Source organism: Zootoca vivipara, chromosome 4 (assembly GCF_965207765.1).
Source record: "Zootoca vivipara chromosome 4, rZooViv2.hap1.1, whole genome shotgun sequence".
NCBI classification, from domain to species: Eukaryota; Metazoa; Chordata; class Lepidosauria; order Squamata; family Lacertidae; genus Zootoca; species Zootoca vivipara.
The window spans coordinates 53,803,556-53,947,734 of NC_142587.1; the positions used below are offsets into that span (position 1 = coordinate 53,803,556).

General features: G+C 41.6%; 2 long non-coding RNA genes across 2 annotated transcripts; one reads left to right on the top strand and one right to left on the bottom strand.

The window, feature by feature from the left end:
• The first annotated feature begins 6,489 nt into the window (after positions 1-6,489).
• On the top strand, positions 6,490-48,746 carry LOC148685955 (uncharacterized). Its single transcript, XR_015949848.1, has 4 exons — positions 6,490-6,678; positions 44,888-44,971; positions 45,205-45,365; positions 47,142-48,746. It is a non-coding gene; the product is annotated as an uncharacterized LOC148685955 (long non-coding RNA).
• Positions 48,747-86,784: 38,038 nt separating this feature from the next.
• Positions 86,785-106,541, bottom strand: LOC148685956 (uncharacterized). Its single transcript, XR_015949849.1, has 3 exons — positions 106,181-106,541; positions 90,030-90,227; positions 86,785-88,006 (listed from the first exon to the last, which is right to left on the bottom strand). It is a non-coding gene; the product is annotated as an uncharacterized LOC148685956 (long non-coding RNA).
• Between the last annotated feature and the right edge of the window lie 37,638 nt (positions 106,542-144,179).

The window sequence follows — 144,179 nt, forward strand, 5'->3', positions numbered from 1 at the left end:
CTATAGCTTTAAAAAATGTACCACTGTTCATTTTTCATGGGCAACACATCGTAACTGCTACTTCCTAAGTAATTATCAAGTTACTGTGTAAGTTGGTGGTTTTCAACCAGTGTGCCGTGGCACCCTGGGGTGCCTTGAATGAATCACATCCACACCACAATGATGATCAGGAGTGCTGCGGGCAATGCTGCCCTCTATCCCTCCATGGCCTAACACCTGGCTGAAGTTATTGAAGGAACATTCTCACCAGTGTGCCTATCATCCCAGATATTCAAGCTGTTTACATCTGGGATGATAGGCACACTGGTAAGAATGTTCCTTCAATAACAGTAGAGGGATCCTCATTATCATCCTGAAGGATATAGCATCATTTGCCTCCAAGCTCTGAAATGTGATGTGACAACGCCAGTGTTGTGCACCAAAGCATAGGCACCTGATCTGGACCAAGTCTGGAGTCCAGAGTGGTACTGGGAAATCAATACAGCCCCTCTGCAGTTTCATTCTCAATGACAAATGCTGAAACCAGAAATCCAGGAGTAAATACTGAGCATTTTTCACAACGCCAAATCACAGTACTGTAGAGGATTTAGAGGGCAGTCAAACATGCTTCATTTTCTTGCCTCACTCAACAGTGGTTAGGTTTCAAATATTTGCTCCAGCCTTCTGTATTCATTCAACTGATTTTTAGTTTTTCCTTCAGACTAAGGTATACTTTGGTACAGAAAATAGTTGTGACTGGCCTAGAGGAAGGAAAGATACAGTTTTGAAAAATAAAATAAAATCAATGCACCAGTCCTTTCCCACCCTCTAATGTTATTTTTGAATAATCATAACCCAGGATATAGGGTAAGATAAAGATGTAGGCAGAAAAACTCTTGTTGCTTGTGTTGTTGTTGTTTAGTCGTGTCCGACTCTTCGTAACCCCATGGACCAGAGCACGCCAGGCACTCCTGTCTTCCACTGCCTCCCGCAGTTTGGTCAGACTCACGTTGGTAGCTTCGATAACACTGTCCAACCATCTCGTCCTCTGTCATCCCCTTCTCCTTGTGCCCTCCATCTTTCCCAACATCAGTGTCTTTTCCAGGGAATCTTCTCTTCTCATGAGGTGGCCAAAGTATTGGAGCCGCAGCTTCAGGATCTGTCCTTCCAGTGAGCACTCAGGGCTGATTTCCTTCAGAATGGATAGGATTGATCTTCTTGCAGTTCATGGGACTCTTGCTTGTGTTATTCCCATTCAAACTGGAAATCAGTGGGCATTTTAAAACATGTGATAGCCGACAGCAGACTTTAACACTTCAATAGGTTTCAAATTAGATAGTTTATTATAGTACATTCCAGTTTAACACTGCTCCATTAGTATAATACAGTTGTGCTGATTTAGATCACACTGAAGAGCCAGCCTTCTTTTATTATTTCATCTGCCTTGTTTAGCTTTCCAATTTACTTTAAACAGACTTTCACTGGGACTGTCAGCTGTGTGTCAATTTCCTCCTATTCTCATTAATGTAACATTCCATTCTGGCTGTCGATGTAGACATCAGAAATATTCCATTCAAAATTTTATACCTTGCTTTCTGAGCTAAAAGCAATATGGCACATGCCACTCCATAATAATTTGGATCAGAAGCATCCTCCTCTTTGTATCCAAAATGTGATACTATACAGTGTATAATAAAGAAACCGAAGAATGTCACTCAGTATGCCTGCATAGTTGTAAAAACGTCTATAATTCAAAACGGCAAGCACTCATTTTGAGTTGAAGAATATAATTGTATGTGATGGGCCTTTTGCTCCTTTCCCCCTAGAAGATGTCTGGCCCTGATATAATTTTAGAGACAGGATGGGCCATTAGTCTTATCTAGGATTCTTTGAGTCTATTCTCCCCACAAAAATGTCTGAGCAGGGCTGTTCATTTGGTTTCATTATATGTTCTCATTGAAGTTAGCAATGGCACCAGTGTTATCATTAAACTTGTATAATTGGTACTTTTACTGCTGTTGCTGGTTAAAAAAAGGAGCGATTCCATCAGTTGTCTCATTGCTTTTGTCTTCAGAAAAGCAGATGGATCATTTTATAGAATAAATATGAGTGAATAGTACCTATAATACTTTTCTAATGTTGCCTTTGTGGTTCTTGATTATCTTTGCCATAAGTAATATTGGGAACATGGTAATGAATCTGACAAGGCCTGCAGGGAGCCCCATCCTGCCGTCCTTGAGAGCACCTTCCCTTCTAACTTACTGGTAAACAGGGAGTGTGGCAATGACAACTACGAAAAGAGGTACAGCAGTGGTCTTCAGTAGACTACAACAGCATTGTGGGTGTCAAGATCCAAGGGATGGCGAGAAGGGCTGGTGCTGGTGCTGTAATAGCACTTTGGAGAGCTTGGGCTTTTTTATATAATTACTCTGTACATTCCCAAATGAGAAGTGTCATTTCAGACTCCCCATTTCTCAGCTTCGGCTGCACTGGTGTTAATGTCAATAATTTTTTCCACTCCCAATAGAAAAACACACTTTTATTATAGCAATTGCACCTTGCAAATAGATGTCATGCGTGCTCAGGTAACTGGGGGAAAAAACACACCACATGACAAAACTGAAGTGGGTTGAACAGCTAGTGACACCCCATTTCATCATTACTGTTTTAAAGGCTTTTTGTGGACATATGGGTTTCACCATGTCCCATCTAGCTGCAAATATCCTTTATCTGAAGGCCTAGTCAAAATTAGGGGGAAAAAACCCCAGCGGGAAATATAATCATAAGAGGTAGGCACTGGCCTTATTGTTGCCAAATTACAGGACATCGCCCATGAAAGGAGTAAAAGTTACTGCTCAGCTTTGAAGATGGTCACTTTGCTTATTACCTGCTGAAGGAGTCAGAAAGTGAGAGGTGCATTTACAGAAATACCAAATGGAATGCAAAGAAAAGAGATGATGACAAGCGATGAAGGAAGCAGAACCATTGCAGCCCAATGACCAGATGCATATGTATGAAAGTGCAGCATATACACATAGTAGCAACTTTTGATACAGAAGTAACAGAAGGTATATTTAACTCATTACAAGGAGCATCAAAGCTAACAAAATTCTGGCAACTACAAAGAGTCACACATAGAATGAAGTACAGCAAACACATTTAAACTAAGTTCTATCTTAGGGGCATTGTTTCCCATGTCTTATTCAAACTTCATATTACATTACTTAGAGGGCTCATTTTTTAAGAGTGTGATTTTGTTACATTAATTTTATTACTTATTATTATTTTTAAAGCTATTACTTTTGGAGAAAAAGGAAATAGTTTACACTTAAAGTATCATGTTGACATTGTTTAACATTGTTCACCCTTGTTTTTGAAATGTGGCTGTTATCAATTATATAGCATTTGTTACATCAATAAGATTTCTTACCCTCATCTCCACACTCCTTCATTATAAAGTCCAAGGAACAACAATAGAATATTCAATTATAAAACAAATCAAACCATTATAATTATAAAATCCATAAAACCATTCAAACAGAATGGAATATTATAAACAGTATACATATGTGCCATTTGGTTTCATGCCCCTGTAAAAAGACATTTGTTTGAACACATTAGGTGTGCATCACAAAATAAATTACTACTTTTTTGAGCTCAGGTGGGAGGCCTGCCTTTTCCTTCACAGTGCCTGTTGTTAGCAGATGATATCCTTTCATATTTTTAAATAATATTAAGTAAAGCTCACAAAGGAAGCAGAGAACAAGAGCAAAGTGGAGCTCAAAACTGCTTGGAAATAGGACATGAAAGTAGACATGGCACATGACCAACCAACTCACTCAGATACAACCAATCTATATGGATAGATTTCCATGTTCAGTTCAGCCATTGATGGGCAACTAGCTAGACTGTGTTATAATATCTTCAGTTACATAGCATTAGTACTTTGCTATTGTAGTAGCTGACTCTGGTTATTTTATAAACACTACAGGAGGTACTTTCAGTATACATTCTTGTTTCAGGTGTTTACAATTTTACAAAATGATGGAAGTAATGCTTTGTTTGGAATTTCTTATTTGAAAGCCCTTGTTCTCAAGCCAAAAAAATGCTTTGGCTAGTTTCTGTTTGATTACTTTTGAATTTAAAAAAAGGATGGGGGCGATTTAATTTCATGCTTTGCCAGCATTTTTGGACATATCCCATATGTGCTTGGAGAATGAGAAGAATGAGCTATTTTTAAAAGGCCAAATTTTTCAATTCTTCAGTGAGGTCAAATTTCTTTGGGCTAGAATGGAAGACTAGAGCTTCAATGTGCGAAAGTGATCAACAGTGTGCCTACAAGAGGGTCTTGCTGTGGACTTCCCTAACTACAGTACTGTATTTGGAATTGAAGTGTCTGAAGATGTGTGCATGCACATGAAAGCTCATACCAATAACAAACTTAGTTGGTCTCTAAGGTGCTACTGGAAGGATTTTTTATATTTTGTTTGGAATTGTGAATAATGTGATAGCTGAAATCCCTATCAATTGCCTGCCACATCAAAAGTTTAAAATTGAGGTAATGGGGATGCCTTCTAAAGCAAATGTCCAGCAGATCCTGTGAGAGGGTAGAAGGGATTTGTGAACTCTGTCCTATGAAAACAATATAGAGAATTAAAGGAGTCTCCATTGATGGCTGTATGAAGGGATTCAGGAAAGGGGTCTTGAACAGAAAAGGGAGAGGGTGCTCTTGAGCATTTTCTTCATGGTGATTCCAAATTCTTCACATTTCTCACATATGGTTTCCTGCCTTTAATTCCCAAGATCTCATCTTTCCTTGGTCAATGCAACACCATTTAGAGAACAATGTTATATAGGCAATCTGACTTTTTGGGTGTGGGTTTTTTTTTTGCATCGTAAGATACATCTTCTGTGATTACTGGGCACATGCCCATACTTTTAAATCTACAGTGGTACCTTGGTTTAAGAACAGCTTAGTTTATGAACAACTTGGATTAAGAACGCTGCAAACCTGGAAGTAGGTGTTTTGGTTTGTGAACTTTGCCTTGGAAGCAGAATATGTTGTGCTTCCTGTTGAGTGTGTTCCATTAGTAAATTGAGTCCCCCGCTGCTGTGGTAAAGCATGCCTTGGTTTAAGGACGCTTTGGTATAAGAACGGACTTCTGGAACGCATTAAGTTCGTAAACCAAGGTACCACTGTATTTGACTTTTTCATGATCTCTGCATCATGGATATACTAGAATCAAAATGGTTGATTTTCTCATAGTAAGCTTCACTAAGTCAGATGCCAAGTAATATGAATAAAGCCATAATTAACACCTGTGCTGTAATGCAAGATACTAACTTTGCCGTTGGACACTCATTTTGCACATCAAAATGCCAGACCTATTATGACATGATTATTATCACCATCATCTTTTATAATTTATGTTTCTCAGCTCTCAGGCACAGCACTGTTATTAGTTTAATTTGGCAATTATTTTGAAAATAAAAAAGACTTCCCAGTCTAATTAGATTATTAGTTTGCGAGCAGACTAGGAAATCCAGTACATTTATGAAACCAGACCTTTGAAAGGATAAACAAACTGAATACACGCCTCCCATCAAATAGTTTGTCTTCCAAGGTGTAGAAGATTTGCCCTCTTTTTCAGCTTAACAAGCTCAGACAACAAATTCAGTTATGAATCAGCAAACGAAAGACATTCAGCAAAAGGCACAGTAGGCACAATTTTGCCAAATGTAAGCATTTTTATATCATGTTATTTGTTTTAACAAGACAATTAAGCAGGTGCTTAACTTGTTCCCACTGAAATCAATGGCACCAAAATGTTTATTACTGTGGTGCTTCAATGCTTGGTCTAAGTCTCATTTACCGAAAAAATGGATTTATTGAGAAATTACTGAATTGTTCATTTATGAAGCGCTATTTATAAATTCTCCTCCACAAGTTATGGCTTCTAACCCTGTCCCTGTCCATACACCAAGCACAGATGCCTGCATGATGGTACCTACCCATGTTTCAGCTGAATGCAAATAGATTACTTACCCAGCTGTTCCTCCAACCATACAGGGATCCCAATCAAGGAAGAACTATCCAAGTAGGCATTTGCGCGGTCAGACGGAGTCCCCCAAAGCCCCCAGGCAGCCCCCGAGCGGAATGATGACACAAGACCATGTTTTATGGGATTAAAATTGGCCACAACTTTATTAAGAATTTGGATGTAGGGAGACCTTGGCTCAGGCATCGGGCGTATATGCTTCCCAGCCCCCAGCCGGGGATCTGGGTAATTTCAGAGTTATCCAGCATGTGTGGGGGTTGGGCTAGCTCTGGAGAACGTATGTTCAAGCAGATAGCCTGCCCCCCCTTCGATTGCAGCCGCTGGAGAGGGAGAGCAATGACAGCCTATTGCATATGGTCAATGCCTCCCCCATTTACAGGAACCCTGTTATTGCCACCGCAATGGGGGTGGGGTGGGGGCTCACCGCCCCCACCCCCATTTATGTAGATGACTAAAGGATTCCGCCCAAGGCCTGCATCCGCCAAAGTTGTGACAAATTGCTACGGGAAAGGCGAAACCTGCCAATGCAGGGAAAATTCCTTTCTGGCCCTTCATCAACAGCCTTGTTGTAGCAGCACCTGCATGCTTCTGGAGCCATCGACTGCTTCCCAGGAATGACTCTGCTTCAGCCGTGTTCAAGGTAAGGTTACCTCCTCCTACCTGGCCAATCCCCCCAGCAACGCCTCCCCGAGCTGGATTGGACAGGTAACTGCATGGCCAGAGATCACCAGTATCCAGCCCGGGAAGGCAGCGCCGGCCTCCGAACTTCCAGGGCTGCCCCAGGGATCCCAGGGGGCTGCGCCTCCCCTTTTATGTGGGGAACGGTCATTCTTTCGAGATGTAAGATTCCCGTCCATGCATTTAACCTTACGAATTTCTGAACTGGACTTGAATTAGGGCCACATTAATGGAGGCCATAGGCTGTTTCTATCTTATTTTTTAATTTAGCCAGAGCAGTTCCTTTGTAGTGGCAAAACCTCCACCATGCAGCGTGAGTTACAGTTTTTCCCTATTAGCAACATTTTAAGAGTTTGAAAGCTTGTGCATGTTTTCTATTTAAGAATTTCATATTTCATTCCTTTAAAAATAAGAACAACTGGATATGCTTTTGACCCTTGTGTTTATGCAACTTATTAAAAAAAAAACCCCAAAACCATCCAACAAAATGCTTTGTTTATGATCAAAACTTGACATTTGATCTGTGGAAGAAACTGCATATATTAAAGTTTGCTTTTTAGTTGAAAAGAGAATTTTCAAGATGGTTATATTTATAGAAAAATAATTACTCCTATAAATATGCAGAGGAAGCAGCATTGTGCCAGAAAGTCACTCTATTATTGTTATTAAATTATATTTATATACTGCTTAATGCCAAAACAGATTTGAAAGTGGTTTACAAAGTGTAAAAACCTATTATACAAACCTTAAAATATATACATTAATAATGAAAACACATAATAAAACAATCCCATTTAAATAACAGAGCAATTAAGAAGTGGAGGGGGTGAGACAAGTTTGAAGCAAGATGCATGAATTGGGCCAATGTCTGCAAAGCCATCTGTGGTTTATGAAATAACTCACCAGAAGTGGAGTGGTATGAATCAAACTTTATTCTCAATGAGGCCTGGGAGCCTGGACAGAGCCAGGTCACACCTCTTAGTAACTTCTCCAGGAGCTGGCCTCCTGGGTCATGCCAGATATTTAGTTGATAATGCATGCAATAACATAACAAAACATTAAGCATTGAAAAAGGAAAAAAAGATAATGCATGCAATACAGTGCTAACAAACCCACAATTTCTGAAGCATCCATTTTGCTTCTTTGGTATAAACAGAGGAAAGGAGCTGGAATAACATTTCTCACAATGCTATGCATTTACACGGAATGGCACACTGAATAAAAACAACAACATGTTTTCATGATTTAAAACAAAGAGGGTAAAAAAAGCCAGAAAAATTGATAAATGTTGGCCAAAAGGCAAAGGGGGTAAGGTGCCTCATAGAGTGTCTGTTGAGTTAGTAAATAACACTCTACCTGTGTCAGAGGCGTCTCCAAATGTTCATGTGCTTATCTCATTGCATGAAAACACCTTCAAAGCTGTTTGAAATAAATCTTTCCCATATTCACACCTGGTGCCTGCTCTCCAGTTCTAAACTAGTTCAGACTGTTTGTAGCTGTGTTGGCTCACAGAACGAGGCACACTGAATAGATGAATCAGCTGCAGCTGAATCAACCAGCTTGATTCGTTTGTGTTCAAAGTACAACTGACTTTCATGCTTTTTAAGTGCCTTGTCCCAGTTGCGGATTGGAAGGTGAATCTGGTCAAAAAAATGTAACGATGGGCAGCAGATTCTACGATATGAAACTTGGTTTTAACGTTGTTTTAATGTTGCAATCCATCCTGGGTCTTTAGGCTGATGGGCAGGTATGAAAAGCAGATGGTCCTGTGGCTTCCCCAAGCGTCTGAACTTCTGAGGTGCCTTCACCTTTCTTCCAAAGTGGAGGTGCTTCAGTGCCACCAAGAGTTTTCATTGCAGCAGCTGGTTGAAAAGACCCAGGAACAGAGTTGCTAAGACTTTTGGCTAAAGTAAAAAGCGTAAAACAAAAGTTGAGGTCTATCAGGTGCTTTTTGCTTTAAAGGGAATTCAAGGAGGGGAAATGACTAGCAACATTTTTCAGGATGTGTTTCTCCATGGGAGACATCTGAAATGCTGGATCTGAGCACTAAACACGATCTATATGCAGGTTACAGGTACTCTTCTCTGCCATCTGGGCACCAATGTAAATCAGTAATTGAATTTTCAGCTGAGTTTTCATGGCATTGATACAGAACAAACATACTGGAACTCTGATAGCTAAACAGTGTTTTCACTTAGAATAATTCTACGACCAGAAATGGGACTACTTCTCGGATATTTGTAGTGTTTGCGTTTCGGTGGAGATTTCAATCTCTTTGGCTGCCCACATAGTGCAGATTACCATTCTGACCCACAGGTTTCTCTGTAGCCTCACAAAACATCCCAAGATCCTTAGGAAGCCAAGTGGTTCCATCCAATTATTTTGTTTTAATTTGGTTTATATTTCATTTTGGTAAAAAGTCTCAACTGTGTGATTCCATTGGAGCCTAAATTACTCACCTTTCCGCAGCTTATAGATTTACATGGGGATGAAAAAGATCTGCTGGCTGAGTCCCACATGAAAGTTCTTCCCTTGGTATTTACAAGTTTTGAAGTGGGAACATATGGTCCTATGCCCTAGCGTGCCAAGGTGTATGAGTCTTGTAACTGCGCTTTCCAAGCATTTTGTCAACCAGGGCTTACTATTGAAACACACATTAAATAACAGAAAACAAATATTTTGTTGATGATTGTGTGCGTAATGCCTTCAGTCACACTGTCTACTACTGAAATGTTACTCCTGCACTGAAATTTCACTGGATTTAAATCCACTGAAGAACTTGGCTTATTTGAATAATGTCAGTATGCTTCTTATTTCAGTTTTATTTCAGTTGACGCAATTGATCTTGACAATTGATCAAAAGTCTGATTCCTTGCACTGACTGAAGTCTCATTCTCCTCTCTATTGATTCAAAATGCAAATTAATTTGTAGAGATGTCATGCTTTGTCTTGGCAATCACTTTTAACTGTAAGGTATAATGCATGAAATGTGAACTGACTGAGGGTGATTTTCTAGTTCTGTTAGAAAGGTTACTATTGCACTGTCAGCTCTTTTATGTTGATAATCAAGTCCTTGTCTTTGCATATAAAATATTTGGTTTGGCTATCAACAGTTAAGCCTGAAATTCAATACATGCAATTTTCATGTATTTCATGTATTCATGTGTTGAGAGGGTTGAAAACATGCAAAAATGTGTGAGAAGAGAGTGTGAATTTGTCTACGGCAGCCTCCCCCGAGAATCTGGAGGAGAAATGGAGGGTGTATGGAGAAGAAAATAGATTTTGTTTCCACTTTAAAGAGAAAACACCTAATTTGCCCTTCTCAAAGCAATATGTGACTTAAAATCCTACTATCCTTAAAATTTTGCTCTTCTCTGAATTTTGTGATGATGTTCTGCACAAAACAACATGTAAAAAATGCATTATATTAGATAAAACTGCATGCACAAATGTGTATAAAAGTCAAAATTGCATACAGAAATGTGTTCATTAAGAGAAATTTTCACAAAAATGCTGACAAATTGTCATAAGGTTTTTAAAATGTAAATCATTGCAGAATTGAAAACTGAAGATTGGAAAACTGAAAAACTGTGAGAAACCAAAATCGACTGATATATCCATTCCTACCCAATATATTTGGGGCTATAGCACCCATCAGCTGCAGCCAGCAATGCCATTGTTCAGGAATGATGGTCAAGAAGTTGTAGTACAAAACATTTGGAGGCTGGAGTAAGACAACACTGGACTGCATGGACAAATGGTCTGAATAACAAATGTGAAGGACAGTAAGAGACAGCTACTGCCTTTGTATATGTTTTCCAGAGGCATCTAGCTGGCCACAGTGGAACAAAATGCTGAACCTGGATTAGGCCTTTGGTCTAATCCAGAAGAGGATTCTGCTCAGTTATACTTCTGTTATACTTACATTCTTATACAGTTATACTTATTTTCTTATGTGGCCAAAGTGGGAGATATTTTCCGAATATGCTGTCAACTGGTGCAGATGCATTTGGACTAGTTCTGAGTAAAAATAGTTGTGAAGCAGCTGAGAGGTGTACCCCCAAACCAAAGTGGCTTGAGGGTTACAGTTTAGCTGCTTTGGGGATTACAGTGCCAGAGACACTGCCATCTCTAATTCCTCCTCTCCATCCTGATTGCGAAATTATACTTCAGAAAAAAAGAGAGCCATGAAGTCTCTCATTTCAGTTATAAACTCTTCATGACAGCCATATTATGTCATGCCCAACTAGTGGGAGGGTGTCTGTAGACAACTGAGTTTATTTAAGATGTCAGATACAGCTTGAGTTACATGATTTGTGGTCCCAAAGATGAAAAACCAATACTTCAGCCCATAAATATTTCAGTTTCTATTTCGCTCCAAGGTAGGCTTGAAGCAAAATAACCCAACTCTTTTGGAATATCACCCAGTGTTGAGATGTTCTTTGGTTTTTACAGTAGCAGAGGTCAGGATGTCAAAATAAGAATGGAAAGAACAGGCGATTTTGAACAGTTTAAAGTTTTTGTACATTTGCATTTGGCGTTTCATCAGTGTTCAGTGTGTTTGTTGCTATTAACGTGGATTTTTTAAAAAATAAATAAAGATTGACTTGCAGATATATTATTTACTACACCATTTGTTATCTAGCTGGGTCCTGTTCTTTGAATAGCATTTCCCTTACCCCCCCCCCCAAATATCAAATGATGCACACATGACCTGTAAACAAACCATGCATTTAAAGGACATTTAAAACACAAAATTCCCCAAACACACAAAAAATATTCATTTACCCCTTACATAGCTACAACTCCCAGAAAACCACAGCTCCCAAGATTCTTTGGGGGGGGGGGGAGAAACAATGACAACAACAAAAATAAATAATCATAAATTTATTCCCCGCACTTCACCAGCAGGTTCCAGGGTAGGTTCCAGAGATTTAGAATTCAGGTTTTAAATGTATGGTGTATACACAGCCAATGTAGCCTTCCATAGCTCAGTCAATATATGCTCTGAATGACATAGAACATATATCTTTTGGATTTCCATTAAATATTTCTGTATTTTGTTCACTTACAAAAGATATATTAAACTGTGTAGCTACAGACATACAAAAAAGTTGGTACAGCATCACATAGGTAAAAGGTAAAAGTAAAGGACCCCTGACCATTAGGTCCAGTCATGGACGACTCTGGGGTTGTGGCGCTCATCTCGCTTTAAGGCCAAGGGAGCCGGCATTTGTCCACAGACACCTTTCCGGGTCATGTGGCCAGCATGACTAAACCGCTTCTGGCACAAGGGAACACTGTGGTGGAAACCACGAGTGCACGGAAATGCCATTTACCTTCCCGCCACAGCGGTACCTTTTTATCTACTTGCACTGGCGTGCTTTTGAACTGCTAGGTTGGCAGGACCTGGGACAGAGCAACGGGAGCTCACTCTGTCGCAGGGATTCGAACCGCTGACTTTCTGATTGGCAAGCCCAAAAGGCTCAGTGGTTTAGATCACAGCGCCACCCGCATCCCTCCACAGCATCACATAATTCCCCCATTAGCAAATGCAGGTGGCTGAGTGCCTATCAGGTTGGGAGTGAAATGGAGCCATATTACAACAAAGGAGTTGTTTCAACATAGCAAACAGAGAAGTGTGCACATTAATAAAGAAAAGGAAGCTCTGCAACAAACCTGGAGTGTTCCTGGAGTGTATGTGTTTGAGAGAGAGAGAGAGAGAGAAAAGTGTGTGTGTGAGAGAGAAAGAGGGGCCGAAAGCAGGACTGGACAACCTGTGCCCCTCCACATGCCGGTAGACTACAACTCCCATCACCTCTGATAACTGACCATGCTAGGTGGGCAGTATTGTCTCACCCATGAGGTGGGGTGAAGCAGCTGCCTCAGGCAGTAGATTGCCCACCTACCCCACCACTTCCACTGCTAGTGGAATATCCTCCTCTTGCCAAGTTTTGGTGCACAGCATGGCTGCTCGCTTCCCCTTCCCCTGGAGCAGAGAAGATAAGGGTCAAGGCCTTGCAGAATGACTTTCCCTCACAGAGTTCAGCAAGAAGGGGGCATTCTGGTGGTGGTGGAAGGGGTGGGGTGTGTGTGTAGAAAGGAAAGAAAGGAAAGTGGGGAATATCCTTTCCCCCTTCCTGAAGCTCTATGGCATGGTGCTTAAACAGGACTACAGAGCTCCTGTTCCAGAATGGGTTGAACCCTGAACAGGAACATCCTCTTAGGGACTGGGGAACATTGCAACGTTTTGTCAGCTGTCCTACTTGGGGTGTATTTTTTTTCTCTTTTTCTATTTTATCTCTGAACTTAGACCTCAATTCTGAGGAAAACATATAGTTTCCTCAGCATGTATCACCACCTGTAACTGAAGCAGCCTGGCCAAAAGCCTGTTTAAATGAAACCAACCTGTCAATAAATCATTATCTTGCCTTTCAGCTGCCTTAACAACTCTTCTGTCATCCTATTTCTTCCAGGAGTTTGGCCTTTCCTGAAAGTTGCTCGTGTCTTTTCTAATCCCGGAGTCATAATGCAGCTATGCTTTTACAAGAAAGTGTCATACTGAGCGTTTTCTGTCCCTTGTCAGTCAGAGGAATTATGTGAAGTGGGTTTTGTGTGCATGAGCTAAGCCACTCTCGCAGTTGGGTGGGTGCAAGGGGGAGGGGCTGGGAGGTCAGAAGTGAAACTGCTTGAATGAAACCGTAGGAGCACATAGCCTCAAAAATGAAGCAAACCTCCCAGATGTCTAAGGGCAAGGGGAGGTCTGATAAATTATATAACTCTTGGATGCTCTCCAAGATCACAGCCAGTGTTTTAAATCTGCAGTGGCTGTGCCATTTTCAAATGAGAGAACACCATGTGCAACATGTGTGTCTCATATTTTAGAAGCCTGGGCCAGAGCGAGCATTGCCCATAGATGACATCAGGCTCCTACAGTTTCTAAATAAACTCCTATTCACTTGCTCAGTTGCTTTTTGTTTGTTTCTATGCGACCACCATCAAAGTTGCTGTGCTGGCCTTATGCATGACGCCTTCACCGAGGATCAGATTTGCTGTGAGGTGGGAAAGTGATCCATCAATCAAATGTTATCATACAACCCTAGATCTGTTAACAGTGGGGTAGGGAGGACATTGGAGGGGGAGGGGAACCTCATTGACTTCCGTGCTTGTAGCCTCAGCTCAGTACAGATAAAACAGCAGTCAAAGCTTTCTGCAGCATGGAGATGAGCATTGTTAGCTTGCTAAGTGGGTGCAAAGCGGCACTGTGGTCTAAACCATGGAGCCTAGGGCTTGCTGATCGGATGGTTGGTGGTTCGAATCCCACGACGGGGTGAGCTCCAGTTGCTCGGTCCCAGCTCTTGCCAACCTAGCAGTTCGAAAGCACACCAAGTGCAAGTAAATAAATAAATAGGTACTGCTCCGGCAGGAAAGTAAATGGCATTTCCTTGCGCTGCTCTGGTTTCACCAGAAGTGGCTTAGTCTTGCTGGCCACATGACCCGGAAAAACTGTCTATGGCCAAACGTCAGCTCTCTCAGCCAGTAAAGCGAGATGAGCGCCACAACCCCAGAGTCGTCTGCAACTGGACCTAACGGTCAGGGGTCCCTTTACCTTTACCTTTACCCTGATTTCAATCTTGCAGGACTTGTACAAATTATGACTGTGCCAGGACATAGCTTTAGCCTCATCCTACTGTACGATCAGTCAGAGATTCCACAGCCATGCTATATAAATAAGACAGCCAACTCCACCAGTGCATTGATAGCAATAGTGTACACTTTAAACATTATTTGGAACATTGGCCAGGCCTTTCCGAAAAGTTAGTAATTCGTGGAATTGCCAATATTTTTAAAACCGTGGACACATTTGTAAACTGGATAAAACTGTTGTGGGCAACACATGCACACCCACCCACACCCCAATTCTATTCGCTCAAAGAGAATGCTTCTTTTCATGCCTAATTTCAGGAGGGATAGAGAAATGGGACCCAGAGAGCACCTGGGATGGCTTCTGTGGCCACATGTGTGCCTCTGGGCACTACATTTGTTAACCCACAGGGTCAGTGGAGCAGAAGAAGACCTACGACTACTGTGTGAATGGTTGACTGTTTCTACCCATTAAAGCAGGGGTCAGCAAACTTTTTCAGCAGGGGGCAGGTCCACCGTCCCTCAGACCTTGTGGGGGGCCGGACTATGTATTTTGAAAAAAAAAATGAATGAATTCCTATGCCCCACAAATAACCCAGAGGTGCATTTTAAATATAAGGACACATTCTACTGATGTAAAAACATGCTGATTCCCGGACCGTCCGCGGGCTGGATTGAGAAGGTGATTGGGCCGCATCTGGCCCCCGGGTCTTAGTTTGGGGACCCCTGCATTAAAGTTATGTCTTCTGCCAGCCCCCGCTTAAATGTGTGCATGCACACGAAAGCTCATACCAAAATAAAAACTTAGTTGGTCTTTAAGGTGCTACTGAAGGAATTTTTTTATTTTGTCATGAGAAAGAGTATGTTGCTGCTTCTGAAATGGATGCAAACTGTATCTAGGCTCACACATGCATAAATACATGCACAAGCATGCAAGTACACACACAGACACAACCACACCCCTTGCTTTGATTGTGTCTGCTTCAAAGCTCTTCTTACTGTGCTACTGTTGTCTGCAAAATGCTTGCAGGGCAACAGGCCCGTGCAAAGAAATTTCCATGTCGAACTGCTAAAGATGCTGAAGATATATCTATCTATATGAATCTGTGGTGCCAAAAGTGCCTCTAATTTTGTAAACAGGATGGGAAATGCTGAAATGAGAATCTCTGACTAGAAACAAAGAGGAAAACATCCATTCTGGGTGAGGAAAAATTGCTAGTATAGTCTAGTCCTTGTGATGAAATTCTTTCCTATTATAAAGTTCAAAAAACACACCAAATAAACCCAAGATTCTGTTGTGGACGAACCTTTCAGATGTCTGTAGGTAGAAACTGTTGGTTTATAAGTTTATGACACTATAGGGATGGGCAGGTCTGTCAATTTCTGCTTTGTCTCAGTTTCACATTTTTCCAACTTGAACTTTTAAAAACAACAAACAAATTTTAGTCCTCCACAATTCCGCATCAGCTTCCAATTGTTATTATATTATTAAAAAGTCCCCATGAAAACCCACCAGCATTTTAGTGCAAATTTCTCCTATTATACACACTTTTGTATGAATTTTCCCCTATTATACACTTTTCTGCAAAGCAATTTCCTCCAATATAATGCATTTGTATGTGTTATGTTCACAAATGTATTCATTTGTATCTCGCTTTAGCCCAGTATATGCATATTTGTACACATTACTCTGCTGGAGAACTGGCTGCATTGCAAAATCTGAAGGAGTATGACTTTGAAAGGATAGCTGTGTTTACATCTGTGTATTGTGTCAAACATGGGGCTTGAACCCATGAACCTGATACTAAGAGTCTCATGCTCCATTACAGCTGTCCTTCTCCATCCCTTCTAAACTCTCTGTTTTGCTCCTGGTGGTCATAAACATCAAGTGGTGTGTAGGCATTTCCATCTTCCATCTCCTCCATTTTCTTTTTTCATTGTTATTAATTTATACTGATTGATCCTTTTGTCTTTATGGGAATATTGGTCCAACAATTTACTTTAGCAGAGTACAATGAATAAACCCATATTTTTTTTTTACATTCAATAAGGCAGATCAAATTGCCCCATTATCCCTGCCTGAACATTTTACTTCAATATTAGCTCTCTCTCTCTTTAAGATGGCACATGTAAATGCAATAGATCCTTTTTATATAAGGAAAATCTTCAGATATGAGTTAACACATCATTTTCTTCCATCTTTACTTGTATAGCAGATATTACTAATGAAATGGCTTGTCATCAGAGTGCTGTAATGACATAGCGAATTCAGCTGAATTTCTCTGTAGTCTGCATATATTTGGTGCTCAAGAGAATTTGCTTGTGTGGCAATGCACGCGATCTCCCGGAAGAAATAAAGACACGGGACACATAGCATAAGGTTAATGGGTCGAATAGGCCACAACTTTATTGATTACGGAAGAAGCGAGGTATTGGCATAGGCATTGGATCTGACCGACTATATCTGACTCCAGCCCGCTCTGCTGGCAGTCGGTGAAGGGTTAACCACCGTTGGATGGGTCCTGCGATGCACATCAACTAGGTTCCCATCCTGGGGCCACCATTCGGGGTCGTGCCCTCAGGCCCTCACCTTCCACGGCTTCGGACTTGGCAACGCCCCTTGGACTCCTTAAGGGAGTACCCCTCCGCATTGTGGGGAGGTGATGGCAGCAACCTCCCCACCACATCTGGACCTTCAAGAGATAATCCAATGCCTACCGCCAAAACCAAGTTGTGACGATTACCACGAGGTAGGCGAAAAACCACCTGGCCGGAGCCAATTTGCCAGGTGGGAAAAACTCCTACCAGGCCCCGAATACGGCGACCAACCGAAGTCCGTAGGTAACGTCCAGAGGGAAACCCTGCCTGAACGGGGGGAGGTGGGTGGGAGAAAAGGTAAGGTGAATCCGAAGGTAAGAGGGCGAGACGCTGTCGGGGGCTCGCCTATATAGGCATGGCAGCCCCTCCCAGCGCGCCCCGATTGGACGCGCCGCAGGCGAGCCCCCGGCAGAAGCCGACCAATGGGCTGGGGGGAATGCTGGCCATTCCCCCCCTGCGAGAGTCTCGCGTGCAGCCCACAACTCCTCCTCCCTTTAAGCCGGGAAGAGGCTTTGTGTGGCAATGCACGCGATCTCCCGGAAGAAATAAAGACACGGGACACATAGCATAAGGTTAATGGGTCGAATAGGCCACAACTTTATTGATTACGGAAGAAGCGAGGTATTGGCATAGGCATTGGATCTGACCGACTATATCTGACTCCAGCCCGCTCTGCTGGCAGTCGGTGAAGGGTTAACCACCGTTGGATGGGTCCTGCGATGCACATCAACTAGGTTCCCATCCTGGGGCCACCATTCGGGGTCGTGCCCTCAGGCCCTCACCTTCCACGGCTTCGGACTTGGCAACGCCCCTTGGACTCCTTAAGGGAGTACCCCTCCGCATTGTGGGGAGGTGATGGCAGCAACCTCCCCACCACATCTGGACCTTCAAGAGATAATCCAATGCCTACCGCCAATCGGGCCCGAAAGGGCTCGCCGCCAATACCTCTACTTCCGCAACCAATCCTTAATAGCCACCAGGACATCAGCCAGCCAGGTATCATTGCCATCATCAGAAAGATGCACGCCATCTGTGTGGTAAAGGCGTTCCTCATGGAAGGTTATAGCGGGGTGTGGTACCACGAGTCCATTCAAGGCCAGCACCTTTTTGGCCACAGCCATATCCAAAAACTTCCTTGCTTTGTTCACCGCGGCTGGTGAATCGCAATCGCGCCAAATGCGCCTCTCGAGCAGCGAAGACCAACAGATGGTCACGGACGGGCAAGTAGCCAACAGTTCGTCAAAGTCCTGAAATATATTCCATTTTAAATCTATGGCTTTCCGATAAGCCAGATCGTTCTCGCCAAGTTGCACCACCATGATGTCGGGGGGACCCCGCAAGGCAACCTTAGCCCGCACAGCCGGTAGGAATTCGGACCAACGCATACCCCGTCTAGTAATCCAAGTGATTTTGAAACAGCGTGGCAGCCCGAGATTAGGGCCAAGGTTCCGTCTGCAAGCGCGCGCCCGGGCCCAATGCATGATGCTATGGCCCACCATCCAGATCTTAGTTAGACGTCCTGAAAGCGAAGTAAAGGAAAAAACATAAGTGCGGCCGCCAGGTGTAGCAAAAGGAAGCTACTTAGCGGGACGAAGGTATCCCTTGTAAGCGTTGGACTTCCACCGGCCCATATCCTTAATCCTTTCAGTCGACAAACCCATGTGCACAGCCGTAGTGGCTGCCCCGATTCGAAAGGAATGGGCTGCATATTCAGAGGGGGCTAGGCCGCAAGACGAAATTGCCCGGCGCATGATGCGCGTAAACTGGTGGCGGGTTAAGGGGGAGCCATCTGCGTGAATTAAAAGGGGGCCAGGCGAGGTGGGCCTCAAATGGAGGAAGCGCCTGGTGTCTTTTACTGGGCAAGGACCAATGTGACCCGTAGCGGGTAACCGCATTAAAGTACCCTTCCCCTGTTGGTCAGTCTTAGACTGGCGGATGCAGACTACCAATTCTCTGTTTGATAACGACAAGTCAGCTAGTAGAATGCCCCGTCTGCATCTATTGGGCGGGCCCTCACAAACCACTTCACCTACCCTGAGGGCACCGAAGAAGGCGATCGAGAAGGCAGCGGAGAAAAGCCTTGCCTCATATTTGGACCAACAAAGGACCCTAAGAAGTTTATGAATTTTTGCCAAAATATCAAAGGTTATTGGCTTGCGATAATCCCTACGCGGAGGCTGTAACCTGCGCCAACCCTCTAGAGCCTTCCGGACTAAGAAGTCTGCACACGGGTCAATGGAATAGCTGGCCTTACTGAAGAATGAGATAGCAGCAGTTTGAATCTGAAGTGTCTTTGCAGCCCTGCCCAATTGCCTCAAGTTCGCTAGATACATCAGGACCTCCTGTTTGTTGGGGGGGAGGTTAGGACCAGAGCCCAATGTTTTTAACCTATAATTACTAAAATCGGACCAAGCTCTCTTGTAGGTGCTAAGAGTGGAGGGGGCAACCGACGCCAATACTCCCTCTAAGACATCTCGTTCCCAAGATTCCAAAGGTGTTCCGGGAAAGCCTCCGGCAACTCCTGAGCCTCTGGTGCTAGAGAGCGGAAGCGGTCCATCTGGAAACGAGATAAAGCGTCCGCAATATCGTTATTGATTCCAGGTACGAATTTAGCTGAAAAATAAATGTTCAATTTTAAGCATAGGAGGACGAAGGCACGCAGCAAGGCCATAACCCTCGGTGATCGGGAGGATTGCCTGGAAAGGACGCCAACGACAGCCTGGTTATCGGTCCAAAAGCATACACGGTGATCCTTAAACTCCTCCGCCCATAAATGCACGGCCACGACAATGGGAAAGAATTCCAAGAAGGTTAGATCGCGGGTAATAGGAGTATTTCGCCACTCAGCCGGCCACCGTTGCGCGCACCACCGGCCCCGAAAATAAACACCAAACCCAAGGGAGCCGGCGGCGTCAGACTGCACCTGAAAATCCACCCGGAGCCTCAGATTATCCTGCCAAAGGGACACCCCATTATAATTCTCCAGGAATGCCAACCATATTTCCATGTCAGATTTTACCCCCTTATTAAGACGCACCCTGTGATGCGGTTTTTTGAGGCCAGCTGATAGCCTGGCCAATCTGGCGCAGAAAGGTCGCCCGGGAGATACTACCCGACACGCGAAGTTAAGATGGCCCAGGAGGGATTGGATCTGTTTAAGGGTCACTTTCTTAACGGGTAGCATCTCTGCGATAGTCCGCTTTAGAGCTGCCAACTTCTCTACCGGTAGCCGTGAAGTCTGTGTCACTGTGTCCAGTTCGATTCCGAGGTATGTTATGGTAGACACAGGTCCCTCCGTCTTTCCAGCGGCCAAAGGTACTCCTAAATAAGCGGTTAAGGAGGCAAAGGCTTCTAGGAGGTAAGCACAATCATTGTTATTAGCTCCTCCACAAAAAAGGAAGTCATCCAAGTAGTGTGTGACACCCTCCAAACCAGTTCTGAAACGGAGGGCCCAGTCCAAGAATGTGCTAAAGGACTCGAATGCGTAACACGCTATGGAGCAGCCCATGGGCATGGCTTTGTCCACAAAGTACTCCCCTTCAAATTTAAAACCGAGCCACCTGAAATCTCGAGGATGTACCGGGAGAAGTCGGAAAGCCGATTCGATGTCACATTTTGCCAGGAGGGCGCCTTTGCCAAACCGCCTAATAAGTTTGATAGCCTGGTCAAAGGAGGCGTACTTGACCGTGCACAGCTCCTGGGGGATGCCGTCATTGACAGAGAAACCCTTCGGGTGAGAAAGATTGTGAATGAGTCTGAACTCCCCGGGGTTCTTTTTAGGAACTATGCCCAATGGTGAAATATGTAGATTCGAGATAGGGGGTGTGTTAAATGGGCCGGCAACCCTCCCCGCAGCAACCTCCTTAGATATCTTTTTCCTGGCGACCTCGGGCATCTCTTTTACAGATTTTTGATTTGGTGGATCGCCCGACAGGGGCGGGATAGCAACTGGAATTCTGAAACCTGAGGAAAAACCTTCCCATAGATATTTGGCTGCTGAGTTATTAGGGTAGTGTGCAAGCAAGGATTTAAGGGGGTCTAATTTAATCGGCGAGTAAGCCAAAGCCAAGGACCGATCAGTAACGGTTACCTGATGCGCCCTGGCCGGCTGCAGATCCACCTCTTGACCCCTGCTGAGAGTTACCGCGCCTCCCTCGAAAGGACTGCCGACCTTTGAAGCAGGCGGCGGCTGAGTGCGAACCCTGGCATTTATCGCACTCATGGCTATACTTGCAGTAGGCCCTGCTACAGGTGCCTTTGTTAAATTCCCAACACACAAGGCGGCGGGTTGATTTTTTATAATCCAACTTTGTAGGTCGCAATGTGTCTGGCTGCTTCTTCTCAATGTATGGGCCCACGTGCTCGCCCCAGAAGTTCTGGTCCCTTAAATCCCACCTGGTACTGGACAACAGGGAGGCATTCCTACGAAAGTCCTCGTCGTACAGGAGTGCCGGACCTTCACCGGCTAGGGCATAAGCTTTTCTGACGTGGGCCATATAGGCCAGGAGGTGCATTGCCCTTTTTGGGTAGCAGGCCACAATGGTGCCCATATAAATTTGGAAGCCGTCCAGCCAATTTTCGAAGGTCCGCTCAGCCCTGGGCTCCCTGTATCTACGCTTGCCATAACTATTTCTTATTTTTTCCCCTTTACCCTTCATCTTAGCTGGAGGAAGGAGAGTAAACATGTCCACATAATCACCGTTAAGGATCTTGTTACGCTTTTTGTTAGACAAGTGATTACCCAAGATGAAATCCGAAGACACAAATGTGGATTTCTTAACCTCTGGTACCAACGCACCGTCGCGCCACTCAAGCGTACCATTGAAGGTCTTGCGGTGCGAGTTTGCCCGCCTCTCGTGCGCCCAAGCAGGCAGACCTACAAGTTCCTCGCCCTCGCCCCAATAGCCCTCTAAGGTAAGGTCGTCGTCGTCCGAACTAGAAGAATTACCTGAGTCGTCATGGGGATCCGTGTGCTTGATCTTCTTGGTCTTCTTCTTGCTGGTTGTTTGTGGTGCTTCCTTCCGCGTCCGATCCGACTGACCCGTATTATTTCCCAGACTTGAGGGCTGCGCAGGCTCCAAGTTCTCGCCATCAGAGGTGGTATTTGAAGACAGGCTCCTTGACCTAGGTTGAGTGCCCTGAGAAAGATTGAGATTGCGCAAACAAGTCGGGGTACCCAGGGAAAACTGGGAAATAGGATTATTACAGCTAGGTGTAGAAGGACCAACGGCCGCCAAGTCGGATGAAGTTGTTAGCGCAGCGGAAGCCGACTGGGATCTGGTACCAACGCGACCAGGTTCCGCTGTAATACAGGAGGCTGAGGTTCCGGGGCGCGCCTCGTCCTCTCTCGGCGTGTCTTCAACGAAATCCTGAGATCCCTCAGCAGGGAGCAACTGTATTGTAGCACCCGGCCTTGATACCTGCTGAAAGAAGTTCTGAAAGCCAGAAAACAAGGTAGCCAAGGCTTCGGGAGGGATGGGGATAGGGGTAACCGTAGGAGCGCTGGCAGTGGTAGCATTGGTGGCGCGCCTTTTGCTAGTTGCTGGTGCGGTCTGGGTCTGTTTCCGCTTTGGAGCCATCGCGCCTAGTCTGAGTGAACACGGATTTGCAATGAAAGTGAAAAGGAAGCAAGCAGCTCAATCCCAGGGCTACCTGGGAGGCTAACTCACAGGAATGCGCCCCCAAGATGAAGCCACAGAGAATTAACAAATCAGATGAGGGAAATTAGCCCCGCTGAAATGGCGTCCACTAAATTGATAAAGATGTGCAAACTGAAAACCTTAGGAGTATAACATAGAAGGAAAAATAATGCAAGGTTTAGCGTCCCAACGTAAAATACAGCCAGTGATTACGCCCGTCAGATGGATGTCCTGATGAGTTTAAGCATTTGATTGCAGAGAGCTGATTATTGTAGAGTTAAGGCAACTGTATATGCTACTAGAGTGCGCAGATGAATAAAATTACCACCTCCCACGCGCCAATGGGGAATTCGGGCGGGAGCTCTTTAAACCAATAAATTGAGGTATATTATCCGACACAGTAATTTGCTATATTCTGTGTATAATATCCAGCACCAATGGGGAATTCAAGCGGGAGCTCTTAAACCAATAAATTGAGGTATATTATCCGACGCAGTAATTTGCTATATTCTGTGTATAATATCCAGCAAAATATCAGACGTGACCAAGATATACAAACACATATAATAACTCGTGAAAACAGCGGACCAATTACACTGGAGGACTGTAGAGGTAACCCCAATCAGTCCGAAAAGGCCATGAGCCGTGCGCAAGGGGGGCTACTAGCCTTCACAACTTGTGATGATATACTACCCCTACCGATGTAAATTGCAGCACAGCTTGAGCTAAAGTACGAATGGCTAAATACTTTCTTAAAGCAACGCAAGCAGTTTAATTGAAAGCCACAACCACCCAACGGAAACAAATAGCGACTGCCAAAGAGTAGTGGGTACCAAATACTATAAAGCGTTCCTCCCCGAGTTTGGCAGACGTGGGGGGGGGTGCGCGGCTCTCAAAGCAGAAGAGTGCGCGTAATTATCGCAAGCGGCGAGCTACACAAGAGGGCTGGTAGAGGGGGGAGGGGCCGTGTCCGCTCACAAATGGACTTTTTCTCGGGCCAGGCAGCAGCCGCTAGGGGCGACCCTCTCAAGATGGCCGCCGAAACAATGACGCGCAGCCGCACTCAAGATGGCGATCGGGCCGGGCAGCTGATACCTGCGCCGAACTCCCCCAAAATGGCGGCCGAAAAAGGATCGCACGAGCGCACACTAAGCGGTGATCGGGCCGGGCAGTAATGACACACACACAAAATGGCCGCCGAGGCAGGACACGTGGCCGCGCACAAAATGGCGGCCGTAGCTATGGTGACTTCCCCAAACAAGCCCCCGAACTTAAAGAAGAATCCCGCCGGGCTGCCACCCAAAAGCCCGCCCAGGAAAGGAGGAGATCCCCAGTACGTTACCGCGTCTTGCAGAAAATGCCGGGCGCTATCGCCGCGCCAGGAGAGGTGCGGCACGCGACAGAGTGCTCCAGCGCCGAAGCGCCAGGCGGGCAGCAGCCGCGAGATCGTGCGAGGTCCGCCAACAGGGGAGGCGACGTTGCCACGCCGATCCGGATCGCCTGAGAAGCCTCGCTATGCTGGGCGCGGGGGGAACGGCCCTCGTTGGAGTGAAGCGAGGGTTCGATGCGGCTCAGAACGGGGAGAAGCAGCGCGATGAGGAGCGCAGGGAAGCGGCTCCTTGCGGCAAACGGTCGCGCCGATGCGGGGGCTCGCGGCGCGGCTCGCGAAGGGCAATATCCGGGAGGCGACGCAGTGAGGCAGAATGGAGATCGCGGGCGGTAGAAGCGACGTTCGAGCGTGGAAAATGCGTGGAATCTCTGGCGGTCCAGTAGCCGAGTGCCGGTGCCGGCAGACGCGCCCGAGCAGCCCCGCAAGGGGTAGCCTCGCTGTGATCCCGGCGAAGGGGATGTGGCGTTTAAAAACGCCGTTGGAGAGATTTCAGCTGTGACCTAAAGGGAAGAAGTGGCGTTTAAAAACGCCGTTGGAGTGATTTCAGCCGATGCAGCGATCCGACGATGCAGCGATCAGAAAAGGTAAGGTGAATCCGAAGGTAAGAGGGCGAGACGCTGTCGGGGGCTCGCCTATATAGGCATGGCAGCCCCTCCCAGCGCGCCCCGATTGGACGCGCCGCAGGCGAGCCCCCGGCAGAAGCCGACCAATGGGCTGGGGGGAATGCTGGCCATTCCCCCCCTGCGAGAGTCTCGCGTGCAGCCCACAACTCCTCCTCCCTTTAAGCCGGGAAGAGGCTTTTTCTTTCTGCCCTTTAGAGTTGTTTGGTCTAGCTGGCATTGCGGGATGTCAGCACGTGTGAAGTGCTATATTTTAGAGTAAGCATTGGCAAACATCACTTGATATTTTGCTGAAATTTCACGCAACCTTCCAGGAGCACCTCTTTGAAACTCATTGCAATGAGTTACTAACATGGCTACTTGTAGGCATGTTGTATATCTAAGCAGATGGGTTCCATGTGTAGCTAAGAGAGACCATGGAGAGTAGCTTTGTATAAGTACCAGGAGATGCTTATAAAAGACACAGTGCTGCTAATGTGATTTGAAGGTATGAGTGCATTTGTAGCTCACATTTATGTAATAAGTGTAACACAGCACTCTGTGTATTTTCAGGACCCCAAACTGTCTTTCCACACATTGCAGAGTTTACTTTTCCGAACACATTAAAAGTCATCAGATGTTGCCTTTGGAGGAGACAAAGTGCTTAAGTCCCCTAGTAACAAAGTAGTCTCTTTTTGCCACTGTGCAGTTCAATTCTCTCCATGCTTATTCAGAATTAAGTCCCACTCACTTGAGCTTATTCCCAGAATGTGCACACAGGACTGAAGTCTAAATGTACTCTCATAGAGGCATACACACAGAGAAGGCACAATCTTTTCCCAATCTACTACCCTTCTGAGAAAAACCCCAACCCACCCTCCCACTATATATAAGGGTTTGGTGACTTCTGTTTCAGTGTATCTGAAAAAGTGTGCATGCACATGAAAGATCATACCTATGACAAACTTAGTTGGTCTCTAAGGTGCTACTGGACAATTTATTTATTTATTTTAAATCTTTTTCTTGTTCACTAATTGCATAGTATGGTATGTTAACTATAACTTCTAAAATGAAACTTCAGATGAAAATCCCTGCTGGAAAAGTAATAAAAAGTCTTCATTTTATTATTGAACTCTGATAATGCTTCTTGCTTTCCTGGATGGAAGACAAGAGAGGGTTGTGTGAGAATGCAGGTAATGTAATATTCACATTCAAGTGGCCAGTAGACGCCAGAAGCTTTCCTAAATGGCAATGTGGCCCTCAGACTAAAAAAGGCTACTCATCCCTGAAATTGATAAATGAAGGCAATAATTTTAAACCAGTTCCCATATATTTACAAGGCAATTTATGGGCCAAAGTTCTTAGAAATAAAAATGTATTTGCATATTGACGCAAGGTCATTGGAGAGTTCTGGCTTAAAATTACCATTTGTCACCAGTAGAGGCAGCAGTGAGTCAACTCTATTATCAAAACTGTAGGGTTTACAACATGGGTAGGCAAACTAAGGCCCGGGGGCGGATCTGGCCCAATCACCTTCTAAATCCGGCCCGCGGATGGTCTAACACCGAATATAAATTACAATAAAACATAATAGAAAAAAAAACAGTTTATTAAAATACGGCTTAAAATAGAATGTGTCCTTTTATTTAAAATGCATTTAAAATGCATCTCTGGGTTATTTGTGGGGCCTGCCTGGTGTTTTTACATGAGCAGAATGTGTCCTTTTATTTAAAATGCATCTCTGGGTTATTTGTGGGGCATAAGAATTCATTCATTTTCTCTATCTTCAAAATATAGTCTTGTCCCCCGCAAAGTCTGAGGGGCAGTGGACCAGCCCCCTGCTGAAAAGTTTGCTGACCTCTAGTTTACAATGACCCATCCAGCCTGAAAGACAGCAGAAGAGTCGCCAGATAGGTTGTAATGATCGAGGGGTTGTCTCAGTTGGCTGAAGCATCAAAAAGGCACTGTAGCCACAGTGGACACAATCCAAGATTGGTCCCAGAGTAGCCTCTAAGTATGCTTGTGATCTTTGAAGGGGAGCATGAGCCATCCACATGATGTCAAATCGACATCTCAGTCTTGTCTGGACTGAGGTTGAACTCATTGATTTTTCATTCAAAGATGCCAACTTTGATATAAAAGAAAAGTGTCAGGGGGTGTTGTCCCACTCCCATTACAACAAGCTGTGGTCATTTCCTTCCTTTTGCTACACCCGAACAACTTTTCCTGGGAAAAGAATTCTGTCATTTCCATTAGGAAGATGATTGACCGAAGCCAATTCCTCTCATGAGCCAAGTCAGGACATCAGAATGACAACTTGATAGTGTTCATAGCGTGTCACAATTTATCTAGCTAAGATTTCCTGAAATGGCAGTTCCTGTTTTAGCTAGATCATGTAATACCGAAACACCATATAGTAGTCTGATGGGAGGAAAAATGCAGTGTTCACCAAGAGAAGCTTTGCAAAAAGATATTTAAAAGGCACACAACAAAAGAGGAACTGAACATTGATTGCAGATAGGGATGGAATTTTTGGAAAATCTCGAACTTATTTCCACTATATTATGAACAATCCTTACATATTATATGAATTACTATATGTATGACACTATATACATATCATAAGCCTCCGCACACCAAGTTTCTTAATGTAACCAGCACATCAACCATTATTATGATTGTATATATATGAGTATGTATTGATGTATGTATATCTATAAAGATGCTGCAGAAATATAGTACATGAGGCCTGTCTCTTTTATACATATTACAAGTGCAATATACTCTTTTTCACATATTGTGCATAATTAATCATCCATAATTTTGCTACACCCAAACATATGGGTTAATGTCACGATCGTGGGGTGGTTGCTCACAAGTAACGACACCGGACTCCCACCTGTCTTTTAACAGGTTTATTGGGTTTCGACCCCAGCATAAGAACTTGGGCACCCCCAGCCTCCGCCTCCCCTCTTTAAAGCCTCTGCGCAACTGGGGCGACGGAAGTAGCGTCTCCCTCTCTGAGACCTCTTGGCTGAGGTGGTGCGATGGCTCAGACCTAACATCCTGGAGCTGCCTCCCTCTCCTCCCTGCTGGAGGTTTGGCTGCTCTCCTGGCTGGACGAGGTACTGCTGGAGAGAAGGGGCCGAGGCTCCCTGTAATCTGCTCTCCGGTTCCCCTCCTCCCGCAGACCCCGTGGAAGCCCCCTGACAGTTAAAAACAATTTGGTGGTCACTTGGCATGTAACAAAATAGTTTTAAATATATTGTAAACCTAGCTGCTTTTGAATAATGGTGCTGGGGGAGACTCCTGAGAGTCCCATGGACTGCAAGAAGATCAAACCTATCCATTCTGAAGGAAATCAGCCCTGAGTGCTCACTGGAAAGACAAATCCTAAAGCTGAGGCTCCAATACTTTGGCCACCTCATGAGAAGAGAAGACTCCCTGGAAAAGACCCTGATGTTGGGAAAGATGGAGGGCACTAGCAGAAGGGGACAACAGAGGACGAGATGGTTGGACAGTGTTCTCGAAGCTACCAACATGAGTTTGACCAAACTGCAGGAGGCAGTGGAAGATAGGAGTGCCTGGCGTGCTCTGGTCCATGGGGTCACGAAGAGTCGGACACGACTAAGCGACTAACAACAACAACAAGCCTAGCTGCCATGTGAAGTTTCTGCTTTCAGCCTATATGATTCCATATACCAAAAATGAGGAATCTGTTGTCGGGTTACAGCTCCTGTATCCCTGCTGGGACTGAAGAGAGGACCACAGTTTTCCCATTCCTGCTTTACGTGTATTGCTGCTTGAGCTCCTTTGAGATTTCTGTCACATCTGTCTTTACAGCTCCGTAATTTAAAAAATAAAATTAGCTGAAATAAGTCACAGCCAGTTACCAGTAGTTATAATGATGTAAAAATGAGAGAAAATCATATGGGAAAAAGATCTGTACCTGAGAGGTACAGTTCTCATTTCTTGTTCTTTACGTACTTTCTAAATGTTACTCTGTTTTCTATAATGAATTGAACAGGAAACTCTACCCTTTCCTTTGAATGACTCATGATGTAATGTAGTTACAGATTAGGAGGGACACAATTTGACCAATGTGTTACAAGGCAATTTGCAAAGGCTTTGCCCAGTTCCTCACATTTGCCTTAGTGGAAATATCACACTACATCATTTGTGCTAAAATTAGAACATGCGTAGAGGGTTGGTGCCACCTAACACATTTATGGCTGTATCTTTGCTGTTTAGAACTTTATCTTTTATTTTCTAGGAGCATGAATGTCTAAAAATGTTTTTGCTCAATTGAAGTCAAGGGCTTAGAAAATAAATTTCATGGTACAGTAAGTGACTCAGGACTACATAATTTTTGCATTTTTGTGGACAACCCCCCCCCCAAAAAACCTTTTACTAAACGTTATCTGCAAAACATCCTGCAGAATTTTTTTTTGTAGGACTAATTTAAAAGAACAAAGTTCCATGGGAAGCGGGATGGATTGTTAAATCACTTTGAGAATTCTAGCTTTGTGAGGGGAATAAGCCTTTCCTAATAACTTTCAGCACCTTTAACAGACTACAGTTCCCAGGATTCTTTGAGGGAAACCATGTCTGTTTAAAGTACTGTACAGTAGTACCTTTGTTCTCAAACGTCTTGGTACTCAAACAACTGGGAACCCAAACACTGCAAACCTGGAAGTAAGTGTTCTGGTTTGTGAACTTTTTTTCAGAAGCTGAAAGCATAGCTGCCAAGTTTTCCCTTTTCTCGCGAGGAAGCCTATTCAGCATAAGGGAAAATCCCTTTAAAAAAGGGATAACTTGGCAGCTATGTGAACGTGCTCCGTTTTGAGTGTTATGCTTCCAATTTGAGTGCCACACTTCTGTTTTGAGTGTTACGCTGAGGTCTGTCCGTTTTTGCTATTTATTTTGCGTTTTTGTTTTTGCGGCTCTTTTTTGTTTTGTTTTTGTGACTGTGTGGAACCCAGTTCAGCTACTGATTGATTGATTGTGTGACTGCAGTACATTGTTTATTGCTTTCATTATAATGGTCTTGTTAGACAGTAAAATCATGTTAAATTGCTGTTTTAGGGGTTGTTTTTAAAAGTCTGGAATGGATTAATCCATTTTTGCATTACTTTCTATGGGAAAGAGTGCCTTGGTTTTGGAACACTTTGGTTTTGGAACGGACTTCTGGAACGGATTAAGTTTGAGAAGCAAGGTACCACTGTAGTATGATACTGCTTTAAATGTTAAGTGTAGATGGGGCCAAACACTGCACTTACTTGGGTGTAAGCCCCATTGAATTCAATAGGATTTACTTCTGAGTAAATATGGGACCCAGGTGGCGCTGTGGTTAAACCACTGAGCCTAGGGCTTGCCAATCAGAAGGTCAGCGGTTCGAATCCCTGTGACGGGGTGAGCTCCCGTTGCTCGGTCCCAGCTCCTGCCAACCTAGCAGTTCGAAAGCACGTCAAAGTGCAAGTAGATAAATAGGAACCGCCACAGTGGGAAGGTAAACGGCGTTTCCATGTGCTGCTCTGGTTTGCCAGAAGCGGCTTTGTCATGCTGGCCACATGACCTGGAAGCTATACGCCGGCTCCCTCGGCCAATAATGCGAGATGAGCGCGCAACCCCAGAGTCGGTCACGACTGGACCTAATGGTCAGGGGTCCCTTTACCTTTACCTAAATATGGTTAGGAGACTCTCCAATACATAGATTTTCAAACTAAACATTGATGGTCATGCAGTTCGAAGTGTTTGGCTCTTTTACATTGCATCTTTTTTGAAAAATGTAGTGCATGAACAATGCAAAGTTATTTGAACTGGATTGTATTTCCCCAAAGACATGCCAAACACTTTCAAATAAAAGCCACAAGTACCATAATAATTAGTTTTTATCTGATTAAACAAACTGCAAAGAATGGATTGTATGTTTTGTTTCTGAAACCTTAACAGAAGAGAAGAACAAGAGGTATATCAGATTATATTTACTGGCTTCCATGATAAAGTTTATACACATTTTAAATTGCCTGTGTGATTACTTTTTCTGGATCATACTGAAGAACCACACGTTACTTACATCAGTGAAATTTGCTAACTGGGCAGATATTATCCCTTAATATGACCTTAATATTAATATTATCCCTTAATATGACCTTTTTGGGTTTTTTGGCAATATGATTATCTGCTATTCTCATGCTTTTTCACATTCCTGTATTTTCACTGCATAAATCTGGACTATTTCCATACTACTTTGTTGTTGTTGTTTGTTTAGTCGTTTAGTCATATCCGACTCTTCGTGACCCCATGTACCAGAGCACGCCAGGCACTCCTGTCTTCCACTGTCTCCCGCAGTTTGGTCAGATTCATGTTGGTGGCTTCGAGGACACTGTCCAACCATATCATCCTCTGTCATCCCTTGTGCCCTCCATCTTCTCCAACATCAGGGTCTTTTCCTGGGAGTCTTATCTTCTCATGAGGTGGCCAAAGTATTGGAGCCTCAGCTTCAGGATCTGTCCTTCCAGTGAGCACTCAGGGCTGATTTCCTTCAGAATGGATAGGTTTGATCTTCTTGCAGTCCATGGGACTCTCAAGAGTCTCCTCCAGCACCATAATTCAAAAGCATCAATTCTTCGGCGATCAGACTTCTTTATGGTCCAGCTCTCACTTCCATACATCACTACTGGGAAAACCATAGCTTTAACTATACGGACCTTTGTCGGCAAGGTGATGCCTCTGCTTTTTAAGATGCTGTCTAGGTTTGTCATTGCTTTTCTCCCAAGAAGCAGGCGTCTTTTAATTTCATGACTGCTGTCGCCATCTGCAGTGATCATGGAACCCAAGAAAGTAAAAATACTACTAAATTTATTTATATCCAGCCCTCCCCAGGGTGGCTAACATCAAAATATATAATACATTAAAACATAAAATCCATCGATCGACTGAAATAAAGCTTAAAATCAGATTTTATTGAAGGACATGCTGCCCCAAAGAGCACGGTAGAAGTTTAACCACAAGACTAATTCATATTTTGAAAAGAAATGGGACTGAAGTAAGAATCCTATCCTATTCCACCTCTCAAATCACCTATCCTAACACTTGCATACACTCCCACCACAAGCCAGATTATAATGGCCTAATTTATACATCTGTATTATGTCCTCTTTCCCTCATTTTTTTTTCTAAGCTAACCCCCTCCATCAATGGTCTAACTGTTCTTCATATAGGAGTTGCACCATCTCCTTTTGATTGCTCTTTCCTGGACCTTTTTCAGCTCTACACATATGGCAACCTGCGTTCACTAGTAGATCAGAAATTACTTGCAGGCCCAATCTGTGCACAAATCAAAGCATGGGCCTGAAGTGCTCTGCTTTTCTGTGCTCCATTTCTAGAGTGTGGCAGCAGGAGGTTAGACACAAATACTGTACAAAATGTTGATTAGGGCAGCTGATTCAAGGTTACTCAACCAGCTACTTGTGTGAATGTGGCCTTGAAAACAGTGTCCTTTTGCTGAAACTTCTATTGAAACAGGGATTTATATGCAGAATCAAATCAGGTGCATTATCTGTTATTTCCTTTAACAAGCCATTTATTTTACATTGTAGCCATGGCAATACTTGGCAAGAGTGCTGTTATAGTGAATGTGTTTATTGAATTATCCTTGTGGTTTCATAACAGTTCAGTTTCTAGAATATGCAGTTTTACAGGAAGGAAAGTTGGGCCCAGGGAGGATAAATGAAAACTGCAATATGTGATCATGTCAACAGATGAAGGAACACTTTGAATAATTGAGGTAACAGCTGAAAAATAGGTCCGTGAAGGTGTTTGGAGTTTGTCCCAACAAATTCCAATGGGGTGGGGTTTAGAAGTGCAGCACAGGCTTCCTTCTTAAGTTTAGTCTTACATTCAATTCATTATCAAGGAGGCATAGCTGTTTCAAGGCATGACCCTGAATGACATAACCATTGATAAGTTCAGTGATCATGTCTGAACATAAATTGTGAATGTTGACATTCACACTAAAGGACATTTGATAAAATCACAGATGCGCTTTAAAATAAAGATTGAAAAGAAGAAGAAAAAGACTGCGGCAAAATTCATTTTAATTTATTTGTCACCAGTAAAGGCTCCTCTTTTGAGGAGGTTCGTGGGGTTTTCCTATTCTGTCTTCACAACCACCTAGCAAGCTAAGTAAGGCTTGTTTATGGAGCGTTTATGGTTAAAGAAAACACAGTAAAGAAAGAGAACTTATGGTAGATTTCTCAGCTGAAAGAAAAGGGCGTCAGCAACCTGGTATCCTCGAGAAGATTTGGACTGTAGCCCCCATCAGCCCCCAAACAGAGGCCCCAGTTTGGCAACGGCTGATTTAGAAGAAGTACATACCAGCAAGCTGAATGCTCGTTCAGCTGTTATTCTTAACCCCCACTCCCCACTCATTTCAGACAGGCTGCCTGCTTTTAATTTTCACATTAAAAGCCATGAGTACATATCCACACATATCTCTTGCTGTAATAAATTCATCAATAGAAATAGTAATGTTATCCTTTTTTTAAAAAAAGCACAAAACTGCTCCAGAATTTGCAGAGGACAGTGAGGTTAATCGGGGACATCACAGAGCAGTATCCAATGAGTGCTGTCCACAGATAGGATCAGTTGCAAACTTGCAGAACTTGTTTTCTTCGCACAGATGAAACCAAGACGAGCACTTCCAAATCATGCTGCCCTCTGCTTTTAAAGTGTCTTGTCAGTCTGACCCCAGCACTTTAAGAGAGTTTTCTAATCCAGAGAAAAGAGCAAAAGTGAAACTGACGTCTAAATGTGGCTGACTCTAGCTTACCTGATACAACCACTAGTTTTCCCATCACTGTGGGGAGGCTGACCATTTTACCAAAATCAGTGCCTGACATGTGGTAAAATTCTCAGCACCACATGCTTCAGAAGTCCAATCTGTCCAGGGTGTGAGGACTCATTTTGGAGTGCTTTGGTGATTTGTATGGGTTCCATCCATAACTGAACTTTATGAACTGTCATGGATTCTGTCTGACCCACATAGTGTACTTGAGTCGCTGGACCAGTTTGCCTCTGAATGATGTGGAATCCAGGCAGACCCCATGGGACCAATCACTTTACATGATGGGGAAGTTTGGTACCATCTCTTCCACATTAATCATGTGCCTGGCCAAATGGGATCAGTGGGAGAGCATCATCCTGCCACCATTATGGGCTGTTGAGAACTTGATTGTGTTGAAATAGTGCAGATCCAAAAACAACAGGAGTAGAAGAAGCCATGTTTATTACCACCTACAGCATAGGGTTCTTGGAGGGTCATGTTTTCATCAAACCCTTTCATTAATGCTTTGAGAAATGTAACTCAAAGTAGCCCGTTGTCAGATGGTGCTGAGTTTTGCTATTAGAACCTTTATGCATGGGAATGGGTCACAAGATTCTGGTTGTAAAGCCATAAAGAAGCTTTTAGACACCTATGATATTACACCACAGTCATCACTTCTTTGACTGTAAATTTTAAATGCTCAAGGATCAGACCTTTTCCCTTCCTTCCTGGCCCCTCCAAAGATTCTCATTAATTTCAGCTGTCACCACAGTGTCCAAACCCTTTTAAATCCAGGGTAGATCAGATAATTCTGATAGCTGCAGTATGATGCATATCCTGTTTCAAATCATCTCTGCTCCAGAGAAAACAGGATAAGTGAAAATGAGGTCTAAATGTGATTGCCTTTTTATACATGTGTTCTTCCAAAAAAGTAGCCTCTGACTGAGAATACTTCACACTTCCACATTTGTATCTATGCAACTTGTTTCTACTGCATGTCTTCACATTTTCAGAGAAAGATGATCATGGAAGAAAATTAATTATTAACGTTAAATAAAAGAACGAACTTTGTTTCATAGCAGATAGCAGCCAACTTAACTGAAAATTTGATCCCCTATTGCTCAGTTATCGATTGTTCTATTTATATGCTTTCTTTACCTGCTCTTCTCCATAAACTTTGAGAGGGAGTTAAAACAATGTAACATAAAGTTATCAGTGTTATCAAAACAATGACCCCCCTTTGTTAGAATTACAAAAACAAGTAAAACCATTCCTGGCAGAACAGCATAAATTCAGCAAAATAACTGGGTCCCACAAAACACAATACTTTGAACTGCCAAAGACCAGGGTATAGAGGTGTGTTTTCAGTGTATGTATACAAAGAAGATGCTAAACACATCTAGAGTTCCACAATTTATGAGCTAACACAGAGAAACGCCCTGCTGGGATGCCATTTCCCACACTTCTGAGAGTGGGGATAACACAGCAACTGGACCTGGGAAGGGGTTAATTTCCTTCATGAATGTAAATCACCCAATGGATGATTAAATCACAGGTGCAAAGTCAGCCAAGCCAGTTGCTATGGTAAAATCCCAGTGCTTCAACTATATCTGTGATTAATGTATGTATCCGAACTTGCATGTATTTGCCTATACAGTATCTGTAGCTGCAAAAACCTGCAAGCTGTATATAACAAGGTCCAGAACTATTTTACTGAGGCTTGTCTTTTGCAACAATAAACCATTTGGACCTTAAGCTGTTTCCATGGGGTGACTGGTACTGGAAGCAACTTCCACTGCATTTGTATCCCATCTGAGATTCCCAATAGGTTATGGGTTCAGCTACACAGCTACCATAGCCCAGCTGCAAGAGGTCAGGAAGCAGTAAATTGGTGGGTGGGTGTCTGGACAGATACCAGCAGAGTTGATGCAGTAAGTTTGCCTCGACTGATTCTCGGGAAGCGGATGTTTGTGAGTGCAACATGGATGATTTTGGATACTATGTACATTGACTCTAGAAGTGGGTGTCAGTATAATTTGCCCCTCCACCTCAGACAACAAAATATATTGTACTGTTCCTATGAATGAATGAATGAATGCATGATACCCTGTTTCTCATATTTTAAGACATACCCATAAAATAAGACGTAGCAGGATTTTTAAGCATTCAAAGAATATAAGCCATACCCCGAAAATAAGACATAGAATCCTCTTATTTGTCCAGGCAGAGCATCACCTGTGGCTCCTAAAAGCTGTGAGCATGTGACAGCAGCCACAGCCCAGGAAATGGCTACGACTGGCTAGCTAAACCAGGTGAGGGTAGCTGATGGGTCTCAAACTCTCAGTGAGTTAGGGACTTCCCCTGTATATAAATACAGACTCTGGAGGGTTGAGCAGACAAGACCATTAGTGGGTCCAACAGCCAAGAAGGCACTTACTGGAGATGCTGTATAGGGAAATGAGGGGCAGAGGGGGCCCATAAACCTGGGAAGGTAGCCTATATAGGAGAAGGAAAACTCTGATCCCAAATCTCAGCTGTCTTATAGCTATACTCATTCATAGGTCTGTGGGAGTAAACCTTGAGATAAAATTAATACCCGCTGCTTAGTGGGATATCTTTGGGAGAAGAAAAGGTTAAAGAGTAAACCCTACACAAATCTGGAGTGAAGTTCCCATGACGGTTAGCTGGTATCTTATATGCCTCCTTCTGGCAAATTCTACTGCCAAGCTGGTGCCAAACGAATTGCTCTGCTTTCCTTTGGACTACATCAGTGAGGCTGAGAGTGGGGTCTTGTCATCTGGGAAGCCCAGGACCTCCCTACACACTGCCCAAGCTTGTGCTCTGGAGAGTTCACTTTGGTGCTCCCACTGCAGCAAAAGCAACACAGGAGGCAGCAGTTATGAGTCACCAGTTTCTACATCCACAGCAGGCACTGTGATTCCTCAGTGGTTTGACTCCCCCCCCCCCGAGGCACACACTATTGTCTCTTGAGACAGATAGATGCCAATAACAAGCATCTTCAGTGAAAGGAACAAATATAGAAATGCTTTACACCTTGCAGAAGATGCACCTCTCATAGCTGCCAAGTACCCTGTATTTCCTGGGAAACCCCCGTTTTTTTCTTACCCTTTCCTGCTGGTCTCCCGTTTGAGCTCCTCTCCCGTTAATCTCCCTTATTTTGGCTCCTGTCAGCGGCCATTTTTCTGGTGTCGCTTTGCCCATCTGTGGGCACTAGAAAATGGCCAGCGCCGGAAGTCGTGTCTACACATGTCTGGAAGTGCGTAGATGCAACTTCCGGTGTCGCTTTGCACTTCTGGACATGCGTAGACACGACTTTTGGTGCCGGCACGACTTCTGGTGCCGGCACTTTTCGGTGCCCGTAGATGGGCAAAGCGACACCGGCAACTTCCGGTGTCATGTGGCTGCTGATCCTGGATTTCTCCATGAAAGATTTGGCAGGTATGGCACCTCTTGGCATTTGACTCCTGAGATCTGTGTTTTTGGGACCCACTTCTGTTCCTGTGATTATAATTGTCTATTGATATTTGCTTACTTTTCAGGTAAGCAGGTCCAGAGGGAAAAATGGGCAACCACAGGACTTTGCCCAGGAAATCATTTATTTAAATACTTAGGTATTGGAGACATGGACACACATAAGATTTGATTGATTGCATACCCCCCCCCCAGGAGACCAATCAATCAATCAATCAATCACCTGAAGCAAGCAAATGTCATTGCTATTTGGAGCTGTGGAATGATTTCATAATCAGACTAAAATATTTTTGAAAGATGGGAAGGACTGTGGGGGTTGGACTAGATGACCGTTGTGGTCCCTTCCAACTCTATAATATTAGATGATTCTATTATCCTTTGTTCAGGCACCCAGTTTTACGCAAGTCATTTAGCCAAAATTGGGGAAAAAACACATTTACTCATTGTACTTATGTTAAACCAACTCTTTAAAAAGGAAAGAAACATGTTGATGTCCAGCTTTCTGACAGATTCTAGATTTCTCCTGAATATTTTGCACCATGGCAATGTGTTGATATGGATTGCAGCCCAGGTCTTTTTCTTCTGGTAAATTTTCCTTTCTTGCCATAAATAGTATAACTGATGAGATGCAGACATCAGTTTTGAAATTGTTCCACACCTCTCCACTCTCTGTGAGTCTTTTTTGGTGCTTGCCAAGACTATATATTATGTAAGAGATCTCAGTCTTCAATTAACTGTGCCAGTACAGAATTGCCCCTGGCTCTGGTGGTTATAGATAATAGTAATATAGCGTACCTGTAGTAGTTTAGAGCCACTGACTAGCCTAGGTTGAGGCACAACACCTAAAGTAAAGGCAGAGCAAATGACAGAATGGGGAAGAATTATCCGAAAGAGCCTTAAGTAACAATTGTGCTCCAAGGTTAGTTACGCAGATTTCTGTTTTCTGAGTAATAACATATATTTTAGCACAATATCTTAAAATGTTTCTAGACGGAGGGTGGAATTCAAAGTAGCATTAAGGAGATTCCTCCATCCGCCAGTACTTGCCTGAGGTAACACTCCCCCCTCTCATCCCCCTCCACACTGTTCTGGGGTTCTACTGACCCCCCCCCCAAACCATTTGAGGAGGAACATGAAGGAAGGAGATGGGGGAAGCCCCATTGCAGTAGCTGGGCTCCTAGTACTAGCTCCTGCTAGTGCAACTAATTCAATAAATCTGGCTCAGAGGGCTTTTTGAATGTCAAGTGTATTGACTTGAGTGAGCCTGAGGCTCCCCCCCCCACTTTACATTTTTTAGGTTACAGATATTGTTTTTGAAGTGTATACCCCAGCAGGTGGGGTAGCAAGGGTGGGCCAGCATAAAGGTGGATGGTGACTTTTTGCTTTCAACTTTTTTCTGCTTGATTCATAATTTGCTCCAGCTAACTGAGAGCCATTTCCCGAAATTCAGAAAATAGTTTGCCTGTTCTCAAGTGAAATTAGGATCCCTTTTGGGACCCCGTTATACTTCTGGTAACATCATTAGGAATGAAAAGGCATCAGGATTATCCACAGGTAGGGCCGGATTTAGATGAAAAGAGGCCCTAGGCTACTCCATTTGTGAGGCCCCTCCCCATCCCCCCACCCTCACAACTAGAAGAAAATGGAAGAGAATTATAAACAAAATTGAGTGAAGCCAAGGATGATGATGGGTATTCAAAATTCTGCAATTCACAATTTCTCCTTTAAAGAACATACAATATTATTAAATACCATGGTGGCCTGGGCAGGCCAGGTCTTCCTGTTATATACCTGCTGGGATTGACAAGGCATCTGACCCTCACCTGAATCTCATAGCTCTCCTGACGACTGCTTTGGTCTGCCCACCCGATACCAGGCACTCTACCATTCAAATTAGGCCCCAGTATTTTTGTTATAATCCCCTTCTCAATTAAATAATCAATTATAATCTAGAATTTAAATTCTCAAAACTTTCTTATTTGTTAATTACAAACAGTATTTCTACCTGCAACACACTTGAGCAAACCTGCTCCTCTTCCTTTCACAGATATTTTGTTGCCACTTGCAACTGTAGCTGCCTCTGATTAGTTACAAAAACAAGATTGGGTGCAGGCCTGGCCAGGACATAGGCGTCCTGACTGTGACAAAGGTGACCTGTGTGCTTGCTTGCTTGATTAACAGCTGTTGGGAACTTCAAGGTCCCTGCTCTCCCTTCTTATGCTCTTTGTACTGGACCTGGAGACTCTTAAAACTACACTGATTCTCAGCCAAGAGAGTGATGTCCCTGTCTATATACCCATTCTATGTCAAACCTATGTTTGCTGCCATGAATGTGCGGAATGGCCCTGGGATCTGCAAGTCCCATGTAAATTTGCTAATCCAGAAGACATACCAGCTGCTAGTAGGTCAGTGGAGGGAGAATGAATGCAAGAAGGTACCTCTGCCTTGAAGTATTTCCCCCTCTTACTTAAGTGCAACAGTGCTAAATCAAGCATAAAGAAAGCTGCCATCTGGGTACTACCTTAAACTAACAAACCCCGTGGATATAAAGAAAAGAGGGAATATTGTATGTCAAACATGCAGACACATAATATCAATGAAAACATGCCTTTGGAATGTGGCATTTATGTAACTTGCTCCCGGTGAGTTAGATCCCGAGTTCCTATTAAACTGAGCTTTCTGGGTGATTCCGAACCATATGGCACATGTTAGTGATGGACGGAAGACCTCACCATTGCTGCTTAGCTGCCATCATGCTAGAAACAATGTTTCTTATTTATTGGTGGCACTTGCCTTCTAGAATCCACAATATTCTGGGACTGAGGTGTATACAGAAAGGGTAAGAGTAGGAAATGAGAAATGGGGAAGTTGCCTTCTACCTGCATCCCATCAAGAATTTGTAACTACATAGGCTCTTTTTCGGAAGGAGACTTCTACAACAGTGAACTACAAAAACATCACATACTTTAGGACTCTGTATTTTGGTGGAAATGCATGCATGCTTCCATAATGGATTTCCTGCCTAACAAAACTCACCAAAACTCTTCTTAATTTGTGTGTGTGTTTGTTAAAAGAATAGATTCAGTTTTAAAGTGCAAATGGAAATTCCTTCTATTCTAAGTATATTTGGAAAGCTGTGGTGTATTGGGCTGTTGCCTGTAAACCTGCTTTAAATAACAAAGAAAAATAACTCAATTTTGATTATTTGCTATTCTCTGATAATTTTTTTGGGGATCATCATTGCCTTTTTTAGCAGCAAAGTTAAAGGAATGTAACTGCAGAAAGTATGAATTGATTTCTTTCGTTGTACAAGTCAGACAAAGCTGAATAAAAAGCTTTAAACAATAGGTATCAGGTTGACTTGAAGACTGCAATGTTGTTATTTATTTTTCAAACTGTTGTTTCTTAAAAATTGAATTTTTACATAACTTTGCAAGTACAATTAGAAAAAGAGACTCCCTCTCCCACCCCCCACCCAGTAATGTAGCAGAAAACAACAACATTATGCCACAGGTGAACATGTGTATTTGGCGGGTGCCATATATCTTTGTTGTCATTAGAAAAGCTGATGTGCAGTGTCATTACTGAGTATGGGTATCAAATGTTCATGATAGTGAGAAGTGTGAGACATCTTTTGAGTTTGTTGCACCAAGTACTTGGAATCAATTACTAGTGGTCTGGTCTGGCTTCATCCCATCTGGATTTTTGACTTCGTTCCAAATCCATTGCTCAGTATAGCAGTCTTTGAACTATTCCAGGCTTTAGGTAGTGTTAAATCTTAGATCTGAAGTCAGCAAAACCAAATTTTTACAAAAAACACATTTGAATCTACATATAAGCCACTAACGTTAAATCACCCTTCTAAAGGTATATTTCATTTATGGAGTTTCAGCAAATGGTGGCAAAAGTATCTCAAAGAGCTTTAGAAGAGCAGAAACCATCAATATAGCTTCCCATTACAGTGGCAAAATCTTCCATTTTAACAGAGTGCTATTTTAAATTCGAATCAGGTTTGATAAACCTAACATAATATAACCAGTGTGACCAAAGACGTATTAAACATGTTATGTTATGGACAGAATGATCTATTGGCAACATTTGGTCTTACGAAAGCTGTTGATCTGATTTACATAATTATATGGCTTGTGATTTTTCAAGCTGTTACTAGTGAACTCACATCATGTGATGATAGAAAGAAGCCACTTGAGGTCATTGCCATACCAATGCATGTGCTTTTACATGCAATACTTGAGGGCAAGAGATGTCCCTTTTTGTGATGAATCACCTCTCCTTTCTCATGATGATCGTGGAAGAAAGAAAGAAAGATGAGTAGAGTGGGGGAAGCAAGATGAAAAAGAGAAAAGTACAAATGAGGCTTGTGTCCTAACCAATTCCAAGAAGTTTCTAGGAAGCTGAATGTTTTCTGAAAATGCAATGACGTCTGAAAACTAGGGACAGAATTCTCTGGGAAGTTGCCCTTGTGTGTTTCTCAGAGAATTGTACCGCAACGACATATCTACATAGCAGCTTCAACCAGTTTATTTATTTTAGTCAAGACATTTACAATGTGCCCTGTGATCTCAGGGCAGGGCACACAAACAATTAAAATGACAATGATAGGATATTTTTTTAATCAAATAAAATCCAGAGCAGAGAAAACCACAAAATAATCTTGAAATGCAATCAGCAATCAAAAAAGTTGTAAGATCAACAATTTCTGAACACTTCAGCAAATAACCAGGACTTAACCTGGTGTCAAAATGCAAACAAAGTTGATGCCAGAGAGATCTCAGAGGGAAGGGCATCCCACACAATGAATGCTTACATGGTTTGAGGGAGGTGTCCTTAACTATAAATGAAGTAATCTTCTTGAAAAATCAGATTTGCAGCTGTATGTGTATATCTACATGTCTGAGAGAAAGTGAGTGCTCTTGGACCCAGCATTACTCCTGGATGAACAGATTGTGGCTGCAACAAAGAGTGCCCTTTACCAGATAAAACTGCTGCATCCATTCTTTTGTCTCTCATTCCCATATTAACCTTGTGGGTTAATTACTGGAATGGGTTGTCTTTGAAAATAGTTGGGAAGTCTCAACTAGTTCAGAATTTGCTGCTCACCTCAACATGGATTGTTCATGGGGGGAACCTATTAAATCAGGGGTCAGCAAACCTTTTCAGCAGGGGGCTGGTACACTGTCCCTCAGACCTTGTGGGGGGGCTGGACTATATTTTGAACAACAAAAAAGGGGGGGAAATATGAATTCCTATGCCCCACAAATAACCCACAGATGCATTTTAAATAAAAGGACACATTCTACTCATGTAAAAGCACGCTGATTCCCAGACCGTCTGTGGGCCGGATTTAGAAGGTGATTGGGCAGGATCCGGTCCCGGGGCCTTAGTTTGCCTACCCATGGACTTTTATTTAAAATGCATCTCTGGGTTATTTGTGGAGCATAGGAATTTGTTCACCCCCCCCCCAAATATAGTCCGCCCCGCCACAGGATCTGAGGGACAGTGGACCGGCCCCCGGCTGAAAAAGTTTGCACTAGTCCATGGACCACATGCCACTCTTCCCATTGCTCAGCTTTATATGGACTGATAAGACCTTTTTATGTACTTGTGTGTGTGTGTGTATTTGCAACACAAACACACACAACACTAAAAAAGAAAAAAAGAAAGCTTTAAAAGAAAATACAAAAGCAAGTACAAAACAAATAATGAACATATAACCATATTTCAGTTCTTCTTTTCTTCTAGTTGACTTCCTTCATCCTCAATGTGGGTCTGCCTTCATGTTTTCCCTTTTCTTTCTATTTTAAACCTTTACACCATAATTTGTTTTGCAAAAGTTAATCAAAACAAGTCCCGGTGTTAATCTGAGGGCAGTGCTTTTTAAGATAATCTCTGTATTTACCCGTGTCTTTTTGAAATTTCTGTTTATTCAGAACTTGACTATTTCTTTACTGGGAGCTTATTTTTAGTTAGTTCAGACATTCCCCTTTACACTGCTGGGCTGAATTTTGTTTTGTTTATTGTTTGACTGCTGTTTTAATGCTGCCATGTTTTATTGTACATTGCCATCTTAGCCTTTTTGACAGAAAGGTAGTGAATACATTTTATAAAAGAAAAAAGAAGAGAATGAAAGAAAGAAGTCGTGTCAGACTGCATGTTTGGGAGCAATGTGACTGAAAGAGAAGAAAGCTGCGTATTGAATGGCATTGCTTCCTTGGCTTGTGTAGCCTGCCCAGTTTGTACTAGTTCCTGTTGAGGTCTCCATCTGCTATGCTTAGTGGGTCTGAAGTTTTAGCATACATTTCATTTAATCCAATATTTATTTTGGATCATTTATTTATATAGCCATCAGTCTTGAAACCTAGAGCTGGGGTATGAATTAATACAAAATTAATACAAAACTACTGAAATGGAAAGCTCCCCACTGCACTAAGTATGGAATATTTGTAAGACTTTCATGGACCTTACTTAAAAGTGTAGCCTGTAAAAAGAAGATGGAAATTACTCAAAACATTTCAAACTGACTGACAATCCATATTTCACTTGGCTGTTCATGGCATCTTGGGATATGGTGCAAACCTTTCTTTCCTCCTCTCCTCCTCTCTTCCTCCTCCTCCTTCCTGTCAAATTGTAAATAATATGTGAAACAATTTAGTGTTGACTCAGTGCTTCTAATTACTTATCCACATTCCCTATGAACAAGAGAGAGCTCATACAGCTCACACACCTACCAGAGAGTAAGTCTTATTGTACCCAAAGGGACTTATTTCTGAGTACGCAGGCAAAGGATTATGCTGTTGAAGTTCCACTGATATTAATGGCAGAGCCCTTACTTAAACCTCTCCCACTGAAGTTGATAGGACGAACTTAACTTTGCCTGGATCCTGATTGTGGCTTGGAAACAAACGTCACTGATTTCAGTGTGACATTTTCCTCCATTAAGAGACTGGTTATAAGATTATAAGTACGTTTTATAAAATATCTATAATATCCATCAAAGCATTCTTTTGTATAATGTTGATTCCAATGAAGAATAAAGCTCAATGGAAGAATTAGCTCAATAGTTTTCCAAACCTTTGCAGTCAATATAAGATGAATGAACCAAATTTGTACATTACTCTGAACCTGCTGTTTTACATACCCCAGAAGCATTGTCATTGGGGTCAGTTACAGCTGGCAACCAGCTATTCCTTTAATAATTACTTGAATTTCTCTCTGGAATTCTGGAATTAAACAACAGTCTCAGTTTAACCCTCTTACGCCTCCAAGACATATCTGGTGCTGTGATAGGAAGGTAATATTGGCTATGCTACTATGGAAGGCATAGTAAATGAAAATAATAATAATTTTCATTTAAAACATTGGACTTATTTTTATGTAAAAATGAGTATGGATTGGCATAGCAGCATTAACAACTGAATTTTGCTCTATCCTGTCCTAGTCTCCAAGACTTGCTTGTGTTATGTAAAGTTGGGTAACTACCTCTACTCTTTTGCTGCCCGTTTTATATTAAGAATGAAGCATTCAATATTTTTTCTTGTCATTGGGGATGGATGGCTCTGTCCATTTCGGTACTCTCAAAATATTCAATCTTCAATTCGGTTTTGCAGCAAGCTGTTTTGTTACCAGAGCAACCGAAGTTTCTAATCCATCATACCAGCTCAGGCAATCAGTGTCAGCGACTTCGAGTATAATGGGACATAAATTGTAATTGTTAGGTTACTATTATCGTTGTCCCATTTCTGCATAGTGCTCTACACACATATATTAGAAATGTCCTATTTTTCTAAGCTCAAACATTTCCCCATGGATTATACTTTTCACTGTGAATGGGTCATGAACTGTAAACAAAAAGAGAGAGAAGCCATAACTCAGGTTAATGCTAAACCATGTCAAATGAGAGTTATTGTATAAATTTGGTGCAATTTGTCTGTTTACTTGGGGGATTACTTCCTTTCATTATGTAGGCATTAAAATGCTGAGGGGCTGAGTCATCAGGGAGTTGAAGCAGGTTTTGAAAAGTGATCTCCTGCCATTGACGTACATGCAAGGTAAGAAAAGTTTTATTTCATTGTAACATCAGACTTTAATGTGATGGTTAGAAAGGAAATCCAGTAAGTCAGCAGAGTGCATTAAATGTAAGATTTGGCCTTATAATCACCATCGTATCCTAAGCTGAATATCTCCTGCTTCTGGGAAGCCAGTTATTTCAATTATGAAATAAATGCTGTAATTCTGATAAACATTTTTAAATGGTTCCTTTGCTTCCTCCCCTCCTACTCAGGTTAGAAACAATGGTATTATGGGGAAGCTATGACCAAGCCAAAAAGCAGGTGTTTCTAAATAAGAATTACATGTGGCATTAGATTGTGCCATGGAATGGACATTGCAACCCATCAACCATTTCCTCTGAGCAAATGGGTTCCATGGGATCATTATCTCCAAGTAAGTGATTCACATGATTGCAGCCATTCAGTGCTCTAGGAGAAGCAGCACTTTGTGACCCACCTAGAGATCTTAAAATATAATATGCAAGAGACATGGAAAGAGAAGCATTTCCACATGGTGCCATTATAATTGGTTTGGAGAACATTCTGTATTGATTATGCTTTTTAAAAGCTGCCCTGAATTTCTTGCTAGCTTTGCAGAATTGATAGGAGAACAAGTATTTTCAACTTAGTTTCCCCCCCCCTGTTTCGTGATATATGCTATTCATTTTTAGTTTATTTATTAAAACATTTATATATCACTGTTTATAAGAATTAAAGTTTACAATTATACATAAAACCACACAATAAAAACCATGTCAAAAGTTAAAATTAGAAATCAGCTATTATGCAAAGATACTTTTAGTATATAAACTGTTGGCACGTGACCAAGGAAACGGGGGCAACTGGCAGGCCCCCAGCTGGCTCCAGCCCTGCCGGCCAAAGTGCCGGGCGATCTCCAATCCCTGGTGCAGCATAAATCAGCGTCCCAGACTTCAGAAGCCTGGGCATACTACACTTGCAGACAGCAGAAGTGGCACGAGAGGCTTGTGTGGGCATATTTACAAGCAGGTTTATTAAGCGTAAATCAGGACAAAGAGAAACATGTCTGATCTCCTTTGTGTCCAAAGCAAAACAGAAAGCTATACACAAATAGAAGTTCCCAGCATACAATGCTGGTGTATTACGCAGATGTGTGACATGCAACAGTTCCCCGCCTGCTCTTAAGGTGGATTGGAATACCCTAACATAAATATCTATGCGGGCATGGTGCTTTTCTTGTTATCGACAAATCACAATATATATTCACAACCAGTGGAAGGGGGAAATTGTTTAAACTTTCTGCTGTGACCTGTGATGCCACCATGGTACATCAGCACAATTTACCTTGAGGAGTGCCATTATAGTTTTGTATGCATTGAGATTATTTGGTAAAACTGCTGGTTTTTTATTTAAGCAAAGTTGAAAACCCCTCAACATTGTGTAAAATAAAGCCCAAAGACAAATGAAGAATTCCCAGCAATATTTATTTATAACACTCCTAAGAAAGTGTTGCATGGTCTGAAACATGTGCTGGAAAGATACTTTTAAAAGATAGCAAACAATCTTGATTTAGAATGAAGTTATATTATGGATTTGCAGTGGTAACTGCTGTTTTCAGTGTCAATTGCTACAGTAGCGTCAACTCTTTGTGTTGTCAACTAAGATAATTTTCTTTTCTCCTAAGTGGAATTTGTTGTAAAAAATCAAAGGCCATGTGGAATCAAATATGGGAAGCAAACCTACCCGGTTCTTTGATCACATGAATGCATCCTGAAGACCAGGATTTGCTGGTGGAGGAGGCTGACTGGGGAACAAATGAAGTGCTAGAAGGGCATAACACTGGAATCATGGCTGTTTTCTCATCCTTTGAACCAGTGAAAATAGCAAAGTATAGTTAAGGCTATGATTTACAGAGCATCTGACCCATTGAGAAACCATGTGCTGAAATATAACAGGGGAAAAAAGGAATTGTATGTCATTCCTTTTTAGAATGATTTTTAATGAGAATGGAAAACCGAATGCTTTAATTTGCTTGTTGCTTGTTACACTCTGTAAACTGCAACCCATACTGTATTTTTAGCCAGGGCACTGGCTAAAGGCAAGTAAGGAAAACACAAATTTGATTAGTAGGAAAGAATACACAGTGTTCCCCGCAATTAAGGATGTCTAATTCTGAGTGTTTTGAAATCAGATTGGGACTGGTGAAGAGATGATTGCTGTTGCTGACTCAGACAACATGTTCCATTTGCATGAGTACTGGGTGAATCTGGATTTACAATATTACCTACATTTACATAGGACTTAAGAAAATAAATTTATTTCCTGCTACCTATTGTGATGCTTTTAAATGGGTTTTTAACACTGCATTTTATTTCTTGTTGAATTTATGTATTTTTATTGCTTTGTTCTTTGAATTTTAATATACTATATTTTCATTGGACTGTGATTTTAAATTGTTACAAGCTACCCTGAGTGGTCCAAGGGTTACTGGAAAGGTAGTATAGAAACATCTTGCAATTGTTGATGAATTATCTTGAAATATGTGCTATATTTCATCAGGTAAACTTTTCTGATGTTGTGAATCACTTGGAGCATGGCTTGCCAGGGCAAAGCAACAGCCAAATAAACTGGTGTTGCAGCCCGAGAAAGTGCGCCTGTAAATCTGTGGCTGAAATCTGTAAAGCAAGACTGTTCTCTGCATTGTGCCGAAATGGGGAGTTACTATTCATCACCATTGCCCTCTGATTTTTTTAAATTCTAATGCTTCTCTTAATACTTTAATAATAACAACAATTCTTGTATAATGACTACCCCTTGAAAGAAAAATGATTACTGTCTGTCCCGTAATACAAATGATACCTGTCAATTCTAGCCATAATATCTCTGTCTGCAGAGAATGACCGCTTCCCCAACATAAAAGGGAGGCGCATTTTGCGCAGTCGCGCGCAGCCCCCCTTGGGAACCCTAGGGCAGACCTGGAAGTTTGGAGGCTGGCACTGCCTACCTGAGGCTGGAGGCTGGAGTCACCGCCCACTCCATCAGCCGACCAATCCGGCCGAAGGGGGCGTACCAGGGGGATTGGCCAGGTAGGATCAGGTAGGCTTACCTGCACACAAAGAAGAGGAGCCATTCTTGGGAAGCAGCCGACGGATTCAGAGCTTTCCCACCCTCCACTCCCTAACCTTTTGCTTGCTTTACAGGTCCATAAAAAAATAAAAAATAAAAAAATAAAAATAAAAATATTTACTTCCACAGGCTTCTTGCTTTTCAGGTTTTCTTCCACAGGCTTCTTGCTTTTCAGGTTTTTCTTCCACAGGCGTACACGCACGCAGGCGCTGCTACGACCGGTCGCTGTTAAAGGGCTGGAAAGGACTTTCCCTGCATTGGCAGGTTTCGCCTTTCCCGTAGCAATTCGTCACAACTTTGGCGATGCAGGCCTTGGGCGGAATCCTTTAGTCATTTACATAAAGGGGAGGGGCGTGGGGGCGGTGACCCCCCGCCCTATTGCGGCGGCGATAACAGGGTTCCCGTAATCGGGCATCAAGGGGGGGGGCATTTGGCGATGCCACTTGGCTGGTTATTGCCCTCCCCTTCCAGCGGCGGCGATCGGGGGGGCGGGCTATCTGCTTGAACATATGTTCTCCAGAGTTAGCCCAACCCCCACTCATGCTGGACAACCCTGAAGATCACCCCACCCCCTGCTGGGGGCTGGGAGGGATATACGCCCAATGCCTGCGCCAAGGTCTTCCTACATCTGAATTTTAATAAAGTTGTGGCCAATTTTTAATCCCATAAATACGTCGTCCTGTGTCATTATTCCACTCGGGGCTGCCCTGGGGGCTGGGGGGGGGACTCTGCCTGACTGCGCAATTGCGGGATGTTAAAATAATCTGTCTTCCTAATGTATATAAGCATGGGATGAACGCTTTGGTTTACATCTACATTTGCTGAATAGAGGGAAAGGTGACAACCTGAGCCATCTTCATTACATGGAAAGTGCTTTTAGCACTTTGTTTTCATACCTGTCCCATCACCGTTCTTAAGAACCATTCCATTCTCTGAGTCTCTTCTGTTCTGTAGATATCATTGTGTTCTCTGTATTTTTATCCTAGCATGAAAATTTCATTACAGCACAAAAAAACACCCTGTTTTGAACAATTTGTTGATCCCTGGCACACAAACATCAGCTTCTAGTCATAGAGGAAGGAACTAAGAATGGCTGCCTGTTTGGATGATTGCTGAGGACACATGACACCATCAGTTTCCTACAACAAAGAGAGTTTCTATGTATTGATTTAGATTAATTTGTTTGAACTTCATCAGTCACCTTGAACACATTAAAAGATATACATTAATTAAATCAATTAACAGGCAAACAGGCATAAATGTACAGGCTCTGTGGTAGTACATATAAACATCATCAACATTTCTGGTTTTGCTCTTTGGTGACCTTAAACAGCATTTGTGTATGAATGAAAATAATCATGGGAAGTTGCCAACATGCCAGAACATACAAACTATATCAGTCAAACAAGATGGCAAATTTATGCAAAAAACAGAATTAGTCAGTTTATCAGTGTTTGGAACTAAGAGTGTGCTGTTATTATTGGTCAGTACTCATAATTGCATTATTCTTTTTTAAAAAAAATTCTTCTTTTGTGTTGTATGTTCATATCTTTATTCATATAACTTGAAATGATTAAAACATTTAGAAAAATAAAATAATCCTTGTCCATCAGTAAGCATGAACACACATGCTGGTTTTTCAGATCCCTTTTCTCTTGGCTTCTTTTCTACTGGAAATGTTCGTTTTAAATAGGTCTCTGGAATGTAATTTAGAGGGCTAAGCAAGAATTCTTTTTAAAAAAACAAAACAAAAGCTTTTCATAGTTTCAAGCTTCATACATTTAATCAAAAACACCCTAATTCTTTTAGGGTTTGTATTGTGGTCTTTTGACTTCCTGAAGAAGCATAAGTGGAACCACTAAGCCACATCATAAAATACTTTATTTGCTTTGAGGAACTAGTTAGTATAACTCATGGTAAAGTACTCTTGAAACAATAGGTCCCTCTGTCATGATGAAAATAAATTTCTCCTCAGTTCCTTTGTGGAATAAATGAGCTGACTCAAGACACTCTGCTGCCTGAGGTGAATGACATGATGCTGTGCTCCCTCAAGGTACATGTTGTTGTTGTTGTTGTTGTTTAGTCGTTTAGTCGTTTAGTCGTGTCCGACTCTTCGTGACCCCATGGACCAGAGCACGCCAGGCACTCCTGTCTTGCACTGCCTCCCGCAGTTTGGTTAAACTCATGTTCATAGCTTCGAGAACACTGTCCAACCACCTCGTCCTTTGTCGTCCCCTTCTCCTAGTGCCCTCAATCTTTCCCAACATCAAGGTCTTTCCCAAGGATTCTTCTCTTCTCATGAGGTGGCCAAAGTATTGGAGCCTCAGCTTCACGATCTGTCCTTCCAGTGAGCACTCAGGGCTGATTTCCTTAAGAATGGATAGGTTTGATCTTCTTGCAGTCCATGGGACTCTCAAGAGTCTCCTCCAGCACCATAATTCAAAAGCATTAATTCTTCGGCGATCAGCCTTCTTTATGGTCCAGCTCTCACTTCCATACATCACTACTGGGAAAACCACAGCAGTGATGTACCACAGCAGTGATGTACCATAGCAGGTATAGGGCAGGCTACAAGGCACTGACAGTTCTGTCTCCTCCCTTCTTCTCAGTATCTGCCACTTGAGGCAGCTGCCTCCCTCTGCCTCATCACAGGGCTGGCGCTGAGCTAGCTTCTTCCCTTCGCCCTATATCTCCATGCCAGCGAGCTGATGAGTCTGGAAGTTAGCTTTGCTCAACTATATCGCAACCTAGAATTCATAACAAATAAAATGTAAAACCTAAAAGTTTCAGAACCACCACAGGTATTCAGGACCCTCTTCCATTTTTAATTCTCAGTCCTGTGAGTTGTGTAGGTTAGATCAATATTAGCCCTGGAAGCACCTGCATTTTGTTTCTGTGTGACAGAAGTAGAAAAGTGGGTTAGAGAGTGAGCACCCAGTTATATTTAATATCACAAGAGAAACAAAAGTATATGAGAATGACAAAAAATAAAATAAAATTCCATTATTAGGATTTGGACATTCAGTGGCATTCCTTATTTCCAAGTAAACAAGGCTTGCATAGAAGTAATTTAACAATGATAACTTTTTGCTCCTGATGAAATGCATGTTGATTGTTGTAAGGCTCGGGAAAGGTAAAGAGCTTGGTAAACCCCTCAAGATGCCTTTGCACATTCAAATGGAATCTTTTGCTGATGCTGAATATCAAATATTTGCAGAAGACTCCTCATCAAAGTTTGCAGGGGATAAATTTAGGAAGCAAGCTACTGTATTCCACTGACAAATGTTAACAAGCAAACATTATTAAGGCATGCTTCTGAACAGTCCTGAGAGTTTACAAAAGTGCTCTTGTCCATGTTTCTTACATTGTTTACTGTCTTTCTTTTTTTTTTAAAAAAAAACAAATAACAGCAAACCTATCATCTTGTGATTGCTTGGACCACTGCTCCAGGTCAATCAGAAGTTCAGTCTTATGAATGTGATGACATCACAACTTAATGTACCCAATCAGATTTTGCTACTCACTATGAATGGGCAAACATGCCCCTGACCTGTTTTCAGCCCTTCTGAATAATCACCAAGAAACGAGACAGTGATTTCTGTAGATAGTGATGGCTTTCATGAAAAGTGTTCTCTCACAGGCTCAGTTCAGAAGGAAAAATTGGAAGGACTCAGAAGGCTTAATTTTCAGAGTGGGTTCACATACCCAAATTTTCATGTGGCTATTGCATAGTAGTCTGATTGATTGCGATGCCCATAATGAATTGGCTTTTCCTGTCACAATTTTCCCTTCAAGTGGGAGCAAACAAGACCAATTTGTACATTCCATCGTATATTCAAATGGTGTCCTCAAAGCTTCAAATACTGAGTAAATCCATGGAACCTTTTCAATACTTGTAAAACATCTCTGCAAATACTGACAAACCAAAATAATATTTATAGCCTTCCCCATTGGTTCCATTCATCTTCTTTCCAGCCTTTCTTTTAAAACAACAACAGCTTCTTAAATTGTTCTGGATGTACTGAACATGCTTGACGTCAGAAGTCCTTACATGTGACGCAGGCTAGTGGTGGCCGGAACAAATCTAAGGTTGTTGAGATAGTCTTCTGGCATGGTTGAAGGGTTGACAAGAGGCACAATGTGCAGTCCTTAATAGTCAAAAGGTCTAATCTCGCCTACTATCAGTTGGATAGGCTGATGTGTGGGGCTTTTTGGGGGGTGGGGGGTGGGGCATGTATTTGTCTTTAAGTCCTTAACTTCCAGTTTGCATGTTTACTAGTTGTAAAATTCTAGCAATGGAAAGCAGTGCCCTTTATGATGCTTTCAAGGAGCATTTATACTTTAACAGAATGAGTCTTGATAAATAGTAAGGAAGATCTTGGCCTCACATCCATTATTCATTAATTTACAGTTCCAGTCAGAGCCATGCAACATTATTTTCTCATGATTTGTTTAGTCTAGCGGATGCACTTAACAGTAACAAGTGCTCATATCTCTTGTACACTGATGTCTTTGAAATCTGAACTTTAAAAGTAACTTGCTGGTAGCTTACCCTCGGGACATTTTAATGGCTACCCTTGAAAGTATGCACTATGGTACTCTGGAGGAATCTCTGCTTTACTTTAGTTCTGTGTGAGGTTTTGCTAGGTGGAATGTGTGGCGAGTGGGGACCCCTTAGTGAGCATGACACAGAGAGATCGTAATTCCAGGGTTTTCTCTAGTGCAAACACCCAATAGTTGTTGAATACAAAATTTTATTCAGAAAATGACAGAATTGTGAAAAAAGCAAATCAGAGTTATCTGTAATCTCTGCTCAAATGGGCCCATTCATACTCACAGCCATGTGGCCCATGATTGGCCACAAACACAGGCAGCAAATTTGAATACTGTACCAGCTGGAAGAGGCCAAAACATCTCCTGTCAGATGCAGGAGACCAGAGATGCACTGCAGGACGGGCAACAGTCTGGAGCTGGAGGTGGCACCAGACTGAAAACACAGCATCATTGGAAGGGTGAACGGATGATCTTGTTGCCTCCTGGGAACTGTGGTTTGTTTATATTCACTTAAATTCTTTGCCCAGTCTCAGGAGAGTGGATGGGCAAAACAGAGAACCAACCACTTCACACCTCCTCATCAATCTACATAGAAGCACAGGATTCCAGGGGTAGCTGCTTAATGTGTCCAAGATTCTGAATGTCATGTTTCTTCCAGGGACCAGCTTAGAGCAAGGCATAGTATAATGGGAGCCAGTATATTGCACTCCAACTTTAAAAAATCCAGTGATCCTATATTTTTCAAGCACTTTATTTTGAAATTGTTCCTCACCGTGGCAAGTTCCAGCTATTTGCGAAGAAGTCATTTCATGGCTTAATTCAATGCACATTCATGCCTCTGCTGGAATAAAACACACAACTTCACTCATCTTCAGCTCATAAAGTATTTATACAATCTTGCAACATGGTTTGGAAAATTATTCCTGCCCAGCTTCTCTGCTTGGTGAAGTACATTCTGCATTGTCATAGCTTTCATAACTTTGCAATCTCTTCTGGTTCTTAAATGATTAAATGCCTTGTAAAATGTTGTCTAAGTATCTGTCTTAATGAGGCGTGGGACTCCAGTTTAAATGTATACCATAATCTTCATGGCGCAGTGTGGTACTATAACAAAATTAACTTTCAGCAAGCATCTCTTTGTTCTCAATTTTTTGGCCTATTAGAGATCAGTTAAGTTATTTTAAGGTTAATTGAAGTGGCAAAGTTACTTCTTCTTTTTTAAATGGAGCTTTCATCATGCTGCAAATCTCTGCTGGTGCCATATGAACAATTTTGCAACATTAAGTTCCTTTGATTAACTAAACCTTGTCAGGAAGACACTTCATCAACATATTACATGCTCACAAACTCTGGTGTTTTTAACAGACCATTTATGAGCTAAACAAAAGTATCTCTTGCTGTGAAGACAGATACAGAATTTCAAGAGGAGTCATGGCGGGTTCTTTGCCCACATGTGAACACACTTTTCAGTTTGCATGAGACATACGTATTAATCCATTGAATGCTGGTTCAGATATCAGTCTCCTCCTTTCATGATTTCAGCAGCCTGTCTAATTTTTTTTAAAGTATATATATAAATTTATACACCATATTTTCTCTGCCTTTTTTTTAAAAAATCAAGCCAGATACTAAACTTAGGGATTTTTAAGGAGATGTATGTTATGTGTGCTAGCCAATCAGTGACCTGTTCAGTCAGCTTTTTGCTGAGTCAAACAATATTGCGACTTAGCAGAACCTATTATCCAACTAGCCTGGAAGAGAAAATGCCTACTTGTACTAAACATGCTCAAGACACTTCCGAACTAGCCTCACTGCTAAAAAAAATATGTACCTTCTTTCCCTTAGTTGTACATAGTTTTTTATAACCATCCTCATATTTTATTGATTACTTTGCTGTAGTTTTCATGAGTCAGGATTTTTATTTTTTCCGTTTTCCTTTTTTTTAAAAAAAGAAGCCTTAGAAATTTTTTGTCATTTAACAAGCTTCATCTTTTTCTTACACAAAGAAAAGTTCTTGTTTTCAAAAGCTGGTGGAAAATGCAATTTTATAGGCATGACAACTAAATGTAGAACATTGGAATGATGAGATGTGGATCAGCTACTAAACTATTTTCCTCCCAACCATCTTCCTCCTTAAAATTATATCCCTATACTGTGTTTTCAACATGTGGAGGGTAAGATACAAGTGGATTTGGATCTCATTCTACAAGCATTATTAGACTTCTAACAACAAGGTTTTTGTGAGCATGGAATGTTTCACTTTGCTGAGGTCATAGCACCAAGTTTTTAAAAATGCTATTGCATCATGTTTTCTTTTTGCTAAAATCTTATACTTGTAAATGTATAGATTCTATAGATCCAACGTGGGGATGAGGGAAGGAGGAAATATGAGCACCACACATTAGCAGACTGCAAATTGATGGAGAGAGTTAACAACATGATAGCCAACTTGAAGAAAACTTCCCATTTAGATCTGTACAGTTTATGATCTGTGAAATTCATTAGACTTAGAATTTACTTGAAAATATGTTCTCCAGTGAATACATAAAAGCATGATGGTAGAATTATATACAATCTTTTCTTCACTCATTAGTCACCACAGCAGAGGGCAAGCAGAAGATATATGTAGGTGGAAAAGTGAACAGTTTGCCTTCTGGCTAGAAACCTGAGATAATTTGACACATCCAGCTTGACCTGAACTGCCCTGATTGCCATTCAACAATCACACCACTGTTGTGTTCCGGCAACAATTGTGAATCCCAAAGCATATGGGAATCATTTAGAAATATAGGTGGGCGCAAGCAGGAAAAGGAGGTTTTGCATTTCAGCTTAGGTTAAATATTTTTAAGAAGGGTTTTGCCATTCTGGAAAAACCATTGTTGGTGCATGTGCAGTAACCAGACCCGCAGAAGTATTAGCAGCAACATGCCTCCGCTTGGGATAGGTGCACCGATGACAGGTTTTTGGCAAAACAAAAGACCCCACAGGAACCTGGATTGGCAGAGCCTGGTCTGTTTTACAACTGTACTTTAGTTCTCAGATGCTTTTAATGCATCTCAGTAGAGCAAGCAATCATATGGTATTATCCAGATTCAAAATATCAATCCAAACCATACAAATAGGATCAACTAAATGAATTATTTTATGGAGCCAGGCGTTATCCTGTTAGAAATGGATATATTGTTGCTGCGGTGTGCTTTTATGTACAGAATGCTTTGCTGCCAGTAGCACTATCCACATGTTACTTGCGTGTAGGGCAGCTCTGATAACAGGGCTGCATATTCAGTCCTGAACTCAACATTGAGTCTTTTTTCTATAGCAACTTTGCACTGTGTGCGGTTGTTTGTACAGGAAAACCAGGACATAAGCTCCTCCCCTTGTAAGAAGTTTCTGTGTGATCACAGCACCGAGTTGGGTAGATGTTCTGATGTGTGGAGCTTGCACACTGGCCATTCCATACAATGAATGTGCGCATGGTGTGGTTGCCAAAGAAAGAAGCCCAATGTCACAGGCAGCACCATTCTGGGCTGTACTTAGCTGTGCCCTAGATGTGAGTAATGCTTCTGTAGAGCTTTAACCTTGCTGGTCTTCACCAACAAAGAAACACTATTTTTGTTTAGTAGATGGAGAACTGAATTTAAGGCCCCTCCTTCGCAATCGGGCCCAGTTGGACCTGTGTGTACTTCAGTGCATTCTGCCCTTGCGAGTCTCATGTACTGCTGTATCTCATTTGCTTTTAATAATGGAGGAAATGCTTTGCTTAGGAGGAGGGAGAAGAACTGGGTTCAGGTGACCCATGTGCCTGCTCAGTCTGCTGTCCAAGTGGTGTTGATGGGTAACTTCAAGGCCCCTCCTCTTTTCTTATGGTTCTTTGTCTTCAACTGGACTTCACCACATAGCCCTTCCTATGATGCCTTAAAAGAGATGGCTGTCCTCTTTAAAGTTGGCTATGTAGCTATCCTGATTCCACTGTACAAATTCTTCACCCTGGAAGAAGGAGGAGGCATAGGCTAGCTGACCATGTCTACCTGCTCATGCCATAGGAGTGAAGGAAAGGCTTTGCATTACCTCTGCTTCTGCCAGAGCCCACTGGGCTTTGGCCTCTGACCTAGGTTCTGCCCCCAGGATCTGCACTTGTGCCACAACATTTGACATTAAAAGTTGGGAAACCTACTTGCATCCCAGTGGGCACTGAAGGATTGTGAAATATTAGTAAGGCAAGATGAACAGAAGTTATTCGTCCAATATACTAGTCTCTTGCTACATAAAAATTCTCTAAGCAATTTACAAAACTTTAAAAAAGCATAACATAACGATGTACAGTACCTCTCATTCAAGACAGGATAGCTGCTGCTGTGTTAAATCTTGGTTCCACTGGAGAGCCTGAGCAATTTAATCATATGGCGGGGGTGGTGGGGTGGTGGATAATCCTACAGAGCATTTAAATTTGGGATGGAATCAGCCAATCCTGCTCCACAAAAGTCCAGCAGAATATTTAAGAAGTCTGCAAAATCAGAAAAGATCTAATCCAGGCAACCAATACACACTGACCTTGTTTACATAAACCATTAAGCCAAACCATGGCTTAGTGTAAACACACAAGCCTGTGGGTTCTTGGAGAGGAGATCGCAACTATTTTGCTCCTCTGCTACATGGCTTGGTTTAGCATGTCATCCAAATCTGGGCTCGTGGTTTGTTTTGTGGTTTCTTTCATGACATGTGAACTAAGCCGTTGTGTTTGCAATTAAAACCCAGTATGATTTTTAATGGAAGGGGGGGGGAATCGTGTTTTCTTGAGTAATTCTACAAAAAAATTGCAAGGGTTTTCTATCGTGCTGCCTTGAAGAAGTAACGCAAAACATTTTTATATATAAAAAAATCTTAATTGAAAATTGGCAATAGAAGCATTTCCTTTTGCCAAGTTCCAAGTACAAGTTGCTGTTCCAAAGCAGGTGGCATTGTAAAACTAAAGTTGGCCACAGAAAGCAAGTACAGGTTACAAGGAAGGAAAAAGTTCATATGCTCAAATTGAAATAACAACGGGGCAGAGCTAGATCTATGACTTTATGCTCCTTTTTAATGTGGTCAGCTTTTTTTTTTAAAAAAATCATGGCAACAGCTTTCACCTCATCATGACTCATTTTTACTTTTTCTTTTCTTCCAATCTACCAGGAAAGTGAATTTTGTTTATTGCATTTTTACCCTTCCTTCCTTCCAATAAACTCAGGGCAGCAAAGAGGGGTTGCCCTTTAAACCTCACAACAACTCTTTGAGGCAGGTTATGCTGAATGGGGCCGACTGGCCCAAGACCATCCTGTAAGCTTTGCAGTTGAGTGGGGATTTGAACCTCGGTCACTTTGGGCTACTCCAAGAGTGGCTCTCCATTGTATGGAAAATTATCATCTGAGGTAGATAGGCATGGATTGTGGCTGTTACTGATATGTAGTCATGTCAACCCCAAAACATCTGCAGGTACAAGCAAAATTGAAAGCGGGATCACAGATAACCACCTTGATACCATCAAGCCGTCCCTGGGGGCCAGTGGCTAAACTGGACCCACAGAGCAAATTGCGATTGCTCTCACAAACTTGAAGAACAACACACACAAGCCAGTAAATAAGGCTTAACTGCTTTATTTACATATAAACAGACTGGGAGCTCTACATTATGGCCCCCTCTCTCTGGCATCACAGCCAGTAAAGAAAAGAACAAAGGAAACAACAGTCCCACTTAGGAACACAGTAAGACAAACATCCTGTCTACGTCACATCCACTCTGCGGGAACAAAACACATACAGTCATATGATATACAATAAACCTATGACTGCAGACGGGGAATGAATCTCCCAACAGTTACTGATCAGCAGTTATGTCAACCCCAAAACATCTGCAGCTCCAAGCAAAATTGAAAGCGGGATCACAGATAAACCACCTTGATACCACCACAAGGACAAATTATAATGACTAAACAATAGAGGGTCCCTAAGAGAGAGAGAGAGTGGCTGAAAGCATTTTGAGTTTTGCAGTGGCTCTCCCTGGGGATCTGATGTGAGGTTGAGGATTCATCAGCTATCAGGAAAGTGTGTTGCTTTCTCTGTTTATGCTTGACTGTATATCTGTGGTAGTACCAAAACACTAAGGGTATGTTCACATTACTGCGAACTGCTTTCCTTCACTGCTCTTCAAGCTTTGCACAGTGTTGCACAGTAGCTGATCACACACCTCTGGAACTCCTATTCATGAAGTGTGCATGTGCTCTCATCTGTGCACATGCAATGGCTGTCTCAAATGTTTACATTGTTGCCAACTCCGTATCCTGTTTCTAGTCAGGCTGAAGTTGATTTAAGGAAAAAATGCAACAAACAGAAATATTTGTCTAGTAAGTACAGGAACGACATGGGTTGCGCCTAATGTCATGTGAGTGTGGCTACCAAACCTAGCAAAGGGAGTGCACTGCATGTAGAATAAGTGGCAATGTGAACATAACTTAAGTTTCCAGGGATTACTCTTCTAAAGGAAGCCAACCCCAGGAAGCACTGCCACTCAAACGTCTGACTGTGTGGGAAAGTGGGGACCATCTGTCTAGTTTGGAATCCACTCTTCATCAAAAGGATTTGGGGCAGATGATCACATGTAACAGCGTCAAGAGTTCATTCCGCCGATCCACATCTCCTTTGTTTTTTGAAGCACGTGTACCTAACAGCATCTAAAACAGAGGAGAAAATGTACTGCTACGCGCAGTAGTCCAGGAACATAGAGGAATGCAACTGAGGTCACTGAAACAGTAACAAACATGGGAAGTTCAGCAAGCAGGAAAAGACATTAATGCCCCTGTGCCATTTCACATTGCTTAGGGTATTTAAATCATGTCTAAACTCATTACCTCTCAGCTGGTGTACAGGGATAGCTAGTCAAAATCAATCTGCCTTTGTACTTGTGGGAAATATGTTCATTGTGAAAGCTTTACAAGTGTCACGGAAGATAATTACGTGTACTAGGATCTGAAAAACTGGCAGTATCCACTTTTGGCACGAGTTACTACCATTACACTTTTTATTGCTAGAGAGTCACCCATCATGTACTTGGGTGCCATTTCAGTACTCCTGGTGCAAATAAAAAACGACACTCTGGTTTGGGCTGCCAAATTCCTCTACCTAGTCAAGCCTTTTGTTAAATCCCACATATGTCTTCCAGAGTCAATTGGAGAGCAAGGAGGTGCAAAGGCAACATGATCTTCCTCATCCCCATAAGCACCTCAGTATTTTCCATTAGAATAATGGAATTTGTACATATGGAAGGGACCCCATGTATAAGGCCTGCAGAACCTAGAACAGACTTCAAGAATTGGGTACACACCCCAGTACTTTAATTTTTTAAAATAAACCCCATTGTTTGTCACAAACAAGAGCTCTTCCTTACGTTCCACATAAAGGCAGCACATTTTCCTGGCGCCATATATTCAATAAGGCTTATTTCTGAGTATACATGTGTAGGATTGCATTTTTCACCTTTACAGCTCAGAAATACATCTCTCCCCCCCCCCAATGCAATTCTTTCCCTGGATCTGATTATATAGCAACCTTAATGAGAACTGGGTTGCACACTGAGAGAGTTATTTCTGTTACTGCAGTGGCTGTAAGACATACCGGTAGTGACTGTAAATCCATGGTCAAGCAGGGGCTAGAGAAGGGGGGGGGTGTTCAATTTTTATTGCCTCTGTGGTAGGTTGGATGCTGGTGGTATTCACAGTTTCAGAGTGTTCTTTATCCCGTAGGCCTTTTTATCAGTACTAAAATCAGATAAGTGAGCTGGCATATATTATGTATAGTAACAGTTAGTTATAGTTACAGTTATAGTAATATACAAGTCTGGCAGTGTTCCACTCACTCCTCTAGAGCAACTACCGGTAGCTAGAAGAATCAAAAGCTACACTTTGAAAACAGCATGGGAATTGGCAATCCCAACTTTTTAGATTGCTTTGTTTAATAACTTTTGTAAAATGTTTATTATTATTAATGAACAACAACGAAAACAATGCCCTGAAGGATCAAATGTGATTATTCATACCTAAGTACCTTTGCTAGAGAATAAATTTCTGTCATGACAAAAGAATGTTTTATTTCCGGTTAAGAAATGAAAAACTATACAGTAATTGTAAGCTCTACCATTAAAGTTAAGATTATTAAACTTTAAAAAGTAGATTAAATAATTTCCTTGCATTCAATTGCATTTATTGAATCGTGAGGGATTTGAGCCCTTAGCTGCATGCTCATGTTTACATTGGTTACCAAAGGAATAACTTGTTCTAAGGATACAGATGTCTAAGTAGTTAACGTTACAGCTTACATCTGCTGCCAAGGAAACAGGAAAACCTGAGCTGCTTTCCTGCAAAGCTGCTTCATTAATCTACAGTTTTATATTAATGCCATGCTTAATTTCTATCTCTTAGACCATTCCCTCTGGTTTATTTAGGTAGTCTTAGAAAGCGGCATTCAAAAGGTAGTGATAGGTGAATGGTCTTTTTTGTACATTAGAATAAGCTGGTGAAATTCAAATGCAAAGGCACCACTAATGCATGCCAATCCAATGAAACATTTCTCAAAGTAGGGCTGTAAATTTGATCCAGGAATATTCTCTCTTCAGAATGAAATTACAGTATTCCAAAACAAGTCAGGATATCTTGGAGGTATGCATGACATGTGAGCTCATTTCTACTTTGTCTAATTACTGATAACAAGAAACTAAACTGAAGTTATTTGCTGTTTCAAACTTCAGCACTCAACCACTGATTCTAAAGAGATTTGCCACAATGCAACACTCTAATCTAGAAATAAGGACCACTTCACATATTGATGATTTCCTAGGCGGAAGCCACTTCCTTGCAGGCACTTGTATGAATTCTACATGCTGTTAATTATGCATGGCAAGTGCATGTTCCTATGTCACCGTACAAATATATAAGGAAACCCCAGCGGGCAGTTGCCTTTAGGACTGAACTGTGTGAAAGGCAGCATAGAAAGCTATATCCAATGCAATATTACACACACACACACACAAACAAACAAACACACATACACGCACACTATAGTTAAACAAAAGTATTAGCTGATTAGTCTACTGATTAAAACTAGCACATATGGACTAAAGCTAAGTAATTCATGCTATTTCCTAAGTTCCAGTTCTTGCCTCATGTCTGCTAAGGGCTCATCAACACTTACACTTGCCCCATGGCTTATCCTGCCCCTTTCCCAGGGCAAACCTGCTCTTTAGTGCTAAATTGGAACCAGCGTCAATCTGCAGAAAACCCAAATTGCTGTTTGCTCCAATTTGAGTGCTTAAGAGCAGTTTTCCCTAGGACAAATCAGAGGGGAAAGAGGAAGTGTGGATGAGCTCCCAAACTACCTTGGTGTCTTCAGGTGCAAAGGAGGATGCTGTCCCATTGCCAATGCTGTAATCATGTCCAATTGGCAATCTGTACATGAAGTGGGAGCAGATGCTATATTTGCAGCAAAATGTCTTGGGCTGGCTTGTCTTGGAAATCAGGTCCTTTGAAACAGTCATATTCTCAGATATATTCTGGACCATATCCCATCCAGCAACAGTTCCAATTTTAATGGCAGATGCTACCATCTAGCATCTGACTCTTTCCCCAGTGACGTACCTAAGTAGAGAGCACATGAGGTTGCCAAGGGAGAGAAGTGAGGACTGTATGATGACGCTCCCAGAGTCGCAAACCAATTTCAAACTCCTTTGATAGGAAGCTCAAGGCTCCTCCTAGAAACCTTTCTCTGACATTTAGTTTTAGTAAGTCAGTCCAGAAAAGACAGCAAAATGTACCAAAAGGAGCAAATCTGTGTGCAGATAAATTAAAAAAAAATGTATTGGTTAAGTGATGAACCACTTTTCCAGTGCCAGCTCTAGAAATTCCTTGCTGATTCCTTGCAGCAAGTCTTCCCCCTACTATAGTTAAGATTAGTGTCCCAACAGTATATTTTGAGGGGTTTCTTGTCAGTGCAGGCTTTCCAGAGCACTTTTGCTTCCCATTTAGGCAGCTTAAAAGTGAAAACTGATCCTCCCCACTCTCAACATGACCAGAAAGACCCATTAAGGCCAAGCAGATTTGCTCAAGTCACTTGCTGTGCTCCATGGGCAAAGAACTACATTTCAAACATAAATCTTCTCTTGGAACTGCTATCTCAATCTGCTGGTGTGTGTGTGCGCACTTGTGTATGTTCCTTACATCACTTACATTGCCTATATTCAGCTCTGTTCACTGCCAACTGCTTAACAAATAAGGCAAACTTGGTAGAGTTATCTTAATAGCATACTCAGTTCTTTTGTAATCAAAGTGCCACAATCCACATGCAAGAAAGTGAGATCAACAAGTTTGGGGGGGAGTTCTAAAATTTGCAGAAGTATTTTTTTTCAACCCTTAGAAAAACTTCTTCAATAGAGGAGTTGAGCATGCTCAGTGATGGTTGAATGTCTTGGCAGAAGGGGAGAGATATACAGGGGAGGACTGGAATGGAGCATCTTGAAAACCAGCATGGCTGACTGGCTCCCTGAGCAGGAGAACTCCACACTGAGCAGGTCCTGTTTATTCAATCTATACCAGGCATGTCCAACAAGAAGTAGGGTGTGATCTACGATCCAATATAAAAACTAGCAGTGATCTACCACCCAGGGATGGGAGCAGGTGGGCAGGTGGGGGCTGGAGCCATTATCTTTCTGGCTATTGAGGAACGTGCTGTGTTCGGGCTGCCTTGGGCCTGCGATTGACCAAGATTAACCCCCTGATCGACTGATCGATCAGGATCGATGGGTTGGACATACCATCCATAATGCAAGAGAGCATTTTTTTTGTATTTTACTTATTTAAACTATTTATATTCTGCCTGTCCCCTTGATAGTAAACCTCCAAAGTGGCTTACAGAAGATTGAAGAAGATTTTGGAGAGACAGCAATGTTAAATGTTCCATTCTCAGTTATAAGATGTTGCTTAAGTGTTTAGGATTTGAGTACAAACAGAACATTTCTGGTTCAGAGCAAGGCAAAGTGCTCCGCCACATAAGCTGTCAACCATTCATTTATGGAGCAGAGAACTCTGTGTGGGAAATGAACCTCAGTTGTGCTCTGGATTTCATCATAGAAGATTCTCAGATACTCTTCTCATCTCAATGAGTGATAAGATTGGCATATATCATGACAGATGATGGCTCAACATAGCAGCAGGTGTGTAATCCAGGTGTTCTAAGCTGCAGGTGTCCAGTAGCTTTCTCCATAATTTTACTTTCATGCTGGCACTCAGCCGTCTTGATTTCTGTGTGGCAGGACAGTGTGAGAAGCTAGAGGAGCAAGGACAGTAAAATGTAAGAAAGGAGGCTTCATATCCCAGCATCACTTTACAGTACATTGCTTTGGAATATGAAAAAAATGCAAACTCTATTATTTTTCTCTCTCAGAAGCACATCACATTTCACCATAATACACAACAATCTTATATCCACTGTAAAACATCCAAAATAGAAAAGGTATACATTATGTAGTCAGAAGAAAGTAGGCAGAAAAAAGAGCCATCCTTCTTAAGTTATCTTATCTTGGGATCTGAGCCAAGGTGTGGGAAATCATAAAAACCTAAGCAGTGATCTTGATTTCATCACAGAAGGTCTCAGACACTTTTCTCATCTCCCTGTATGAAATGATTGACATATGCCATTCCAGGCAGGTGTACCTGGGTGGCAAAACAGCAGCTGTGCCACCCAGGTGTTCTTGTGCTGTAGATGCCAAATAGCTTAAAGCAGCAGCTGGAGTTTGGAGGGAATTGCACAAGGCCCAGGTCTTTCAAAACCTTCCTTGTTGAATGAACTCCAAAAAGAGTTCCCTCAACCAGTCACATTTCATTTGCAATTTTCTTCTGCCTGGTAGTCGAAAATGATGGATATAGGTGACCACAGTGGACATGTAGAGGTTAGACAAATTGAATGAATTATTCTAATCATACAAATTCTAGGCTGAAAAAGCGTTGACTGTGTGGTGTCCTTTGGGAGCATCCAATTAAACTTGGCATGCCAGGAAGACTGGAAACTTGTCTTATTCTGAATCAGATAATTGGTCCATGGAACTCAATGTTGTCTACACTGAAGGGGTATCCAGTATTTTGTGGGAGGGATTCAACTACTCCGCTTTAAAACAGAATCAGGGCAATGCATTGAAAAGAGTGGGATGAGAGAATGACCAATGGGATGACATCAATACCCCATAGGCAACTCAGAACGAATGTGAGATGAATGCTCATTATTGTTTAACCACCCTGTAAACAAAGCAGGACGCGGGTGGCACTGTGGGTTAAACCACAGAGCCTAGGGCTTGCCGATCAGAAGGTTGGCGGTTCGAATCCCCGCGATGGGGTGAGCTCCCATTGCTCAGTTCCAGCTCCTGCCAACCTAGCAGTTCAAAAGCATGTCAAAGTGCAAGTATATAAATAGGTACCACTCCAGCGGGAAGGTAAATGGTTCACCAGAAGCGGCTTTGTCATGCTGGCCACATGACCTGGAAGCTGTACGCCGGCTCCCTCAGCCAATAATGCGAGATGAGCGCCGCAACCCCAGAGTCGGTCATGACTGGACCTAATGGTCAGGGGTCCCTTTACCTTTACCTTTAAACAAAGCAGAGCGAACGTTCAATGAAAGCCAGATAGTTGCTCGTAAGCTTTCTGCAACCAAATCTGGATGAATGCTGATTAAAGAGGCAATCTGAGGGAGTCATGGTGAATCTCTAGAGTTCATACAGCTGTCACTCCCGGTCCAATGGGAGATACTGAGGAATGAACTTGGGATTTGACATGCAGAACAGATGCTTCCCCACAGAGCTATGGCCTTCATAGCAACAGACATTTCCTGAAAAGGAGCTATGGGAGATTTTGCTTACAAACTTGTCTCAGAAAACAGCAGTTTATTTTTCAAGAAAGGTTGTGGCCTACCTTTTGAACTTTTGTGCACTCTCTTTAATTAATGAGGGTTCACCCACTTATCATTGTGCATGGGTATGGTAAGTCTTGACTTTTATTGCTTTTGATTACAAGTCCCCCTGAACTTTGAACAAGTGTGTCACTCTCCATTGTCCCATATTGCAACAAGGGCATTAGTGTTCTGTGCAATTTCCACCATTTCCTACCTTTGTACCTAGTCTTGACACCTCCTTAACTTAACACAGCCAACACAAACATACTTCATTAGATTTGGCCTCAAGTGTAAGGGTTGAGAAGGCCTTTCACATGCTGTTCTGATTATTACGCACAGTTTTCAGGGAGAAATATTACTTGTTATTATTTACTTCAAATACACTTTCCCCAGGGCAAATTCTAACATATTGCTATAGTGAGATTGTACTCTCACCTAAAGACCAGATTTCTATATTCTAAAGTAAAAAAAGAATGTGCTCTTTAAAATGATTTTTACTAGAGAACACAATAGTATTTTCATTCTGGTAACCTTGTTCACAGTAAAGTAGAAATAATTTACACATTTAGAAGAACATATATGGACTGTACTACTACTAGCTGTAGATGTATGTGTTGCAGGGTGTTGCAAGTTTGTACTCACTCCAGAAAACACCTGAGAGCCACCTGTCTTAGATAAGGGAAGACTGAGACAGCTGTACAATCAAGAAAAAACAGGAATTTGCTTACCGTAAATGTTCTTTTTTGTTTTTGAGATAATAGAGATTGACACTCTGAGCACAGAAGACAGAGCCAGTTTGTGTTTGGCTCCTCTGTGGGGAAGTTCTCCCATCCTCCCAGACCAGACTGGTAAGAGCAAAAAGTTCCTGAAAAAGTAAGAGAAAGAGATGAAATGTTTAGATTTAAAACATAAACACCAACCCAAGGAACAAACTATTATTCAGGTTAACCTACATTTAAGTAGTTAGAAGGGGAAAACCACTCCAGGTGACCGTAACTATTGCTCTCACATTTTTTACCTGTTGTCCAGAAGGATGAACCGATAACACCTAGAGAAAAAGTAGAAGTGGATTGCATGCTCTCCTTACTCTCCCAAGAGCAGAACATTTACAGAAATAAAATTACTATTATCTCTGGCAGAGTAAAGAGGGCATTCTAGATTCTTTGGGCCCTTCACCTGTTGATCTCAGGGCAGTTCATAGCCTTATTAATGTATGAACAGATGCTCACTTGGCCATCTGGCACATATTGTCAAGCCCCAGAAGTCTGAAGATGAACGCAACCAGCCCCAAGAATGCTTGCAACAATTAAGAAGATAGAAGGGGAAAACATCCCAGGAGTCCCCAACTACCTCCCACATGCTTCATACCATTGGACTGTAAGTTCTGTCGCATATACCTGCATGGAATGTTTTCTTCAAAGGCTACTAGAGTCAGTCAAAAGTTACACTGATTGTCATGAAACAGGTGAGAATCCTCCTAAATTTTTGAGAGCCAGAACAAAGCATATGTCATATCTTAAGGAAAAGTTTAAACTATGACTTTGGATTTGTGACCCAAACAAAAAATATGCAAATGGAAGCTATTGGTTGTTTCTTTTTTACTTTAAAGTGCATGTTTTTAAAACATGTGTAGATTATGCTAGCAATTCTTTTAGTTGTGGGAATCTTTTGCTTCAGAGTTTATTTGTGTGTTTTGATGGTATGGAAAGTAAAGCTAAGCCATCTAACATTGTGCTTGCCTTGCCAAGGAAAGAAAATGGATCTCAGTTTCTTTCATAGGGCGAGCTACTTTTGTTGCATGGCTCTTTTACTTCAATTTTGTTTAATCAGCTTTACCTATAAATATGTATATACAGTGGTACCTCTACTTACGAATTTAATGCGTTCCGAACACACATTTGTAAGTCGAAAAAAAATTGTAAGTCGAATCCCATAGGAATGCATTGGGAGAAAAAATTCGTAAGTAGAAGCAACCCTATCTAAAAATTCATAAGTAGAAAAAATCCTATCTAAACAGCATCCAAGATGGCAGACAGAGCTCCATTCATAAGTAGAAACATTCTTAAGTAGAGTTATTCGTAAGTAGAGGTACCAATGTATGTCTGTTCTTTCCAAACATGCGCATACATGGAAGAAAATAGAAAGAATTGTTTTGAAACTGAAGGCACAATTGCTTGGAATCAGGGATGGGGAAGAAATTTGATTCATCTCTCATTTCAGTGCAAACCTACCTAATTTGTACTTTCTGAAAGGATATACAAACTGAAGCACAGCCATCTTGCAAAATGTGCACCGTTCTGAATTTTGCAATGCATTTCTCTGGCCACATGACATGTAGAAAAATGCATGTTCTGGGTCTGCATTAAAAAAACAACAACTTGCATATGCTGTTGAAAATAACATGTAGAAATGTACTATACATGGGGAAATTGCTTTGCAAAAGTGTGTATATTAGGCAAAATTGCATACAAGTGTATGCTAGGAGAAATTTGCAGTAAAATGCTAAGGAATCTTCATGGGAACTTAAAATTTTTCACACTGGTGTGGAAATGTGAAGAACCAAACTAAAGACTGGAAAAGGACAACTGGAGAGACTCTGAAACTAATACATTCATCCATCCCTACTTGGAAGTAAGCCCCATAGAACTCAACAGGACTTACTTCCAAGTAAATGTGCTTAAAATCAGATCATCAGTCATTCCATACCATATCAGGAAAGCAGCAGAGCAGCTAGCCTGCATAAACCAACAAAGAGACAGCATCTTGAAAAAAATTCTTTCTAAAATTCATCTTATACTTGATACACATCTGTCCTGGAAATATGCAATGAATCAATAGACTTCTTGGGCAACCCTTTAGGGTTATTCAACTGGACACAACCATCCAGGGGTCCTTTATCTTTACCTTACACTTCCAATCAATGTAGACAATACTGAGCTAGATGGGCAAAATTGTCTTACTCAGTATAAGGCAACCTCCTATCTTCCAATGACTTTATTTAATTTTCCAATTACAGACCCTCCAAGTGTCCCTATTTTCCAGGGACAGTCCCAGATTTACAGAAGCTGCCCCAGTTTCTGATTTGATCATAGGATGCCCCTATTTTCATCGGAGAAATATTGGAGGGTATGGTAGGATGTCCCTATTTTCATTGGAGGGTATGACATTATGTGGCCCCCCAAACTATCTGAAGGCAGCCCTGTATAGGTATTTTTTAAATTAAAAAAATGTTTAATGCTTTATTATGTTTTTATATGTGTTGGGTTCAGCCAAGAGTTCCTGGGGCAACCCAGTCATATGTGCAGGGTATTATTATTATTATTATTATTATTCCCTATTTTCATCAGAGAAATGTTGGGGGTATGAGATTGTAATTGTTTGTTGCTGGTACATTCTACTTTATTCCACTTACCCCATGTGGAAAAGTCTATAAGTAATGTGATCCAGTGCTCAGCTTACATATAAATGTCAAAATATTATTTTCACCACCTCTGTTTTTTGGTTTACTGCTGATAGAAGAGTTCATTTTTTTTAAACTAAGGAGGTGTACTTCAGATGTAAATTTAGAGTTGTAGTTGTCCATAAATTTTGCTTGTTATTGACCATTCTCAGGAGGCAGTAGAGTTCCATGGAAAGAGTCTGGTTTATCTTTCTGGCTCCATCTTGTAAATCAGGAAATAATACGACCCCTCCAGGTCAAAAGGTTACAACCCAGGAGCCTAGTGGAAAATTCTCTAATTCACCTTGGGAAACAAAAAAATAAAGTGGAAAGCTTAAATGCACCAAACCCCGATCCTCAACAAAAGCAACTGTATTACATCACCAGCTAATTGCATTACCATTTTTGTTTCTGTTGATTTTTATGAAATACTTGCTTATTCCCCAAGTCTGGCAAATTAATTTACATATATACTTTTGAAAAATAAAGATGCATAATACATTATAGTTATTTTCACATTAAATGAAATCAAAATAAAGATCCCTCTGAGGGGGAAGGGTCATAGTTCAGCAGCAGCAAAACAGATGCTTTTCATGTAAAAAGTTTGGGACTGAAACTGGACGACCAGCACCAGTGAGTGAGTGAGTGAGTGAGTGAGTGAGTGTAGAGTAGGGAACACCGAGATAAATAGACTGACTTGGGATAGTGTATGTTCCTACCCCTGGCTCTTTAGATCCTAGATATTTCTCCACAAGGGAGTCAAAATGGAAGGACAAGCTTTCCTCAAAGAGAGCTTGGCCACCCATTATCAACATTGTCCTGCAATGGTCAGGTTTAGGGGAGTGTCAGATATGTTTCGTACCACATAGTGAGACCCAACAGGCCTGGCCAGTTGCCTCTAGGAACTGAACATGTACTGTAGAATATACCGTAGCCGTACCCCATAATATTCCCCACAAGTGATTATATGGCTGATGATGGCGCTTCTGCAGTGAAACCAATGTGGAAATTGTTCCACAAGGCACAGAATTTGAAAACTACTGGCGTTTGCCATAGATAAATGGCCAACTTTCTAAAAAGGGAATTTAGGAATATGGGAAGCTGTCTTATACCAAGTCAGTCTATTGGCCCACCTAGCTCAGTATTGTCTATTGACTGGCAGTGGCTTTACAGAAGTCTCTCCCAGGCCTTTCTGGAGATGCTGAGGATTGAACCAGGGACCTTCTGCATGCAAAGCAAACATCCTCCCACTGAACTATAACCCTTCCCCTTAAATGTATAGCATGCTTTCATATATATGCTGGCCCGATTATGCTGTTTAGCACAATCCTGATTGAGTTAGCCACAAACAAACAGTGGTGCTTTGTTGGCAACAACTCAGATCAGCATGATAGTAGTATGCTAGAAAATGTCATATTTGTACACTCAGTTCCCCTCTTTTATAGTGTGTGTGTGTGTGTGTTGAACTAGAGCCTTCAGCAAGCACTCTTCAGAGGTACAATTTTTCATGTACCATGACTCTTCTGGCTTCTCAGAAGGCCAAACAGCCTAGGCCCACCAAGGGGTCCTAGTTGGCCTGTGAGACCATTTCCCCAAACTACCCCCACCTACCAGCTGATGTCAGTGCGGAACAAGGGCACACAGCCAAGTTGAGCAGGATCTAATCCCCGATGAATCCTGCTGGTGTGCTTCATTGTGCCAACTTCATCACTACCTTGCCCCTCCTCCCAGTATGCCACAGCCTGGTGGTGTCTGGATGTCAAGCACACAGTACCAGCCAAATGCTACTGGTGGAGGAATACACTGGTGGAGGAATACACCTTCCCAGATGAAAACAAATGCCCTGGAATGCAACAAATGGCCTCTCAAACCATTTCCACTATATGAGGTATGTGAGGACTGTCTTCACCTATAATGAAACTTGGCCTCAAGAGTGGAGCAATGTGGTTACCAAATATGGCTGGCTGCTACAAAGGAATACTGGCGGTGGGGTAGGTGATAATAGTTGGCTAGCCAGACCGAGGCCATCATATCACAGTTGGGGATGGGTAGGAGAGCAGTGCATATGATATAGAGGTAACTAAGAGCAGGAAGAGAGCATGAGTACAGTATATGGTGGGATAAGAAGCAGCTAGAATTATGACCACCTCAAAGAGCTTTGTGGTGCGTTATCTTCAAAGAAGGCAGTACCATTGATTTTATATGAGACTTGACAGATAACACTGGTGATTGTCTAGACAACACAGCTCTGTCTTATGTAACGTTGAAGAAGAAGAAAAAGGATAAGGAACACTGGTTTTTATGTGTTCTGAGATGCTTTGACATTAGTTTCCTTTGCTACTACATCTCCATAAATATATTACAGTCGGCTGCTCCACGTGAGATTGCAAGGATGAGGATGATCTGAGGTCATGCAAAATGAGTAGCTTACCAAAATGGGGAGAGGCAAAACACAAAGGAAGCCTCCTTTAAAATATAGCGTGGTGAGCAGTCTTAGTTCATGTGAACCATAAATCTTATGGTAGAAGCTAAAATATATTAAAGTGGTCGTTTATTTGACACATTGTAATAAATGAAGTTCTGTGTTTTTTTTTATTACTTCTCGAGGGCTATAACAAAATGCAACCATTGTAAATTTTCCAGAGTTGCACATATATATTCTTTGTGAAGAGATTTACAATTTTTGATTCTGATCTTCCTTGTGTTTTGAATCCAGCAGTTACCTAGAAACAAATCAAAACAGATTTCCCAGCAGTTGTAAAACTGTCAAGTGATTATATAAGCACAGTCCTAAAGGGTGGGTTCCCCCACCCCACAAAAAAATTAAAAATAAAACAACAAAGACACTAATGCTGCTGTGGTAAAGTTCTACTGTCAGATACCTGGGTTTCATTCACTGTTTTGTTTAGTATTTGCACTCATAGCCTTCATTGAATGATCCCAGGGCAGTTTATGAAATGTCACAAGTAAAACAAGTGCAATTTACAATGTGGTTGAATGAATAGTTTGTAGTATGAAGTGCCAAGATCTCAGAGGAATCTTGAGTAGAAGAAAAGTGCTTACCACCAGAGTAAGCACCAGAGACGCGCATCAAAAGCTCAACTGTGGTTGAGTGGCAGCCTTCTTGCAGCCATGCTGCACTTCTGGACAGTTGTCCACGCTGGGGTGAACAGTACTTTTAGGCAGGATTCTGACTTTAGTAATCAAAGGCCATTTTTAACCCCTTCCAATTTCTATGTGATTCTATAGTATTCCAGAGGACTGGGTAAATGACACCAAAGGCTCAGTTTCTTGTTGTCAAATGGGCTTCACCAACTTGGGGAATGACCAAGGATGCTCCTGCAGATGATCTTAGTGACTTAGGTGGAATCTATACACATGTTAAAAACATTGTGAAAAGACTTATTTTATTATTAAAAAATCGTTATGAAATATGCATAGAATTTGCTATAGCTCACAGTTGTCATCTAGTGTCACAATTGCATCATGCACTTTACAACACACTCAAAGTATTTTATTTGCAGCTGTATAGCTGAGTCCTGAGCTAAGGTTTCAGGCTATCCCTGAGGTACCCTGCTCCCCAAGTTGTTCAGGACTTTGTAAATTAATACAAGAACCTTGAACCTGGCATGTGAGCAGATGGGCAGCCAGTGCAGCTGGTTTAACAATGGGGTCGCTCGCATATTATTGATGAGAAGTTCTCATCAGCAGTCTGGCCGCTGAAATTGAACCAGCAGCATCTTCTGAACCAGGCCCAAAGGCTGCCTAACATAGAGCACATTATAGTAATCCAGCCTTGCGAACTACAGTTCCCAGGAATCTTTGAGGGAAGCCATGACTGCTAAAATGATATAAGAATGTTTTAATTGCATGGTATGAATGTTACTATGGACAGTGTTCTTGAAGCTACCAACATGTGTCTGACCAAATTGCAGGAGGCAGTGGAAGATAGGAGTGCCTGGCGTGCTCTGGTCCATGGGGTCACGAAGAGTTGGACACGACTAAACGACTAAACAACAGCAACATGGATGTTACCTTAGTGTTTAAGAAGCTCAGTATAAGCATATAATACACAATACATAATAGGTAGAATGTATGATGGAACACAAAATGTGCGTTGCCATTAATTTGAGACAAACTCATTATTTGCTTGTGGTAAAGCCAAAAGTGGCTTATGTAGGCCATTGGAAATGTGTGGCTTAATAAAACACCTATATCATCCCCATTGTGTACCATGCCTCTGCCACATGTTTTAGGGGAAAAGAATCACAATATTCAGGAGATTTCTTTTCCTTTTAGTTTTATTAGCAACTCCCTTCTTTTGGTATCCTTCCATCAGAAAAGCCAGATGTCTTAGAACCATGAATCCCGCCAGTAAACTCTAAAACTGCCTACAGTAAGCTTTGTGTAGATAATAATGCCACAGTTTTATGGTCTGATACTTTCTCACAATGCATAGGGGCCTGAAATATGTTTCTTATATAAATGCTCATAAGCTTTATGAGGCTGCAGGAGCTCAATAAGTTCTGGTCCTGAGCAAAGCATGTTTTGCACTATATCTTGGACTAGAATTATTCAGATAGAGAAATTAGATTTTGGAAAAGAGCAAATTATTTGGAAAGACACAGGCGGTTCATGTATGTATATAAGTGGGTGTTATTTAAAGTTGCCTTGTAGGTGGAATGTTAGATTATATCCCAATGGAAAACATTAGGTGGGAATACCAGACTGGAGGTCAAAGCTAGGTGAATAATAGAAATGTTTTGTTGTATACCTGTTTTGCTCTTATGTTTTGCTGTAACCGACAGTATAGGTATATATGCTGCCAATTTTTTAATTGTTTCTTTCCTTGTTTTTCTTTGATATGGAAAGTCTTAATAAACAGTTCTTTTAAAAACTAGAACGCAATAGAATTGTTACATTTTGTCTCTCAACCCCGTGCATTTATTTTAAAATAGTAGTTAAGAAGTATCAGTTGAAGCTACTGGGTACTTCCAGTCTGTCAGTATCTTGTGGAAGGAATTCAAATGCATACTGGAACTTTAGGGTTTGCAACAGTTAAAATACTGTAGCTGAAAGGGCTCTGTTGCCCTTGTGGCAGCCTTTTAGCAGTTTGGAAAATAACTAAAAAGGGAATCTGTATAAAGCTGTATAAAGCAGGTTCCCGGCTTTAAATGTATGGTGTTAACTGACCACTTCTCACATGAAGGGATGACAACAACCATGTGACCTCAGGGACAGGGTAAAATGCTCAGTCCTGCAGCTCTGCTGTATCTGTGTTGGTTCCTATGGTGACAGAGCTTGTGTTACACATCCTTTGCTTGCTTCCTGATAGGCTCCTTGATTGTGCCTCATCTTGTCCCTGCTTCTGTGCTTTCCCTTAACCTTCTCGCCTTCCTGGATGTAGCCTCCACCCACTTCCTTGTCCACAAATCAGCTTAGTGCCTTGCTGGTTTGTTCACTGCCTACTTTGCTACTGCTTACTGTCAATTCCGGAGAAACTCAGACATCTTACAAGACCCCTCATCCACCAATGAGATAGATGTCTTCCTGTATGTCCCAAAGTCAGCCTGGAAGTTTCCCTTCATTTTATTATCCTGTTGTCTTCATATTAGGGTGGGCAAGTGGACTGTACAGAGGTCCTCTCCTTGAAGTGCTGTCCAGGCCAAGTGTGGTTTAAAGGACACCTGGTCACAGTCTTCTCCACTATGAGATGCATTGTCTTTCTACTTAAGTTATAGTAATTATTTCTAAAATAGCATCACTATACATATATTAAAGGTAAAGGTAAAGGGACCCCTGACCATTAGGTCCCGTCACGGATGACTCATCTCGCTTTACTGGCCGAGGGAGCCGGCGTTTGTTTGTAGACAGCTTCCAGGTCATGTGGCGAAGCAGAGCAGCACACGGAAACGCCGTTTACCTTCCCACCACAGTGGTACCTACCGGTATTTATCTACTTGCACTTTGACGTGCTTTCAAACTGCTAGGTTGGCAGGAGCAGGGACCAAGCAATGGGAGCTTCCCCCATCGTGGGGATTCGAACAGCTGACCTTCTGATCGGCAAGCCCTAGGCTCTGTGGTTTAACCCACACCACCACTTGTGTTTACATGTGCCAATTTTTATGGGATATTGTGTCCTCGCCTGTCCTTTGTTCGTATAATGCATTTTATCTCTCTCTTTTTGGTGATGTGTAGGTGATTATGCTATTTCACATTTGACTCAGGCCTACATTTTACGGTGCCTTTACACCTTCTGAGGTGCTCATTCTTCCAGCTGTTCCTTTCCAAACTCAGCCCTTCAAAAAAAGGGACAGCAATGGTTCCATAATTGCACAGTTGAGTAAATTCCAAATGCAGAATTTGTTTCTCTTTAATGCAAAATCTAAACTTTGGGAAAGGACGGGTGAGACTGCATAAATTGGATGCTTAATCGTTGGTGTTCTGGAGTGATACATTTTCTCTTCCAGGCACAGGATGGCAGTAGAACTCTTTTTAAAGACATGAACTATTATTGCTTTACCTGCAAGGAAAGGGGTTTGTCAGTCTCACTATGATGAAATCTTTTTTACCCTGTCCTTCAAAAGATGTACTGATGAGTATCTTTATTGGCCACAGAAGAAGAAAGGAGTAGGTAAATTAGTTTTTGAATTTTACAACTTGCGTTGAACAGAAAGAATTTGGGGAATTGCAAAATCTAGTAGGATCTAGCCTGCTTGGACTTCTCTGATCACGCAGTACTAGTCCAGATGTTCTCCTCAACTCCTTTTGACCTTAGAGCACTTCACTCATCTATTACATTTATTATGTTTAAATCCCATTCTCCTATGCAGAGCCACAAATGTGTAAGAAACTCCCCGTTGGTCAGCTGTTTACATCCAGATATGCTTTACTTCATAGAAGGAACTGCCACTTTCAGATTCATACCTTCCCTTCCCTCATTCCTGAATGGCACTTCCAAAAATGCAGAAAGCCCCCCCCCCCGAAGTCTTTGGAACATCCCTCTAGTTCCCATGTGTAATGTAATGTGCTCTGTAAAGAAGGCAAAACACATGTAATGAAAAAAAGATCCCCATATTGGTCTGACTATTTGTTGTTGTTGTTGTTTAATTGTTTAGTCGTGTCCGACTCTTCGTGACCCCATGGACCATAGCATGCCAGGCACTCCTATCTTCCACTGCCTCCTGCAGTTTGGTCAGACTCATGTTGGTAGCTTCGAGAACACTGTCCAACCATCTCGTCCTCTGTCATCCCCTTCTCCTTGTGCCCTCCATCTTTCCCAACACCAGGGTCTTTTCCGGGGAGTCTTCTTTTCTCACGATGTGGCCAAAGTATTGGAGCCTCAGCTTCAGGATCTGTCTTTCCAGTGAGAGGGCTGATTTCCTTCAGAATGGATAGGTTTGATCTTCTTGCAGTCCATGGTACTCTCAAGAGCAAGGGTAGGCAACCTAAGGCCCATGGGCCACCCCCGAACTGAGCCACCTGTTCAGCGAGCCCCCGTACACTGTGCTAAACCGGCGCAACGTGGTGTGGGGCTCACTTCCATGGTGCCGGAAATCGCATCTGTGTGTGCTCAGACACCAAAAATCCCATCTGCACAGACACCGGAAATCGTGTTTGTGCAGATGCTGAAAATCACGGCCGCGGAAGTGATCCGGCCCACGAAGGGATCTCTACTGGAGTGAACCGGCCCAGGCAAGGTTTGCTGTTATCTGCCTGCTCCTTGGGGCAGATAACTGCCTCTTAAATTCTGTGATACATTATGCACATTATGCTTTACAAATATTGCACAACACTCCTTGCTCTGCTGTGAAGAAGAAGCACTTGTGACCATGCAATTTTATCTGAATCTGAATCCTGACTGATGTCAATTGATTTGGCAAAAAGAAAAGAAAACCAACTTAAAATATTTAACAATAGATGGCAGTGTTGTATTTCTCAAATAATGGGTTTAATGGGGGAAACAGGGAAAAATATTCAGAGGTAGACCAGTCTCAGTTATTATTGTTGTCCAAAGCACAGTGCAATTGAAATATATGAAAATTATGGAGTTAATTGTGAAGTGACATTTGAGGTGAAATTCATTATACGTTTCTTTCTAATACATATCAAAAGACAAAGACCAACCACCACCACCAACAACAACAACAACAACCTGGCAAAATAAGAACTCTTGACCAGCTGAATCCAGCTGGTAATTGATATTTCATTGAAAGAGGGAGTCCTGGCTGCCATGAAAGAAGCAGTTGTGAGGACTCCCTGGACTCTGAAGATTTTAACAACTATCTTCCCATTGCAAATATTCCTTTCTGAGACAAAGTGATTGAGCAGGTGGTGGCTTGGCAACTCCAAGCATTCCTGGAGAAGGCCAATTGCCTAGACCCATTTCTGCCTGGCTTCAAGCCTACTTTTGGCACAGAAACTGCCTTGCCAGGAGAAAGGAATGGATAATTATCCTGCTTCTCTTAACAGTGTCAACCATGGTTTCCTTCTAAATAAGCTGTTGAGGTTGGGAGCTGGAGGCATGGATTTCTAGTGGTTCCATTATTACATGGAAGGCTGATTCTAGTACATGATGCTAAGGGATTGTGGCACAGTCCCGTAATGTTTATGATATAGGGTTCTACATTATTTTATTTGGTTTTTCACGCTCTTGAACATCAGTATGAGATTTGGGGTAGTATTCAGTGCTAGTCCTTCTCAGAGTAGACCCAATGAAATTAATGGGCATGACTAAAGTTAGTTTCAGTGGATATATTCTTAGTAGTCCTTCATTTAATACAACCCTCAGGATGAGTGTATAGATTACCGTACATACTAATTTCACATTTACATCTAAGTCTGTGGAAGTGCTAAGCTGCTGTCTGGAATCCAAAATGTAAACCTGGCAAGACTGAAGCTACATCTGCTTAGAAAGACAATGTTTGGTCAGTTCTAGATGGGGTTGCACTCCTCCAAATGAACAGGTTTGCAGTTTGGAGGGTGTTCAAGTTCTAGCACTTTCACTGGAGGCTAGTAGCTACCACGACACAGAGCATCTTTCAATACTTAGGCCGATGTACCGACTGTAAATCCTTATGATTTGAGATAACTTGACAAGAGAAATGGATGGTTTGGTACCATCCAGAGTTGATTATTTTAAGGGCTACATGTGCAGTTACATCTAAAAAAATGCTCAGAACTGACCATTAGTTCAGCATGTTGCCAGTAACCTACTAATCGGAGCAGGTGCTATGAACATTTTTGTTGGCATCCATCCTGTCTCAAGACACAATGGAGGGTGCTTCTGGGGCTGAAGTCAAACTGCTATGTTAGCAGCACAGAAGTGACCTCCCTGGGGCTCAAGCCTGAGTGGTGTGTGTTACAGTAGGACTGCCCAGACAACAAGGTCTCACTGATGTGGCCCAAAGGAAAGCAGAGCAATATGTTTGGCACCTGCTTGGCTGCAGGAGTTTCTAGAACAAGATGTACAAGGTGCTTAAGGACTCCACTCTGGATTTGTGTGGGGTTTACTCCTTTGCCCTTCTCCCTAAGATATCTTGCAAGGCAGCAGAGGTTTGGAATCAGAGTTTTCCTTCTAGATAGGCTAGGTTGACAAGCACCATCTTCCCATTACCTCCCTCTACAGCATGTGCAGAAACCACCTACTTGATTGTTAGTATAAATTGCCAGTCCATTTCTGAGCACGATTCAAGGTATTATTGGTGACCACTTTTAAAAAGTCCTGCACAGCTTAAGAACATAGGACTAGCCATCCTGGATCAGGCCAATGGCTCATCTGCTTCAGCAACCTTTTCTCACAGTGGCCAACCAGATACCCATGGAAATGCCACAAGCAGGACCTGATCTCATTCTTCTGTGGTTTCCAGATGTAAGATTCATACAGTTCAAGGGAATTCGTTCCCAGATGCGTGTGAATAAGACAAAAGTTACACATTTTTTCTGAAGGTATATGTACTTGTATGCATTCTAACTTAAGTCACATATTTTTATATGCATCATGGTATGGTTGGTTTTTTTTGAGCCAATAAATGCATCACACAATTTGGAGGAGTGCAAAAGCCGAATGATAACTGTGTTCTGACCCATGTATTAGTCTGGGAAGTCTTGGTCAGGTCCACTTAAAAATGAGGACCAACCAACTTCCTCATGCATTCCTCTGTTGCAATCCAGATATAGCCACTGGAATTTTATTTCTATGCCTGGATTTCACCAATGTCCCTTCTGCCACAGTATTTCACCTTCCAGCAGTGGGTTCACACCCAGGGCCTGATGGCGCTAACCATCCTTTCTGGTTAATCCTCAACATCTGCTTGTCAGAAGTAAGCTGTCTCTGAAATTACTCATTACCTGTCCAGCTGAGAAAGTGATTGCTGTTCAGAAATGTATTATTACTGTATTTCCAAACAGATAATAGGGATGTAAGATTCACTAAAATCTATGGGACTTCCTTCCTTAGAACTGAAGCATTCAGAACCCTGTGGTCTCTTCTTTCCCTGCCCCCAAAATCTTAGACTTTCTTTTTCTTTAAAGACTAGGAGAAACTAGCTTCCTTCTCTTTATTATTTTTATACTATTTTCACGGTCTTATTCCTGAGGCAGAAGTGCCTGTCCATTTCTGTCCAACATTTGTTTCAGTGTGATGATAGCATTAGGAAGTGATTTTCCCTCATGTTACCACTGATTTCTATGATTTCCACTTCAAACACACTGGGCTCAGTCTAGAGAAAATTAGGTGTCGTCATTCCATTAAAAACTACAGACTTGTCCACATTTGAGCATTATTTAGCTGTTAATCCCCCTTTTCTCCATTTTAATTAGACCAGAGTAGTCCACATCCTCACTACACACTTGAATTTGTATATAAGACGCAATTTAGTTCTCTCCTGTTCATTCTAGTAGGTGTTCCCATTTGTGTTTATCTCTGCCTTTGTTGGTTCTGTTATGCCAATTTAGTACCAACAGGGCATGTTTGCAGATAGCTGTGTACTTTTTTTTTTTTAAGATCACTGCCCAGGAAATGCACAAAAGCACATAGTCAGACAGTTGCAAATTCTTGGCATGCGATTTTTAATGTGGTTTCCTCGTGCAGTTTTCTGGTTTTGTGCAAATCTGAGGGATCCAAAGGCATGGCTAGCTCAGTTCAGTAATGTGCTCAAAATAGTTACAAACATGGCTGGAAAAGAAGTGAAAGTAGTATGCGTGGAAAAGGGAGTAACAGAAAGTGAGGATAGATCTACCCACCCAAAAAACACCAAAACAAATAATATGTGACCTTGAGTGGAGCTGTCTGGAGCTCGTTTTCCCACAACTTTTTGAATTATCCCTGTATCAAGTAAAACCAACTTTACAGGGGAAAACATTGAGATTAGGGTTGCTTGAGGGCAATGTCATGCAGACTACTCAAATTAAATGGCAATGCAAACAGCTGCAAACATATAATAAATTCCAATGTGGGCAAGCCCTATGTACTTTCAGACAATGGGTGCACTGCTCACATTGATGTAAGTGGCAACACTCTCACAAACATGTTAATGGAGCCATATTACATCTCTTCTGTTTTGGTCTGTTGTATTAGTCAGCAATAATATACCTTCTGCTGTTTCTGGCTGTTGCTGCACCAGAGCCCTTGAAATGTTGTTGAGTTTAACATGGGAGATTAAAAGTGCTCTGTAGCAAGATAATATCCATGTTTACTTAGCAATCTTCAAAACAAAAAGACCTAAAGGTCTGTATCAGTTCTGAGAAAATGTCTTTGAAGTTGGATGATTAAAATATAGCTGATAAGGCCGGAGGGTGATCCAAGTTGGCAGTCAGCAGTAGCTCTGATATTAGCGGTTTTACACTTTAAAATAATGTCTGAAGTAAATCCCTTTACTTTTCTTGTGCTCTTAGCATCAAAACTAGAGTAAAACCTCAGGTTGTTTCCTTGCTTGACAGCATCCTTCCCCCTCCCCACTTATATTTTTTCAAGCAATAGCATTTGGGGATTTGCCTTTTCAACAGCTGGTTTCGGTACAAAGGGAATTGGTAAGGGACTGGGCTTTAAGTCAGAAAGCCACAGGAGCAGGGTGTCAAGTGAGTTTAAAAGCATGATTGCCATCCAGGAACCATGATTCCTTAGGAATCAGAGTCAGCTAGACAGAAAGAAGGGAGAACTTGCATGTACCTGTCTGAGTTAGACCTATTGGGTCAGAACCAGTTCATTTTGCTTAGAGTCAGCCCTTTGAAGTCAATGTAACTTCAGGAGCATGCCTTATACTTACTTAGACCATGGATTCATTTTGTTTAGTATTGTCTGCGGGGCAGACTCTGGTCCTTCAAATTTCAGAGGCACCCTGTGTGAGCCCCAAATTTGGCCCTTCCCGCTTCTCGTCATCCATTCTGCAAGTGCACTATGTCATAGTCGCAAAGCTCTGTGGGGGCCCTGCAGCTCAGTGCCCAGTGTTGGGGAACCAGTTGCCCTGCCATAGTTCTGTTTTTCAGGGATTAAACCTGGTATCTTCTGCATCCAATGCAGATGCTGTACCACTGAGCTAGAGCCATTGGATCTACTCTAAACATGACCAAGTCTGGATCTCATCTACAGTGGTACCTCGGTTTAAGTACACAATTGGTTCCAGAAGTCTGTACTTAAACTGAAGCGAACTTTCCCATTGAAAGTAATGGAAAGTGGATTAATCCATATGGGTCCGCGGAGTACTTAAACTGAAAGTACTCAAACTGAAGCGTACTTAAACCGAGGTATGACTGTATTATACTTGCATATAAGAAACAAGTGAGAATGGTATTTAACATAAACACCTGGGGGGAACTAAACTGTTCCTTGATGGTAACAGGGGAGTTGGAAGGGTACTGTTCAGAAGATGGAAAAAATAATAATATTGTAGTAGAATGATGGAATTTTGAAGGTATCTCCAATGAGAACATAGATCCCAAGAAGATGGAAAGATTGTAATATAGTGCATTTCAAAAATATAGTTTACTTCAATTTTTAAAAACTTAACGAACTTAAGTATTTTCTCTTTCTTTTGACATGTGACCTCTTACCCTTCTCCAGAAACAGCCTTGGCTTAAGGAAGTGTTTCTCAAAACTTTTAAATTTGGTGCTTCTTCTATTATATAGTCTGCCCCTCCACGTGGTAGCAATCTGTTCCACAGCACCTGCCTCTTCGATGACACTCCCATGCCAGGCCCTGCCACCCCAGACATGTTTCAGAACAAACATTTGCAGCAGGGAGCCTGCTGTCTTTGTGAAGATTCCTCAGCAGTTTAGAAACCTGTGTGATCAGGGTTCTAAAATGTATGGGGAGTTTATTAGTACAGTAGGCTCCCTCTTGCAGATGTTGTCCCTCCAGACATTAGGTGAGTTGTCATAGAGATGCAATGGAAGGAAAAGGCAAAGTGAATAGCTGCATGTTTTATTTTGGGGTTCTTGTATTTTCTGGAACCAGATCTTTATAACATATGGACCATAAAATTATTAGGAAGCCTTTGCCCCAATAATACATTGCATCCTCAGAGTGGATTCTATGACTTCGCCCAGAGAATAAAAATAAATCTGCCCTAGATTGGTAGACTGCAATATTTCTTTCATTGCCCACATGTTTCCATATATATCTACCTATATTAAACAGAATTGGATGGTGAAAACCAAATATGGTTTTGACTCGACCATTCAATTACCAAAAGTACACATGCAACTGCAGATATTTCAGAATGGAGGGCAGTCAGTGCAACTGTATTAAAGGAACCTTACACGAGAGACCTGCTTTTCCCCCTCAGAGAAAACAAGATGAGATTATTTTGCTATGCTCTGTAATCTTGTAACCACTTCCAGACTAATGCCACTTTCCTGAATTATCTCATTGTCTAGGTACATGAATAATATTCTTAGTTTATGGTCTCAATATCTTTGTCAATAAAAGTCCTGAAAGAAAACATCTCCCAAGGTAAAGAGAACAGTGAACATGTCAGGTTGCTTCCTTTGAAGGAACACAGAAATTTGAACGAGGAAAAGGTGGGTGTATAAAAAGGCAGTAGTTATTCCTCCTTAATGGATGGGAGATTTAGGGATCCATCTTACAATATGACTACCATGTAGAGCTCACTTGAAATTGTTTCTGTGTGGCAGTGTCCCCATTTTATGAGCCATTGATATGTATTTGCTTACTACACAAATCAAATTCCTGTATGTTAATTACTTTGCCTGCACAGTGCTAAAACCCAAAACAAACAAACAAACAAACAAACAAACAAGCCCAAAATCAGGAATGTTAGGTAGACAAAAGATTACTTACAATCATATAAAGTTACAGGTAGGTAGCCGTGTTGGTCTGAGTTGAAACAAAATTTAAAAATTCCTTCAGTAGCACCTTAAAGACCAACTAAGTTTTTATTTTGGTATGAGCTTTCGTGTGCATTATGAAGAAGTGTGCATGCACACAAAAGCTCATACCAAAATAAAAACTTAGTTGGTCTTTAAGGTGCTACTGAAGGAATTTTTTAATCATATAAAGGTAAAGGTAAAGGGACCCCTGACCATTAGGTCCAGTCGTGACTGATTCTGGGGTTGTGCCACTCATCTCGCATTATTGGCTGAGGGAGCCGGCATACAGCTTCCAGGTCATGTGGCCAGCATGACAAAGCCGCTTCTGGCGAACCAGAGCATCACACGGAAACGCTGCTTACCTTCCCGCCGGAGTGGTACCTATTTATCTACTTGCACTTTGACATGCTTTCAAACTGCTAGGTTGGCAGGAGCTGGGACCAAGCAACGGGAACTCACCCCGTCATGGGGATTCAAACCGCCAACCTTCTGATCAGCAAGCCCTAGGCTCTGTGGTTTAACCCACAGCGGCACCTGCGTCCCTTTACAATTATATACAATGAGGTAAATTACTGATTGGTACTGTAAAAGTTGTTGGGTGCACAGGGCTATTCTGTGTGGCCAGTCAGTTTATAGGAATAACTTGGCATATGGTGCATCTGTCATGCAGAGGCCATTTTAAGGGGCCATTTGATGAAAAATAAATGTGGACACAATGGTGTGAATATATCTCACACAATAATACTGCACTTCTCAGGCAGTAGTGGATGCCATGGCAGGGCTATGCCATTCCCCTGACCTATGCCTGAATGTCATGGAGAGAGGGAGAGGAAACAGTGAAGTTGGTGTGGTGCACACGCATTTGCAAAAGTGCTGGACTGGCTCTGCTGGTGGGTTTGCACCACACTGAATTTGCTCCCCAACTTGCTTCCCACGGTGCCTGGTGTGCCGTGGGAAAAATTGAAAAAATTACTTTATATATAGTCAATATAGGCACAGTTAATTTTTTTAACATTTTCTAATGGTGGTGTGCCTCTTGTTTTTTTTCATGAAACAAGTGTGCCTCTGCCTCAAAAAGGTTGAAAAACACTGCTCTATATCCACATCTATTACCATGATGGACATCCAGCAGTCAACGTCGTCTTCTTGTTGTTGCTAAATGACTTTATCTGAGGTTTTTTTTATATATATAAAGATTTCTTGCAGCATGACATATTTATCTCTAGTTTTTTTAAAAAAAACCCACCTCTGTTTAACTGAAGCAAACAAAAAATTGCTCATTTAATTTCCTGTTGCTTATGACATTGTTTTGTTTCTTTAAAAGAAAAGAGCATATCTAATGTTACTACTAATTTCACTGTTTAGACCTCCTGATTTAGCTTGGCCCTTTTTTTAATCTGAACACAACAGCATTCTGGAAAATTCTACATTTCCCCTTCTATATGTATTTGAGGAGTTTCTTTTGGACTAGTAGTGGCTAGAATAAGAGGTGCAGAATCACATCTAAAATGCACACTGAATATGAAACCAAGCAAATTTTGAAATAGATGCATTTGAAGTCAGGTGTTTAGGTGTACAGTGGTACCTCTACTTACGAATGTTTCTACTTACAAATGGAGCTCCGTCCGCCATCTTGGATGCGGTTTAGATAGGATTTTTTCTACTTATGAATTTTTAGATAGGGTTGCTTCGACTTACGATTTTTTTCTCCCAATGCATTCCTATGGGATTTGACTTACAATTTTTTTCTGACTCATGAATGTGCGTTCGGAACGCATTAAATTTGTAAGTAGAGGTACCACTGTAAACCTGGAGCAGATAGGCAGGCAGCAGTCCAGTAGTCACTGACTTCCACCATATGCAGCAGCAAGCTATCCTGCGAGATATCTTGATATACTGGACAAGACAATTCTGTGCTTCTGTCATCCCACCTTATTGCATACAGGGGGCTTGGCTGACCCATGGAGCTCCTGGTTTAAGCCCCATACGCTAGGATGCCTCCCCTGGAACCATGTGTTGCCTATTTAGCAATCCTCCGAATGATATGGATCCCTATTAAGATAAGACTTTAACCATAGAGATTATACTTTTAAAGATCTGCAGTATGAGTTAGCTGCAACAGCGCCTAGATTGCAAAAAATCTTGTCACTGCGTATTAAATTTCTAGCATCCTTCTTCTATATCTGTATTGTAATGAGTCTTCCTATCAGATTTCTGTGAACAGGACCATCTCTGTAAGTTGCCTTGAGGCAATAACTGACCAGAGTCTTGGCGTTGAGAAAGAAATGTTTGCAGGTTCTTCCAAAGATTTGTTACCATGGGAACTAATTATTAGAAGATTGCCCATAAATCTTCTGACTAGCAAGGCCAATAAGTTTATAAAAGGATCTAGATGATTAAATATGTATATTGTGTAGGATCTAAATAACTGCTTCTTAAAAACAGAGGCATCATATCATTTTTTTAAAAAAATTCCATGTATATGTTAAAATAAGGTTACCAGACATCCCTGTTTCCCTGGGACAGTCCCTGGATTTACAAGTCAGTCCCCTGACAAAATCCATCTATTTAGTAGGAAGTTGAAAACTGTCCCCGGATTCATTGAAAAAGATCTGGTAACCTTATGTTAAAACAAATGATGCATGAGCTAACTCAAATATATTCAATTTCACAGGAGAGCAGAAATTATCTAGCATCAGTTAAGCAAATTATGAATTATTGTGCAAACCACTTCCAATTTTGCTACAATCACCCAATTATGTAGATGGGAAGCACTATAACAAGAAACATAAAATGTTTATGTTACACCTTAAACTGACCTGATCTGCACTTAGCACTGAGGTATGGCAGTGCTTTGAAACCCTGAGCATGTTTCAATTGATATTTGAGGTTTCCAGTGGATTCCTTGAGATTCGACTTTTTGTCTTATGAATCTCTAGAAACAGAAAGACTGTGATGTAGCAAAGAGACCATATAGACTCGACTCTACATATAAAGAAGAGAGTTCAAAAGTAGCAAGTGGGAGGGGGAAATAGGTGCCAATCAATCACCACAGAAATTCTCTTTAGCACTTCATCAGGTGTACAGAGTGGGCTCTACAGAATAGGACTAATATTTCTGTAATCAAGGGGCTCACTTTGACCCTGAGAATCTGGTGGGATGCTGGTGTGCACTCTGGCCATTAGTGGCCCCCAGATGCTTCTATATATAGTTTTATTGCAGTATTGCAAACAATGACCATTTGTTCATAAAACATCAAGGGGCTGTCATTGCTGCCTCCCATCAGCTGCTGCCCAAGGCAGTTGCCTTCTTCTGCCTAATGGTAGAGCTGGTACTATGTATAAACCCTCATATTGTTTAGTTAGCAGCAGGTGCCTAGTTATTTCATTATAGCAATAGCACTGTATTCCCCCACCCCCTTCCATTATTATGAAAGTGCTATGCAAACTGTTCCTGCCTCCCTCCCTTTACAATATGCAGTGGACCATTTTTGAGTCTCTGACACTGTGTGTGTGTGTCTCTCTGTGTGTGTATTGGTTAAAATGAGCAATCACAGTCCAAATAAAGCTGTTTGTCCTATATAAATGTTGGTCAACCGCCTACTCAGTGTGGAAATAACTGAATATATCTGGACATGTAACCCTTTTGCCAGCCTTACCTGTGGTGAGTAAACATCTTACTTGGTCACCACTTATTTGCTGAAAATAAACTTTGTAGGCTTAAACAGTCACTCCTCCAGCAACCAAATAATATTTTAAATGGCCTATTTGTTACCAAATGTTTCTTTTTCTGTCTCAAAAGGGAAGTACATATCAGTTTCATATGTTTGCAAATGCAAGAGATTTACCATAATCTCATTATCCTATTTACTGACCACCATCCCCAATTCCTAATTTTATGATTTCACACAACTCTTAAGCAAGCAGGTTTGTAGTGCAATCTACTATCTTCTCTGGGTTCCGAGTCTAGGCAGGCAACCATATACTTTGAAGGCTCAATCACCCATTCTTTCAACCACCTCTCACCAAATACGTTTTTGAGTTGTTTTGGGGATAACCCACGTTCATGACCATTTTTTGGTCTGGAAAAGGTCTTCCTGTCTCACAGCCACATGTTAGAAATTGTTTTGTGGAATATGCATAAAGAAAATATTTGCAGTCAGAAGGCACAGTTCAGTCAAAGCTATGCAGATAGACTTCTGTGACAGAAATAAATAAATGTCCAGGTAATGCTCAAGTAGAACAGAATACAATGTCAAATTTTTGCTCCAGATCTATACAGTACAGACATGCAGTTAATTTCGAGTATGCTGCAACATACAACCTGTTCTCTTTTAAAATTTGAAAATGCACTCTGCTTTCATCCTTTAAGCAATCATGTTCTTCTATGATCGAAAATAGTCATTACCCATGCATGTGGCCCGTTTTGTATGCCCACCAATAATTTATACACAAATTAAAGCTTACTTATAGATATGCATATAATTTTGGATCGATGGGTAGACGACTCCAGAATTGAAATGACGGGTAACACTAACTCATACTAGAATTTCTTCTGTAAGGTTTGGATTAGTTGTGATGGTGGTGATAGTTCTGTGGATTAATTTTCACATCCTCAAGGCTCTGACAGTATCTTGACTGCAACGATCTCTGTAGATGGAATGGAAAGACATCTTTAAAAGGAGAAAAGTAGTTACAGACTACTCATCTAGATGCATTGATCTCTAGTTGATACCAAAATTGTGTTATTAAAAGGCCCACTGCCTGTCTTAAAAATAAAGACAACTTGTTTCCATGGTGTTCTTATTATTCTGATAACAACTGTTTGACATTTTCACATTGGCTCAGTTAATCTTTTTCCAATACACTTTTCTGCCAGAAGGAAAAGAAGCCCTCAGTAATTCCTTTCCCCCCATTTTAAATCTCATATTGGAAAAAATGCATTTTTCTCTGTGTTATGTACTGAGCTGAATCCTAGAACAATAGGATTCAGAATCAGCGGGAGCTACCCAATCCAACTCCAGGTGGAAGTGAATCCGCAACCTGATTGGCCTGCTGGAGCAGCCAATCAGGCGGCTGGCAGAAGTGAATCTGCTACCTGATTGGCCTATAGGAGCAGCCAATCAGGCTGCAGGCAGAAGTCAATCCACAATATAATTGGCCCACAGGTGTAGCCCTGAAGTAGCCAATCACGCAAGGCCCATTGTGTAAATAATGTATATAAGCAGATGGTTTGGGGAAAAGAGCCATTCTTCTTCTTCTCCTTGATGACTATGAGCTGAATAAAGAGCATGAAATTCACTCTCGACTCCGAGTACATTTCACTCTGATTTTTATGGAATACACATGCTGAACAAACAGCTTCAAATGTATAATCTGATGGTGCTATATAAACCAGAGCAAAGGCTACCTTTGCCACTTTGTAGTTGCCACAATGACCCATCAGAAACCAAACAAGGATTGTTTAGGCCAGGCATCCCCAAACTGCGGCCCTCCAGATGTTTTGGCCTACAAATCCCATGATCCCTAGCTAACAGGACCAGTGGTCAGGGATGATGGGAATTGTAGTCCAAAACATCTGGAGGGCCGAAGTTTGGGGATGCCTGGTTTAGGCCTCTGAGGAAGCACAATAAGCAAAGGGCTTCAAATTCACTGGTTGACAAAGGACAGGATTCCTTTGGAATCCTTTATAGAGGTGGGGATTTTTTTCCAGTTTAGGGGTCACACTCTTTTTTGAAGAACCTTCGGAGGACGACATTGCAAGGTTCAATTGGACACAAAAATGAGTAGAGGACTGCATACCCTCCAACATTTCTCTGATGAAAATAGGGAAACCCGATTCGACAACAACAATAACAACAACAACAATTTTATTATATGTACCCCACCCATCTGACTATAGAGGGCTGCCTTCAGATGTCTTCTAAAGGTTGTATAGTTACTTATCTCTTTGACTTGGGAGTCACATAAAGCCATACCCTCCAACATTTCTCCTATGAAAAATAAATGGCACAGGTCACCAGTGTTGCATCCCTACACCTGATTTGCACTACAGCTCACATAATCTTTGACCATTGGCTATGCTGCCTGGTGCTGATGAGAGTTATAGTTGCCAGACAACCTTTCTATGCACCCCTCTCTATCCTCCAGTCAGCCAAGAAGGAGTCATTTTCTGAGTTCAAGAATGCATCCCAGCCAGACAAAAATGCACAAAGAAGATGTGGAACCACTTAAGGGAATGAAGCTTGGGGGAAAAAGTTGCAGCTGGGGAGCGACTGTGGCCTGGGGAAGTTCTAAGGCAGGCATAGGCAAACTCGGCCCTCCAGATGTTTTGGGACCACAACTCCCATCATCCCTAGCAAAAAGGACCAGTGGTCAGGGATGATGGGAGTTGTAATCCCAAAATATCTGGAGGGCTGGGTTTGCCTATACCTGTTCTAAGGACCTGGAGGGGCCACATGAGACCTCTGGGCCTGAGGTTCTGCACCTCTGGATTAAATAAACTCATTCTCAGGTGATCAGCCATTGAATTCTGAAACTTTTTGTCTCTTTGACTATTCCACTTTTGCTCCTCTAAATAGCAAGCCTGCAAAGCTTGACCTTTACTGAACGTTTGTGGGAGGAAAAAATGCCAAGGCTTTTGTTCAGAATGGCAGTTTTTATCTCCACTCACAGCTCAGACCTCTGATCGGCTTTCATCAGAGAACCAGGCGTGGAGGCCTCTCTTGGGCACACGATCTCCAAATCAGTGAAAGGATAAAAAAAGAAATGTTATCTTAATGGTGGTGATTCTTCAGCGTCACTCAGCTACCAGCATAATATATCAGCCCTGAAAAATTGGCCCAGTGTGCTTCATTAAATGAATTTACACCTGTGGAAGAAAGAGGGAGGGAGGGAGAGAGGGAGGAAGAAAGAGAGAGAGGATTAAAAGGACTCGTTAATTTGCAAGGAGGTTACTCTGGATCAAATACTATGGCTGTATTCTTTCAAATTAAAGGTAAAGGTAAAGGGACCTTTGACCATTAGGTCCAGTCGTGACCGACTCTGGGGTTGCGCGCTCATCTCGCATTATTGGCCGAGGGAGCCAGCGTATAGCTTCCAGGTCATGTGGCCAGCATGACAAAGCCGCTTCTGGTGAACCAGAGCAGCACATGGAAACACCGTTTACCTTCCCGCTGTTCCTATTTATCTACTTGCATTTTGACGTGCTTTCGAACTGCTAGGTTGGCAGGAGCTGGGACCAAGCAACGGGAGCTCACCCCGTCACAGGGATTCGAATTGCCGACCTTCTGATCGGCAAGCCCTAGGCTCAGTGGTTTAACCACAGAGCCACCCGGGTCCCTATTCTTTCAAATTAGGCAGCCACAATTTATTTATGGGCTCTCTTGGTTTCACTTGTCCCTTCCTCTGTCAACTGTATTTTCCTTAACACTAGATTGTCATTGTCACCAATGTCCCCACTTGTGGCTTAAACAAAGAAACTTCCTAGTGGAAGCTCTGAATAGTGCTCTTCATGGGGAACTCCTACGTATTGCTATGGGGGTGGGGGGGCAAAGATGGATGAGATTAAAATGGAGCAAAAAATAAGTAGTTTTGTACTACAATGCATTTTAGCAATATTAAACAAGTTCCTAATTGAACAGTCTTTTCATATAAAACTCCCAAAAATCCCAAATGATTTTTTTAAAGAACAATGGACCAAAACTAAATATTTATGTCTAAAAGATATAACCCAAAGATATACCGGTAAGCAACAGTAATACAGTGATGACTATTGTAAATAGGCTCTAGAAACAAATCTGCCCAAACCATTATTGTCAACAGAAAGGAGAAATTATATTTGGTTGAGAGTGGATGGATTCCCCCCCTCCACGATTTTTGTCAGACACTATAAAGGTCAACAAGAATAATGGCTTATTTTACAATAGTGACATTTGTAATTGTTATTGTGTTTAAATTATGTGCAATTAAGAAGGAAAGGATGCTTTGTCAGATAAACATTTCAGCAACAGATGACATCAAATTAAATCATTACAGTTCCTATCTTATCTGACCACTGGCCTTGCTGGTTGGGGCTGTTGAGAGCTGGAATCCAACAATATCTAAGCGCTACAGATTCCTCTTCCTTGTCCTAAAGGATTCTGGTAAGTATCTGTGGAGTGCCTGCATCTCCTGTATTCTCTGTCCCGGCAGAGTTCTTCATCCCTGCTGTTGGGTACCTAGGCATGGTCTGTCAGCTTTGACGTCATAATATGTGGGAATTATGGTAAATTACCTATTCATGGTAGTTGGTAAGTAGAGTAAGAAAATGAAATTTTACACATCACTTGGGAAGACAGGCGAACTAATATCAGTGTACTGGAAGAAGCAAAGATCACCAGTGTTGAAGCAATGATTCTTCAACATCAACTTCATTGGACTGGTCATGTTGTGTGGATGTTTGATGATCATCTTCCAAAGCAACTACTCTGTTCTGAACTTCAAAATGGAAAGTGTAATGCTGGTGGTCAACAAAAGAGGTTTAAAGACTGTCTCAAGGCAAATCTAAAAAAATGTAGTATAAACACTGTCAACTGGGAAACACTGGCCTGCGAGCACTCCAGTTGGAGAACAGCCTTTACCAAAGGTGTCATGGGCTTTGAAGACACTCGAACTCAGAACGCAAGGGAAAAACATGCTAAGAGGAAGGCATGCTTGGCAAATCCACACCGTGATCAACTTCCACCTGGAAACCAATGTCCCCACTGTGGAAGGACATGTGGATCCAGAATTGGCCTCCGCAGTCACTTACGGACTCATTGTTAAAACCGTGTTTATGGAAAACAATCTTACTTGGCTATGAGTGATCGCAAAAGAAGAAGACCCTCCAACATTTCTCCAATGAAAATAGGGACGTCCTAAGGAAATGTGGGACATTCTGGGATCAAATCAGAAACTGAGATGGCTTCTCCAAATTGGGGATGTCTCCGGAAAACAGGGACCTTTGAAGGGTCTGGAAGAAGAGGTATTTGCCCCAAATGCATTGGGATTAATAAATCAATGGCCTATGTCTACACCGTCAATACAATCCTCTGTATGCCAATTCAGAAGTAAGCCCCACTGAATTAAGTAACATAATCAATATAGCAGATGGGATTGCAAGTTGTTGGCCAACACACTAAGAGGTGGCATTTCAGTGGTTTCTTTTCCTTGGCATTCTCATTATTTGAGGTCTGCTTATGTCTCTTCATTTCAGTATATATTCATTTCATATCAGTATCTATTGTAGGAGTTCTCGGAGGTGTAACATTTCAGTAAAAATAAAGTCAAATGGCATGGCAGGCATTTTTACATAGACAATTTTTTTCTGCTAACTACTTTCAGTGTTTAGTATTTTCTTTGGCTTTACCGATGTGAATATAGAATATGCTTTACCAGAATCCGTATGTTTTAAAAAGAGTAGTGCTTGCGAGTGGGCAGATATGTTTATATTTTCAGAAAAAGAATATAAACCCAATAGTTTGGAGGAGTGAGGGGAAAGCTATAAAATATTCCATAGAATATTGTATTAGTTTTTGAACATTTTCCCCTGCAGAACAATAGGCAAATCATGCTCCAAAATAGCAGGAAAGCAAGAAGGCACTAATAAATGGCTATTTGCTTGAATGTGGATTGTCTCATTTAGAGCACAAGGAGAGCAATTCTGAAACCACTCACAAGTATTGTGCCAATGAAAGCAGTGGACATGCAGTGTAACCATGCCCTATAATATATTCAAAGCAAACACATTTTCTAAGTGTGGACCCTTATGCAGCCAAAATGGTTTATATGAGCCATGGAAAGTCTTTAGGGGGGGGAAAGTCCCCTAAGTGGTGGTGGTTAGACCCAAATCATCTCAGTGGGAACAGAATGCCTACCGACTGTTGAGGGTGAGGAAAACCCATCCAAAGGAAGAGGGGGGAATGGAGTATCCTAGGAAAGGGCATGGCTAGCTGGAATCTCACTTGTTTGTCCAAGTCTTGTAGGAGGCATCCGTATTTGAAATATCTCCATTGCTGGTTGACTGTTGATGATTGACCAAGCTCTCTGCGTGGAAGATCTGAGTTTCCTGCCTTGCCCACCCTTCCATGAATATAAGCTGCTGGGGGAAACCAGAGTTGAGATAAAAGGCCATAAGAAAGTAAATGGAAGACTCTAGTATTTTGCTTCATCAGTATTGAAAACAAGAGAGGAAATAGTGCTGTCCTGGGTGCTATTTGAGCTCTTTGGAAGTGGATGATAATTTCATTCTATAGGAGAAAAATAGCATTCACACAAATCTTTTTCCACTGTGAGGTGCTGTGAGAAGCTTGCCCTAATCATTCTCCATTCTTGCCTCCCTCTTTTAACAAACCAGTAGCTCTTCAAAATCCTTCCCACGGATTTTAGTTTTCCATATGCCTGTTTCCACCTCCACTCCAAGTTGCTACTGAGTAATTTGCTCATAGCGTCCCTTTCATTTTATATCTGAACCCCCATCTCATTCTTTTGCTACTCTACCCTTTGTTCCTCCCAAGAAGGTGGACCACTATACTGTCCTACAGCAAATGAAGTTTTAAAGTGTTAATCAGAGATGGGCTGGATTTTTGCAGGCTTTTAAGTTCTCCGGAATACCCTTGAGTTCTCATATACTGCTTCGCAAACCCTACTAGAAATATACACTCCAACTGATTGTTTGCCAGTTTACCCCGGTGTGGGTATAGCCATTTGGTAAGCTAGACATCTGTATTGCTTTGTCAAAAATTGTGAGAAGAATGGTCAAGACCTTTATTTTAATTTCTTATAAAAACAGAGGACGAGATGGTTGGACAGTGTTCTCAAAGCTACTAACATGAGTTTGACCAAACTGCGGGAGGCAGGGGAAGACAGGAGTGGCTGGCGTGCTCTGGTCCATGGGGTCACGAAGAGTTGGACACGACTAAACAACAACAAGTACATCTTTATACAGAAAAATGGAATATCATCTAACTAAAGCAGAAATCAGCAAACTATTACAGAAATATATTTTCTTATTCATTAATGATAAATAAATAAACTCCTGTACCTGATCAGAAATCCAGGGTATCAGGAAATGCTATCATTTACATAAGTTTGCCTTTGCCTATTATTTACTGCTATCATTGTTCGTTTTGATTCCAACAGTGGTAGGAAGATAGGAACATGCTTTCAACAAGGCTACACTATTTGCTCCTCTAATTCAGCTTGTCCTTTAATTCCCCCACCCCCATTTTTGCCTTTTACAAATATTTTAAAGAAGAAAAACAAAATCTTTACAAATCTAAATTATCTTCCCCTCGACTTCCCTCCCTTCCTTTCTGTGGTTACTTATTTTCTATCTTTTTATTACTGCATATCCAATTCAAATCTATTTACTAATTTCCCCTTCCCTTCCCCATCTTTATCAGTTACTGCACATGTTTATATCAGACCTGCTAATGTTTTGATTTGTTTACAATGTTTCTTCAAATAATCAATAAATTTTCCTCATTCTATTTTTAAAAGTCTCTCTTGCTTTCTTATTCTTCCAGTAAGTTTCATCATTTCTGCATACTCCATTTATTTTAGTTGCCAATTGTTATTTGTCAGAGCTGATTCTTCCTTCCATCTTTGGGCTTAGCTTGTCCTTTCTGACTGGCAACTGTTTTCCAATAATTGAAGCTAGGATGCATGTTTTCCTCTGACCTAAGGTCCTTCCTTGCATAATAATGAAAGACCTTGCCAAGTTTAAGCAGGCATGTGTCTGGTTTGTGCCTGATGGTGATGAGAGACTGCTTTTAGAACCCTGGTCACACCAACCTGTGTTCCATGATGGAAGAACAGTGGAAACATAAATACTGTATGGGAAGTAAGGAGATGAACTGTGGTACCAAGAACATTAAGTAGAAATACGTCTGAGATGTAGGAAAGGAGAGGATTCCCCCATTCTCTTTACAAAGATAACAATGTTTTCCTTTTGTAAAATATTGCATTAATATTATGCTGTTCATTCCTTGAAGATTGTGGCAGGAAAAACCATCAAAGAGTCGTGCAAATGCTCAAATGTCACAAATGTGCTTGTGGTATTGCACTGCTATGCTTCCTCCAACACATATGAAATCAGGAAATACTGGGAATTTCTGAAACAGCCAACTTTCATGATCCTTCCAGATAGAATATCTTCAGCCAAGGTTCCAGTACAAATCTAGAGATGTGCGTGCTTGTACTCGACTCATCCAGACCACTGAACATTTTGAAGTTCACATACAAATCTAGCAGGAATTTGTTCAGCAGGAGAAGAACGAATTAGCTATCACTTAACTAAGAGGCCTGCCACATATCATAAAATATCATGGTCTTCTCTTACATTACATCTATGTTGTTTTGGGCTAGACCTTACTGAGTTTTAATAAAGTCCCTTCCGCCGTAGGAGGAGGGGAGATTGTGGGCACCACGAAGCCTACATATGAGGGGGGAATGGTTGCCACCCCCCTCAGCCCATTGGCCAGCTCCTGGCCGCGGCGCTCCCTTGGCGCATCCAATCCGGACGCTGCAAGGGGGCATGACTCGCTGATTTAAGCGAGCACGTGGCCGGGAATCGGCCTCTCTCTTTTACAGGACCCCCCAGCTGCTGCGTTTTCCCTCCCTCCCTCCCATTAGGCAGGTCTCTCCTTCTGACATTGCTATGGACCTCGGTTGGTCGCCGTTGAGGGGCCTGGTAGGAATTTTCCCACTTGACAAATTGGCTCTGGCCTGGTGGTTTCCGCCTACCTCGTAGCAACTTGTCACAGCTTTGATTTTGGCGGTAGGCATTGGATTATCTCTGAAAGGTTACAGGTGGTGGGGGAGGTTGCTGCCATCACCTCCCCCAAAATGCTGAAGGGTACTCCCTTAAGGTGTCTGGGGCGTGGCCATGTCTGAAGCCGTGATAGGTGAGGGCCTAAGGCAGGGGTGTCAAACTCAAATTCATCGGGGGCCGCATCAGCAGTTTGGTCACCCTCAAAGGGCCGGTTGTATCTGTAGGACTATGTGTCCACTCTTTATTATCATAAATTATTGTCACTGCATTCAATTATTACTGTTTTTTGTAATAATGTAAGTAATAACTAACATAGTCAGAATAATGGCAAGTAGATATTCAAATGTACAATTATTGTACAATTTATTGAAAAATGATTTTTGGTAACTGCACTGGGTGGTGGAGGCTCGCTAGGGTTTCATGCAGGAGCTTTGCAGAGCTACTGGTACCTGGAGATGCTGGGGTCCTTCTGCATGCAGGACAGATGTTCTGCCAGTGAGCCACCACCCTTCACCAAAGGGACTGGCTGAGGTTGACTCACTGGAGCTGTTCTCCTGGTTCCAGGGTTTAAGGGCCAGAAGTATAAAGCAGCATCCTACCGTGTTTTCCCTTTTTTAAGACACCGTCTTATAACTTTTTTTCCTCAAAAAAAAACACAGGGTGGCTTATTTTTGGTGGGTGTCTTTTTATTATTATTACTGCAAGTGGTTCCAGCAGCACGCTCAGAGGTTCATCTGCACCTGAGTCTTTTTTTCTTCTTTTTGGTACCAGGTGAAAACGTTGTATTACCCCAGACTTTTTAGATGTGGTTTTATGACCATGTTACTGCTGATTTTTTTTTTTTTAAAAAATGTGTTCTCCTTTAAAGTTGGTTTGAATGAGGCTCGGGGTGCTCTGCGTGCGCTGCTGGGTGTCGACCCAAGCCCCTGGGAGCCGACAGGAGGAGGAGGAGGCTTGCTGGGTTGTTATTCAGCAGCGCGCGCAGCGCGCCCCTAGCCTCCAGCAGCCAGCAGCAGCAACGCTCCCAGAGACTTGGGGCGCTCCGCGCGCGCTGCTGGTTGACGACCCGGCAAGCCTCCTCCTCCTCCTGCCGGCTCCCAGAGGCTTGGGTCGGCACCCAGCAGCGTGCGCAGAGCGCCCCGAGTCTCTGGGAGCATTGCTGCTGCTGGCTGCACTTTGAATCCTCCTGCTCCTCCATGCGGCGCTGCTGGGTGCTTTGTCTGTGCTTCAGCAGCAGCAGCAACAGCCATTTCCAGGCGCCGAGCCGTGGCAGGAGGAGAAGGATTCAAAGTGCTACAGAGCACTGCTGCGTCGCTGAGGCTCGGGACTCTCCGTGCGGCGCTGCTGGGCACTGACCTGGCAAGCTGCCTCCTCCTTCTCCTGCTGTGGCTCGGGGTGCTCCACGCAGCGCTGCTCCAGCTGCCTTTCTACCCCCCCCCAGGCCCCAGCTGTTTGTTGGCGCTTTGTCGGCACGGCGCTTCAGCAGCAAGGTCCCGCTGCTGGGTCCCGCTGGCTGGGGCACTCGGCGGGCCACATGATGAGGTCTGGCGGGCCGGATTTGGCCCCCGGGCCTTGTGTTTGACACCCGTGGCCTAAGGCATGCCCCTAGTGGTGGCCCCGGGGTGAGTTCCTAGTTGATCTGCATCGCAGGGCTCACCCAATGGTGGTTAACCCTTCACAGACTGCCAGCAGAGCGGGCTGGAGTCGGATATAGACGGTTAGATCCAATGCCTAAGCCAATACCACTCTACATCTGTAATCAAGAAAGTTGTGGCCTTCTACGCCTATTAACCTTATGCAATGTGTCCTGTGTCTTTACTTATTTCAGGGAGGGTTCGGGGTATCGCCACACAAATAGATTATTCAATTTGGGAGTGTATGGAACGTTAGGCGAGGGATAGCTCAATCTTTGGTCCCCATTTTGTACTCAGCTCTCACTTGTTGCTCCTAGAAGCTGTCAGCATGCGACAGTGGCCACACCCCAAGACAGTTGGATGGCATCTTTTACACCTCCTTCTGGCAACTCCTGCAGCTACATTGGTGCCAAACATATTGCTCTGCTTTCCTTTGGACCATATCAGCAAGCCTGAGAGGAAGGTCCCTCTCTGGCCAGCTCAGGACCTCCATACCCACTACCCAGGCTTGTGCTCTGGGGAAGCCACTTTGGTACTACTAACACAACGGTTTGACTTGGCTATCTGAGGTGTGCTCTATTATTTCTTGAGACAGATGGATGCCAACAACAATCAAATTAAAGTACATAAGCCTGTACATACTGGTCTCAAACCATGCAAAGTCTGTAAATGCCTGTGCTCCCCTCCCTGCTCTTCCTGCTTCAACATAAAAATGGTAGCAAGAAATCATTAATGCTAATTTGTTTTCAGTCAATTTCAACTTAGAAATGTGACATCAGCCTGCTAAACCTGCACCTGATGTATGCATGTACGTAGGAATGAATGATTTATCATGGTCACAGATTAATAAAGATCTGATTAAGTTCTTTCTTTCTTTCTTTCTTTCTTTCTTTCTTTCTTTCTTTCTTTCTTTCTTTCTTCCTTCTTCTTCTTCTTCTTCTTCTTCTTCTTCTTCTTCTTCTTCTTCTTCTTCTTCTTCTTCTTCTTCTTCTTCTTCTTCTTTTCTTTGGAGATCACTCATAGCCGAGTAAGATTGTCTTCCAAAACAGGGTTTTAGCAGTGAGTCCGTAAGTGACCGTGGAGGCCAATTCTGGATCCACATATCTTTCCACAGTGGCAACATAGGTTTCTGGGTGAGAGTTGATCACGCTGAGGGTTTACCATCACAGGGTCAGTTGTTTGCATCTGGTAGAGGTGCATCAGGTATAGCAGTAAGGAAAGCACTGCCCATTCAAGGACCATCTATCTCTTTTTCTCTGGAAACCTCCCCACCCCCCGAGTCTGTCTGTGGTATGAGATTGTCTGCCCTCTCCACCACAGTCTTGCTCCCCCCCCTCCAGTCAGCCAGAATGGAGTATCAGCTATAAATGTTCTGAACTACAATAACTGAGAATGCATTACAGTGGTACCTCAGTTTAAGTACACAATTGGTTCCGGAAGTCTGTACTTAACCTGAAGCGTACTTAACCTGAAGCGAACTTTCCCATTGAAAGTAATGGAAAAATCCGTTCCAGACGGGTCCGAGGAGTACTTAAACTGAAAGTCCTCAAACCGAAGCGTACTTAAACCGAGGTATGACTGTATTTTAAATCTTCCAGAGTTGAGAATTTGGAGACATTTTTATTCAGAAGGCTTTCCTAGTTGGTATTTGTCATGAGTTTCTGCATGGTTTTTTGCTGTTTTTATTGTATGTCACCTTGAGACAATTATATAGATGCCGATAAATAAATGCATAAATAATAGCTACAATAATAAATAAGGTATCAATTAAATCCCACACTTCTGAAGCATAGAGGCGGAAATACTTCATAATCCAAATAACAAAACGGTAGCTAGTGATGAGCAGAAACTGAAATGCCTGTAAAACAACAGCATGGTTTTAACTCAATTTTATCTTTGCTAGCTCTAGATTCAAAGCATTGTCACTGTGTAAAAGAGAACTAGGGGGTGGGGAAACCTCACAAAGTTCCATCTATCTCACAATATGTTATTAGGAAGTTGGGCAGGAGTTTGGATACTCTACTATTTACAGTTGGTTTTATTTCCAGGTCTTTGAGGTCACTACTGCTTCTGTTCTGCAATAAAAACTCAGCATGCATCACTAATGAATTCTTAAAGACCATTTTCAGTTCCTGTGAGATTATCAAATCAGCCTCTTCCTTTTCCTTATAGCATTTTCCAAAGACTATTACTTTTTAATATTTTGCGGTTAGGACTGGTGGCATCTTCTGGCTCCTGAGAGTTTCCTGGCATGCCAGAGGCAAGAAGCCGATCGATGTAGTTTTGGGACTCTTCAAGGGGAAGGTCAAAAGGTTGGGTTTTTTAATGTTAGAATATATATCATATGTATCCTGGAGTCATATAAACCTCTCTTGTGGGAAAACGATGTAAGCGATTGTTCTTGGACAAGTATGCACCAGCTAGCAAGCAATCTCTGTTGAAATGCATTTGGAGAATTAAACCATTCTTAAACAGCATGATATAACGCAAGCTATCAAAAAGTATTTTGTTAACCCAATTTGTTTTCAAATGCAGTATAAAAAAATTAAGAACTTAAAATATTTAAGCAAAATATGAAAGCATGTTGAGGCTATGCTAGCTTCCTGTGAGGTAGGTTGCTGTTGCTTATTAGAATGTAGGGGGCAAAAAGCTCCCCCCCCCATTGTACATACTGCCAGCTGCCTTAAGGTAAACGTAAAGGGACCCCTGACCATTAGGTCCAGTCGTGACCGACTCGGGGGTTGCGGCACTCATCTCGTGTTATTGGCCGAGGGAGCCACCGTACAGCTTCCAGGTCATGTGGCCAGCATGACAAAGCCGCTTCTGGCGAACCAGAGAAGCACACGGAAACACCGTTTACCTTCCCGCTGTAGTGGTACCTATTTATCTACTTGCATTTTGACGTGCTTTCGAACTGCTAGGTTGGCAGGAGCTGGGACCAGCAACGGGAGCTCACCCTGCCGACCTTCTGATCGGCAAGCCCTAGGCTCTGTGGTTTAACCCACAGCGCCACTCTGGCATACAAGCAAAGACATGGGTAAAGGGCTCCTTAATCTCCTCCTATGCGAATATTAGCTATGGGGGTGGGTCATAGTTCAGTGATGGAGCATCTGTTTTCAGAAGATCCCAGGTTCAGTCTTCAACATCTCTTGGCACTGGTGGGCACTCCTATCTCAAATCCCGGCTGATGCCAATCAGTGTAGACAACACTGGATTAGATGGGCCAATGGTCAACTTAGTATAAAGCTGCTTCCTATGTTTCTATTCATAGCTGAGTATGAAAGATTAAGGATCCTGTTGCCTTTGTGAGTGGCTTTAAGGCTCAATGGAAGGCTCTGCCAAATCCTAGATAGACAGGTATTTTTAAAAGAGCCACTTTTCTATACTTCACTGCATGCAGGGGTCTATAAGTAGAATCAAGGTCCTTCAAAAAAGATGGCTGATGCTAAACAGGATTACCAACCATACTTCTAAGGCCACCATTCTAACTAAATAATGAAGTTACAAATAGCACATATTCAACCTGCAGGCAGCTGTTACATTGTTACTTATTGCTTAAGTCCCTTTGATTTCATGTAGGTTGAGAGAAGTGTTGCATATATATACACCTTTTAATTACCCATCTGAAGCACATCTGCATCTTGCCAGAGAGTTTCATATTTCACCATTGCATTGACATGACTGGGTATCCATTGGTCAATGTGTGGATTGGGCTTTGGGATGCAATTGTTGGTTGCGTGATGTTGACAGTTTAACTATCCATAAAAAACCCCCAACATTATTCCTTGTTAATGATGAGTTCAAGAACATCCTCTTCCTTCCCAGTTTAATCACTTGCAGAGCCTGAAGAACCACATTTGTCAAAGTTGAAGGCATGGCATTTCTTCAACTACACATGCAGTACCACTTATGGAATGCTCTCCCCAGAAAGGGTCAGCTGGCACCTACATGAACATCTTTTTCGCACCTGGAGAAGTCTTCTCTCTTCTTTCAGGCCTTCAGTTGTTGCGGCTCATAGTCACTGCTGCTATTTTGTTTCTGTTGATTCATTTTTAATGGTGGTCATGTTTAGATTGTTGGTGGAGATGGGTTCTTGATTATTGCACGATCACTTCTTGTGGTGTAGCTGACTCTTCTGTGTCCTTAATATTTTTATATGTAATTTAATGTCCGTGGTGATAGTAAGTCACCTTAAGTCTTTGGTATAAGGCAATGAATAAGAACTATAGACGTAACTTGGTTTTCAAACAGCTTACTTCTCAAATGTTTTGGCTCCCGAACTCCGCAAACCTGAAAGTGACTGTTCCGGTTTGCGAACTATTTTTGGAAGCCTAATGTCTCACAGGGCTTATGTAGCTTCTGATTGGCTGCAGGAGCTTCCTGCAGCCAATCAGAAGCTGCGCTTTGGTTTCCGAATGTTTTGGAAGTCGAACAGATTCCATTCGACTTCCAAGGTACGACTGTAATACTAATAATGATGATGATGATGATATTACTGCTAATTACCAATGTACTTGATGCTGTGTCCCAAATCACAGTAACACAAGTGGTTGGGCCATAACCTTAAATTCCAAGCATGAGGTGGATTTGATTGCAGACCTAAACAGCAGCAGTCATAGTCACTGATTACCTCTACAGGTTTTCTTCACTGTTCAGGACAAAGAACTGCAAAAATGATGTTTCGATTTTGGAGCATATTTTAGTAGCAGAACAAACATATTGGCTTATGTTTTGGAACATGTGGATGTTATTGCATGATCAAAACATCAAAACCAGATTAATTAGAATGCTTAATTTGTTTAAGCAACAATCCTCTACTAATTTATAATGGATTTGGAGCTTTTAATTTTGAATTCTTATGCAATCACATTCACTTGTCAAGATGTGCCTTGGAGCTGCAAAGAGAAATAGATGCCTAGAGTGGAGGAAGTAGTGCACATATCCTGAAAACAAGGTTTCCTACTCATGCTTTGTGGGAATAACATACTGTGTACCCCTAGATGCTTTCCTTTGCACTCTGGCTTGAACTCAAGCTCAGCTGCAAAGGAAGATTCCTGCTGAAAGCTCCTGACCAGGAACTCCCAAGTGCAGTTGATCCCAGCAGGGCTTGCTTGTGGTAGGGAATTCCCTTGTAGCAAGTACATGTGTAATGTGTATGTGTACATGTCAATGCTGTGTGCCAGCGCACCAGCAAATCTGGTACCAAGAGGCAGAATCACACCCAGACCCAAGCAGCGATGCATAAACTGCAGTGCACCTTAGCGTAGTGCAATCTTTCATTTTGTGTTCAGTGTGTGGTCCCCTTGCCAAAATAGTTGGATGCTAGTGTTGTAACTAAATATCTGCGGCAGCTGATGTCATGCCTAGCCAGAATGCCTGCATACATTTCATTATGTCAGCTTTGAGGGAAATGTATACGTACTCCACAGTTGCCAAGAAACCAAACACAGTGTGGTATCCCAGGTTGGATGAAGTTTCTGTTTGGGGCATCTGTCTGTATTGTGGAACCGGAACTGGAGAACAGAAAGAACTTGATCATTATATCACTTTTGTGGTTCCGTGCCAAATCCACAGTGGAGCAGAAAACTTGCTTATGGGCACGTATGGCATTTGCATATGATTGGTTTAGAGTGCATGAGTAAGAGTGGTGGTGGGAGAAGGGAAACTGTGCACCATAAGGATTTTGTCTGAAGCCAGGTCAACACTTGCCCAAGATAAGAGCTGATGACTGGATTAATTGTACCGTTAGCTACCAGCACTGACCAGACTGCTTATCATCATGCTGATAAAGAAAGCAGGCACACTATAAGCAATGCCTTTCTTGTTAGAGCCATTTTAGTTTTTTTTTGGTAAGGAACTATGAAGAGGGACCCATTTGTTTTTATCTTTTTATAAAGCACCCAGTATATTTTTAGATGCTGCACAGCTATTGCCGCTTACATTACTACTACAAAATAACAACTGCTGTAGCCTGCAAGGAATAATGTGTCAAGAAGATGAATTCTACAAAAAAACGTCAGCAAATCACATTACTTCCAGCCATATGTAATGCGTTGAAGTTGAAGACATTTTGTACCCCACTGAACCAGAAATCTGAATCAGATAAAAAAAGGGTTAGTATGACCTCCACAAAATCTCCTTAATTTTATTTATTTTGGCACCCACATTGTCACAGATGTTCATCATTACACAAGCAAAATAAATAAATAAATGTAAGCATAGTAGCTGATTTCTAAGCAAGAAAAGAAGTTGCAATAAAATATATAAGCATTTTTATGTGTGATCTGACCATGGTCTGCATTTATTACTAACCTGCTGGGATCTAGTGTTTTTTCTTGGGAACAATACAGTGACGCAAATCCACTTAGCCATACTTGGGGCTGTTGAGATTATTCAATGGCTTAGTTAGTGAGTGGCTGAAAAGGGGATCCAACTAAGGTAGGGGAAAAAAATCCTTTCAAAGGATGTTTTCAGGTCTGAAAGAGATAAGACAGTTCTGCAACCCTTTTTATCACTTTCTTGTGCCAGGTCGCTATAGATGTGTCTACAGGAATGTGGACATAGTCATTTTAACAGTTCTGGTCTCATGGGAAATTTAGCTGACCTTGTCAACCGTGACCGAGGTGCTTTAGTAAGGAGACCTTTCAGTGCACCTCCCTGGGTTTTAAGAGGTCTATAAATAAGCCAGCAATGCCTAACAGAACCCTAGTGCCCAAAATGCAAGCTTTAATTATATTCAGTTTTTTACTGTGAGGATTACATTGATGATGCCAAGGCAACACATACAAAATAAACAGGCTGCTGTCCACCAGCTGCTTGCTTCAGAGTAGCTGTGCTGACATCTATGGATTGCACTAAAATTTATGCTTTATGTATTGCAGCTCCAGAGTTTCTTGGCACTCATGACTGATTTTAATCCTGGAGCCTAACCTTTGGCATTAGGGATCTTATTGGTGTTACAGTCCACACTGTTACTTAACCACCTGGTAGAGGTGGTGGAGCATCCCAAGACACTAGTCCTGGGGAACTATAATATACATGTTGATGGAGAGGACCATTGACAGGATCACTCATAAGTCCCCTCTCTGGCCATGAAGAGACCAGGAGTCTCCTTGCTTTTCTGAGGAGCTCTGGGCAATAAAGCAACTGGGATAACAACTAGTGTCTGGGTGGCCTTTAAATTAAATACATGAAGGATTGTAATTTCTTATCCATAGGGTTTTTCTTTAAAAAATAAAAAATGGTTATTAGTGCTTAAATCAGTAATAATACACAGTAATAGATATTTGCAAAATGTTCCCATCATCTGTTTTGCTTACTTACTATCCTATACCTGTGTAAAAGCCAGCTATGCAAAAATAGCACAAATTATGTAGTTTTATTTTTATTATTATACTCGTCTCCCCACCCAATGTCTGAGATATGTCATTTTCCCAGGCAATTTTATACCACCCAGTATACTGAGTTACACTAGAACAGCTGTGGTGAAGAAGAAAACCTCACACATCAGGAGAAACATGCATATTTAGAGTTTGTCATGGTTTTATGAGCATCTGAAAGTGAGAAATGGGTTTGCCTTCTTAAGAGGCTTTAGTTGCATTTACTGGGAAAATCTGTGGAATTTCATGGGATGAATTCTTAAGTGCAGCTATGAAAATGAAGAGTCTAAGAAAACATAGCATGACATCGGACACCATATGAAAAATCCTCACCGCTTCAGCAGAACTTTCAAAATACTGTAATAGAAAAGCAAGCCATGGAGACTACACACAATGGCTAATATTGAATATAACATTTTCCAGTTAGCAGAGAGTAAGCTGACTGACAAGTTGCAATTCAAGTTGGAAAGCTGATTGACAAATTCTAATTCAGGGTAATCAAGTGGTTTGAAAAGCCAGCTGATGAATATCAAGTGAGACATTTGCTTAGTGATGTTAACTGAAGGGGAAAAAAGCATTATTATAATGTGTTTGAATCCCATTTCAAAAGTGGGTTACATTTGACTGATTTTTTTTTTAAAAACCCTGCTAATTCCACAGTGGTTTCATTGAAGCCAGTGTGGGATAATTTTCAGTTGAAGTCTGGGAAAAGAATAAAGGATTCTAGCACTGGGACCACTATTTTGCCATGTGTGCTGTTAGAGCTTAGTTGGTCAAAGAACTTTGGGGATCAGTAACCAAAGCCTTAACAATTGTATCATCCCGAGGGTAGCGGAGAGTCCCTCAACATCACAGGGCTCCCTACTTGTACTGGATTTATCACAGAGGCAGTGGCACTCATGAAATGCTGTAACAAATGGTAACAAATCACAGTCTGATGCAGTTTTGGGACAGTGGCTGACTCTACTCCAGGTCTAAGAAATTAAGCTGTCTCTTTGGCCAGGGTGCCTTCTCCTACCTCAGGTAAATGGTCCATAGAACATCCTCTTGCTGCCTTCTTGCATAGTTGTCATGTACCTCCTCCAGCAATTCCACCTTTAACTCCTGGCTCATGTCACTCTCTCTCCATCTTCTCTTCTGCCTGTGCTACTCTTAAAACCTCCTTTGGGCCCTCAATCTCCTCTCCCTCCATGACCTTGCTTCTTGCTTCCTAGAGCCTGCAGTCAGAATGTACGCCCTTCCTCTTCTGTATTCATTAACCCCTGGGGTTCTCAGTTCTCTTTTTGTTAAGGGGCCACCCAGGGCCTTAATCTCCTGGCCCTTAGTTCCCCTTTTGTGCCTAGAACTCTTTTACCCACCTCTCCCAGATGACCCACAAATGTTTGGTGGCAGAGCTCCCTTTTGGCAGTGCGGATCTTTCAGATTGGGTCACCTAGCCATTCTACTCACAAACGAAACAAATCTGTTTTACGCTTGTAATGCAGGGACAATTGTTCACACCAATTTCCTTCTGGGTTATTACTCAACAATTGACAAGTATGTGAATCACCTGTTCGCAAACTGATGAAACTGGGACGCTTGTACATTGGATGTGCATGATTGCTTGGGACACCCTGTGCTGGCCAGGGATGGAACCATAGCTGAGAGTTGGATCACATGCTTTATGTGTTCAGTCCCTGTATCTCCACTTAAGGGAATCAAATAGAAGATGGTGTGAACAACTTTGTGTCTGAGAACATAGAGTACTGGGCCAGATGGAGAGCTGGTCTTACCTGATACAAACAGCTTCCTGTGTTTTGAACAAGAGACGCTACTAAATTGATACTATGCTGAGATTATTGTGTGGCTCCCTAGTTCATACCCCTGGAATCCTGATCACCAGTAATTCAATCCCTTTTCTTGTGGGTGTGTTCTGACATGAAACCACATATCCCACATAACATGTGACGCAGGCAATACACGAGCTGTATTGCAGAACAGGGGTGGTGTTTTTTGGGATCCGAATTCCACTGAGTTTCTCATTCATCTTCCTGATCACCGAAGTATAGAGTGTGGAAATGAGATAATATTTTCCAGAAGTTAAGGCAGCTTTGCAGAATGTAAGTCTTGCTGTGGATACTTTTGGCTTGATATGGTTGCAGAAAATAAATGTGTCGTTTAATCTTTAGACCACTGCAATGGTATAAACGTATAAAGAGTGGGCATGTGTGAATATGTCAATTTTGTTTCCCCCCCCCTTTCTCATTTTTCCAGTCATGAGTTTAGTTCTTCACATTTCCACATCAGTTTGTAATTTGCCAGCAGTGCATTCCCACAGCTCCTTTCAACATGTGGACTCCTTTAGTAGGGGTGGGGAGAAACTCAATTCGATTCGCATTTAAAGGCAAACTTACCTAAATTGCACTTTCTGCAACAATAACAGACCAAAATGTAGTCATCATTCAAAATTTGAATTTCTCTGAATTTTGCAATGCAGTTATGCAGCAGAGTAACGTGTCTCAAAATGCATATACAGTGGTACCTTGACTTACGAATGACTCGACAACCGAATTTTTCGACTTACAAATGGGGCAAATGACCGCACGCTTACGAATTTCTCGCCATCCAAATGGAAACCGCGGCGGTTTTAGATAGGGTTTTTTCGACTTATGAATTTTTAGATGGGGTTGCTTCGACTTACAATTTTTTTCGTTTCCAATGCATTCCTATGGGAAATCGCATTTTCAATGGCACTTTTTGACTTACGAATTTTTCGACCCATGAAGGTGCCTTCAAAACGGATTAAATTTGTAAGTTGAGGCACCACTGTACAATGGTAAATGGTAATATATGCAGCAATGCATATATTAGTAAAAATAACATGCAATAATGCATTATATGAGGGTAAATTGCTTTGCAAATATATGCATGTCAAACAAAAATATGAATATAAGAAAAATTCACACAAAAAATGCTGATTACTTTTCATTAGGACTTTATTTTAAAAATCCACGAACTGCTCTGAAAATATGGAGAACTGAATTAATAATGGAAAAATGAGACCAAAATTGACAGATTTTCTCATCCCTACATGTGAATGCGGCCATTAATCATTCTTGAAAAGCGTGTTTAAACTGGCTATTTGTGTGTGATTGTCATAGCAGCAATAACAGTTGCAGCCTTCAGGAACCAGGGAGAATATTCCTCTGATGTGAAGTGTAGAATTTCAAGGGGAATTTAAGAGGCAAGTGCCTGGTAGCTAGACTGCTGTACATCCCCTCACAGGCTAACAAAATGCACATATATAGCCTCTTCTGAAAAAGGAGGAGGAGATAAGATGTTGTGGTGATACATATGTCCGCCATGTGGGAAAAATGCACTGATGCCCACTCTTCAGAGTACATACAGAACTTTTGGATTGCTAACTGTGTGAACCAGTCTAAAATGATGACTTACATTTGATGAACAAGGCATTTGAAATCAAACATTGCTAATAGAATTTTCATATCACCTCCAATATTTCCCTTGATGTTATAGCCATCAAGTAAGGAACAACCACACATAAACAAGGCCTAGCTAAGAGTGGTCCAAACAAATGTTCATTTCATAATATAAGGCATTTTGTTATGAAGCATCTTACAATGTGTGAACTGTTCAGAGTGCCTTTCCCCCCCTCTTTTAAATGGGAGAGCTAAGTAACTTTCAATATGTTCTTGATCATCTTTCCAGTAAATGTGTGTATGCTATTTTGTTTTGCTATGGGAAAAGTGGAAATTAACAGGTGCAGTAAATTTGGAATAGTAGATCAAAGGAAGTTAGCCAACAGAGCATTGAGTTTTAAAAGGTCATGCAACTTTAAGCGCTGGAAGAGGAACAAAAGCATTAATGCCCTTTTTCATAGCAGATTTTCTGGATCATTCTCATAGAAAACAAAAGGGGTGGGCCAAGGGATATATTTAAAATGAACTCTTAAGCATGACATATTGCAAGATATTGCTTAAATTGCTATCTGGTAAATTGCAAGTTTGAGATCAAAGATCACACAATGTGTTTTTCTTTTTTTGTTAAGGTATAAAGATCTAACCTACTTTACATGCTGCTTATTGGTACGATGACTGAAGGTATAGAAATTGGCAGATATAAGCAACTTCATTGGTGTTAAACTAAACCAAATGCCTCTGTGTTTCTCATATGACTTCATGCTTTTTATCTCCTCAACATGTGTTAGCAGCTACTAATGTATCTTTGTTTTTGTTGTGTGTGACAAATATATACTTTAAGTGAATGTCTCTAAAAGAAAATAGGTCTCAATATTTTTTAAAGGTTCTTTTTTTTAAAGCCTAAAAACATGCCATGGAAAATCAAGGACATGCAGAGATGTTAGAATTCTTTTGGCTTCTGAAACTAGGGGCTGAGCAAACAGGATGGTGAACACATTCTAATCATGTTTGCTAAACATGCTAAATGAACAAAGACTGCCCAAATAAGTCCAAGTCAACAAATTTCCAACAGTCTGTCTAGCAACTTAAGAGGTCACGAGGCCTTGATATTAGCTTATTGATGCCAAGCCTTCCTAAGTTAATAACTATAATCGTAGGGCCATATTAGGTATGATGGAGGAGATGAATCAACGGCCTTCCAACACATTTTAAAAATGAAAAGCAGTTGTAAGAGGTTGCGAGTTTTAAGCTGAGGAATGGAAGATAGAGGGGCTGATGAAACATTTCCCCTTCAGTTATTTTTCCACTTAAGAATTTCTATCCCTAAGCTGCTTTTTTTACTTGTGGAGGAAACGGCACTGGTACCCAAAGCTTTTCTTTGCTAGTGCATGAAGCTGAAAAACGATTGGAGGGGAAAGGTACCCTTCCACTCTTCAGCTGCTAATCATTGTTCCCTAATGGCTTAAAAAGAAGCCAACATTGAGCCACTCTTCTCATCTCTCCCATGCAACATCTAGTATGTTCCTCAGTTGATTTGCATTTGGTTTCCTGGTATATACACTCCTGCTTATTCTCCATCCAGTGAGCTCCCACTGCTGGTTTGGGAAGTGGTGTACGCACGATGCCAGCCACAATCCATATCTAGCCTGTATCTATCCGGACATTTCTTATGAAATACCATGTTTTGATTCATTTTCCCCCAAACCAGCTTCAATCTGAATTGAGAAAAAGAATGACCTAGCAGTGTTTTAAGATGGTACTATGTAAATAACCCAGGTCTCACATAGAATCACATTGCAAAAAAGTTTTCCTAATAAATCTATGCAGCCATGCCACAGTATCCCATGTTCTGGCAGCCTCCCATTGGATTATTGTAATGGTGATGGGACTAACCTTGAATCATAGGATCATAGAAATGTAAAGTTGGAAGGGACCATCTAGTCCAACCCCCTGCAATGAAGATGGTTCAGAAGCTTCAGTTAAGGCAAAATGTGGCTGCTAGAATAATATGGCAACGTATTGTTTTTGTTTCTTACTATGATATGCATTTTTTTTGGGGTTTTATATTGTAAAGTGCCCTGTGAGCCTCAGATGAAGGGTGGTATAGAAATTAATTAATTGATTGTTTGATAGAATTCTGAGTGGTTCTACAAGGCAGAATCATGCAACACCAATTCTGTGCTGGCTGCATATATGCTACTGAGCTTAATTCTAGGTATTAATTTATTGTTATTAAATAAAACCCTAAATGGCTTCGGACTAAAAGCAGTTAAAAGCCCTTGTGCAGCTGCTGGTTAAAGGCAAACAAAAATGCCTGTAATTGGCATTTTGATGCTGATGTCATCATGTGGATGCTGTAAAAATATGCATGAATGAGCAGTAGTGATTCCAGAATAAATTTCTTTGCGGAAGCACCCATTGTCAGAAACTGAAAATACTTCCACAATCTATGAAAAGAAGCATAGATGTTAAAATATCTATTTTAAAATGTGGACAGACAAGGTGGTACCATTCTAGGCCTAGAGCCAACATCTAGAGATGTGTGAATGAGAACAAAGGAAAGAAGTGAACTATATAAGTAAATAATTTACTTTGCTTTCATCAATTACTGCAACCCTGCACAGACACACCCGTGCTCTTACGCACACATAACAGCTACGTTAGGCTTTCCTGGCAATAGTAAATTTACTACAACAAAAAAGTTTAATGTTCATTGTACTTGATGTAGGTTGTAAGGAAGTTGGCGGAAAAAAATAGCATTAATAAGCAAAGTGATGTTGATTCAACAGTTTTGTTTCAGATTCCAAGAATACAATGAAAGGATCTTTTGAGGAACAAACTGTGTGTTACAATTACAACTCTCCCATCCATGATGATATTGTGGGGTGGAATGATAGATATGAAGATATGAAAAAGCTATGAACATTGTCTTATGTGTTCCTCCAAGTTCTTAATAGAATAGTGTGTGTTTAGCTCATTTCTCAGCTCTAGTGGTTTATGTCTTAATGCTTCTTGTCTCCGCTACAGAGTTCAAGCAGTTCACCTGCAGTTCAGCAGCAGTTGGATTCAGACATTATACTCTTTATTTCAGGCAATGGTTTAGTTATTGCTAGAGATGGAGGATAAATTAGATCCAATATGCATTTATACTTTCAAATTTGTACTTTCTGACATGCATCACCAGCTCAGTCTGATGAACGTCCATAAATAGCTCCCAGCACTGGCCTGAATTGTTTTCATACACTTTGCACATAAAAAGCAGTTTGCAGCCTGGCACTGGAAGATTCTTCATTGTATACATGTTACTGACAACACTTTAATGTGTAAAATAATGTTGAGATCAGACTTACAGTCACCCTGTATCCATAGCTTTTATGCAGCTCTGCCTTCCCATTCATTTCAATTGAATCATCTGTTCTATATGTACACAGAGGTTTTGTGTTGGTAAAGTGTAATGCACTGGGCTGATTTAGGTTAGGACTGGATCCAAGACTACAATGGGAACTACCGTATGCTTCTTTGTGAGTCAGAGAGGCTGTAGTCAAGTAGATAGACAAATAAGTGTGTTTTGACATAAGAGATGAAATTCTAATCCTACCTTCCTATTTTATGTTGTGCAGTACTGGAATATTGTAGCAAGGAGTCTGTGACACTGACCAACCTATGTATTACAGTAAAATGTAATGAAGTTTAATGAAGCAGAAAACTAAGACTGAAATCCAGGCTGACTTGTACAGTCCAATAGTTAATACATTACCATAATGCAGACTTGTCCTGTCTAGACCAGTTTAGATTTCTTTAGCTACAGGCAATGAGGGTTAACATGTGACAATTTAATACAAGTTACCATTTTTTGTTATAAGACTAAATGCAAGATTTTCTCATTCCTTCTGAGAAAATAATGTATTTTTTTTGGGGGGGGGTGTCTAGACAAGAAGTTATCAGTACGTGTATTTATTTTGCCTCTCTGTGCCTAATTCGCTCTCAGCTTAAATGAATGAGGCTTAAATGTGCTTCACTTTATGCTCTTCATAGCTATTGTACAGAACTGACGATATTGTGAACTATAGCAAAAGTCAAGTTTCCGTAGATGCACACCGTAAACCATTTAAGTTTCATTTTAAGATTTCCCATATGCCAATATGTTTAGCAGCATTCAGTTTGAAGGCATACTGTATTGTGATGTCTTCTTTGTGTGGTTCAGGCACGTTTTCTTCTCTTCAGTGCTTAATTTCTGAAATGAGAAGCACTGGGATCGAATCCTGCCTGAAAATGGCATAAATTAAGACGTGCTGGTACTTCTGCAGTCGGCTGCTGCTTCTGGAATATTAACTTTCTTACATGTTGCCCATGCAATAAGTTTGAAAGGAGTGCAAAGAAACTTGGTAACCAATGTGTATAAATCAAAACAAATTCTGTCAGATGGATTTGTATGCTAAAGTTTTGGGCTTGTTCCCCAAAAGCAAGAATGGGGAACCTGTGGCCCCCTAAATGTTTCTAGACTCCAACTTCCATCAGCACTAGCCAGGGGTCAAGGGTGATGGGAATTGTTCTCCAGAAAAGTCAAATTTCAAAAGTCAACAGCGATTGCTCAGGAAAGTGGTGCTGAGGAGGAGGAGGAGGTGTTTGTGTTGGTGGCTGTCAGGGAAAAGAGAGAACAGTAAATTCACCTTTTGCACACACTCATTTTGGTTGCTAAAAACAATTGACAGTAAAAGCACAGCCTTGTCTCAAATCCCCTGTGTATTTTGCTCCATATCTTCTTCTTCATATCTTCTTCTCCCTTTCCAGTTTACAGTGTGTCAGAAAGGGAGAAAAATCGATAGAAGAATAACCAAGTGTGAGTTCTTTCCTCTCATTGTTAAACAGAACAGACAGTTAATTGACTACGCTGTTATTTATAGTTTGGTTAATAATAAAAATAATAATCCAAAACAATTTGCTGATACAGATACCAATTTAGGGTTTGAAATTATTACAATATGTTTGTGTGGTTTGAGGGCAGGGACAGGATATAACCTTTAGTATCTTTATTTATGTGGTGCCTCATTTTCATCCTCTAAAATCAGTGGGCTATCCCATTAGGCTTCCTTTCAAAATGGTATCATATTTTGGTTCATTTCCTCAGTTCTGTGCAGTGCTCTTCTTTTGATTAGTCATCCTGGACAGTTTAAACAAACAAAGAGGGGAAAAAATTATTGGAACCAAAGTATGTCGTTTTGGCCACTTTCAACAAGGCCTGAGGGAACACTGAGTTCAAGCGAATACACAACGTTTCATTTCGTTAAACGTCTGGCAACTTTGTGCAAACAGATTTTTATAAATGGCAAATTATGCCTGTCAGAACAACAAACTGTGTCTATCTCCTAACGTACCATACTTCTGGAATTGGCAGGTGGCTGTTTCATTGTGGCTCTGTGTTCTTGGTGGTTAATGGATAATTGTTAGTATCGGCTTGTAAAATTCACAGGGCCATGTCAGGGCCTCGGGCTCCATTATGCACTGCAATCCAAATACAAGGGCTGTAATGGGCATCCCAGAAAGTAGTATGAATGCTGGAGACACATTTATTGTAACAACAAACCAAAGGACTTTGCATGAAATCTTATACCATGAATGTGCATTAGGCACTTTTGACCTACTTTGTCTCGACTAGCTGATTCATGGGCCATCTTGATTCATAGCACTGGTGCCCTTGACAGGAATGCAGCTGAGACTGAGGTTCTGGTGTGACATTTAAATTCCTTTTTGGCACTGTGGTAAAGAGCTGCGAAGTGTGATGGAGAGTGAAGATTTATGTTGTGCTGGAATTATGGAGAGATGGCACAGACTATGTTTCTCTTCTCCAAAAGCAATTATTTTTTAAATGTTCAATCTCAATGAATTCTTCCCACCCCTCCACCCCAAGGACCCAAACAAATATTAGTGTTAAGAGTGTTCCAAATTGTAATCCTGTTTGTATCCTCAATCATAATCGTTGTAGTTCAATACAAACACATAGGCATTGAAAGATTCCTTTATTAATTTCTCTGATAGTTATATAAGTTATAGAAATTATTAACATTACTAGAGAAGCAGGCTGTGAGACTTAATTCTAATCACCACTGAAATACTGGGCAATTTATAACAAAATATGCAACAAGTATGTTACTTAAAAATGCAAGAGTCATTGTGTGTAGTGGATAACTGAAGCTATATCTTCCATGTTCAGTTCAAAGAAATAGCTCCAAGAATATCATTGCCAAAAAGTGAGTAATTGCTATTGATATCTTCCAAGCCTTTCTCTCTTTAAAAATAGTTTATTGAGGCTTTCCATATCAAAGAAAAGCAAACATAGAAATAATAAAAACTTAGAGCATATATGCCTATACTGTACATTTGGTTACAGCAAACATAAGAGCGAAACAAGCAGACAACAGAAAATACAGTATCCCAGAACTATACAACCCATAAGACATAAACAAATAAAGTGAAACCAGCCTATAATATCACTCTATAAGCACACATAAGTTGACAGAGGAAGCCATTCATGCTCTTTGACCAAAGCATATTTAATAAAACAAAATAATTTCACATAAAACATGTTTTTTCCCTTGGAATCTTTCCTTTCCTCAGTTGACAAATACATTTACCCACAAGGGCCACCAGCCAAATCAGAGAATACTTTCCCATCAAATTAGCTGTTACTAATTTCCAGTTTTGTGCTACACCATATGAGCTGCAATAAAAAAAGGGGGGGGGGAACCCTCTTATAAAGTATACTTTTGTGTCCATCATCAAAAAGGGACAGCAGCGTCATAAGTGGATCTGGTGTCAAACCTACCCTGTAACCAACTGGAGCTCATGAAAAACCTTCTCCCCAAACTCCTCAGTTACTGGGTAAATCCACTACATATGGTAAATCCACTACACCTCCAGCAACTTGGGCTGGTACTATGAGTTATCCTACTCAGAGTGTGAGAATCTGATAACTATGAGTTTTTTAAAATATTTTTTAAAATCTTTATATCTTCCTGATGTGGAATGAAATGGAGCTTTCTCCCACACTTTGTCCTGTTCTTCTGAATCTACTCCCTTACCTTTTCCCATACCTGACATGGACAATAAAGTGTACCAATAAATTCAGCCAGCAACATTTTGTACATTCCATATAATATGTTTTTGTCCCAGCTTTCTTGTCCGCACTGGCAAACCGCAGCCCACCCTGACTTTGCCAGGAAGATTTCTGTTAATGGTGGAACCTGGTTAGTTGGGAAAAATGTTTATAAGCATGCAAGGTAACTGTAGCTTCAGGTTGTGTTCTGTCACACACACACACACACACACACACACACACAGAGAGAGAGAGAGAGAGAGAGAGATATGACAGAAAGAGCAAGAGAGGATGTTCTACCCATGTATGGTTATGGCTCCACACACCATCAGCTGTGACTCTTCCCACCATTGACTCTGACTCCCAATGGACTTTTCCCAGTGGTCCTTCATAGAAATGTTTCTTCCTCCCCTGGTTTAATTATATATGTATTGTTTAGAGATACAGTAAATGTAAATCCTAATATGAAAATACTCTTAGCTCTGTGCAGTGTATTTGAATACAGCCCCCACTTGAGGCTGAAGAAGGACTTGAGATGTTGCATAAATGCCACATGTGAGAACTCTCCAAATGAGTGAATAGCAGTCCTGTGCCAGTTTTGTGAATTACAAATCCACATTATCCTATTGTAACTTCTTGTTATGTAACAATATGATGTTTAGTTTTTCCATTGTCAAAACACATTTTCAAGAGAATTGGCATCCAATAAACTGTCAGTGATGTTCAAGAAATTAATTAGAACCAAACCCCAAGCTCAGCATATTTTTAGGACTATTGCAGATATGAATGACACTTGCTATAGCAGCCAGAAATGCAAGTGAATGTGTATGAAAGTCTAATAATCTGTGTGTAATATGTATGAGTAGCATTTTACACCACATGTGCCACAATTGCCACATGTGATTTACAAAGGCCAGTTAATAAATTATGGATGAAATGATGAAACCATTTAGGAGATCACGTGCTGATAAGTGAGCATGTATTTGGAAACAAATGTAAAACAGCATGAAGTCTTTACGTAACTGATGAAGGGCTAGAACTTGTTTATATTATTGCTTCAACCCCATCATGTACTTAAAAGACAGAGGAGAGGGAGAGAGAGATGCCAATGCAGTTATAAAACTTTAAGTGTGTCATTTCCTCCAATCAACAATTTGTACATTGTGTCAGCCCACGAAGCCAAAAATGTATTTTGAAACACATTTGTAGCTTCAAAAAGTACATAATTGGCAAAGGCTCCAAAATTAAAACACAAATCACAACATACCTTTGAACTTATTTCCTTCTATTGAAATTTTTTAAATAAAAAAGTATGTGAGGTTGACCATTTATGCGCCCAGCAAAGAGCAGCAGCTGTCAGTTTCCAATGTCAACTAAAAGGAAAATCAAAGAAGCATGGTAAGCGTGATGTTCCTGCAACCAAACAAAATAATAGTGTTTACTTAATGGTCCTTGGGATTCATTCTGGAACATGCTGTCTATATTGGAAACAAATCCTACAGCCAAATTTTGTTTTCAAGATGCACACATGACTCCGAGAACAGGATATTGTCCTCATGATATTATATAATTTTATTTTGAAGTCCATATAATGTCTGTGGACATTATACAATGTACAATGTGGGTACAAAATACCCACACTCCATTCTTTGACAGCAATCCAACGGATTCTGTTCCTAGTCACAGGGAAATGCCATAGGAGTACATATGATCTGCAGGTTCTTGTCAGTGTGTGATGGTAACTAGGCAGCCATGTTAAGCTGCTTTGTTGAACTTAAAATAAAATAATAAACAGAAAAATAAATCCTACCCAAAGCAGGGTAGGATTTTTTAAAAAAACAATACATTGCATTTGTCTGCCTACGTTGCATTACATTTGTCTGCCTACATTGTGTTCCTTTCCATATGCTGAAATGCCCTCAGAGTCACAGCATAAAGATGAACATGAGCAACACGCAATCCAACAGAAGATTTGTACAAGCTTTAATAAGTACAGTTCTTGTAGAACTCTTCTATTGCCACTATACAGCAGAGCTTTTCTTCGGTTCTCCCTTTGCTTTTGCTTTTGTCCTTATTTGGATCTTGCTATCTAGTAGAATCTCCTCTTTCACTTTTGGTCTCCTCTACTGCTTCTTTATTCAGCTAATTTACTTCTATTTCCTCATATCCCCCCAGCTGCACTGCGATTTTGAGTGTGATCTGAATTTGTAATGATCCTAGTCTGCTACCTGTTACATTGTCTATTATTGGAAGCTGATTTTCCCTCCACCCTGCAGCTGGCTCTTTGTCACAGCCACGGCCTAATCCTGAGTCATTTTCTTTCTGCCCATTGGCTTTGAGCTCTATGGATTGCTGCTTCTGGCTCTTATGCTTGTTTGAATTGGCTTCCATGCTTTCCTCTGGCTTCAGTTCAAGGCTTTGTCTTGGCTCTTGTCCATGCTGTGTAGCTGGGGTTTTGACAAAATCCTGTCCCAAATTATCTGATAACAGTAGAAGGTGTAAGTGTAGTTTTCACTATATTCCTTATTGTAATTGAATAGAATACTATTAGACCAGGGAGCATAAAAGGAGGAACCAGTAGAGCAGCAATGGCTAGACTAAAGTCAAAGAACTAAAGTCCAGCACTTCTCTTATCTCTGTGATTTGGTTCACTGAGCTTTCAGGAATTGGATGCAGAAGATAAACAAGTCCTTCTGGCAGGAATCAGACCCAGAAAACAAACACGTTGAACAGTTTTCTGAATGCTGCATCTTCTCTGGACATTCATTCTTAAATGAAATGATGGGGGAATAACAACAACCCACTAGAAAACTACCAGAATGAACTACCAGAATGACCCATTGGCTGGTTATTGTGCATTATAGCCTGCCAACCCCGTCTTTCCAATCCTAGGAGGCTGTGCTCAACAGAAGGTTTACCAAGCCTCTGGCAGTCAACAGTACATGACTGGTGGGAATATATTGCTGGGATCCAAGTTGTGCAGGCCTCTGCTAGAGCGGTGTGGAATTACCTGTCTCTACTGAATGCATAGCTGCAGGTGCTGAATAACTGTGGCTGTTCTTGTGTTGAGAGATGTAGGTGGTGACCTCACCACTTTAGGATAACACTGATAAGGACACAGATCTGGAAGGTCATTTAAACATTTTGTGGCTAACGTGCCAAGAGGAACGTGCTAGGAGAAGATGAAAGCAGCCGTGATAGAGAAGTCTGACCTTGTGATAGTTGTGTTGACTGTTGAACCTTGATTACTAATTCATACTGCACATAGGCACTGGTAATATAACAGGTTACATAAACAGGGTTAGATACAGCTTCTTGGTGAGGCACTAATAAAACACAGACCTGCACCAGGGTTCTCATATTCCAAAGCAGGAGAATGAGAGGGGGTGGTGGTGGTCTGGATTCTGGACTGTACTTAGGGGTCAGTGCATGGTTAACTTATTGTACCTGAATATAGCACACTGAATACAGTGTGGACACTGAAAATAGAACACTGTGTACAGTACATCCTAAATGCACAAGCTGAAGATGTTGAAGTAAACCTTTCTGGCAGAACCAGTAGACAAATGTGGTAGTTAGGAGAGTTGCTGTAAACAAGTCATTGTTTTAGCAGACAGATTGAATGGAGAACCTAAGAGTTTGGTGAAACTACCAACCTAGCAATGACCCCCACTGGAAGCATACGCAGCAGCTGCCAAATTAATTGTGATTCTGAGAAATGACTCCTAAGTCGGGTCCTGATCCTGGCATTTTCAAAGATGAATGCACTCTCTTATAACAGTTAAACAATTTCAATGGATTTGAATGGAGCAATTAGGATTTGTTTTAAGGATTGTACCATTAAGTCGTGTGGCATAGATAAATTGTATACCTATTTAATATCAGGAGGTATACATCTTATCTGGAAATCTGGTGTATGTTGTAATCAGGTCACTTTCAGGAGTTGGCATGGATAGGCATTTGCCAAGGCCTTCACCCCAACTAGGGGCTCACCACTGAGAGTCCCATTGCCTTCCTGTTCCTCCTAAATCCTCTCCATTTTTGCATGTTTGCGAGCTCTCTGCCCGGCCTAATGAGGAGGAGAAGCAGCAGTTGCTGACATCAATTTATTTGCTTACTGCCTTTCTTTTTTGCGTAGTGAGTAGGTGGTACTGTTTTCTTCCAAGTTATTGCCACTATGGGGCTTCTGGACTAAGCAAGGGTTTCAAGGCAAAAAGTTGTGGTTCTAGCAAAGCAAAGCAGAGCAAAGTAAAACAAAGTAGACCCAAGTCCAGATTCTGGCACAGCATGGCAATAGTTTAGAATTTTGATGGCACCCTGGATAGCTCCACATGGAACTCATGCTGGAGACTCATAAGAGCCAGGTTCAAATGTTGCTTTGGCAACAGAAAAGCCCAATCTTTTACATAGATCTGCAGCTTTCTCTGGGTAGCTACCTCCACTTTCCATGAAAGGAGACTTATTTAAACAGGCTGAATCTACTTGAATGGCTGTTGACTCTGAGCAAAACAGACTGTGGTTTCATTAGCGCTTCTGGGCTGCAGGCTCATCTTGCATCTCCAGGACAGTAGGGGCACCCAGGGTTTAGTTTCAGGACAATTCTTTCTACCACTCTGATATCACCTTTGAACCCTTTAGCATCCTGAACAAGGCAGGAAAGGCAGCAATGCTGATGTAAAATGAATGGTGATGCAAGAACAGCAGCTGGTGGTGATGAGGATGAGAAAAAGCTGGGCTCACTCAGGAGGTGGGAGTCAAGTGTATAGAAAGTATATAGTTAGCAAGATGGGTTATCTATAATAATAATAATAATAATAATAATAATAATAATTTATTATTTATACCCTGCCCATCTGGCTGGGTTTCCCCAGCCACTCTGGGCAGCTTCCAAAACAAATATTAAAATACAATAATTTATTAAACATTAAAAGCTTCCCTATCTAAGATACCAGTGGTCTATGGGAGAGTGCAAATAACTTGTACAAAAAGAAGACTTTGATTTGAGGCATGACTTGTAGCAACTCTTATAGCTCATAGAATAATAGATATGGCTGGGACCCCAAAGGTTATCTAGTCGACATCCCTGAAAAGCAGGAATCTCAACCCATGGACACCTATCCAATTTGAAATCATACCAGACCCTGCTTAGCTTTGCAAATGGGCTAGCATTTTTATTGCTGCACCATTTACCACTTACTTATTGCAAATTTATTGTTTTGAAATCAGGAAGCAATTTGCTAGGAGTGTAAAGGGCAAATCATTGGTTTGGCTTTAGTGTCATGCTGACAGAGCAACTATACAGTGTTCACACACGAAAAGGTATTGACTGACAGCTGCAATATTCCAGTCCTTAATATGGCAGTTTATATGCCAATAAAGGTGTTGAAATTGAAATTGAATATGGCAGTTACCAAACTTTAGTCAGGGTCAGCATTTTAGATGGTCACTTTGCTTGCTCCCTCCTCCCCACAACAAAAACATCAGATACTTTTGTGACTTAAAATCTGTCACAGCTAATTTTCAGATGTTATGTTCAACTTGTCTTTTTCAACTGCTTTTATTTTAGTGAACTTATATCTTTGGATTTAGCATGTGGCTATTTTCCTCATCACTATTAGAAGCAATGGCATTGCATGCTAAAGACAATGACATTTCTTGCTGGGTTCACACAGTCTGGGTTTACAGGAACATCTCATTCCTTTCTGTGTTCTTTTTCTCATCAAGGATCATATTCATGGATGGAAATCTGGAAATATATTTTGATGCGCCTAGAAGAGCGGCCAATATCTATTTCCAGTTAGCCCTGCCATGTGCTATCTGGGAAGTGTCTTGATTTCTTTCATGAAATACAGCTTATTCTAATAGAGTTTGGATCTCAATTCATTTTATTCCCAGTTAACATCAAATCTATTCAGGAGCACAGATAATTCTTCTGCCTGGTTCACAGTAACTCAGAATAGGGCTTTTTGTGTGGCTGCCCCTGTCCTGTGAAATAGCATTCCTGTCAATACATGTCAGGTGTCTGCTTCCTCAGCATCCCATAAACAATTGGGGATAATTCTGGGATTGCAGATCTTGCTACAGGCCTTTTTCTAGTACTGCAAGCTAGCCTTTTGAAGGCTTCACATGGATTCCATTCTTTGCTAACATCTTCCCAAACTCAAGTTAGCAGAGCCACAGTGCCAAGGGTCTGGATATGCCTTGTCTTGGACCTGACCTGTACTAGAAGAGGTTTTAGTAATCATTACCATGTCTTCTGTGGGCTTCAAGCACCAGCAAACCATTTCCTTACAACACCAGCTTCTCTGTAAAAATAATAATAATAATAATAATAATAATACCACATTACCAGAAATATTTTGCAAACTTTCTAAATTTTGCTATCTTTTCAAAACTCAAATCTGAAATGTGAACATTTATTTCGATACACACTCCCTCTTTTCCATAGCTGATTTTCAAACAAACTTTTTGTTGTTGCTGTTGTTAGGCTTGGGCATTCATAACAACATTTTTAAGCCCTTCTTCCCTGTCACGAAGAGTGAATAATCATGTCTGGTCTTAGGAATGTTAAAGAATACAAGAGGAGACTCCTGAACAGTTTTGGCATTGCAGAAACTCTACTGGCTTTGGAAGAGGATGAACAATATAGCTTTGCATCAGATTGATGCCTCAGTTGTATTCTGCCACAGATTTAAAAGAGTGAATAAATAATGGTGAAGGGCCATGGCTCAGGAGTACAATTCATGCTTTGTGTGCCAAAGGTCCCAGAATAAGTCTTTGGCACCTCCAGGTAAAGATGGGAAATGCTCGTGTTTGAAACCCTGGAACACCTCTACCAGGCAGTACAGACATAGGTGGTGCTGTGGTCTAAACCAGGGGTGGCCAACTGCGATCTACGTACAGAATTAAAATCTGGTGGTGATCTACCCCCGCTTTTTTGGGGTTCAGGTCAAAGTTGTTGAACATTTTATTGAGAAGCCCTGTTTTTAAGGATTTTGGGAGATGAGGAGGAGGAGCCACTCACCAACAAATCGCTGGTGAGACAAACAGCCTCACTGAGTAAACTCCATCTTCTGTTCTGCAGATAGTGCAACAATGGAGGGTGTGGCAAGGGGGCGGGGCCGGATTCTATTTTACCAATGCGATCGAACACGATCTAACAAAACCTCCCAGGGATCGACCTAATAGTAGATCGCGATCGACCTGTTGGACATCCCTGGACTAAACCACTGAGCCTTTTGGGCTTGCTGGTCAAAAAGTCAGCGGTTCGAATCCCTGTGACAGAGTGTGCTCTTGTTGCTCTGTCCTAGCTCCTGCCAACCTAGCAGTTCGAAAGCATGCCAGTGCAAAAAGATAAATAGTACCGCTGTGGCAGGAAGGTAAATGGCATTTTCATGCGCTCTGGTTTTCGTCACGGTGTTCCGTTGTGCCAAGCAGTTTAGTCATGCTGGCCAAATGACCCTTAAAGCTGTCTGTAGACAAACACCAGCTCCCTCGACCTGAAAGCAAGATGAGAGCTGCAACCCCATAGTCCCCTTTGACTGGACTTAACTGTCCAGAGGTCCTTTACCTTTACCTTACCAGGCAGTGTAGACAATACTAAGCTAAATGGAACAGTGGTCTGACTGAATATAAGGCAGCTTCCTATGTTCCTAAATTTACTGCTTATAAAGCAGGACTTGTGAATTACTTTAAACATCCCATCTATCCCGTGCTGTTTTCCTCAGAGCCAGCTTGGCATCTGCTGTTAACTCATCTGGGGACATTTCATAGCAATAAATTTACTGAGCATAGCCACAGCTTGTCTGGATTGCACAATTTTCTGAAATACTGTCACATTAATCATTTTTTCACCATCTTCTGGGTCAGGGCAAACCAACAAAGAAAAACAAACCACTCTGGAAGTCTCATGTGAAGCAATCAACATTAAGAGTGACAGATGCCCAGAAAAGGATATATGTTGGAGGGAAAGTTCTAGTGTTTTTGAAAAACTAAAAAGGAAATGCAGATAGCAATATGGAGTTTCATTGAAATAAGGGCCTTTTAACGATATCATACTCTCAGCTGAAGGATAACAAAATTGTAATTTGGCACATGGCAAGAAAAAATACTAAGCTTCTATAGAGACAGTTGTTAATGATTTAATATCCTACTCATAGGTAGAGAAGTGCAAATGTTGTACATGGAAGGTAATATAAATCTATTTCATTCTGTGACTTCCAAGCCAGGGATTGGGAGAAAATCATCCCTCCTAGTTAGCTGAACTTCGGGTATGTGAACCAAATATGTGCCCCTGGGCAACATGGTCCAGTGTTCATGATGGTGTGCACACCAATCCCACCAGCCAAAGTTTATGGAATATAGTGCAAGTGTAGTGCAAGTGTAGTGCTCGTGTAGTTCTCGTTTGCATGTCATTTGCTTCCAGAAAATATCGGTTGGTAAATAACATGGAAATGAGCACTAAATGTGTGCTATATCACATTTAGAAGCTTCTGCGTTGTGTGAAAGCTCACCTATAATGTGGAAATTAAAAGTTAGGGGGAAAATAGGAAAACAGAATAAATTGCCATGTGAATGCAACCTTTATAATTATTATAATTATTATTATTTTATACCCCATCCATCTGATCCACTCTGAGCGACTCCCAACAAAATATTAGTAGTAGTAGTGATAAAGTGTAAAACATCAACCATTAAAAACTTTCCTAAACAGGGCTGCCTTCATATGTCTTCTAAAAGTCAGATAGTTGTTTATTTCCTTGACATCTGATGGGAGAACATTCCATAGGGCGGGTGCCACTACTGAGAAGGACCTCTGCCTGGTTCCCTATAGCTTCACTTCTCGCAGTGATGGAACTGCCAGAAGGCCCTCGGAGCTGGACCTCAGCTGGCTTAACGATGGGGGTGGAGATGCTCACGGGATTCAACTAACTTGTCACTCTAGTGAAAGCCCATACAAGGACTTCCACTAGTGCCGTGGTGCTTCGCTTACCCCCTCCCCATCAAATTGGCTCAGGTGGACTTGGGAGAACCCAGAACAGCACACGGGGGGAATAGAGGAGAGATGGCTTCTTTGCCCAAGCAGATAAGCTTCCACTGACAGAACATTTGTAACAGTGCTACACTGAATTTCTCCCATAGGGTTAACCAATGTAAATTTTTTATGAGAAGCTAATATGTGACCTGCATTTAATTTTACAAAATATTCTGGCACAACTTGCCTCTCAACACTGCTCAAGGCTCCATAATTAATTGTGTTCAATGAGGTATACACAGAACACAGCTCAATAATCTTTGTTATGACTTTTTTCTGCATGCTTCAATGACAGGTGTAAAGATCTTGTAGAAAGAGGAGACTTTAGTGAAGGTTTAACTAAAATGACTTCGAATTAAATGTAAAATCTATTAATGATTTTAAAAGGCTGGTGCAGAGAAGGAAATTAGGAGAAATTAGGAATTTTCAGACTTGAAAATCTATTTTCTATTCAAACTCATATTTCTGTCTTGCTGATAAGGGATGTAATCCCTAGAAGATAACATTTGTTCAAATACATTTGGAAAGAATAGGAGAAATCTAGGAATAAGAATGTATGGTCCTTGTGTGCTTTCCATATCATAACATCAATTCTATAACTAAACAAGAGACAACAATAAAATACAGTGATTGATTACATTACAATTAAAGTGAGGTCATATATTGTCATGAGTATAATTAGGGTTTGTGTGTGTGGGGGGGGGAGTTGTAGCTAGTGCATTCTCTGGGTCCTCTAATCTGTGAGCTGCCCACTGCCTGAGGCCCCTTGTTGTTTTTAAAAAAAACCCCAAAACTATGTATTTCCCTTGTATTTTTTCCAGATCTCTTGCACTTCACAGGTTCTAGCCACCATCTTGGATTTGCTCCTCCAGTGCCCTAGAAAATGAGTCGTTCCAGAGCAGTGGGAGGCAATGACATAACTTTGGGACTTGGCTTGGCTTCTGGAACACTGAGGGGCAAATTCCAGATGGCAGAAGGAAGCTGCTTGGTGCCAGATCAAATAGAAGTAACCACTGGTCCAATTACCTTTCAATCTTTACTTCTTTTTATAATTGATTTTATTTTTTAACACACAAAAAGCAATAATAACAACTATAAAGAAGAAAGAGAAGAAATCAAAGAAAGAAAGAGAAGAAAGCAATGGTACGTATTCCCCCCAAAAGTGTTATAATTCTGGAAAATTGTCCTTGATATTATCCAATTCCCTGCCCCGCCCCCAGGAATCCATGACAAGTGGGCTGCTGCCAGTCACGATCTTTTACCTTCATGCATTCAGTAAACAGATGCCAAACTTTAGAAATGCTGTTCATTTTCAGATTGCATTGGGTCTGGGTATATTTTGTTAAGTTTTCCATTAAAGCAATGGTCCAGATCTAGAGGTCCCAATAGTCATGCAAGTCTTATGTAAGCTGATTTCCAGTGTTTGGCCACCATGAATCTGGCTGCTGTGAGTAGTTCTTTATTGGAAACCTCCATTTATGAACCACCAAAAAAGGGTCATTGTTGCGTCCATAAGTAAGGCTTGGTATGCAATCTGGAAGCTGCCGAGGCTTGCTCACTATGAGGCTTTGCCACACCCTTTTTCTTGTCACTTGGACTCTGCCCTGACTAACTAACCTGTCCTTCACTTGTAGTGAACAATTATGTCTCACGCTGTATTTTGTGCTTTGCTTTGCCTGATGCTTGTCCACCAGCTCTTCCCTCCCATCCGTACCCACAGAGCTGAACCTCCATAAGACCTTTGAATACGGTATTTTGCAAATTTATTCTTGAATAACAAACAGGCCACTTAAATAAAAGAAGAAATCATTTATTGCAGGTTGACATCTCTATCTATGTCTTCTTCTGAATAATAATAAAAAATCACTACTGGAATGCTTTTGCTAAACAGCAGCCCTCTAGGAACTGTATTTTGTTCTTGTTTAAGGGATTCTCAATAGGAAGTTGAAAGAGCCCTAGGCAAAAAGATGTCCACGCGACTCAAAAGTGCACATTTCATTGTCACCTCATATTTCCCTCAGAATTGAGCTTAATAATAATTATATACCACAGCCTGATCCTGTGCTCATCCGTCAAAAATTCTCTTTCTACCCTGACAATTTTGCTTCCTATAATGAAATAGGTATTAAAATGATTGTGTTTTTTTTTTTTAAAAAAAAAAACCTTGACAGCTTATGGAGCAAGGGGGCTTTAAAAAAGCCCTCCTGCCATGCATAGTTCTCAGAGTGCTGGATGTGATTATATTGATTTATGCCTGATATGATGCCTTTGACAGGTTCGTCACAAAGGGAAAAAAGCATCTGGTGTCAGTGATAAGTTCTGACAGAAATGTTAGCAATATCTAAGTAAAAACAGATATTTCTAAAACTTCAGATATGTTTGTGTGCATGTGTGTGTGTGTGTGTGTGTGTATGTGTGTGTTGGTTATGCACAGACAATATGTCTACGTGGGCTAGTTTCCCAAGTAGATAAGTATGTATCAAACCACCCAGGCAGGTATCATCTGCATTACATATGACAACTTGTCTCATCTTTGGAACCAAAGGCTGGACCATAAAGAAGGCCGATCTCCGAAGAATTGATGCTTTTGAATTATGGTGCTGGATGAGACTCTTGAGAGTCCCATGGACTGCAAGAAGATCAAACCTATCCATTCTGAACGAAATCAACCCTGAGTGCTCAGTGGAAGGACAGATCCTGAAGCTGATGCTCCAATACTTTGGCCACCTCATGAGAAGAGAAGACTCCCCGGAAAAAACCCTGGTGTTGGGAAAGTTTGAGGGCAAAAGGAGAAGGGGATGACAGAGGACAAGATGGTTGGACAGTGTTCTTGAAGCTACTAACATGAGTTTGACCAAACTGTGGGAGGCAGTGGAAGACAGGATTGCCTGGTGTGCTCTGGTCCATGGGGTCACAAAGAGTCGGACATGACTAAACGACTAAACAACAACAACAAAAAGTGGCCATAATTGTTAGCATTAAGATGACCTCTTGTTACAACATGTCTGTTTTTCCTATAAGATTTATATCTTGCCTTATCTAAATAATTATGATTGCTTACAAAGTAGAGTCCAATCAATATCTCAGAATTATATAAACAAAATGAAAACAATAACTCTAAGAGAATGCATAAGGAATTCTACAAGGATTTCAATATGGGTGACCACATGGAAGCCTGGTACTATTGAGGACACATGCACTGTGCTGTTTTTGCTTAAAGTGTGAGGTGGACCAGTAGAAGACCTCTTTTCACTACCTTTTACCCTCGGAAGGGCTGGCTCACTTGGTTGCCTTCTGAAAATCACTTGAGATAAATTAATACATGCCCCCCCCCCACATTTGTGTCTTGCCTCCTTATTCCCCTACGTGTTCACTATCTTTTTGTTTGCTATTTAATGGTTGGATTTTTCTCAACATTCCAGATAACTCCCAAGAAAAAAGATCCCTATGGCTCCAAAGCCAGTCAGTTCACACATGATCTAACTGCATCTGTTTCAGAATTTTCTGTACAATGACTAGTCATGTGATTAACTCACCAGCTGTTCATTGTGTGATAACATTTTACTATGCCAAATGCTGGTTAACTATTGGAATTCTTTGGCGATGTCTAGAAATGTCATCATGCTTTGCAGGACAGGGATATTTGCCTTAGCTGCCAAGTATCCCGGTTTTCGCGGGAAACCACCGGATTTTAATCCGTTTCCCGCTGTTCTCCTGAATGGAGAAAAATCCTGGAAATCCCCCGGATTTCCTACCTGCCAGGGAGCCTCCATTTTGGGTGCCGCTCTGCCCATGTGTGGGCACCGGAAATCGGGCAGAGCGGCACCAGAAGTCGCTTCTATGCATGCCCGGCAGCCATCTTGGTGGTGGCCACATGGCGGCGGCTGTCACCAAGATGGCCGCTGGGCATGCGTAGAAGCGACTTCCGGTGCCCACACATGGGCAGAGCGGCCCCGGAAGTTGCTTCTACACAACTTCCGGTGCCGCACCGCTGCTGATCCCGCATTTTTCAGCGGGAGACTTAGTAGGTATGATCTTTGCATATACAGGTATTATACTTTGGAGAATCACTTTGCCTCATATATGCACACTTGGCCACTTCAGCCTGTGGAGCTGGCACTACAAGTGCTTGATAGTATTTGTTCTGCACTTGCAAGGAATCGATCCATGGCGGCACCTGCAGTGTGCCAGATCTCTCAGCCAGTTCATATTAGGGAGACAAACTTCACTGTATTGTTTTCTCTAAAAACTTGTTTGTTTAGGCAATTCTGTCAAGGCTTGTATACTTTACATGTGTTTTAACATGCAATTTTATTTAAACTGCTGATTTTACTTATCTTTAAAAAACAACAACCATGTCAACTTCTTTGTAACATTTGATTCTATCTATCTATCTGTATATCTATTATAGCTTTATGTAAACTGCTTAAATATTTTCATGATGAAGCAATGCATAAATCCTATCAAATAAACATCAAACTATTCCACCTGGTTATAGCCGGTGCACATACTGGAATAAGGACTTGATCCTTTGCCTATTTCTCTGTAGGTAGAAAAGATCCTGGAGCAATTGACTATCCATCTGGATATTACTCTGCTGTTATGTTGTCATCCTCAGTTGCCCTTTACTCATATTTTGGTGGTATTACCAAGCCAGGACGTAGAGTTTCTCTTTAAGTCAGTGGAGCTGGTGCATTTGGACAAATGGGGCACTGCTCATCAGTCTGCCTTCAGCTACCTCCCACCTGTCTGCCCTCTTCCCTACAACTATACAGAGGTGGCATTGCCTGTCAAATTCTTCCTCCTCCATTTCAGTGTTGTCCTTATAGAACTTGGTAGGATCAGAATGGGGGCAAAATTAATTGGCTCTGCCTATCATTGACTGGCTTCACCTGCTGTTTGGGCTCCTTGCCTCCTGCCACACTGGTCCCAATGGGCCACCACTGAGTCAAGAAGCAGCAGAACAGATGGGCAGACTTCAGGTTGAACCATGAGGTCTTCAAATCAGAGCCAGGTGCAAAATAGTGGCTCAGTCAGGTGAACATGTCCTAGAAAATAAGAAAGAGGGTGACTTTAAGCATGTGCCTAACCCCGTCATTCGTGATCAGTAGAAGAATCAAGCTTACAGGTCCTTTCAAACAACTCCTGTGGCTGAGCATTATTTTTCAGAAACTTAATTTAGGAGACGGGATTTTTAATAGTTTTTATCATTGCCTGACAATAGAGAGTTAGAAACTGTTGGCAATCTACTGCAGATCTCTCCAGAATTATGGTCTACCTTTAGCCCAGCCCTGCAGTAAAGATAAAAGATAATTGCTAAAGAACTGCACATATCAACTGAGATACAGCAACCAGCTGATTCACATCGATAACAGGTTTGCCTACACAATGTTGCCTCCCCGCTACCAACCATGTGACTCTAGCTTCTTTTTGCTAGAGGTCTGCTAGGAACTGAGTTTAAAGCAACAAGCTGTAAGGACATGTCATTTGAGTTTGTCAGTCCAGGATTACCTGCTTTTACTGTGGAGCAGATGTGTATTACTGAGAATGCTCCTACTGGGTGAAGAGGAGGTTAAAAAAAAAAAGCACCCCCATTGCATCTGGATGCATTTATAAAATACACTACAGAATGGAATAAGACAAACAATGACTAAAAGGACATTTCTGTCACAATTTAAAAGTTGTTATTCCAGTTCTTATGTAATTTGAGCTTGATCAAGTTCCAAAGGCTTGGGCCTATTCAATCACAATGGCTGGCTCCTGCATTCCTAAGCATTTCAAAGTTTAGGATAGGCATCCCATCCCATAAGACAAAGAGGCCACGTATCCATCACAAGCATCAGCTGCAGCCAGTACTGAGGTCATTCTAGTTTGTGACCACATACATAAAAAGAACACAAAAATGGAAGCTTAATGAAAATATGATGCACTGGCCTGGTTCTAAGGAATTAACCTTACATCATTTCAGTTTGTTTGTGGTTGTCCAGCCCTTAAATTCCTTCCTGCCAGAATTTAATCTGTACTTCTTTCCTTGGGGGCTACTCATCTTTCTGAGAGCATGTAAGACCATGATGAAGTGTGAAAGGCTGCTGATTGTGTGGACAGGCGGAGTCCCCCAAACCCCAGGCGACCCCTGATCGGAATAATGACTCACGACAACTTGCTATGGGATTTAAATTGGCCACAACTTTATTAAGATTCAGATGTAGGGAGACCTTGGCTCAGGCATTGGGTGTTTATACCTCCCAGTCCCCAGCCGGGGATCTGGGAGACTTCAGGGTTATCGAGAATGTGTGGGGATTGGGCTGGCTCTGGAGAACATATGTTCAAGCAGGGAGCCCACCCCCGTTCGCCGCCGCTGGAGAGGAGAGCAATGGCAACCTTTTGGCGTATGGCCAATGCCTCCTCTCAAGACCCCTTTAACGGGGAACCCTGGTATCACCACCACAAAGGGGGCGTGGGTCACCGCTTCATGCCCCCCCCCATTTAGGAAGATAGACTAAAGGATTCCAGCTAAGGCCTGAAGCCACCAAAGTTGTGATGTTTTGCTACGGGAAAGGCGAAACCTGCCAATGCAGGAAAATTCCTTTCTGGCCCTTCAACAGTGACCTTGATGTAGCAGCGCCTGTGTACCTGTGGAGAAGAGGTTAACCTGCAAAAGAAGACTTAATTGAGGGAGTGGAGGGTGGGAGAAGCTCTGGAGCCGACTGCCGCTTCCCAGGTAAGCTACACCTTCTGTTGTGTGGGCAGGGCAGTCCCTCCCCTTACCTGGCCAATCCCCTGACTGAGGTAGGCGGAGACCCCAGGTATCCAGCCTGGGGAGGATGAAGCCAGTCCGAACTACCAGGAGCCGCACTGGGATCCAGGGGGCTGCACGTGACCATGCAAAATTCGGCCCCCCATTTGATGCGGGGAGCGGTCATTCTCACAGGTTCAAGAAGACAGGACATACTTTAGTGTTTTTAGACAGTAGAAAAACACATTCCCCAATAATGTTTTTAAACTTAATCATCTGAGTATTAGATCATCATAATAAGGGGTTAATCCAAATGGGATTAAATTAAATGCTGTAAAGAAAATGAATTGTATTATAAAGCTATCCCACTTAAAATCTGTTAGACACTTGCCTCACTATAACATATGATTAAAGTAATGTTCTGTATGTAGTTTGGAATAAGGTAAATTGCCGAGCAATGACGTTTTACAGATAAGGGAGCATCAGTTCCATTTTTTTAAAAAAAATTTTTTTAAAGCAGAAGGTCTTCAGTTTTGACCTTCTGAATATTCATGTGTAAAAAGAACACCTCATAACAAAGTCTCATATTCAGTAAATTAATTCTTTCACACACAATGCAACCTATAGTGCCCTCTTGCATGGTTGTGAAGAAAGGGCACAACCTACTGTTTCAAAAACAGCTTCTAGATCCACCAAGAGATCTGAATCCTCAGTTGAAATACATTTATTTGTACAGATGATTGTGAGGCATATATTTACTTTAGGACTTAAGTGCAGAAATTAGTTTTATTTATGTGTATATATTTTGTAGTAGGTTCTGTGGGAGTTACTGTTGGCCTGAAAAAGATATATGTGACTCACGGCAACAAATGTTTGGTCTTGTCTTTAAGTATTGCTAGGTACAAAACAAAGCTGCTTTCTCTGAACAGAATATTGTTGGCTCTTTGGCTGCCAACATAATAATTTCCTGGAATTGTTTGTTCAGTTCACACATCTTAATTAAATCTGGCTATGCGCTTTCTGTTGCCTTCTAACAATATGATAAAATAATATGGTCCTCATTTTATTTTTATATAAAGATGACTGTATTTCATCAATTGCAAAATGTTAGTTGAAAGTGGCAGTCAAAATTAAACCAACACAACATTTTCAGCTAAACAGGTGTAGAAACTTAATGTGGGTGGGTAGAGTTTGAATTGTGAGTAATAGAATGTGTAATAGAATGAGTAATAGAATGTGCTGGAAATGCAATGAAAAGGAAGGGGATTTTTATCATATGTGGTGGAAATGTGAAAAGGTTAAAGGTTATTGGGAAATGATATATAATGAACTGAAAAAGATTTTTAAGTATACCTTTCCCAAAAGACCGGAAGCTTTTTTGTTAGGAATGATAGGTCAAGAGATAACCAAGGAGGATAATATCTTATTTCTGTATGCGACAACCGCGGCGAGGACATTATTAGCCCAAAAATGGAAGACCCAGGACTTACCGACAATCGGAGACTGGCAGACAAAGATGATTGAATATGCAGAATTAGCGAGACTGACTAGCAGGATTCGAAACCAGAGGGAGACAAGGTTTCTAAGAGACTGGAGTAAATTTGTGGATTATATGGAAAAGAACTGTAGAGGTTTAAAGACACTTGCAGGCTTGAAATAAATCCTACGAATTGACTTTAAGGACTAGATATAAAGGAACTGCGAGATAAGAACTGATTAGAAAACCTATTGAGGGGAGGGAGGGAAGTCAAACTCGGCGGAGTATTTTTTCGTTAGGAGTAATGAGAAGTGTTAAAAGAGTGATGTATGTATTTTGAATGTTTGTTTGTTTGTTTGTTTGTTTTGTATAATGTTTTAAATGTGTTTAATTGGAAAATTTAATAAATAGTTATAAAAAAAAATGAATTGTGGTTGTCCAAGAAGATAATTGTTCATTTCATTTCTCCATTTATTTTAATTTATAAGTTCTTTCGGTTTTTCATGTGTTTGAATTGCATTCTTTCCCCCTTATTTCCACTCCCCCCTCATTGATCTCAATGGCAGACCAACTTAGTTTTCTGCTGCCTGTAACTTCAGGTTTATTTATCCAAATAACACGATTTTTCCAAACCTCCTACTACTCTGCCTGGTTCCAGACAGATTAGACAGAAAGTCATCATTTTTTAACAGACAATTAGAAAAGAGCACACAACATATAGATATATAGCTGCCATTCAGTTGCAGTTTCCCCTTTCTGGTAACCTCTCTGTTTCCCATCAAAATAGCTACTACTCCATCAAATAACAGAGCTACCAAAGTTCAGAGGGATTGAACAAAGAAATATCATTGTAAAGGCAATTGAAACGACACAATCTGGAGACTCAGCCACATTTCTCCTATTTGTATGCTAGGTCCCTTCTTTTATGAAACAGATGAAGAGACATTTTTCTGGCAGGCTTTTGGAGGAGGAGAATTGTGATGGGGTGAACATGTGAACAATTTGTCTGGGCTGTTTAATTATAAACTGTATTGAGCTAACAGTTTCCAAGATTTGTGTTGCATGGTTGCAACATTCATTCATTCATTCATTCATTCATTCATTCATTCATTCATTCATTCATTCATTCATTCTACTTTATACCCCAGCTTTCCTTCAAGGAGCTCAATGTGATGTATATGGTTTTCCTGTCTACAATTTTTATCGTCACAACCACTCTGTGAGGTAGGTTGGTCTCAGATGCAGTGGCTGACCCAAGGCCATCCAGTGAACTTCATGACTGAGTGGAGATTTGAACCTGGTCTCCCAGGTTCAATACTCTGACCACACTATACCATCTTGGCTCAACACAATAACCACTATATCACACTAGTCTATGTTGTAAACCTCCATGTGATCCTCTGATAAATGGCAGTATATAAATTCTTTATCTAATTCATGACTCAATCTTTACTTCAGATTCTATTAGCAAGACTCTTTTTATGCATTCTACTACCCTGCCAAAAAGATAAGACTAGCCAAATTTTGCATAGGTTGAACAAATGGTCCCCATTCCATAGATGATTTAAAACTACACAGACACAGCATATAACTACTTTTAAGCTCAATAGAGCTTTCCGGCCTTCTAATTTCACTGCTCCCTCTCTTCTTTCTGCCTGAAGCCTTTCTGTTGGAGAGTGTTTCAGTTCTCCATCCCATTAGTGAAAACTAATGGAACATGAATGACATAAGGAGGAACAAATTGAACTTCCATCCATTTTAATTCCAGTTCATTTTTGTAGCAAAATGAGTGAAATAATCGGGGCTCTTTCATTTCATTCCCATTCATTTTTAAAATTAATGCACACCCCTAATTTGTGCTTTATACCAAGGCAAAGGGGTAAAGTAAAGCTATTCTAAGAGCCCATCAAGAAATGGCAGGTCAAGTTCCCATATGTCTCCCCACAAACACATTTCTCAATATTATTCACACTTGGAGATAACCGCCTAGAGCAGGGATAGCCAACACGCTGCCCTATAGACATTGGATTTCAAGTCCCCCCCCCCATAGCCAGCGTAGCAAGTTAAGGATTATGGGTTCTGTAGTCCAATAACATCTGGAGAGCTCCACATTGGCTACCTCAGGCATAGACTTTCTAAGTAACAACTACTGCCTGTGTGAACAAACAACTCTAGTATGAACTCTTTTTTTTCATAAATGGGACTTAGCAAAATTTCCATTCTGCCTAATGAATTCTGTAAGTGAAAAGTATATATATCTGCAGATGTTGGTACAAGAAATACTGCTTAATCTATTTATATATTCCTTTCCTCAGACAGCACATCTCTACACTAAGTGGTTTTATATTTTGATTTTTTTCTGTGAACTGCCCTGAGACCTCTGGGTATAGGGCGGAATAATAATAATAATAATAATAATAATAATAATAATAATAATAGCAGCAGCAGCAGCAGCAGCTATGGTTTAAGAAGAATTTATTTCCAAGAGTGTGCATTTATGATTCATCACAGTTTTAAGGAACAATATTGGGGGAAAATGTATTAGTGTGCCATATGGACATATGTCTTTGTAGTCATCCAACTTTTATATTTGGTCATACCAACTATTACATAAATGGAAATGTTGTTAGTTCTTTATTCTTAAAAGAGTGGAAACTTTTTTGTGTTAAAAGAACTGCAGGATTTGCCCATACAAATAGGGTAAAGACACCTGCATGTTCTTTATACCCTCAAAGCTCTACTGCATCCTCCCTCTTGCCCATTTCATATGGGATAGTAATGGGGTCACCAGAAAGATTTAGTGGGCAAATCTACTTTCATGCCTTGCAATTGCTAAGAAAATTTATTTTTCACTAGCATTGCGCCAGTGTATATCACATCTTGCCAACAATTCTCAATCTCCCTTAGGCCAACTTCACCTCACAAAACTTTAACAAGAAAATTCTGAGTTTGAAATATATCAGCACTCTCAATTAAAGGTAGTGGATTGTCACACATGGCAAAGTTTTAGCAACTGATTGGCAATTTTTTAACTGGGAGGCAATTAAAGCTGCTCCGATGATTGCTCATCCAGACAGGTATTAACAATTTTATGAACGTCCAAATCCTTTAGCAACAAAGTGAGCCACCATACCACTATATTAAGAGGCAAACATTTATTAGTCCCCACTGCAACTGATGGGAAAGCTGATCAGTTTTGCAAGGACCTTACCAGAAGAAATAAGAAAGAAAAAGACAGCAATTGTTTTTTACTTCTAAGGAGGAGTAGTCAAGGACTATTGGAGGATTTTTAATGCTTCCTTTATACCTCTTAGAATGTGTGGGTCAGCAAAGCACATGTGATTCTGAACTTCCTTGCAGAATTATTACTTCTGTACTATGTGACCTCCTGAGCATAGATTTGTGTGATTTCAAACGATGTTTATTTCTGTGGGGAGCCCCTAGCACCAGCTGCTATCAACTTCCCCATGAACCAAGAACTAGGGAAACTGCAATGAGTAACTTCACCTCCGTTCACTTCCTTCAGTGGAAAGAATGAATTTATTTTGATTATTGGTTTATTTAGAAAATATCTTGAAGAGAAGCTCAATGATTGTTCTGCCAAGGCACAGAGGTTCTTTTTGGATTCAATACACAATGGACACACAAATGGGGTGAAGGCTAAAGGTTCTATTAAATAGCTAAAAGAAAACTACAAAGCATTGCAATTATGCTTACATTATGTGGTTGCCAGGAACCCCATATACAATGGACATGATTCCTTAAGCTGGACCTTGGCCACTACACCATAGCTGCCAAGTCTCCCGTTTTTTGCTGGAAACCCCCCGTATTTAAACCCGTTTCCCACTGTTATCCCGAATAGAGGAAAATCCCGTAAATCCCCCGGATTTCCTACCTGCCAGGGAGGCTCCTTCTGTGCATGTCTGGACATGCGCAGAACCGATTTCGGGTGCCACTCTACCCATGCATAGAAGCGACTTCCGGTGCCACTCTGCCCATGTCTGGGCACCGGAAATCGGGCAGCGCCGGCACCAGAAGTTGCTTCTACACATGTCCAGACATGCGTAGAAGCGACTTCCGGTGCCGCGCCGCTGCTGATTCCGGATTTTTCTTACCGTGAGTTGGAGGGTATACACTACACTGCACTTCCTGTACTCTAGGGCATAAGCTGAGGTTCTGACAACTGAAGTGTTCTTGGGACTTACATATTATTGGGGATATGTAAGTCATGTCTGGTATTTATGCCAGTGGCCTTGATACATCAGTGGCCTTGGCAATTTTTATGCATTCTAATTAGTCCTTAGGCAGGCAGCCAACATAGAAAGCTCTGAGACTAGCAGATACTCCATACAGCAGGGGTCACTGTGGGTCCCTGCTAAGGCTTATCAAGAAGATTAAAGTTCTCAAGGAATAGTATCTCAGCATATAGCTGTGAGAAAATAATGCATGTGTGTTGAGAGACTATTAATCATTTAAAGGCCCAAGGCCCACAGGGTTTATCGGCATGAAAGGAGCATTGCTGTATAGTACCCAAACCTCCTTGAAATAACAGTAGTCTTCTGTGATATCCCAATAAAACAATGCACACAAGAGAAATCAATACAATATATTAATGATCATACAAACAACATATTAAAATAGCACCACAATGTTCTGAACTTAACAGTGACCAGGCCAGGATTATCCTTCTGAGAAGCATTGGTAGAATAACAATGTTTTAAATAGGTACGAAAATCCTCAAAGGGTCAATGACTGCCTGATATTCCAAACACTGTGGCTGCTCTGTGTCACCCAGGGATGGGCCTTAATGGCATGCAGCACCGAAAGTGCCTCCCCAGTATGTGGGGGAGGGGAAGATTATCGGGCACATGATTCAGCTGGACAATGATCAAGTGTCAGGTACTGTGGTCCTAAGTTGTTAAAGACTTTAGCAAAGCCTAAAGTGTTTACTAAATAGCAAAGTTGCTAAAGTCTTTACTAAATGCCGAAACCTGAAACCTGGCCAGTAGTCTGCTGCCAGGCACTGCAGATCCCTCGGTATAGGTGTTATGTGCTGGTGAAGAAGAAGAAGAGTTTGGATTTGATATCCCGCTTTATCACCACCCTTAGGAGTCTCAAAGTGGCTAACGTTCTCCTTTCCCTTCCTCCCCCACAACAAACACTCTGTGAGGTGAGTGGGGCTGAGAGACTTCAGAGAAGTGTGACTAGCCCAAGGTCACCCAGCAGCTGCATGTGGAGGAGCGGAGCTGCATGTGGAGGAGCAGAGACGTGAACCTGGTTCACCAGATTACGAGTCTACCGCTCTTAACTGCTACACCACACTGGCTCCAGTTAGCAACCTAACCATTATGCTCTGCCCCAGTTGCAGCTTATGTTACTATGATGCAGGGCTATCCTGTAGTTTCTTGAGAAATACTGCTGTTTGATGTGTTTTCCTTCAAGCCATCTTCAATCCAAAAGGAAAACATAAACCACTTTCAGTTTGCAGTTAAACTGAGGTGTGTACACTTGATGAATAGGAGTTGGGGGTTGCAAGGGTGGGGAAACCAAACAGGAAATGTACATCAGGTGAACGTATCCCTGCTCCCTCTCTGGCGTGTACAACAGTGTGCAAATGCTACTTGAAACTCAGCAAGAGGAAAAAACCTTGTTACATTTTAATATGTTAATATGTACATAGCAATAGAGTGCCATAATAATAATTTATTTATACCCCACCCATCTGGCTAGGTTTCCCCAGCCACTCTGGGCAGCTTCCAACAAAATATTAAAATACAATAGTCTGTTAAACATTAAAAGCTTCCCTAAACAGGGCTGCCTTCAGATTCTTCTAAACGTCTGCTAGTTGTTTTTCTCTTTGACATCTGGTGGGAGGGCATTCCACAGGGTGGGTGCCACTACCCAGAAGGCCCTCTGCCTGGTTCCCTGTAACTCGGCTTCTCGCAATGAGGGAACCACCAGAAGGTCTCTAGACCTCTGTGTTCGGGCAGAACGATGGGGGTGGAAACGCTCCTTCAGGTATACAGTACTGGACCAAGGCCGTTTAGGGCTTTAAAGGTCAGCACTAACACTTTGAATTGTGCTAGGAAACGTACTGGGAGCCAATGTAGATCTTTCAAGACCCTGAAGTTACTAATGCATGAACAATTGTAATAGTCTTTAATGTGCCACTGAAGGAATTTTTTTATTTTGTTTTGACTCAGACCAACACGGCTACCTACCTGTAATTGTAATCAAGTTATCTTGGTGCAGGAATGGTAAGTAACCATTTTACCAACTGAAGGTAAAGGGCACTCCTAGCCACTAAAGTCACCTGAACCACTTTTGACAGAGATGGATCCAGGAGTACCCCAGACTTTGAACCTGTTACTTCAGAAGTACAACCCTGTCCAAAGGAGGCAATTAGCCAGACTCAGGAATTGCTTACCCACAGCACCTCTGTCTTGCCAGGATTCAGATTCAAGTCCCGCCACCCCTACAGCCAGACATTGATCCAGGATTTGCATTGCCTATCCTGATTCAGAAACAGAGGTTGTGTCTCTGTTCCTGCCCTAGTGCTACCTACAGCATAGGGCAAGTGGGATTTATGGAACTCAGTACTGCTATGTCCTTGCATGGATGAGGAGTTAATAATAACTCAATCCCACTAAAAGCAATACAATGCGACTTAATAGTAACTAAAATGCAAGCCCCATTGATTTCAGTAGGGTTTAGCTATGATTAACTTTTGCTGGATTGAGCTCAAAGACTCTTGGCAACACAGTCTTGGTGAGATGCCAGATGCATTTTTTCAGCATCTCTAATTTTCTCATGCAGCATAAAGTATGAACTGATTTAGTCACCCACCAGACACAATACTTTAAGTGTACAATGCCTCTCCCTCGCACTCATACACTAAGAGCTGATGTTATACAGTTAGTCTCTTTCCTGAGGTGCCAAAAAGAAAATGTCAGTCAGTAAGAACTTCACTGATCTGAAAAACACCAGTCATCTACATTATTTTACTAATACCTTCATATTCGTGAACACACTTGTCTGACAAACTGAATGTGATGCTTCATATTGCCAAATAAAAACTAGTAGGTTGGCTACTAACTGAAATGGGGGAAATACTCTACAATTAAAGAGTCAGTCAAACAGTGTTTTTTAACCTGGTTTTCACCAAGGTGATAAAGTGAGGTGCATTGGAACGGTATCATTTCAAGTGGCAATTGGAGACACACTATTGGTTGCTTCTGCAAATAAAAAACACCCCAGCAACCCTGTAGAAAAGAAGCGTTCTAGCACAGCTATTTCCCAGTCATTTTAGCCCACCTGCAGTCAGGTAGTCCAGGCCAGACACAGCTTTGCTACCTTAGTGGGCACTAGATCTTCGTGAACTGCCCCATCTTTTCCTGTTGATCTCCATCTACTTCCCACAAGCTTCACTTGGAGCTTCAGAGTTTACAAATGAGTCTTTCGTGCCTCACTTCTGAGAAGTATATTTAATCCTTCTTAGGTAAGGGCATATAAAATATATTATATTAATCTCTGTGGCAAGTTATCCTTCATTTTATTTGATGACTTGCTTGTTACAAAAGAGAAGTCTTTATAAGCACATGTCATCCAAGGCTGGCCAAAAGCAATAATAATATGTCGATTCAGCAAACAGTGAACCACAAATATGTCACTAGAAGACGTAGCACCTGCTTCCACAGTTGTCCAAGTTGGACAAAGGAGTTGTTGATTGCTTCACTTGCAGGCTCTGCTGTGTTTTTAATCAAGTTGGACATCAAACTTCCAGATAAAACTGGGCCACAGCTGAAAGAGGCCAATGCCACTGAGAAGTGAGTGGGGGTCCCCAAGTCACCACCATGTGGTGGCAGCAGAGGAAAGGGATGACTAAGCAGCATGTGTGGCTGATAAATGACAAACAGCGCTTGGCACAGGCATGAGAAAATTACTTCATGCCTTTTGTTTATAGGTCTGATGCAATGAGCCCAGTCTTTTTCTATTAGGCTGATACAGCTATTCCCTCAGAATGCCCAGCTAGACTCACCTTCTACTGTATATGCAGTGACCTTTTCTCTTGTGCAATATATTATCACTTGTGCATCCCCAACAGCACATTACTAATATCACAGTACCAATAAAGCTCAAATGAATTTGCTAAAGAAACAGTTCCCAGCATTAAAGGAGAAAGATGGCCTTATGTGTCCTTTGCACTGGCTGAATTTTTGAACTGACAGAAGGCTCCAAGTACAGTTGGAGAAGCCTCAAAGATATTTTAAATTAGAGTCAACATTAAGAGCTCCCCTGAGGCTGATTTGGCAGTTGAGAACAGCAGAAGTGAATGAACAGCTGGTCTGTACGCAGTTTCCTTTATATATTCATTAAAAGCCATTTCAGCTTCACTTCACCTCTTGTCATGATACTTCCCCAAGGGAATAAATCTGCCTGGCAAATGTTTATCATGTGCTACCCAAGCAACCCAAGAAGTGCAGCCAGAACAGAGGAGGGTGCCCATGGCTTTTTGCAATCAAAAAATCAGAATTTATGGAGCATAATATTATGAGCAGTTAGGCAGGTAACCCTAGTGTACCACCAGAAAGTTATCATTGCCCTGAAAGTGTATTAGAGTTTTGTGGCAGGAAATAAAGAAATATATAGATAATATTTACTAATGTGTACCAGTGCTTTTTCAGGGGGTACTCAAGGGTATGCATTACTAGTACCTCTTTTTGCTGTTAAAAAGTGTGGTAACAACTTTTTTAAAATGGTGTGTAACAACTTTATGGTGAGTACTGGCACCTATTTTTCTAGAAAAAAAGTACTGACATGTAGTATCCAACAAACTAAAGTACTGACACAACTGTATTTTAATCTATTTTTATCCGGCGCCTTCATAGATTATATTGATCCCAGGGTAGGTTAACAAGTTCTTAAAAGAATAACAATAACACAGCTCTAACAACCGAAATGTCAAACAAAATACAGTATACAGAAGAACTTTAAAAACAGCAGCAGACAGTACTAATACCCATCTAAGCAGCACCCTGCCAAAGCCCAGCCAAAAAAATGTGATATTAGGCACGACCACCACCAGCCTCACCCACTTATGTTGGTGGCAACCGTATTCTTATGAATGGACCAGCCCAAGTCATTTTGCCAACCAAGAAAGACAAAATGGCGCCCCTCTCCATTCAACACATGGAAGCCAACTTCAGCTCTTGACAGGATAGCACCTCCCACTATACTTGAGGAAGCAGGTGTGTTTGTGCACGGGAGAAGCAAGCTCCTTTGTCTAATGGACCTGCCTATAAGATACTCCTAAATGTACCTTCAGGTATTTAATTGGGAGCACACTTGGGGCCAAATTAGACATTTAAGGCTAAAGTAAACATATGTTTACTACTACATAGCAGGCAGCTACATATCTTGTTTACAGGTGCAGAGAAGCCTGTTTTTGATTAAGAAGGCAGTGCATGACAAGGGAAGCCTTTTGATTTCATCCCCCCTGTACGATTAGAATGGAGATCAGTACCCACGTGGTGAGGAACCTCCCCATTGGATTCTATGGGAACTCCCCCCCCCCTAATAAACTACAAGCAATGCAGGAGGGGAACTGATCTCTTTTCTGATCGTGGTGGGCAAATAAAGAGCTTTGATTCCTGCCTCTACATGCTGCCTTTCGAGGAAGAATTAGGTTGCACCATGCATATAATTAAGAAAAAACAAGATACACAGTTGCCTGCTATGTATTAAAATATGTCCAGTTTCGCCCACAGCTAAACAAAACAGACTAGCCCTCTTCAGGCATTCGGACTCTTACCAGATGTTGTAACAGATGCCAGATGTGCATTTTACTCCCTCTTTCCACACTAATCCACCTCATTTGAAATCGAACGTTTGAACCTTTCCCTGTGTGGGTGGGTAATATGCAAGGTTCCACGCTAAGTGGCAAAAGCTTGTGCATGTCCTCCCAGGAATGAAATCGGAACATCCTATTTTGGACAAGGCATTGAAGTGCAAGAACCGGATCATGAGAGGCAACTGCATTTCCAGCTCTGCCTACTATTCTGTAATACCCAAAGTCACCCTATTTGCTTTCCCTTCTATCTTTCCCTTCTTGCTGCCATGACAGACGAAGGACATTGGGTAGGCTACAACCGTATCTCCTTATCATCCCTGAGTCAACTGGAAAATAGACAATCACTGAGCATGCCACTGGTACTGCTTCTATGTCCTCCTGAACAGGAAAAGAGAAGGCCTCTCCACCTCTCACCCCCCATGAAGGTTGCATTTCTCCAGGGGCAAGTGGTCATGCTAGCTCAAGCAAAGATGGAAGATCCATAGCCCTGCAGGTGTTATTGGACCACAAGTCCCATCATCACTATCCATTGGCCAAGAGATTTGGAGGACCAACCCGTAGGTACTGTATCTGTAACCTAGAGGTACCACCTAATTTAATAATAATAATAATAATAATAATAATAATAATAATAATAATAATTTATTATTTATACCCTTCTCATCTGGCTGGGTCTCCCCCGCCACTCTGGGCGGCTTCCAACACACATCAAAATACATTAAAAATATCACAGGCTACAAACTTCCCTAAGCAGGGGACCTCAGGGGACAAAGCCCCATTGGATTTATGAGCTTGTGTTTTCTCCAAATTAGGTGCAGCTTGCCATATTTCTCTCTTCTATCTCAACTAAAAACATATCTGTATTACTATCTGTATTTCTGCTCATATGCAATGTGTGAAGTTCAAACTTTATTTTCAAGGAAACTCCAAGCTAAACTACATGCTTATTTGTTTAAAAGACTTCAGAGAACAGCAATTCTGTTTATGTGGGAATAAATTCCTTTAAACTTAGCTGGACTTACTTACTTCTGAGTAGACATGGATAGGCTTGCATTATAAACTATACACTCTGTCAGGTTACACTGGTGGTATTATGAAAGACAAACACCGGTCTTGAAAGACCTACATTGGCTCCCAGTACGTTTCTGAGCACAATTCAAGCACAATTCAAAGTGTTGGTGCTGACCTTTAAAGCCCTAAACGGCCTCGGTCCGTATACCTGAAGAAGCGTCTCCTCCCCCATCGTTCTGCCTGGACACTGAGGTCCAGCGCCGAGGGCCTTCTGGTGGTTCCCTCACTGCGAGAAGCTAAGCTACAGGGAACCAGGCAGAGGGCCTTCTCGGTAGTGGCACCTGCCCTGTGGAACACCCTCCCATCATAGGTCAGAGAGATAAACAACTACCTGACA